The sequence below is a fragment of the Sphaerodactylus townsendi genome, linkage group LG04 (genome assembly GCF_021028975.2).
Source record: "Sphaerodactylus townsendi isolate TG3544 linkage group LG04, MPM_Stown_v2.3, whole genome shotgun sequence".
In the NCBI taxonomy this organism is placed as follows: domain Eukaryota; kingdom Metazoa; phylum Chordata; class Lepidosauria; order Squamata; family Sphaerodactylidae; genus Sphaerodactylus; species Sphaerodactylus townsendi.
Window position 1 is genome coordinate 145,931,836 of NC_059428.1, and position 137,227 is coordinate 146,069,062.

Sequence of the window (137,227 nt, forward strand, 5' to 3'; positions counted from 1 at the left end):
AAAGCGCTGATCGGGAAATGTTGGATTTCTGCGCAACCACTTTGGATTATTGTTTCCTGTCTGCAATGCAAATTTGAGCAGGTTAGCTGGAGTTGGCGAAGAAACATTCTCTCCTGATCTCTGCCCAGGCTGGCATCTTCAGAGGATCTGAATGCCAGCCACAGATGCAGAATGTTACAGAACACGCCATACAGCCTCGAAACCACACCAATATTCCAGCCGTGAAAGCCTTTGACAATACAAAATCTGGTTACTTCCAGTTTGGCCTACCTCACAGCGTTGTCATGAAAGCAAGCTAGAAGAAGGAACCTTACCCCTTACTGAGTGCCTTTTCAGCCCCCCGGGGTCCACACTGGGGACCCCCAGTTTAATATGCCACATTTAATCCTCTTACATTGTTTAGAGGACAGCTCCATTTCAAATTTGTACAATTCCTTGTCCTATTGCACTGCTTTTAGGATGTATTATTCTGGCGGCTGCACTGATTTCAATTACGTTGAGTCTCAATGAGACAGGCGAGCTAAAATAATAAAAAAGAATAAATTTTGCAAAATGCTTTCTGGATTTTCCAGCATGAACTTCAACAAAATTAGAACAGAACAAAGGGAGAAAAATACATATGTACTGTTTGAGCTTTGGTTTTTATTAATTCCCAGTCCCTGCCAACATATTACAGATACCGTGTTTCCCCGAATATAAGACAGTGTCTTATATTAATTTTTGCTCCCAAAGATGCGCTATGTCTTATTTTCAGGGGATGTCTTATTTTTCTGTGTTCTGTTCGTCGGGCATGCTTCCAAACAAAAACTTTGCTATGTCTTACTTTCGGGGGATGCCTTATATTTTACACTTCAGCAAAACCTCTACTATGTCTTATTTTTTGGGGATGTCTTATATTCGGGGAAACAGGGTAGCAGGGAGATAGTTGAATGTGATGTGAATTATTGCGCCCCAAATTCCCCATAACCTATTACAGATCTACTCTACCAGCCAAGTATTGTCTGTGTTCACTGTGATAGAACCTATCTTTTGGGCAAAACTAAAAGTCTAAATAAATACAGTTTTGTTTATGTCTTTAACAAGCCATTTTCCAAGAGAGGACCTTGAAGAACAGTTGGCTTGTATGGTGAATATTGAAATAAAGCATTCATTTGCCAATTAAAAATATGGATTGATGCAAATTTACATTAGAAATGCAGACACGTCTCAGTTATGCCTTGAACAGGGAGCAGGACGGGATTGCGTTGGAAATAACCAAGATTATTGGGAAATGTCTTTTGATTGGAATAAAACCGGACCTTTTTTTAAAACTATCTGAGCTATGAAACAAGTACAGACACCTCTTAAACATCAGAGAGCAAAAATATCAACTGTATCCTCATTGGGATCAATTAAAATTACCTGCGGACGAGAACACTGGAACGTCTCCGTTTGCCAGGAGACCAGTTGATCTGGGGGTAAGACTTTTTTAAAAAGTGTTTTAAGAGCATGGGGTTGTGTTTTAACAGCATACTGATATCAGTCAGAGAGACTGTGGCCCCTTCCACACATGCAGAATAATGCACTTTCAATCCACTTCCAATGCACTTTGCAGCTGGATTTGACTGTGCAGAATAGCAAAACCCACTTGCAAACGATTGTGAAAGTGGATCGAAAGTGCATTATTCTGCATGTAAGAACATAAGAACAAGCCAGCTGGATCAGACCAGAGTCCATCTAGTCCAGCTCTCTGCTACTCGCAGGGGCCCACCAGGTGCCATTGGGAGCTCACATGCAGGATGTGAAAGCAATGGCCTTCTGCGGCTCTTGCTCCCAAGCACCTGGACTGTTAAGGCATTTGCAATCTCAGATCAAAGAGGATCAAGATTGGTAGCCATAGATCGACTTCTCCTCCATAAATCTGTCCAAGCCCCTTTTAAAGCTATCCAGGTTAGTGGCCATCACCACCTCCTGTGGCAGCATATTCCAAACACCAATCACACGTTGCGTGAAGAAGTGTTTCCTTTTATTAGTCCTAATTCTCCCTGCCCCCAGCATTTTCAATGGATGCCCCCTGGTTCTGGTATTGTGAGAAAGAGAGAAAAATTTCTCTCTGTCAACATTTTCTACCCCATGCATAATTTTATAGACTTCAATCATATCCCCCCCTCAGACGTCTCCTCTCCAAACTAAAGAGTCCCAAACGCTGCAGCCTCTCCTCATAAGGAAGGTGCTCCAATCCGTCAATCATCCTCGTTGCCCTTCTCTGCACTTTTTCTATCTCTTCGATATCCTTTTTGAGATGTGGCGTGACCAGAAGCCTTGTATGCTCCAAGTCGCGGTCGCACCACTTGTTGGCTTTATATAAGGGGCATGACAATCCTTGCAGTTTTATTATCAACTCCTTTCCTAATTATTCCCAGCATAGAGTTTGCCTTTTTCACAGCTGCCATGCATTGAGTTGACATTCCCATGGAACTATCAACTAAGATGCCCAAATCCCTTTCCTGGTCTGTGACTGAGTACGCACCCCGACGACACCTGTAGCGATAATAATGTGTGAAGGTATGTGGAAGGCGATGTCCTGTCGCAGGGCCCCAGTCTGTAAAGGATGACGGAGCCCCATTTATGACCCAATTCAATTTTGGTCTTTACAAAAAAAAACCTAGCCTGTTCTTTACTGAATCTGCCTAGAAAAGGTTATATTTATTCTGGTGCCGTTGCCTTGACCGATTAAAATCTTATCAGCCTTCCAATAACACAGATACGATCTGGACCTGCTTGACGTTAATCTCTCTTCGACAAGCTTCCTATTTTGCAAGGCTCTGAGCTTCGTGCTCCGCCCTGGGGACCGATAACATTTTTAGTGGTGTGGCGTTCCAGTTGCTGCTGGCGGGCTTTCTGCTGATTTGTGCAACGCATTTTATTGATAGTTTGCAGCGTATTATTGAACAATCAGCCAGTCAATGCATCAAGCCGTCAACCGGTTAGTGATTGATGTTTCTTGCGAGTCCGAAGTAGCTGCTCACAAGGCTGGATTCTCTGTTCTGACCTTACCCCTTTTCAGGTTGACCCTCTGGTGTAGATAATTTGGCATGTCTTTGTACTGTGTTGGAGACCCAATGGTTAGAGCGTCAGGCTAGAATCTGGAAGACTCAGGGTCGAATCCTCGGCCCTACCCCAGAAGACCTTAAGCCGATCACGTCCTCTCCATCAGACTTACCTCACAGGGTTGATGTGAAGATAAAACTGAAGAGGGAAGAATGACGCAAACTGCTCAGAAAGTCACAGCAAGGAAGCTGTCTCCTGTTTCCTTTTTTGAGTTTCAGACATCTATTTATTATTATTATTATTATTATTGTTGTTGTTGTTGTTGTTGTTGTTGTTGTATGTATGTATGTATGTATGTATGTATGTATGTATGTATGTATGTATGTATGTATTTATTTATTTATTTATTTATTTATTTATTTATTTATTCAATTTGATAAACCGCCCTACCCCCGAAGGGCTCAGGGCGGTGTACAATAGCAAATGACAAGACAATAAAACAAATCGAATAGCCCCATTGATTAAAAGAAACAATACATAAAGAAGCCTTAAAACTATAGCAGCAGTAACCTCTCAAAAAGCGAATAATAATAATAAAAGGCAACAAACCCCAGTGGACACACCTGCGGAAGGGAGGGGTAGGCAGATAATGGTCAGAATTATATAGCCAGTCTTGGGGCAGCAAAAGAGGCGAGGCTCAGCTGACGCTAAAGCCGGTGGAACAACACAGTTTTGACTTATAACGCTTAGTAATATAAAAAGCGAATAATAATAAAGGCGTGGCATCAAACCCAGTGGACACACGCCTGGGAGGGCGAGCAGATGGTCAGAGTATATAATGAGTGCGCGGGGCAGCAAAGAGGGGCGAAGACTCAGCGGCCTTAAAGCCGGTGGAACAACCTGGCCGTTTTGCGAGGCCCTCGCGGGAGACCTCTCCAAAGGTCCCTCGGGAGGGCCCCCTAACTATGGGAGGAAGAGCGTTCCACCATCTAACTTGACGAAGAGCTCTGTAGAACTCAAAAGTTTGCACAGTACCATGTTTTACTGTGGCTGGATTTCATTTTACAAAGTCTTATGTAGATCTTGATACGGACCCTCCTTAACATCTATGACCTTCTCTAAATATCGGCAGGCCTTCTCAATTGTGTTTTTAATGCCTTTCCTCTGCTTAGAGAAAGATTTCAGCATTTACCCCTGATCTTGTCCTTTGAATTCAGGAGCAATTGAAAGGATGACTCACGTTTTATTGTATTTTATCAGGAGCTTAGAAGAGGTTTTGTTGTTCATCTTTGTGGACTAGAGTTTTGAGACATTTGGATGGAGGTTAATTTTTTACTTGCGGATAAGGATAATATTATTTCTTACCCAGCGGCTAAGTTTGGTTAAACAATCAGTGGGGTGCGGAAATCTCCGGTTGATGTAACTAAAGTGTGACCTTGTCGATTGCATATTGATTGCCTTTCAGTCTTGTCTTATAATCTGTTGTCCGAGTGACCATAAGTAAACAGAATATTGATATGGACTAACAGGGCTACCTCTGAGTTCTGTCTTCAGTTATGCACTTACTGACGTCTCATGAAGGCCGCGGGGCACAGAGTTGGGTAGCTGGGGATCACAACTTGGCAGCCCCCGGCAAATTGAGTTGCACGGGGGCCACGACAAGAGTTTAATTCTTCAGGTCGTGATGATGCTTGGCCACGTTTCTGGTTGTAGAAATTCCGAGTGGGGTGCAAAAGGAAACTGGAGGTGCTGAGTTTGGGATATTGCAGTTTAAATATTTTTTTACAGTCCAGTTGATAGGACATGTTACGGCAGGGGCCCCCAACCCCTGAACTGGGATATGGCTTTCCCTGAGGGTTAGGTCTCACAAACAGTAAATGAGTCGAAGAACCTGGAACCTACAACTTCAGATTGCAGGCGTGAGGTGGGCTGGGCTCCTAGTTTTTTCCCCAACGTCCAACTCCCCGCCTGCAGAAAACTAGCACCTCAGGGATAAGATGAGGCTAGAGAAATTATCTTTGGCAGGGAGTTTCCTACATGGAAGGGATTCTTGTGAATAAGGGAGATTCCAGCCAGGTCAGCCTCAGCCAGGTTTGAGAAAACACTCTGCCCATGTTCAGGGTTGCTTTCCTTCTTCAATGCCTTGCAGCACAATTAACAACCAGGACCTACTCTGAGTGGTGTATTATTTTATTTCATTTACCTCCTGCCTTCCTCACCAACAGGGATCCAAATCAGCTTCTCCTTCCCTTCGTTTTACTGTCACCACGGCCCTGTGAGGTAGGACTCAGAGCATCTGGCTGGTCCATGAGCACCCGATGATGAAGAAGAAGAGTTTGGATTTATATCCCCCCTTTCTCTCCTGCAGGAGACTCAAAGGGGCTGACAATCTCCTTGCCCTTTCCCCCCTCACAACAAACACCCTGTGAGGTAGGTGGGGCGGAGAGAGCTCCGAGAAGTTGTGACTAGCCCAAGGTCACCCAGCTGGCGTGTGTGGGTGTGTACAGGCTAATGTGAATTCCCCAGAGAAGCCTCCACAGCTCAGGCGGCAGAGCTGGGAATCAAACCCGGTTCCTCCAGATTAGATACACGAGCTCTTAACCTCCGACGCCACTGCTGCACCCTGTGCCCCCCAACTGGGGCGCACGGGGGGATGGGTGCCCTGTTGGGGGGCACAGGGTGCAGTGGGACACGGGAGGTGAAGGGGCTCAGTCCCACTCCTCTTGGTCTCTTGGACTGCGGTTTTCAATGAGGTTTTCAATGAGCTTGCACTGTCAAGTAGGGATTCAAACCCGAGACTCAGGGTAGCTGCTGTCTGTCTATTCAGTGTCAATAACCCTGCTCAGGATCCGGCTGCACTCTTCTGCGCTCAACCTGAGGCATGTTTACCAGGGAGTAAAGCCAGTGTGGTGAGCGGATGGGACTCTCTGACTCCAACCTGTGTCCCCTGTCAATTTCCGGTGTCAATTTCACAGGCAGGCTATGTTTCCTTGGAAGGAGCCCTGGGCTTGCTCCCCCGGAAAAAATAATAACAATATTTAAAAAAACTAACTGATCTGTTGATTTGCAAGAAATTTAGCCAGCCCCTTTGCCCCCCGAGGGCCACCCGCCCCCCAATTAAAATGTGCAATTGATAGCCATGAAAACCAAATAAGCATGCAAACAAAAAAGTGGGGTGGGGGGGAGGTTGAAAACAGCGGGGGAAAAAGTTGGGAAAAGTTGAAAAAAAGTTGGGGGGGGGAATTTAAAATGTTGGGGCGAAAGGAGGAGACGCATTAGGCGCTACTGCACCGGTCGCTCCGCAGTCCCTTGGGTGTCACCCTCCTCGTGCGCTCCGGAGTGACTCCCGGAGGCAAAACCGGAGTCAAATCGGTTCGGAGCAAGCTTCCCTTGGCCCGCCCCTGCGGTGGGGGGGGGGGGAGAAGGAGGAGGAGGCGGAGAAGGGAAAGGGAGAGCCTCTTCCCTCCTCTCACATGACTGCGAGCAAGAAGAGGCATGGACGGGGAGACACCCGCGGGCCCCCCCGGGGGCGCCACAGGTAACGGGGGCGCACGGGGGGTGGGGGGGTGCCCTGGTGGGGGGGGGCGCAGGGTGCAGTGGGACACGGGAGGCGAAGGGGCTCAGTCCCGCGCCTCTTGGTCCCCAGGAGGGAAGGCGATTCTCTTGGACTGCGGTTTTCAATGAGAACAGAGGCGATGCCAACCTCCAGGCGCGCCCTGGAGAGCTCCAGGTGAGCTCCAGGTGACAGAGGCCAGTTCCTCTATAGGGAAGGGATGCTTTGGAGGGAGGGCTGTGTGGCATTCGACCCCTCTCGGGTCTCCCACCCACCCTCCCCGGGCTCCAGCCGTCAATTTCCAGGAATTGACCGACCCAGAGTTGGCAACTGGGACTCAAATGCTAGGCTAGGTGTTTTTTCCCCCATTCAAAAGGAGAGGAGGGGGGGGGATCTTGCATACGAGTGACAGTTATGGCCACGAATAATATGTTTGCATGTGCGTATAACATTTTAAGCAGGGATCGGTCTGTTTTGGGTCAATATGAGTGGGAGATGATGATGATGATGATGATTGTAGATTTCACAGCTGCCAGATCTTTAGCTGGTTGTTGGCCTTTCATTACAACTCCAGCCTCTATTATTGTTGTTGTTGTTTGTTTGTTTGTTTGTTTGTTTGTTTGTTTGTTTAAAAGGGTTTCCAGAGCTGTTTTCAAGGCAGCTGGCAGAATGCAATAAAGGCATTGCTACAGTCCAAAACTATAAACAATGATGCAAAAAAGTGCAATAAAACCCGATACAGTACAACAAACTTGGCAACTTGTAGCACAAATGCAAAGGGAGGGGGGGGGAGGGAATCTTGCATTCCACATGTGTTACAGTTATAGCCAAGAATAATATTTTTGTACGTGTGTTTAAGTGGAGATCAGCACTCTTTTCGGTAAATACGTATGACACTTTTATTGTTGCTATTTATTAAGAGTATTTATACCCCACCTTTCTATAGCCACATTCAGGGCGGCTTCCAAAATACAATAAAGATATTATAATACAATAACAATACAAGCGATAACAATAACATTTCTATAGCCATCTTCCAGGCGGCTTCCAAAATACAATAAAATACCCTGTTTCCCTGAATATAAGACATCCCCGGAAAATAAGACGTAGTAGAGGTTTTGCTGAAGTGCGAAATATAAGGCATCCCCCAAAAGTAAGACGTAGCAAAGTTTTTGTTTGGAAGCATGCCCGACGAACAGAACACAGAAAAATAAGACATCCCCCTGAAAATAAGACATAGCGCATCTTTGGGAGCAAAAATTAATATAAGACACTGTCTTATATTCGGGGAAACACGGTACTACAATACAATAACAATAAAATTGATAACAGGAAAATTCAGTACAGTAAAAACGCACAATGCCGCCCCCCATAAAATACACCTATAACTCTAAACAGCTGCTTGTTAAAAGCTGTTGGAAATAAAAACAGACTTTGGTAGGAAGAGCATTCTAACGGTGTGCGCAGCCACTATTGTAATTATTATTATTTGAAATCACAGAGCCAAGCAATTTGGCCTCTTGTAATTGACAGGTGGAGATTTTATCAATATGTCGATGGTTCCAGCTATACCCAAAGATTTTTAGGGATGGTTCCCATTGTACCCATAATCACTGAAACCACAACTGCCGGTTTGAGCCATAATTTCTTGACGGGCATTCTCAGATTTTGGCATGTTGTGATCTTTCCCCGTTCTTTTTCTTCAACCCTGTTGTCAGCAGGCATTAGCACATCAATTATTCACATTTCCCCCCTTTCCAACCACTGTTATGTCTGGTTATTGTGAGCCAGCACCTTAGGTGACTGCATTTGGAAGTCCCCCAATATTCCAACCTGTGCATTTTCTCAACAAGTGCACGCCTACCATTTTCTTTTTCGCTTGGCAAATAGTAATGTTTTACAGATGCTCCAGTGAATCGTTTTAGCAACTGTGTTAGGATGTTGTTTGTGATCAGTTTGTGTGATCTTCTTGCACGAACTTCATATGTGATCCACTGTTGTTGCTATTATTAGTAGTAATAAAGATAATGATGGTGATGATATTATGGTGATGATGAAGAAAAAGAGGAGGAGGAGGAATAGAATAGAATAGAATACTTTATTTATGGTCAATGACCAAATATGGAGGAGGAGGAGTGGTGGTGTTTGGATTTATACTCCCACTACTCTCCTGTAAAGAAACTCAAAGGCCTCTTCCACACATGCAGAATAATACACTTTCAATCCACTTTCACAATTTTGCTATTCCGCACAGTAAATCCAGCTGCAAAGTGGATTGAAAGTGGGTTGAAAGTGCGTTATTCTGCATGTGCGGAAGGGCCCAAAAGGCTTGCAGATTCCTTTTTTACTTTCCTCTCCCCACAACTGACCCCTTGTGAAGTAGGTGGGGCTGAGAGAGTTCAGAGAGAACCGTGACCAGCCCAAGGTTACCCAGCAGGCTTCATATGTAGGAGCGGGGAAACAAATCTGATTTACCAGATATGAGTCCGCTGCTCATGCAAACGAGTTATCCAGCTTAGAGTCCACCAGCTCTCGACCACTATGCCACGATGCCACGTTGGCTCTCAAGCGTGTCTTCTTTTCAAAATGCAACCTGTCATGGTGGTAATCTGTTTTGAGCCGCAGTGAAAAAGGCCAACCATGCGTGGAAATCATCCTCTGTAAAAGATTGGCTTTGAAAAAGAATGCGAATGTTATTCTAGGATAAGGCTTCTTGGGATTTCTGAGAGGCTGCCAATGGATCTTCGCTTCACAGGCATTTCGTGTAGGTTTGCGGGGCATGTCGTGTGCCAGATATTGTGGATCGGAGCCCTCTTTTCCTAGAGTTGCCCCATTGTGTTTGTCCAGGAAAGTTGTTCCAGTTTTGAATGTGAAGGCCCATATTATTTGGGTGAGTCATCATCACGTGGTAGAGGTGTCAACCTCACTAGTCCTGGGGCAACAGAGGTCAATTTCCTCTGTAAAGTGATGCACATAGGGGCAAAAAATCCAAACTTCACATACACGCTACAGAGGTCAGTGCTATCAGTCACAGACCAGGAAAGGGATTCGGGCGTCTTAGTTGATAGTTCCATGGGAATGTCAACTCAATGCATGGCAGCTGTGAAAAAGGCAAACTCTATGCTGGGGATAATTAGGAAAGGAGTTGATAATAAAACTGCAAGGATTGTCATGCCCTTATATAAAGCAGTGGTGCGACCGCACTTGGAGTACTGTGTTCAGTTCTGGTTGCCACATCTCAAAAAGGATATTGAAGAGACAGAAGAAGTGCAGAGAAGGGCAACGAGGATGATTGAGGGACTGGAGCACCTTCCTTATGAGGAGGCGGCTGCAGGCGTTTGGGACTTATACTCTTTTAGTTTGGAGAGGAGACGTCTGAGGGAAGATATGATTGAAGTCTATAAAATTATGCATGGGGTAGAAAATGTTGACAGAGAGAAATGTTTCTCTCTTTCTCACAATACTAGAACCAGGGGGCATCCATTGAAAATGCTGGGGGGAAGAATTAGGACTAATAAAAGGAAACACTTCTTCCTAGCAACGTGTGATGGTTGGTTATTTTGGAATATGCTGCCACAGGAGGTGGTGATGGCCACTCACCTGGATAGCTTTAAAAGGGGCTTGGACAGATTTATGGAGGAGTCGATCTATGGCTGCCACTCTTGATCCTCTTTGATCTGAGATTGCAAATGCCTTAACAGACCAGGTGCTCAGGAGCAACAGCAGCCGCAGCAGCCGCAGAAGGCCATTGCTTTCACCTCCTGCCTGTGAGCTCCCAAAGGCACCTGGTGGGCCATTGCGAGTAGCAGAGAGCTGGTCTAGATGGACTCTGGTCTGATCCAGATGGCTTGTTCTTATGTTCTTATGTTCCTCTGGAGGAAGCCACAACTTTGGGGGGTGGCATCCTATTTCTTGAAATCCCCCCTCCCCAAACCCAGCCCTTCAAGGCTGCACCCCGAAGCTTTGGTTCTTTCCCATCCCACAGCTGGGGAACCCCAGCTGGGCATTCTACGATGCCGTTTTCGCCGTGGGGGAAACCAGCTCAGCACGTGTGAAATAAAATTGCTCAGGTGGGCATTTTTCAAACAAAGGTAATTCGGGTGTAATAAAAGGGAATGATTTAGACAGGGGCTTTTGGAAAGGGAAGGGAGCTGTAATGGACCATTTGTGGGTCGGCTTGCCAACTTCCAGAGGTTGGCTGGAGATCTGCTCAGATCGCAACTGACAAATGGTCACGTTGGAAGATAAAGTGTGTGACATTATGTTTCATTGAAATCCCTCTCCAATAATTGCCTTCCCCAGCCTCCATTCCCAAAATCTCTAGGTATTTCCCAACCCAGAACTGGAAACCTCATTCATGTGTATATATATCACTTTTTGCTGTATTGTTTTCTAATTCTAGTAATCCTCTCTCTTTTTGGCATTATTTAACATACGTTTTCCACTTTTTCTGTTGCTTTCTAACTTTGTTCCATGATTTGGGGACTCTTGGCAGGCAACAAGATCCTCTAAATAGTTACAGATTTACACTTGGAAGCATACAGAAGCAGCCCTATAAAATTGTCCTCATTGCAGTGATTCAATAATGTTTGAAAAAAGAGTATTTCCGATCTTGAAAAATCTATTCAGAAAATATTTGCGCCCTGCTGAGAATTTAAAACTCCAACATAGTCATTCTTTTTTAAATTTCTTCTGTAGCTTCTATAACTTGCACTTTTTATGCATCATGCAAATGAAACAACTTTGGATAACTCTTTATATCTCGCTTCTTGGGGTTGTTCGCAAATAATATCCTGGTCTTTGCTTAGGGTAGTCAATTTCTATTTCATTAGAGACTGAGGCCCCTTCCACACATGCAGAATAATGCACTTTCAATCCACTTTCAATGTACTTTGCAGCTGGATTTGACTGTGTGGAGTAGCAAAATCCACTCGCAATCAATTGTGATTAAAAGTGCATTATTCTGCATGTGCGGAAGGGGCCACAGTGAGGAAACACCTTCCCTTTATCCTGGGAAGTTGGTTATCCGGATATTGACGTGAACTGATTTTGACGTGTGTATCTAGTTTGTTTTTATGGTAGAGAGCATCCTGCTAAGTTCTCCCACCCTTGATCTATGCGGGAAAATTTGACGTTGACAGATGGATGCTGACTTTGGAATTCGGCTCTCTGCTGACGAGAATTGTTTGGAGGGTTATGAGAGAAATGCTTTTAAGCTTAACTTGGTGTGAAGATTTTCATTTTCATCGTGTCCAAGCGGAGCTGGCGACCCAAACGACGAGATGGTTTTGCGGCCTGTCTCGTGCCATGCAAGAAGAGTGAGGGAATTCCAGCTCCGGCTTTTTGGAAACTATTTCCCATGAATATGGGAGTCCTTATAATGAAATATTTGACTCTCGTCCCCACACTGCAGTCCTAAGCAGACTAGAAGTAGAGCACTAAACCCAAATGAAGATCTTTAAGCTTCATCAACCCCCCCCCCTAAACAAACAAGACGGATAGCCTCCCCATCCACACACTTTGTACTCTACCCCCAACCTTTACCCCTTGTCTTGAGAGCGAAACACGCTGATAAATCCCAGCATGTGTCTTTGCTCCAATGGCAAATCTTTAACTGCCTTAGATAGCATTTGCTGGGGGGCGGGGAGGAAAGACCCCATTGTAGCACTGGACTTTGCCTCCAGTCTAGTTTTCAAATATTTTTAAGGAGAGGAAGAAGCTTTAAGGAGAGGAGAAAGCTTCGCTCTTGCGTTGTCATTGGTCTGTCAGAGTGAGTATTGTCCGCCCAGACTGGCCGCCGCTCTACCTTTTCGTTGTCACAAGTGCTTCTGGGCACCTTTTCGTTGTCACAAGTCAGAAGTGCTTCTGGGCACGAGGGTTACCTGGCTCACTTTTTGTAAAACCACTTGGCAGGCATGTGGGAAAATATTGGTGGGCGCTGTGCTGTGTCGGGGACACCTGGTGCATTGGCGAGCATTTTTTTTAGATTCGGCCAATGGAGGTAGCTCTATGGCAGCTTTTAACATTTTCTGGTATTTATATTTATTTATTGGATAGCTCAGTGGGGTTTTAAGGGCATAATTTTTTAATTATATGTTGTATGGCCACCTCTCCCCATATTGCCCCGGTAGGACCCTCCGCTCCTCGGAGAAGGACCTACTCGTGATCCCTGGCCCAAAAATGATAAGGCTGGCCTCGACGAGGGGCAGGGCCTTTTCAGCCCTGGCCCCTACCTGGTGGAACAGGCTCCCTAGGGAAATCAGGGCCCTGCGGGACTTGCAGAGTTTCTGCAGGGCCTGCAAGATGGACCTGTTCCGCCAGGCGTTTGGCCAGCCTGGTTAAAAATACATCTACCGTGTCATCTGGCCTCCCGTGGGCACAAGGGGGGGGAGGGGGTAGCCAGACGCCATCCACATTTTTAATGGGTTCTATTTTTTATGCTTGGTGAGAACATTTCAGAAATTGCATGTTTTAATATACATTTGCGGCTGTTGTGAACCGCCCTGAGCCCTCAGGGAGAGGGCGGTATATAAAACTAATAAATAAATAAATAAATAAATAAATAAATAAATAAATAAATAAATAAATAAATAAATATAATGTTGTGGATTATTCTGCTTTCTGTTGCGGGTTGCTTGCTTGAAGGGCTGATGGCGTGACGTGGGTCATATTCAGGCGTTTTGGTTCCAGCGGTCAATGCGAGTCTGAAAAACCTAACATAGGAGAATTAACGACAGTGATGGCCATATTTTATGGTACATGCCGAGCTCTCTGATGCTTGGATATGTGGCGGCGCTCTTGGGCCAATAGAGATTGTTTCCACAGGGATTATCTTGGCTGCTAAGCACAGGACAGGCCTCCTTTTAATGAAATCATCAGTTATTTATAATCCTTTATTGCAGTTTTTATCGCCGGTGGCAGAAATTTATCCCGCTAATCTTCGTGGCAGTCTGGAATGCCACGAGACCCGAAGGGCAGAGGGGGATGTTTGTGTGGGGCCGCCTGTTGGATTTGTAGCCAGCCTGGGATTGCAACACGCTTCTCCCCAATAATTAATTCCACACGGCCTAGTTAAAAAAAAACAACTTTAGCTTGGTCACGCTACAAATTTGGAGCGGCCCAGATGTTTCTCATTGGGAGTTGTCTTTGAGCGCCTGCATGTGATTTTCCTGGCCAGCGGAGAAGGGACAGATGACATTTTGTTACTTGGAGAAGATGACATTTTGCTACTTGGAGAAGCCCTGTAGGAGTGTCCAGTGAATTCTAACCTTGTCGGCGTGGGTGAGAATTTCCTCAAATCTACTTCCGTGCTAGGAAGTCCTTGGCAAGCAGTTACACACACACAAACACACACTTATATATTAGGAAGAGGAAGGTTTTGCTTAAACTTCAGGGCTTTCCTCATGCTGTGAATTTTTGCGGGCACTTTGGAAAGGCAAGGAATGTGTCCTAGAAAGTGAACTTCTTGAGAATCTCTGCTTTGGTTTGAACAAGGAATTAAGCAGTTTTTAGTTGAAAAAGAAAAAGAGGAGGAGGAGGAGTTTGGGTTTATACCTCGCCTTTCTCCCCTGTGACTCAGGGCAGCTTATAAACTCCTTTCCTTTCCTCTCCCCACAACAGACACCTTGTGAGGCAGGTGGGGCTGAGAGAGTTCTGAGAGAACTGTGACCAGCCCAAAGTCACCCAGCAGGCTTTATGTGCAGGAGCAGATAAACAAATCACAGCCATAAATCAACATGTCCTCCCAGGCTGACTGTGAATCTACATGTTCTGGGATCTCCCAAGCGGGAATTTGTTTCCCAGGTGTGCGCCAACCCAACTTGGATCGAGACTGAAGCATATGAGAAGGGAAGTCTTCACCTCCCAAAAGGAAACAGTCTTGGGAATCTGGTGTGTGCCCACTTAGGAAAATGCCAGTGGAGCCATCAGTACCTTGATCAGGTGGAAGATGGCATGTAAATGTTTTAAATCAGTAGTTCCCAATGCTTTTTCATTCTTGTACCCCTTGGTAACCCATTTCCCTAAAATTGTACCCCCATAATAGCAAACCCATATGTAATTTTTTGTGTGTACCCCTGAACGCTCTGGCATGTTGGCATGTACCCCTGCGGGTACGCCTACCTCAGGTGTGGAACCCCTGTTTAAAATGAACAATAAATACATGCAGATTGGGAAGTATTTGTACTGTTTTGGTTGCTTCCTAGATGTCGGTTGCTTTAGGAAGCTTGATTTTTAAAAAAATAACAGCCTTATTTATTTGCAAGCTGCAGAGTTTGCTTCCGTGAGATCTCATTTAGTCTGCTGGTGGCATTTTTATCTGTAATTTCAGACTCTGTTTCTTTAGGATAAGACCGGGGAGGCGAAAGGAAACGTTGATGAATGGGCTTTTTCTACTATCGTATCTAGATTTCTGGCTCTGAAAGAAAAAGGAAACATCTGGTTGTGCTAATTAAAATCAGGGTCCCTTGTGTGGCTGAAGTTCGGGTCATCTCTTATCCGCGACCGCCGCCTGAGATAGCCGTATCGCCACTTCAGCGTTTCTTCTTGGAGGCTCTTCTACCTTATTTCTTGAGGAATGTTTCTCTCCTTTTCTCTTTGTTTCAGTAGCATTGGCTCAAAAGAGCTCTGACGCTGGAGTATATCCCATTTCTTTTGCAAGGCACCTCTCCACTCCTGTTTAGATCCCCTGCTGTTGCTGAGCACATGAGGGATATCTCAAAACAAACCAACAAACAGAATCCTGATGGACTCCAGATCTCTCCAGGGCAACTTTTGGTTGGCTGCAGTATCTCATACCAATGACTGCATTATCCACCCAAGTGTTTTTGGCTGATAATCTTGGGTGTGCCCTTTCCTGGTCTTGGGCAGAGTCACATGATAAATGTGTTGCTTAATTTTGCCTCCAAATCCTTGGCAGCGGGACTTGCCAGCAGAGTGGGCTGAAGTCCTTCCATTGCGCAACAGTCCATTGAAGCTGTCATATGAGATGCCGAGTGCGAAACGCCTGCTGGATCATGCCGATATAGTTTAGCCTCCTCGTTTCCTGCACCTGTCGATAGTACACCTCAAGAAAGGCCACGTCCCCCATTTTACTGTTTGCATCTGGCTTTCCGTGGTATGCAACCACCAAACATGGAGGTTTATTTAGCTTCAACTTTTTTGAGCTTGTGGGCACCTTTGGGATTCCACAACCGTGTGGTGGGTGCAGGTGCAAAATGGCGCCCGCAAAATGGCCACCGCCGAAAGCGTAACAAGCCACAAAATGGCTGTTGTCGGAAGCGTTACCGGGCACAAAATGGCTTCCACAGCTTGCCTTCAGTCACACAATGGAGATCCTTGTGCTGGGATGGCAACTGTTGCCGAAAATTCGGCACACCCAATCAAATCTCTAATGGCCCCTCCAAAGCCTGGTTGGACAAAAACCTCACCTGGCCCTACTCACTTTCTAAGACAGGTGTGAGTGGGCACTGTGCCACCCATGGGTACCACGTTGGAGACTGTGGTCTGCATTCATATATTGCTCTGTGGTGTGAGAGCTAGCATGGTGTAGCAGCCAGAATGTCGGACTAGGACAGTGGTGGCGAACCTTTGGCACTCCAGATGTTATGGACTACAATTCCCATCAGCCTCTGCCAGCATGGACAATTGGCCATGCTGGCAGGGGCTGATGGGAATTGTAGTCCATAACATCTGGAGTGCCAAAGGTTCGCCACCACGGGACTAGGATCTGAGATCTGGGTTTGAATCCCCATTCAACCATGGAAGTTTGTTGGGCGACCCTGGTCCAATCCCACACTCTCAGCCTAGTCCTACCTCGGAGGGTTGTTGTGAGGAAAAAAATGATGGAAGGAACGACAGTGTAAGTCACTTTGGGTTCCTATTTGGGAGGAAAAGGGAGCGGGAATGATAAAACCCCTCTTTAAAATACTTAGGCTATAACTGCATCTGGGGGCAGTGAATTCTTTTTGTGAATTATGCCCGTCTTGAATCTCTTACCTGACAAATTAATTGGTAGTTCCCGATTTCTAGTATATTGTTGGGAGTGAAGTGGGGGGGGGCAGTGCTAAAGAGGGCTGCTCTTATGCTTAGATTATGCTCAGCCGAAGCTGTTGTGATAAAATGCACAAGGGGAGAAGCAATTTTGGGTTACCATTGGGAAGAACAATGGGGAATAAATGAAGAAAATTAAATGTAAACAAACATTCATGAAATATTTTATGACAATACTCTTTTCAGTTCACAAATGTACCTCTGTTATTTTGGAAAACTGGGGCAAACCAACATTTGGTGGGGTGGGGGAATACTTTCCCCCGTTATTTTCTGCTCCTTCTGTCTCTTTTCTAAAATGGTCTGCACTGTCGGCTCAAGGAAACGGGTGGATTGATAGATTATTTCCCACGAACGGACTCCATGGGCCTTTCTTTTGCAGATAAGCAGGGGAGATTCAGTCGCTCACATTTTAATAACTCAGCATTTTGAAGTCTGCAGAAAGACACTTGGAAAAAATACACATTTTTAGGAAGGATCCGTCATCGACGGACATCCTGCTTGTCCTTTCTTGTAGGGCTGCCTGGTACACCAGGAAAAAAGGTATCGTGGCAGCAGACAGGATTTATGACTTCCTCCTCAGTTCTGCATCCAGATTTTCTTCCGCAAAACGAGATGTCAACGGGTCGTGCGTTGACCTCAGAAAAACCGAGCGTCGGGTTCTGAGCTAACATTTTGCAGAGCAGAAGAGGGAGAATTTTGCAGAGCGAGAATTTTTCGCCTTCCGTAACGGACAAGTTGCGTTCGGCCTGGCCTCTGAGCTAATTTCCTGCATTGGGACCGGTTCATTGAGTGCTCTTCAATGAATGGGTTTATTCTCGAAACCTTAAAAGTGGACGGGAAGCGTGAGAAATTGTAGGGTTGAATAAAACGAGGACTCGTGATTCAAAGGAAGGAACATCTTTTAGTGCCCTCCCTCCCACTTTTGGCTGCGTCCAGGCCTCAAAACACAAAACCTCTGTTTGTAATGGGAACGAGACGGCATGCTTGGAAAACTGGGTGCGTGGAGCAAGGCATGGAACCTGTGTTGAGCAGGAATGCTCTGTGACATTTGGGGTGTTTGATTTTGTTTTAACAAATGGCCTCCTATGAGTCACTCTTAAGATGCTCATTAATCAACATGTTGCAGAGCCCCGTTAGGACTTCATTACAAATGGCAATTTATCAAAGATTTCCTAATTTGCAGTATCGGTGCTGTGGGGGGAAGAGAAGGTCGGAACCGAAGGACCCAGTGCAGCTTGGTGGGTCCTTTGGCATCAGGTTCGAATCCACAATGTACCATGGCATTTCTGGAGGTCTGGTGGCACAGCTGATAGAGGGCAGGTTTTTAGACCACCATACTTGCTGACACTTGGAGACTGCAAAATTGAAAAAGGAACCCAATGCAGTTCAGAAAAACAGTACTTGACGTGTTGTAAATAATGCAAATCTCCAAAAGTCTGAACTGAACTGAAACCTTTAATGGCATTCAATCAGTGGTGGGATCCAAAAATTTTAGTAACAGGTTCCCATGGTGGTGGGATTCAAACAGTGGGCGTAAGCATGCGGAACATGGCCGGGGAGACGACGGCGAAGCGTGTGGCGGGCATTCTGGGGGCGGAGCATTAATAATTTCTCTGACTACTGGCAAAAAACTCTTACTGTAAAAAAAAAGTTCCTAATTTCCAGCTGGTACCTTTCTTGTCCATAATTTAAACTCATTATAGCAAGTCTACTGCCAACAGAAACAACTACTTCTCCTCTAATTGACTGCCTGTCAAATACTTAGTATTTTCAAATACTTAATTTTATTTCTAGAAATCAAAAGAACGTCGCACTTTCCTTCAACAAGGAACTTTTCTATATTTCTGAAACATGTTTTGAAAACAATGACGGGGAGGAGATATCCCGTTTTCTACAGCAGCTAACCGTACATGTCGGAAACAACAGGACTTTATGATACTTTGGATGAATGGAATTTCTAGGGAAAAGCAGACCCAACATAGTAACCCCACTACCGGCACACACCAATAATTAGTAACCCACTCTCGGGAACTGGTGAGAACCTGCTGGATCCCACCTCTGCATTCAATTGTAAACAGTGCGACGACTGGGCGGCCCAAACAAGAGCGGGCATTTAATAAACGATGCCGTAACTTACAACTCGCATTACTTGTTAGAACAGATTGGTGATTGCAGAACCCCTTTCCAGTTTGTGAGAAGAGACATGCCTAAATGAGGATTGTTGCTCTGATTTGGCCTGCACAGCCAGTCAGGTGAACTCGTCACTTCAAAATGAATAAAGCGCTGGGAAATCTGCAAATTCCGTGTCCCGTCTCTCCTGCTATGGTCTTCCCCTGTATGACATCTGGCATGGCATAGTGGTCAGAAAATCAGAGTGGGACCTGGTGGATCCAGATTTGAATCCCGACCCTGCTGTGGAAGCTTGCTGGGGGATCTTGGGCCAGTCACTTCTCTCAGTCTAGCCTACCTCACAGGGTGGTTGTGAAGATAAAATGGGAGGAAGAAGAACAGTTTGGGGTTCTTACCTTTCTCTCCTGTAAGGTCACTCGGGTGGCTTACAAGCTCCTTTCCCTTCCTCTCCCCACAACAGACACCTTGTGAGGCAGGTGGGGCTGAGAGAGTTCAGAGAGAACTGTGACTAGCCCAAGGTCACCCAGCAGGAATGTAGGAGTGCGGAAACACATCTGGTTCACCAGATAAGCCTCTGCCACTCAAGTAGAGTGGGGAGTCAAACCCAGTTCTCCAGATTAGAGTGCACCTGCTCTTAACCACTATACCACGCTGGCTCTTATAAATGGCCCATAAATGAAGTAAACAAAAGTATCTTGAGGTCTGGGATGGGCCAAAGTGGAAGAACAACTCTCTTTGGCGCCTGGCTGTACTAAATAACCTAGACTTCTTGTGTCGGGTTAATATATCCCCGTTTTACCTGCCCCACCCGCTTCTATCAAAGTTTCCCGAACAAACTGCCCTCTTTCGCCTTGACAGCTGGTGGAAATGTTGAGATCGCTCCTTCCTAGCTGAGACTTTTTAAAAATAACAGTTCTTTTCCTCCCCGGAGCTGGGAGGCAGACCCAGCAGCTGGGAGTCAGCCGTCCAGATTCTTGCGTTAGCAGAAAACGGGTCCAGCAGGAAATGCGGGCCTCTCGGCTTGGTTTGCAGAAATTCGGCTCCCAGCTTGGCTGTTCGCCTGAGCATGATTAAGGCTGGGCGCAAATTCGACAAGACGCTGCTTACTTCTTGGTAAGCACAGCTCCTTTGGGGAGTCGCTTCCCAGGTTAGGGGGGAAGCCCAAGAACAAACAGCAAGCGAGGGTGCCTTCCCGGTTTCCTCGGCCCCAAACTGGACAACTGAATTATTTAATTTCCTCCTCCTCCTCTTCTTCACTCTCTCCCAGATTTGGCGAAGCCTCCCCTAAGTGACGGAAGAGACTCGGAAGAGCCGCAGATGCAGACGCCCCAGGGAAACCCGTTGGTGGTCCCCCATACTCTGCCGGAGCTGCTGGGCAAAGACACGGTGCAGGTGGAGCTGATCCCAGAGAAAAAAGGCCTTTTCCTGAAACATGTCGAGTACGAAGTTTCGAGCAAGGTAAAAACCCGTCCAGGTGGCTTGCAGAAGGGCTGGGAACCATTTTCTCCATCGGTCAACTCATTCTGGGGGTCAGAAACTGTGACATCTGCTTGCCGGAGGCATATGCAGCTTCAGCACTGATATTTGGAGGTGGGGGAGATTTCTATTAAGGGGGGGGGTTTGTCTGGAAGGAGCCGGGCAGAGAACTCTGTCATGCCGCCCCTTGTGCAGTGGTGGGATCCAAACATTTTAGTAACAGGTTCCCATGGTGGTGGGATTCAAACTGTGGCGTAGCGCCAACGGGGCTGGGCAGGGCATGACGGGGGCGTGGCCGGGAATTCCGAGGGCGGGGCATTCCTGGGCGGGGCTGTGGCAAGGACGCAGCCGCTGTGCCGGTCCTTGGGGGGGAAACAAATGCACGCAGGCGCAGGCTGCCACGCACGCCGGTGCACCTCCTGCTAGACTGCTTCAAGTTCTGCGCGCTACTGCTGAGAGGAGGGGCGTAACTAAGGCAAAAATCACGGGGGCAAAATCACCCATTAGTAACCCCCTCTCGGCACACACAAATAATTAGTAACCTACTCTCGGGAAGCTGTGAGAACCTGCTGGATCCCACCTCTGCCCTTGTGTGTCATTTTGGAGTCATGATTTTGGTGCAGCAACACTTTTGCTGGGCTTGGGGTACCTTGCTAGGGGTGTGGATGAATACAGGACATCTGGAGACCGCTGCTGGGGGGGGGAGACAAAATTGAAAGCTTGCCTATTCTATTTGCTGCAACCCAATGGCCCATCTGTCAATGGGAAAGCAGTTTATTTGACTGTAATAAAAACCTCTGGAACATCCCTGATTTGGAAGCACATGCTTCTAAATTGCCTTGCTGTGGCTATCAGGAACCGATCTTTCCCCATCCATTTCTCCAGATATTTTCATGCATTTGCTTCTTTAATTTATTCCTTGAATTCATTTCTACCCACTGGTTTGTTGTGGTTTTATGGCCATATTGTATGGGATTTTATTATGGCTTTTCTTGTAACCCGCCCCGAGGCTGTGGTAAAAGGGAATAAATCTAAATAATAAATAAAATAAACCTGTTCTTTTTCAAAAGCAATTTTCTAAGCTGCTTTGATCCCCAACCGGGGAGAAAAATGGGAAATAAATAAACACAACCGTGCACGAGGTAATAGTAACTGTACTAACTGCCCCCAAAATATACCAAGAAAAAAATAGAATTTCCTTGACTCTGTGATTGTTATTCTGTAGTGATTTGTTTTGTTAGAACTCAGGACGGCAAACGGAATTATATTGTGTGTGACCAGCTAAATGGAACCTCCATGTTCAATAGCACTATGCCTTACTGGGCCAGTTTCTGGGGGGACGATGAGGGAAGAGAAGACTTCTCGCTTTCCCTCTTGCTTCGAGGCTTCTGCCAAGTTTGTGGCTGGTAGTTTTTGGAGGCAACTTGCTGGACCGGGCAGTGCTCCATTCCCGCAAGCTGATTGGCCGCCGCCCTGTCGAAATGCTGAGGCTCCTCCCTCTTTCTCCTCTGCAGCGTTTCAAGTGCTCGGTGTACCGACGATACAACGACTTTGTTGTCTTCCACGAGACGCTCCTTCAGAAGTTCCCGTACCGGATGGTCCCGGCTCTTCCGCCCAAAAGGATGCTGGGGGGTAAGTCGGTGGCCGCATGGCACGTTTTGCACTTGAGGAGGCAGCGGCAGAACATCTGCTTTGAATGCAGAAGGCCCCAGGTTTGAATCCGAGCATCTCCAGTTAAAGGGACCAGGCAGTAGGTGATGGGAAAGATCTTTGTCTGAGACTTGGAGAGCAGCTGCCAGTTTGAGTTAGCAATACTGGCCTTTGTCAACCAATAGCTTTACCATAAGGCAACGTTGTGTGTGTTTGTGTGAAGGTGTCAGACGTTGATAAACTGTAGAGGCCGGCCGGTGAGGGGGAAGCAATTCCTTGCTCAAACTAATCTTAACTTTCTTGGAAACCGCCCAAGGAGTTCTTGGCACTTTCCCGCTGACGTTAGGGCCGCTAGTTCTTTTAACTATCTTCTTCCCTTTTTTGAGCTCAAAAACAGCAATCAGATTAAAATACGCAACAATGACAGGGTGGGAATGAGAAACGTTGCTTGTTTTCCCAGTAGGATATTCGCTTTACACTAGGGAAGAATTCTCCCACTGAGTTATCTCCCTTTCTCACTTCAGCCCCTTCTGCACTTGCAGAATAATGCACATTCAATCCACGTTCACAATTGTTTGCAAGTGGATTTTGTTCTTCCGCACAGTCAAATCCAGCTGCAAAGTGCATTGAAAGTGGATTGAAAGTGCCTTATTCTGCATGTGCGGAGGGGGCCTGAGATTTGCTGGCCGATTATGCGCAAGGTGTTTGCGGCGTGGTGGGGGTGAATGTCCATCGCGGCAAGATTTCTAGTGTGGGCCTGTTTCCTGGAGCCCCGCTTTAACTTTCTGTTCTCTCCGCTGCAAGCGAGAACACTTCTATCACCATTTTAATTTTTGCTTTGCTGCCAGAATGGAGAGATTTGCCACGGAGCACAACTTAGCTCTGGACATCTTCCCTCAGCTCATCCCCCTCCTACTCCCTCCCAATACTGTGAACTTAGAGAAGCAGGAAGGAGCAGGAAAGAGCCAGCAGTATGAAGGGGGAAGCAACAGAGAGGGAACCAGTGTGGTGTCATGGTTAAGAGCACATGGATTCTAATCTGGAGAACCGGGTTTGATTCCCCATTCCTCCGCCTGTGTGGTGGAGGCTTATCTGGTGAACCAGATGTGTTTCCGCACTCCTGCTGAGTGACCTTGGGCTAGTCACAGTTCTTGGGAACTCTCTCAGCCCCACCTACCTCCCAAGGTGTCTGTTGTGGGGAGAGGAAGGGAAAGGAGTTTGTTAGCCACCTTGAGTCTCCTTGCAGGAGAGAAAGGTGGGGTGTAAATCCAAACTCCTCTTCTTCCTCCTCCTTCAAAAATGTGGATCCCAGGTTGTGGAGGGCTCTGAAAATCATAACCGTCCCGTCCAACTGAAGTCAGAAACAGACTGGCAGCCAGGGTTGATTTAATTGGGCAATCTGTCTTTCTTAGTGAGTTGTGTCGCTGGAATGCAGTTTAGGTGGAATGCACAATGCAATTTAAAAACGCTGAAGACAGCATAAAGAGACGTCTGTGCTCAGAGTCTGGATAGGGTAAAAGGGAGAGTTTGTCCTGTTTCTTCGTTTCTGTGGGTGCTGTTGGCATCCTGGGAAATTCTGCAGAAATTCCCGGTGTGCGCCAAGATGCCGAACAATCGGCAGGCAACTGACGTTGTTTTGCTTTTACGTGGGACCCGCGAATCCCCTTTTCTGCAGCGGAAAAGAAAACGAGGAAACGAAGCAAGGTTTATGTGGTAAGAGAAAAGGGAAGCGCTCAGGGGATTTTGTGCGTCTCTTCTATTAAGTGGAAGAGGGAAGCGAAAAGCCAAGATCGTTCTCCGGTCTCTATTGACACACTCCTCTGGAACATTTGTCCTGGAAACTGCTCCTGGTTCCATAAATCAGCCTTCTTAACCTCAAAACAGAAGCCCCTGAGAGCCTTTTCCCCTGAACCGGAAAGGTTTGAGAAGACATCTAGATGGCTGAATGGAAGCATGCTTAGCAGTGGCTAACCACGGGTCTCTCACTTCCTGTTCTGTGTCGGATGCTCAGACGGTTATGCTGGTGGAGTTTCTGTATGCCTTTGTTGAAGGGTTTCCAACATGGCGCCCACTTAAGCCCCTTTCCAGATGCTTACCAACTGTTCCTTCAGTGACTGGAGTCAGATCTTAATAGCAGCATGGTCCCTCAATCATATGGTTCAATGCAACAGGAAGTCCATCTGTGCTACTTGAGTTCACCTTCCTTTTTTGATACCTACTGAATGACTAAGAATCTTCTCCCATGTAAACTTCTCCCATCTACTCTGGTTATATTTGGGTGCCATGCTTTGGTTGCCCTCACCACCGGAAGATATGACAGTTGGCAACCATAAGAACATAAGAACAAGCCAGCTGGATCAGACCAGAGTCCATCTAGTCCAGCTCTCTGCTACTCGCAGTGGCCCACCAGGTGCCTTTGGGTGCTCACCTGCAGGATGTGAAAGCAATGGCCTTCTGCGGCTGTTGCTCCCGATCACCTGGTCTGTTAAGGCATTTGCAATCTCAGATCAAGGAGGATCAAGATTGGTTGCCATAGATCGACTTCTCCTCCATAAATCTGTCCAAGCCCTTTTTGAAGCTATCCAGGTTAGTGGCCATCACCACCTCCTGTGGCAGCATATTCCAAACACCAATCACATGTTGCGTGAAGAAGTGTTTCCTTTTATTAGTCCTAATTCTTCCCCCCAGCCTTTTCAACGAAGGCCCTCTGGTTCTAGTATTGTGAGAAAGAGAGAAAAATTTCTCTCTGTCCACATTTTCTACCCCATGCACAATTTTATAGACTTCAATCCTATCCCCCCTCAGTCGTCTCCTCTCCAAACTAAAGAGTCCCAAATGCTGCAGCCTCTCCTCATAGGGAAGGTGCTCCAGTCCCTCAATCATCCTTGTTGCCAAACCAAATTTGGCACTCTCTCCCTGGTGGCGGGGGGAGACTTCTGTCTCCCTCTGTCTTCGTCTTCCCCCATAGGGTGAAGACTTCTTTAGTTTTGACCCATGTTCCTTCCTTAACTCTTCATAGCTCTCCTTCCTGGTTGTGTGTTTCAATGTCTTTCTGTGTTTATGTGTGCCTGTTAAGTTTTAATAAGATGCTTTCCAAGGTCCAGAACATTTGGAAACATTTTAACGTTCGCCGCCTCGGGAACCTTGATCGGGGTGGGCCAGTAGACTGGGAAATATTTGAAGGGAATTGATAAATAAGAAAGAAATGGTGCAAATCTCATCCTGGCTGGTGGCAAATAGACATTTAGCAGTGAGGGAAGAGAGAGGGAAGAATATGAGAAGTCCAGCAAACAGCTGGCGATGCGGAAATAGGGTTTTGCACAACGCTGGCCAATAATGCGCAGGAAATTATTTTGGGATATTATTTTGGGATGCAAAGGCCTGAGAAATGCCGGGCCTTTCATCTCTCCGGTGAAGGAATTCCAGCGGTCTTCCTTCTTTCCAGCCCGAGTCTTTTTAACAATGCCCAGGGGCGGTTTGGCATGACATGTTTATGGAAGAAGGCATTCCCTCTACCCCGACTGGCCACATGCTGCAAGACACAAAGGAAATTCCATATTTGCATGCCAGAGTACAGACCTCTCAGGGGGAGGGGGGAGGGGGGGACCCCACTCAAGCAGCTGGATGAAAAAAAAATAAACTAATAAAAGCTGCGGTTTGAGGCTGTCGGGAAAGGCGGTTAGAAGGAGAAACCGTTTGCGTGGGTGGCCGGTTCGTGGCATTCTTCTGACCCCCCTGGGGAAATGCCACAAAGGGTCACTTGAAGCTGCCTTATAGAAGAAGAAGAAGAGTTTGGATTTCTATTCCCCCCTTTCTCTCCTGCGGGAGACTCAAAGGGGCTTACAATCTCCTTGCCCTTCCCCCCTCACAACAAACACCCTGTGAGGTAGGTGAGGCTGAGAGAGCTCCGAGAAGCTGTGACTAGCCCAAGGTCACCCAGCTGGCGTGTGAGGGAGTGCACAGGCTAATCTGAATCCCCCAGAGAAGCCTCCACAGCTCAGGCGGCAGAGCTGAGACTCAAACCCGGTTCCTCCAGATTAGATACACGAGCTCTTAACCTCCTACGCCACTGCTGCTCCTACGCCACTGCTCCTACACCACTGCTGCTCCTTATAATGAATTAGACCCTTAGTTTATTGAAATTGGCATTGCCTACTCTGACTGGCAGCCACTCTCCCGAGTCTCTGCCGGAGGTCCTTCATGTCTCCTGGTCCTTTTTAAACAGGGATGTTGGGGATTGAACCGGTGACTTTCCGGTTGAGCCCGTGAAGCTCCCTTCTGCTGAGCCAGACTACCGGCCCATCTATGTCTGTATTGCCTGCTCTGACTGGCAACCGCTCTCCACAGTCAAAGGCAGAGGTCTTTTACATCACCCAGTGCCTGGCCCTCTGGGGTACTAAAAGATCGGCTGCTCGGCCTTTAATGCCAAGTAGATCATGGGCAGGCTGCCTCCATCCTTGGCTCGGTTCCCTCTCTAATGCCGTTTCCGCACTGCCACGATCGGGGTGTGTGTCGGCATAAATGACACTGATGCACCCCCCAGGGACTGTTCCCACGAACAGTCCCGGTAGGGGCGGGGAAGACGGCGCAGCGCCTTCCCTTCCCTCTGACCTTCCGGCGCGTTGCCCAGGCCAGGGGACACGCTCCCCTGCCCTGCGCGACAGCTCTGGAGTCGCAGGGCAGGGGGGGCGTGTCCCCAGGCCTGGACAATGTGCCGGAAGGTCAGAGGGAAGGTAAGGCGTTCGGGAAAGGGGGGGATGGCGTCTTCCAGCTGCTTCCGTTCGAATGGCAGTGTTTGGAAGCCGCTGTTTCCGAAATACCTCGCCCAGGGAGTGAGGTTCGGAAATAGCGGCTTCACGCCGCTCAGGGGTTGCGAGGCTGCCACCGCCGCCGCCGCCGCCGCGCCGTGTGAACCCCTCTCCAGGTACGCTGTTTTTAGTGTCCCTGGGTCGCTGTATTCCACCCGTGCGGAAACAGCCTCCGTGTAGCTATAGCAGATACCCGCTTCAACGTTGTCGTGAGCCCTGTCGGCACCCTTTTTTCTCTCCCTCCCCCTCAGCCGACCGAGAGTTCATTGAAGCGAGGCGTCGAGCGTTGAAGCGTTTCATCAGCCTGGTGGCGAGGCACCCTCCGTTCTCAGAGGACGTCCTCCTCAAACTGTTCCTCTCCTTCAGTGGCTCTGTGAGTTCTATAAACTGCTGGGTTTGGGGTCCCCCCCCCAACCATATAGATAGGCTTCATGCCCCAGGGGGACACCAAGTGTGGTCCCTTCCCTAATTGTGACCGGCCTGATAAAAAAAGTTTTGGGGAACTCCAAAGCATGTCCATTTTTTTTTAAAAAAATGCTACATAGACAATGAGGTCTAACCAATGCAGAATAAAGAGGTACAATTACATCCCTCAATTTAGACTCCATACTCCTATTGATTCAGCCCAGAATCGCATTGGTTTTCTTGGGCGCCGCATCACACTGCTGGCTCATGTTCAGTTTGTGGTCTACTAAAACTCCCAGATCCCTTTCGCATGTCGTGTTGTCAAGCCAGGTGTCACCCATCCTATATCTGTGCGTTTCATTTTTTTTTTGCCTAAGTGGAGTATCTTACATTTGGCTTCTGTCTTTCTCGCTCGTTCCCTCTCCTGCGAGTCCCCATTTGTAAGATTAAAATCATTAAAATTGTCAGGAGAATTATCTGACTGGGTCTCCCTTCTTCCCTGCTTTAAGACCGATTTTTGTCTCTCTTGTTTTCCTAGGATGTTCAAAACAAACTGAAAGAGCTGGTCCAGGGCGTGGGGGACGAATTTATGATCTGCAAATTCGCCACCCAAGCCAAGGTATTACCTTCCTGCCCCTGGGATGCTTTTGACCTGCTTGGGGGTTTACCCGCGTGGGAAACCTTTGAGGGCTTTGCTTCCATCGCTAAGCAAACGCCGGCTGTTGTTTGGCTAGCGGTTCAGGCCAATTTCTGCTCAGCGCAAATAAAACATCGTGAGGGTGTTACCACTGAGAAGGCCCTGCCAGAGTCGCGCTTCCTCGGCCTTTAAACACCGTCGCCTCCCCCCTGGCTTTCTCCCTTTGCCACGTGTTGTTTGCACCTTTCAGACCGCTGTCCGAAGCCTTGCAGGATCGGTCAGCCCTACCCTCGCGCTCTCCCGTAGGATTTCCTGCCCGCCGACCTCCAGCTCCAGTTCGCAGCCAGCAGGGAGCTGATCCGAAACGTCTACAACAGCTTCTACAAGTTGCGGGACCGGACGGAGCGGATCGCCGCCCGAGCGGTCGACAACGCCGCCGACCTCCTTATATTCGGCAAGGAGCTGAGGTTAGGACAGGACGGGCAGTGGGCAAGTCTCTCTTGTGGCAGTCTTGCTTACGGGGAACCTTGGAAGAGTGGAGGGTTGTGAGTTCAGGTTCCTGTTTTTGGAACAGCCAAATTCCAAAACTGCATTTTCGTTGATTCTAAAGGCAACGAGGGACGGTGTTGTGTGTTTTTTGGGAACACAAAGTTCTTCCTAAGAATGAGAGAGAACCAGCGTGGTGTAATGGTTAAGAGCAGCGGCCGCTAATCTGGAGAACCAGGTTTGATTCCTCACTCCTCCACGTGAGCGACGGACTCTTATCTGGTGAACTGGATTTGTTTCCCCGCTCCTCCACATGAAGCCCGCTGGGGGACCTTGGGCTAGGCACAGTTCTCTGTGAACTCTCTCAGCCTCACCCACCTCACAAGGCGTCTGTGGTGGGGAGCGGTGGGAGGCGGTTGTAAGCTACTTTGAGAGTCTTTACAGGTAGAGAAAAGCCAAGTATAAAAACCAACTTATCTTCTTCTTGGTCCATTGTCACTTTGACAGCTGCAAATTTGGATTTATACTCTGCTTTTGTCAACCGTAAGGTAGCTTACAAACTCCTTTCCCTTCCTCTCCCTACAAGAGACACCTTGTGAGGCAGGTGGGGCTGAGAGAGTCCAGAGAGAACTGTGACTAGCCTAAGGTCACCCAGCAGGAATGTAGGAGCGGGGAAACACATCTGGTTCACCAGATAAGCCTCTACCACACATGTGGAGGAGTGGGGAATCAAACCTGGCTCTCCAGGGAGCAGCAGTGGCGTAGGAGGTTAAGAGATCATGTATCTAATCTGGAGGAACCGAGTTTGATTCCCAGCTCTGCCGCCTGAGCTGTGGAGGCTTATCTGGGGAATTCAGATTAGCCTGTACACTCCCACACACACCAGCTGGGTGATCTTGGGCTAGTCACAGCTTCTCGGAGCTCTCTCAGCCCCACCCACCTCACAGGGTGCTTGTTGTGAGGGGGGAAGGGCAAGGAGATTGTCAGCCCCTTTGAGTCTCCTGCAGGAGAGAAGGGGGGATATAAATCCAAACTCCTCCTCCTCTTCTTCTTCTTCTTCTTCTTCTTCTTCTTCTTCTTCTTCTTCTTCTTCCTCTCCTCCTCCTCCTCCTCCTCCTCCTCCTCCTCCTCCTCCTCCTCCTCCAGATCAGAGTCTGTCTGCTCTTAACCACCACACCACACTGGCTCTCTGTGTATTTATTTTGAATACCACTTCAACCATGGAAACTGCTGGGTGCAGTCCCATTCTTAATCTACCCCGCAGGGTTGTTGTTGTGAAAGCGAAACAGAGGACACAAGAATGGTGTATGTCTCTCAGATCCCCCCTGGGGAGAAAACCGAGGCGTAAACATCTAAATATCAATAAAACGAGAGGGTTTTGTGGAAATTCATTCCTGGATCCTAACCGAGGGGGCTTTTCTTCTTGCAGCGCGCTGGGGTCCGACACAACCCCTCTCCCTTCCTGGGCTGCTCTGAACAGTAGCGCTTGGGGCAACCTCAAGCAAGCGCTGAAGGGCCTTTCGGTGGAGTTTGCGCTGCTGGCGGACAAAGCGGTGCAGCAGGTGAGCCTCCCGCGGCACCTCGTGTCTCCTTGTAGGAGCAAGGTAACGATCCCAGTGACGGCAAGGCTCGGAATGGCGTCTCCCCAGCCTGGTTTGCGCCAAGTGGCCAAACTTTGAGAGGCCGAACCCCGAAACACCGAGAGGCCGAACGGGGGCTGAGCCACGTTCAGGAACTGTCCTCCTCGTTCCCCGCCACCTGGCTTCCAGCTTGTCTTTTCATTCACCCTCTTGCTTCCTAGGGTAAACAAGAAGAGAACGATGTGGTCGAAAAGCTCAACCTTTTCCTGGACTTGCTCCAATCCTATAAAGTGAGTTCCCCCATCTTTATTTATTTATTTAATTTAGACCAGGGGTCCCCAAACTTTTTAAACCGGGGGCCGGTTCACTGTCCCTCAGACTGTTGGAGGGCCGGACTAAAAAAAAAGCTATGAACAAATTCCTACGCACAAATGATTGTGAAATGTTTGATTTCACCTTTCAGCCTTTCTGTCATGGTCTATTTTTAGAACAGTGGCCAAAGTATGTCAAGTACAGGGTGGGCTCCAAATATTGTTGGGGAGGCTGTGGAATACCTTCCCCCGTAAAAAAAAAAAAAGCAGAACTTTCCCAATGAAGCATTCCATCTAACCCAGGATCAGGTATCTTCCTGGGTTCTTTCCTCCCTAGCAGCCAGCGAGCGGATTCGCCAGCCTGGCTGATGCCAATGGGAGTGAGGCGGAACAGAAAGCCTGAGAGCAACACATGGAGTAGCCGAGAGGGAAGGGCGGAGCCGGCGTTGCCACATGTAAGGTTTCCAACTCTGGGTCAGAAAATGCTTGGAGATTTGGGGATTGCCATCATGTAGCAACTGCAATCCCAACAGCCCCGTTGGGGCGGGTTCCTCCTCTCCCTGTAACTACTGCACATAAGATGGAGCCATTGCCGCCATGCCTGGTGGGCCGGATACATGCCTTCAGAGGAATTTTGTGGCTGGCCCCGAAAAGACGTTGGGGACCCCTGATTTAGACTTTAGACTTTAGACTTTTATAACGCCCTAACCCCGAAGGGCTCCGGGCGGTGCACAACATATAATAAAATACAGTCATAAAACCATCATAATTTAATTAAAATCTTTAAAAGCAGCGAAAGACTAACTGTAATACTGATAATTATAGGTGTAAGTGGCGCCCAGCTACCTATTATTAAATCCTTTCCCAAAGGGAGGATTGGTGAGTCCCCTCAGATAGTATCAGGCCCAGATGTAAGAGGGGGGGGAGGGGGGCACCATCAGCAGCCGGTCCCTCCAAAGGCCCGGCGGAACAGCTCCGTCTTTCAGGCCCTGCCAAGTGAATTCCAATTCTCCGAGATCCATGTGAGGGAGCCTCGGACAGCTGGTGGGAGAGCGTTCCACCAGGCCGGGGCCAGAGCCATGAAGGCCCTGGCCCGTGTGGAGGCCAGCCGGCATCTTCCGGATGGCGCGTGAGCAAACTGCTGAGAAAGAACTTTTGGAAGGATCCGCACTGGGCAAAACAGGCCAGCGACTCTGTTTAGATCCTGAGGCCCCTTCCGCACATGCAGAATAAGGCACTCTCAATCCACTTTCACAATTGTTTTGCTCTTCTGCACAGTAAGATCCAGCTGCAAAATGCACTGAAAGTGGATTGAAAGCGCATTATTCTGCATGTGCGGAAGGGACTAAAAGGAGTGGATAATTTGCACCTTTCTCAGGCTGCAGGGGTGGGGTCTCAAGGTGGTCCAAAATTCCGCCGACAGACCCAGAATTCAATCCCTTGACACAAATGTCCATATATTTGGAGAACAGTTCAAGTGGCGGACTAGGAGGCCAGGTGCGAATCCCTGCTCTGCCATAGGGGCAATCTTGGGGCCAGCCACACACACTATTACTCAAACCTACTTTGCAGGGTTGTTGTGAGGATGAAACAGCGGAGGGTGATGTAAGCCATCTTGGGTCCTCAAGGAAACAAACAAATATTTGCTTCCTTTTCTCGCTGCCACTACTCTCGGCTCGTTGCTGAGTTTTCACTAGGCAGAGCTCACAAATGTTCGAGTTTATCTCAACGGTCTTAAGGATCAGAGTCTGTAAAGATAAAACTAAAATGCCTAAATGTCATTTGCCGTGCTTGTTTCCTCTTTTTCCTTCCACCTCCGTGTGAGGGAGACTCGGGCGAGGGCGGGGAAAAGGATGACCTGGTTTTTCTCCTTTGCCCTGCCAGGACTTGTGCGAGAGGCACGAGAAGGGCGTCTTGCACAAGCATCAGCGGGCGTTGCACAAGTACAGCCTGATGAGGCGACAGATGATGAGCGCCACGGCTCAGAACAAGGAGCCGGAGACGGTGGAACAGCTGGAGTCTCGAATAGTGGAGGTACGATCGGGTGTGTTTGTGCAGGCCGGCCGGGGATGCCCTAGAGCAGCGGTTCTCAACCTGTGGGTCGCGACCCCTTTGGGGGTCGAACGACCCTTTCACAGGGGTCGCCTAAGACCGTTGGAAAACACATATTTCCGATGGTCTTAGGAACTGAGACACAAATAATGTCATGGTTGGGGGTCACCACAACATGAGGAACTGTATCAAAGGGTTGCGGCATTAGGAAGGTTGAGAACCACGGTCCTAGAGGGGCTATTCCCCTATTTGGGACCCGAAGAGTCCAAAAGTCATCAAAATTCCAGACTTTTCTTTATCTGGGTTTTTAAAAATGAAATAACGTTTATTTCGCTAACAACATTCACAGAGAAGGAGGATTAAAAGAATTTTAAAAAAGAGTCAACATAGACAGACATCCCAATTAAAAAAAAAAACCAATTGTAATCATATCTGAATTAAGTAGGAAGTGGATCTGTGTTTCTAATCTTGTAAGCTTCTTAATCGCATTAATAAACATGAACTAACGGTAACTTGTATCCTGAAAAGGGACAACCTTTCGTCATTCATCAGTTGAACAATCTAATTAATTTTCCCTGCGTTCTCATTGATTGCATTTAAAAAGGAAATGAATGAGCAAATTAATATAATTTTGTGTACACAGAAAAAAATATTGCAACATTTCAAAAAGTCTTTGCTCTAATCAGGTTATTTAAATGGTATTTATACTTCACTTGAAATTATCTGTCTCTTATCTGTCTATCTGTCTACCTACTTACCTACCTACCTACCTACCTACTTATCTACCTGATGAATAACCATGATTCTACTGTCTGAATTGGTAGCTAATTTTTTATTAGAAGTTTTACAGAAACAATAGTTGTTTTGTCCCTGTCTCTTCATTTTGTATCTTCAAAATATATGTATGCATGTATATATATATTTGTGTGTGTTTGTGTGTGTGTGTGTGTGTGTGTGTATATATATATGTTTGTATGTGTGTATATATATGTATATATGTGTGTGTATGTATGTATGTGTGTATGTGTGTATGTGTATGTGAATGTGTATGTGTATATGTGTGTATATATATATGTGTGTGTGTATATATATATATAAATTTTGTTATAACTTTTATATATTACGATTACAGTTATTCTTATTTAATCTAGTGCCAATAAAGGCTAATATATATATAAAAATAACCATGTGTATGCCTAAGTAGATGCTTCTATTACATAATACTTAAAATCCAGCTCCTTTTATCTGGGTTTTTAAAAAGTAATTTAAAACAATAATTTAACAAGGTGCTTTCATTCTTTATGTCCCAGAAATGACGTTTATGTCCCAGAAATGTAGCTGTGGCACAGGTTGGCATATGACAGAACTCTTTTGCCATCTAAGCCCCTTCCGCACATGGAGAATTAATGCGCTTTTAATCCACTTCCAATGCACTTTGCAGCTGGATTTTACTGTGCGGAATAGCAAAACCCACTTGCAAACAATTGCAAAAGTGGATTGAAAGCGCATTATTTTGCATGTGAGGAAGGCACCCTACATTCCGTCTCATCCTCTTCCTCCTCTACAGCAAGAGAATGCCATACTGACAATGGAGCTGCGGAATTATTTCTCCCTGTATTGCCTGCATCAAGAAACCCAACTGATCCATATTTACCTGCCGGTCACTTCTCACATCCTGGGGGCCTTCGTCAACTCTCAGATCCAAGGCCACAAAGAGGTGAGCGCGACCCCCACACGGTCCCTCGTCTCGCGAAGTGACGGATGTATGGTTTATCGTTCAGGTTTCCAGGCCGGGGGGGGGGGGGTGAACGTTTCCCGGATTCACAGCTGATTCCAGACAACAGTTGTCCTGGAAAAACATGATAGCTGTGTGGAATAGACTGTATGGTATTGCACTCCACTGAGATAAATGCTACCTTCCCAGTTTCTAACCCCCAAATGTCCAGGAGGTTCGCAAACTGGGGGCCCTTCCGCACATGCAGAATAATGCACTTTCAATCCACTTTCAATGCACTTTGCAGCTGTGCAGAATAGCCAAATCCACTTGCAAACACTTGTGAAAGTGGATTCCCTTTTGGCCTCCAGTAGAGATGGCTCCCCTCTCGATGTAGGCTTATTTAAACGAAGAAGAGTTGGGTTTTTATACCCCGCTTTTCTTTAGCTTGAAGGAGTCTCAAAACAGCTTACAACTGCCTTCCCTTCTCTTCCCCACAATAGAAACCTTTCGATGTCAGTGAGGCTGAGAGGGTTCTGGGAGAACAGTGACTTGTCTGAGGTCACCCAGCAGGCTTCATGTGGAGGAGTGGGGAATTGAACCCAGTTCTCCAGATTAGTGGCTGCTACTCATGTCAAGGGGAATAAAACCCGGTTCTGCAGATTAGGGTCCGTGGTTCATGTGGAGGAGTGGGGAATTGAACCCGCTTCTCCAGAGTCTGCTGTTCTTAACACTGCCCTGTGCTACCTCTCATCATTAATGCGTTTCCAATGTGGGGCCTGCTTCTCGGAGCTCTCTCAGCCCCACCTACCTCACAGGGTATTTGTTGTGAGGGGGGAAGGGCAAGGAGATTGTAAGCCCCTTTGAGTCTCCTGCACGAGAGAAAGGGGGGATATAAATCCAAACTCTTCTTCTTGTTCTTGTTCTTGTTCTTCTTGTTCTTGTTCTTCTTGTTCTTGTTCTTGTTCTTCTTGTTCTTGTTCTTCTTCTACTACTATGGGTCTATTGTTTGTACCGGCTAAGCCAAAAGGTCAGAATTACCCTCTGGCCATTGACCGGTTTTGTCCTTTCCAAGTAGAGTTTTCTCAAAAACCAAATTTAGTTCGGGTGTTTTTCTGTGGATGTATTTTTCCCCTCTCGGCCAGAGCTTCGGGCTAAAGGCTCGTAAGAAAAAGAAGCAATTGCCAGGCACACACACAAAAAATTACTTTCAGGTTGGAAAAAAACAATTCGGGATCTTCTGCGCACCGAGCCGCTCTCTCCGAAATCAAGCCAAACATTTCAGGACTTCCCCTATTAGCGACTGTTTTGATTTTGACCCCCCTGGTGCACTTTTCCACCTTGACCAAGCAATCGATGCTCTTTTCTGCCTTCTAGATGAGCAAAGTCTGGAATGAACTGAAGCCCAAACTGAACTGCCTCTTCGTTGGATCCGGCAACACGCCAACTTTGGCACCCCAAGAGAGCACCTTCTTTTCTAGTTAATTCCTTAGGATGCCGGGGCGGGGCAGTCAGGAAGGGGAGCAAGCCATATGGGATTGGAACATACCGCTGCTCGAAGGAATCGCCTCGTTGGCTAGCCTCGTATTTTACTATTAATATATTTTTGCTGCTTTGAACTGCTCTGTGATTGATGGGCTGGCTGGAAATGTGAGCGTGCAAATAGAGAGATTTTTTCTCTCTCTCTCCTCTTTATTGTTTTTGGGACTGCACTTTTCCCCTTGAGTTTTCTGTCACTAATATCCTTAGTCCCGTTGTTTGAACAGACTCGTCAGCTTGGCGTCTTCTGAAGTGCCCAATCAGGAACGAGGAAAGGAGCGAACCACCAAAGGGCCAAATTTGTACCTGAGCCTCGCGTGCTTTGCCAGCTCTCAAACGAAAATGTGGGCAGATACGAGATGTTAAAGGCTGTTTGAAACATGCCCCATTTAGTGTTAGGAGGCAAGATTAGGAGGAAACCTTACACCCCTGTTCCCTGTTTTGACCCCCCCCCCCAGATTTAGCTGCTGTGTGAAACAGGATGCCGTACTAGATGGACCACCAGTCTGATTCAGCAGGGCTCTTCTGATGTTCTTATGAAGGCCTCAGTCTGTATGCCCTTTTGTTGAACCTCCAGAGGAACTGGTTGGCCAGTGTGTGAGACAGGATGCTGGACTAGGTGGATCTCTGGTCTGATCCAGCAGGGCTCTTCTGAGGTTCCTATCAAGGAAAGACCTTGGCCTCCATGCCCTGTTGGTGGACCTCCAGAGGAACTGGTTGACCACTGTGTGAGACAGGATGCTGGACTAGGTGGACCTTCACTGGTCTGATCCACTAGGGCTCTTCTGAGATTCCTATCAAGGAAAGATCTTGGCCTCCATGCCCTGTTGGTGGCCCTCCAGAGGAACTGGTTGGCCACTGTGTGAGGCAGGATGCTGGACTAGGTGGACCTCTGGTCTGATCCAGCAGGGCTCTTCTGAGGTCCCTATCAAGGAAAGACCTTGGCCTCCATGCCCTGTTGGTGGACCTCCAGAGGAACTGGTTGGCCACTGTGTGAAACAGGATGCTGGACTAGGTGGACCTTCACTGGTCTGATCCACTAGGGCTCTTCTGAGGTTCCTATCAAGGAAAGATCTTGGCCTCCATGCCCTTTTGTTGGACCTCCAGAGGAACTGGTTGGCCACTGTGTGAGACAGGATGCTGGACTAGGTGGACCTCCACTAGTCTGATCCAGCAGGATTCTGATGTTTTTGTGAAGGCCTTGGCCTCTCTGCTCTGTTTGTTGACCACTGTGTGGGACAGGATCCTGGAACAGACAAGACCGATGATCTGATTGGGGGGAGGGGTTCTCTTTTTTTCATATTCTTACGTTCCTCTGTGTAGGAACATACCAGGTGCTTCTATTTCCCCTACTGGGGTCCATAAGCTATAACACACCAGCAAAAGCAATCATACTCCAACCTGTTAAGTGGGCCCACATACTGGAAAAAAATTACACTTCTGTTTGTCTCTGCAGGAAGACCAAATCTGCCTTTTCTTTTCTATGTTAACACAGCATATATTTTTTGGAAATGTTTATAATGGAGAGCCTGAAAGTGTCAACGTTGTTCTTTGGCCAGAGCAGGGCTCCCCAAAGTGAGAAGGAGAGTGTGGATTTATACCCCACCTTTCTCCCCTGTAAGGAGACTCAAGGTGGCCTACAAGCTTTTAAGGAACTTTTAAGGAACTGAGACTTTTAAGGAAACAACAACTGAATGGAAAACTCCTGGTGTCCTTTTACCGCTGTGCTATAGAGAGTGTCTTAACCGACTGCATCTGTGTATGGTTCTCCAGTTGCACAGTGGCAGATAGAAAGGCGCTCCAAAGGGTGATCACTACTGCACAGAGGATTATCGGCTGCCCTCTCCCCTCCTTGGAAGAACTCTATAATTCCCGAAGCCTAAAGAAAGCCCAAAATATTCTGAGAGACCCGTCTCATCCAGCACACTCTCTTTTTGAACTGTTACCATCCGGCAGACGATAGCAGGTCTTACTGCAAAGAAACTAGGACAAAGAGGCTTAGAGACAGCTTCTACTCTAGAGCTGTGGCTATGCTAAACTCTGCGGCTTCGTGTTGATGTGTTTGGGGCTGTGTAGGGATGGGTGGAGGAAGGGGAAAGTGAGGATGGGGTATGAGTCTGAAATTGTGTGCATCGAGGAATGCTGCTGTAAATTTCGTTGTGCGTGCACAATGACAATAAAATGCTTATGCTTCCTCTCCCCACAACAGACACCTGGTGAGGCAGGTGGGGACTGAGAGAGTTTGGAGACAACTAGCCCAAGGTCCCCCAGTAGGCTTCATGTGTGGGTGTGGGGAATCAAACCGGGTTCTCTAGACTCTGAACCACTATGCCAAACTGGCAACCAGGATTTGTGTGTGTGTTTTAAGGAACCCCCCTTGCAACTATTCAGATAAATTCTATCAAGCCTAGAAGTAGCAATGCCTGTCCGTGTTTAACGCCAGCATGATGTAGTGGTTAAGAGCAGGTGTAATCTGGAGAACCGGGTTTGATTCCACCTGAGCGGCAGACTCTTATCTGGTGAACTGGATTTGTTTCCCCACTCCTACATTCCTACTGGGTGACCTTGCACCAGGCACAGTCTTCTCCGAACTCTTTCAGTCCCACCTGCCTCACAAGGTGTCCTCACAAGGGAGCAGCAGTGGCGTGGGAGGTTAAGAGCTCGTGTATCTAATCTGGAGGAACCGGGTTTGATTCCCAGCTCTGCCGCCTGAGCTGTGGAGGCTTATCTGGGGAATTCAGATTAGCCTGTGCACTCCCACACACGCCAGCTGGGTGACCTTGGGCTAGTCACAGTTCTTCTCAGCCCCACCTACCTCACAGGGTATTTGTTGTGAGGGGGGAAGGGCAAGGAGATTGTTAGCCCCTTTGAGTCTCCTGTAGGAGAGAAGGGGGGGATATAAATCCAAACTCTTCTTCTTCTTCTTGTGGGAAGAGGAAGGGAAAGGAGCTTGTAAGCAGCCTTGAGTCGCGTCCCAGGAGAGAAAGGTGGCGTACAAATCCAAATTATTATTCTTCTCTTCTTCTTTTGCATGCTTTCGTTGGTGGGGTCCCATCCAAGTCCAGACTCTGTTATGAGGTCTGATGAAATAGGGCTATACCATATACCTTCCCTCCTCATGCAGTTGTTCTTATGATGGACCAATCTATATAGCTTTTGGAGGGGGAATATTTATCTACCCTAGTTTGGAGGAAACCAGATCTAGAGAGGGTCTGGTAATCTCATAGTTGTCCACTGCCTGAAGGGGGGTAGGTGGGGAGGGAATAGACCTCAAAAAAGAACTTTCTGTGGGCAGATTCTCAAATGCTGGACTTCTAGCGTTTGCTTCTCAGACAAAGCCTTTGCTGAACAAAAAGGAGACAAGAGGTTTCTTTATTTTTTGCCCCGATCTCTTTGGATTTTTGCAAATTTTAAAGTAGCCAAGATACTTGGGCCCCTTCCGCACACGCAGAATAACGCACTTTCAATCCACTTTCAATGCACTTTGCAGCTGGATTTACTGTGCAGAATAGCAAAATCTACTTGCAAACAATTGTGAAAGTGGATTGAATGTGCATTCTTCTGCGTGTGCGGAAGCGGCCGTGGTGTTTTCTTCCCTCAGTGCTTTGCACAAACAGGAACATGGTTTTTTTTTGGGTTTTTTGTTTTTAATTTTGACAAAGCACTTTATCAAGCTGCAGGAATCAGAGAGCACAATGCTACAGCTGGTAGATGACAAAATGTTTACAGACTATTGACATTCCCATCCCCCCCCCCCCAAATTCTATCAACAAATGTTACAAAGATCTGTATTTGTAAAAGATGCATAAAACTTGTATTAAAGATTATTTCAGTTATAGACGGCTCCGTTATCTTGAAACCAGTGTTAGTAAAGGCGGGTTGGTGAATGTGAGCAGACTTCTGGTATATGTTTTAAATATTTCTTGTACGCTTTTCCCCTGAAGACTCTCCAAATGACAAAATGAAATCCCATGTACCAAGAAGTTTCCCATACACTTTTTTCCATTCCATTCTTTTAAGAATTTACACCAGAAGTGAACAAGAAGCTTCCCAAATAAGATGTAAACCAGACCTGGGCATTATACGGCCCATGAATACATCCTGCCTCGGGCCGGATGACTTGACTGGCCCCCCCAAGCCATGCCGGGGATGAAGGCGTCTTTGAAAACCCCGCAGAAGCCGGTTGCCTTGGCTGCCGGCTTCTGCGGGGCGTTCAAAAGCGCCTCGCCCCCCTGCCTTTTGGCCCGGCCCTCCACAATATTTTCTGTTTCTTATGTGGCCCCATGGAAAAAATAATTGCCCACCCCTGATGTAAACGGTAGCCAGGAAAACTTGGGAAGACAGACCCCTTTCAACAACACGATTCAGAAAAAAACCCCACTAAATAAGGAAATTCCCAGGGACAGCAAAGAGCTCATGATGCTTGGGGGATGTACAAATGTAGACATTGGGAGGAAGGCCCTGAAAGGGGGCTATACCCAGTAACACTGTCAAGAGGGAATCCAGGAACCACACAAAGATGGCAACTGACTATACAAAAGAAGTCTGTGGTTCTCTCCCAAACAGGAATGATTTTATTTTTGTCTGCCTGCAATCCACCCGGGACACAATTAAGTCCACTTTGAGCTGGAGATAAAGACTTTTGAGTGGCTACAATGGCTTGCCCCTTGGCCCTGTTGCAGAAGGGTGTGCCGGCTTGGAGGGACTGCAGAGTTCTTCCCTGCCTCTTTCCAGGTGTATCTCCTCCACCTCGTCCAGGGTGTAGTCGACGATCCTGTCGTGCCCCTCAAACTTAAAATATCCGACAAACGGCTTATTTTGGAGGAGCAAAGGAAACCAGTAAGTGTCATCTGGCCACATTTCCTTGAAAGGCACCCGGTCCAGTTCAAACCACTGTGGACGCATTTCTGCAAAGGGGGAAAATAATATAATAGATAAGCAAAATCAGGGTTCCCTCAAGCTCAGGGAGGCTGGGGAGAAAAGCAAGATACAAATAAAGAGAATAGAAGAAGAGTTTGGATTTATATCTCCCCTTTCTCTCCTGTAAGAAGACTCAAAGGGGCTTACAATCTCCTTGCCCTCCCCCCCAAAAACAAACACCCTGTGAGGTAGGTGGGGCTGAGAGAGCTCCGAAGAACTGTGACTAGCCCAAGGTCACCCAGCTGGCATGTGTTGGAGTGCACAAGCTAATCTGGTTTCCCAGATAAGCCTCCACAGCTCAAGTGGCACAGCAGGGAATCAAACCCAATTCTCCAGATTAGAGTGCACCTACTCTTAACCACTACACCATGCAGATGCGTAAATGCAGACGTGCAACCAGGAGGGACGGGCCAAACGATTTGGCTCAACCCGGGCCGTGAGCAAAGACTGTTTTAATTGGTCGCTGTTTCTCAACCACGTTCTTACCATCGCTTTCCGTGGGCTCTCCTTGGACACTGTCAGCTCGGAAGATGTGGACTTCCATCAGCTCGGTGTCGCCCGTGAATTCAAAAGTGATCCGGCCCGCCTTTTGCAAGACGTCCACCGTCAGCCCGCTCTCTTCCTGAAGCTCCCTAAGTGACGGGAACGAGCGACATTAACACAGAACTAAGGAACGAGTCAGTGGATGAGTGAAGCTGCTGTCCGAGCCAGACCCTTGTCCCATGAATATCAGTATTGCCTGCTCAGTTTGGCAGCTGCTATTGGGACTTGAGGGGTGTGTGTGTGTTTCACCTGACCGAGGGAGATGGAAACAGCAAAAGCACCCCGTAATTCTTCCCCGTAAAACAGCTAACACTTTTGACAGGCGGTTGCAGAGTTTAGCTGATCTTGTTAATTAGACCTGTCTACGGCATGAATAATGCGGTTAACCGAAGTATCCAGCAGTTCCTCCCATTAAGGATAATAGGGACTCTGGGCAGGACTCCCGACCTCTCCTGGCCGCGTCTCTGACGGGCTCCATTTTTCAAATTAGATTTAACGTTTCAATTAATTACAGACAACCGCCCTGGAACGTGCACCGCTAGCAGCAACGGGCCGGCCAGACCGCTGCACAAGCCACTAGAAGAAGAAGAAGAAGGAGTTTGGATTTATACCCCCCTTTCTCTCCTGCAGGAGACTCAAAGGGGCTGACAATCTCCTTGCCCTTCCCCCCTCACAACAAACACCCTGTGAGGTAGGTGGGGCTGAGAGAGCTCCGAGAAGCTGTGACTAGCCCAAGGTCACCCAGATAAGCCTCCACAGCTCAGGTGGAAGAGTGGGGAATCAAACCCGGTTCCTCCAGATTAGATACACGAGCTCTTAACCTCCTACGCCACTGCTGCTCCCTTAGGTTGGCTTGATCGGGATATCTGGAAATGCCTTTGCATGGATCGCAACTGGTGGCAGGAAAAGAAAGCCTGAATAAAGAAGGGCGCAGACGGATGACCTCAAAGAACCTTTGCTGAATTCATGCGCCGCGGGGCACAGGGGGTCAGCCTGCAATATTGAAGCCAGACAAATTGTCTCGCGTCAAAGCTTTGAGACCAGAAGTTTTTCAGGGTTTGAGCTTTTGAGAGTCAAAGCTCCGTTTGCCAATTATGAGGAAGAATGCGAGCCTCCATATACAGAGGCAGAATACCTTTGAGTTCCAGGGCTGGGAGGCAACATCAGGGGAAGGACTTGGCTTCTATGCACAGTCTGGCCCTCCAGGGCAATCAGTTTGCCACTGAGAGAAACAGTGTGCTGGCCCATGGATAGGGTTGCCAATTCTGGGCTAGGAAATTTTTGTAGATTTTAGGGGATGGAGTCTTGAGAAGGAGGAGGACGAGAAGGAGTTTGGATTTATACCCCATTTTTATCTCCTAGAAGGGTCAGAGAATCATAGACCGCAAGGGCCATCAAGTCCAACCCCCTGCCATGCAGGAACACACAATCAAAGCTCTCCCGACATATGTCCATCTAGCCTCTCTTTAAAAACCTCCAAAGAAGGAGACTCCACCACACTCCAAGATAGTGCATTCCACTGTCGACAGCCCTGACTGTCAGCAAGTTCTTCCTAATGTTTAGGTGGGATCTCTTTTCCTTCACCTTGAACCCATGACTCCTGATACTTGTCTCTGGAGCAGCAGAAAACAAGTTTGTTCCCTCTTTGACGTGGCATCCCTTCCGATATTTAAGCATAGCTATCACATCCATCCTCAACCTTCGCTTCTCCAGACTAAACATTCCCAGCTCCCTGAGCCTCTCTTCGTAGGGCATGGACTCCAGACCTTTTATTATTTTGGTTGCCCTCCTGTGGACATGTTCCAGCTTGTCAAATATCTTTCTTAGATTACCCCAATGTCAGTCCGCAGTCACCCCCTTGAACCAATTAATGGCTGCCATGAAAATGCCAAACTTTTGGTGGATTTATTTGTTGAATTGATGCTTCAGTGCTTGTTGCGATTCTCTATAGATTGTATAATGGATGCTTTGAAAATTTCACCCCCCAAAATAAACACACATTACACAGAATTTATGAAAATAAACTGGGAGGGGGAACAGAGTGAGCTCAGCGAGCCAATCAAATGGAACTGAGGAAGAAGTTTGGGGATGGCACAGAAGGAGATGAGGTGGATTTATGTCCCCCCTTTTTTTCCTGTAAGGAGACTCAAAGGGACTTACAATCTCTTTTCCCTTCCCCCCCCAACAAATATGCTGTGAGGTGGGTGGGGCTGAGAGAGCTCCAAAGAACTGTGACTCGCCCCAGGTCACCCAGCTAGCATGTGTTGCACAGGCTAATCTAGTTCCCCAGATAAGCCTCCACAGCTCAAGTGGCAGAGTGGGGAACCAAACCCAGTTCTCCAGATTAGAGTGCACCTGCTTTTAACCACTACGCCACTGTGCTCCCAGAGATGCAGAAAAGATAGTAAACTGATCACAAGTGAAAACGCTTTGAAACCATTTCAGACTACAGAATCATTTGAAAAGGGTATTCATTTAAAACGTTTGGAGACTGGAAATAAAATATTTTGGGAATGTGGGGGACGGGGGGACGGGACGACAATGCAGAACTCCCTGAAGGAAATGTTTTATTTCCTGCCTCCAAACGTTTTCAAAGGTTTGTGTGGAAAGAGCCTTTAGTTATTTGACGAAGGAAGCATTGACTTTTGAAAGCTTATACCCAGAAAATCTTATTGGTCTCTAAGGAGCTACTGGATTCAAATTAAGCTGCTGCCCTTTGAAATCAAAGGACTATGGACTTCCGTTGGTCTGAGGTCGCAGGAAGTGATCTGAGTTTACCTTCTGGCTGCTTGTTCAATGGTTTCTCCAGGCTGCAACTTCCCTCCAAAGCCGTTCCACCGCCCGGCCCCGAAGCCGCGCTTCTTCATGCCCAGCAGGATTCGATGGGGCTGTACCACCATCACTAGTGTGAAGAGCTTTCTTGTCAACATGCCCGGCTCTCTCTGCAACCAGAAGGCTGTTGATGGTCAGGTGTGGCTGGTGATAAAAGGCAGATCTGCAGACCACGGTAATTGGCTTAGCCGGAGACTCAGGGGACAGCTACGGTTCTACGGTTTTTCTCTCCTGTAAGGATCATAGAATCATAGAGTTGGAAGAGACCTAAGGGCCAATTCCAACCTCCTGCAATGCAAGAATATACAATCAAAGCACTCCTGACAGATGGCTACCGAGCCTCTCCTTGAAAACCTCCAAAGAAGGAGACTCCACCACACTCCAAGGCAGTGAATTCCACTGTCGAACAGCCCTGACTGTCAGGGTCCACAGGGTTTTGCTCCCAATAAAATCCCATCCCTATGCGCAGATCTCATTCCAGCTTAGTGAAGCCAATATTTTGCAAAGGCAATGCAATCCAGGCATTTCCCAACCCAGAGTTTACAGTGTACCCTGGAAAAAACGTAATTGAACATTTATTAGTAAGTTGCACTGTACTCTAGTTTACCTCTTTGGGGGAAACTGACATAGATTGTCGTATTTCACTTTATAGTCTTTTTGTAACATGTTGTTATAGCTAACAGCCAATAGATTGAGTAGGTTGTCCTTTTTGTTTTAAGGAAGGTTTGCACTAATCCTGTGCTTTGTTATGATTTTTTTTTTTTACAGGTCTGAAGTCTGAAAAAGATCTCTGAAGTACCTACCCAATGTGGAAGCAGTATTGCTTTTGATGCACGTCAAAAATGGGCACATTTGAATTATTATCCTTTCTGTTGCACATTTTTGCCCAGATTTATGCAGAGGCGATTTGGGAATGATTCTTGTTTTGATCCAATATCTTGTATCAACTAATGGTCTTGAGACTGTTTCTAAGTTGACTCTCAATTGTTTAGTGTGTGCATTTACTGCAGAGGGGTATGAATTTGGTGCATGCATTTGGTGTAGAGGTGTTCCAGACGCCCCTTCCACAAATGCAGAATAATGCACTTTCAATCCACTTTGCCAGCAGATGAGTTTTAATAGTGGAGAGATCTCCAGGCAACCCACTGGTCTGTTTCTGCAGCCTCTCTTTGGCCCCTTCCACATGTGCAGAATAATGCACTTTAAAGTTGTGCAGAATAGCAAGATCCACTTGCAAACAATTGTGAAAGTAGACTGAAAGTGCATTATTCTGCATGTGCGGAAGGAAGGGGCCAGAACCTCCAGGTAGGATGTGGAGATCCCTTGGAATTACAGCTCCAGATTATAGGGATTAGTTCCCCAGGAAAAAATGGATGCTGTGGAGGCTGGGCTCTATCCACAATCTAGCAGAAAATTAAGTTATAAAGGAACGTCTAATTCCTCCTGGACTTCATCTGCTCCCCAAATTCCCAGCTCCACGCTGCAAACCTCCAGGAATTCCCTATCCCAGAGTTGGCAACCCTAGAGCAGGTCGACTCTGCAGGCAGGATGGCACTGCCCAGAACTGCTGGACATAATCTGCTCCCCAAATTCCAAGCTCCACTCTGCAAAGCTCCAGGAATGTCCTATCCCAAAGTTGGCAACCCTAGAGCAGGTCGACTCTGCAGGCAGGATGGCACTGCCCAGAACTGCTGGTCCTACCTCTTAAGGGTGGCGCTCCAAAGCCCGGCCGCGATCCTCCCTTGCAGGCAGGTCCTCCAGCAAGGCGGGAAACCTGCTCGCGAGGCGGAGCTTAGCCAAGAATCGGGGCGGGAGCAGCCCGGGAAGTGGAGCCGGGGGCCTCATTGGGCGGCGGAAGTAAACAAGCGGAGCTGAGTTTCCGGTCGGGGCACTTTGAGAAACGGACCAAATTGGTCCGGTTGCTATAACTGTCCCCGGCTTTTGTTTCCGGAAGTGGTGGAAAATCGTGGGGCGATGAGCCGGTGAGACTCCCTTTCTTCCTTGATAGAGGAGAGTGGCAGCGTGGGGTAGCGGTTGGAGCGCCAAATCACGGCGGAGGGGCGGATTTAGGACTAGGCTCAATTTGCTGCTTCAGCTCATTAGCTTGGTTGGCCCATATGGAGGTGCCAACCTCCCGGCGGGGGATTTCCCTGGCGTTATAAGTCACCTCCCGACTACAGAGATCAGCTCCCCTAGAGAAAATGGGGTGCTTTGGAGAGTGGGCTGATTGGCATTGTGCCCTGCTGAAGGAGGGATGCCAGCCTCCAGGTGGCACCTGGACACCTACCATTTCCATGCATTTCCAACCAAGCAAGAGCAGTTCTGTTGGGCATATGGCTGCTTTGGAGTGGACTGTGTGATACTGTATCCCATTGACTTCCTCCTTCCTATTGATGCCATCCTCCAGGGGGAACCTGGTCATTCCCTGGAATGCCAGCCCTCTCTGCAGATCAGTTTCCCTAAAGAAAATTGATGCGTTGCAGGGTGGGCTCTGTGGCATTATCATAACCCACGGAGGTTTATATACCTACTGTTATTGGCATTCTTTGCATTTACCTTTCCTGTCGCCTGGGTATAGCAGTTGGGGTTTTGTCCCTTAGAAGAAGCAGAGTTTGGATTTCTACCCCACCTTTCTTTCCTGTAAGGAGACCAATGGGCTTGCAAATACTTTCCCCTTCTTCTCCCCACAACAGACACCTTACAGACTCTGTGGAACTGTAATCCTACCGGGCCCTGGTTTCACTAAACAGAGTGTTCCACCACATGAGGGCCAAAAATGCCCTAGCCCTGGTTGAGGCTAGACGAATCTCTCTTGGATCAGGGATCACCAGCAGATTTTCATTCGCTGATCACAGCGATCCTAAATTCGTTGCCTTTTCTTTCTTAGGTATCGGAGGTTACCAAGCCTTTGGCTCCAGTCCTTACAAATCCATACAGCGTCACGATGTCTGAAAAGCAGAACAGGGGCAGAACACCGTTGGCTGGAGCGGCATTTCAAGGACCCGTTTGTCAAGGAAGCCAAGCAGTTGAACTATCGTTGCCGGAGCGCCTTCAAGCTTCTGGAAATGGATGACAAACACAACATCCTTCGCCCGGGGCTTTGTGTGTTAGACTGTGGCACAGCTCCCGGTGCTTGGGCACAGGTTGCAGTCCAAAGGGTCAATGCTGCTGGCTCGGGTGAGTGCTGTTCAACAGGGAAAGCCAGTTCAGAGGACCCCTTTGCTAGCGTTTAAAACCTGTAGCTTCTGAATTATTAGTTGATGTGAGCGGCAGATGATTAACAGTGACTCTGATCAGTGGAGCCAAACAGTGACAGTCAGAATTTTGACTGCTTCCCCCATTTCAACAGCCATGTCGTACTGCAAATGCTTAAGACAGTATGTGTTTCTCCTCCATTTATAAAGTGTTTTATTGTTCTTAAGTGCATATTTTGGAAATATGGGATTTGGACCTATGACTGTCTCCTCCTTAGACTTCCTTTGAAGGAGAATAGCTAGATTCAACTCCAGGGAGCCAAACTTCCCTGTGCAGGCTCTTAAGAGCTTATACCCCCCCAAAAATCTTGTTGGCATCAAAGGCACTCGCAGATTCAAATCTAGCTCCTCTACTGCCGACCAACATGGCTACTTTCTTGCAAATATCTTCTTTGAAGGAGAATGACTTCCTCTGGTGGAGAAATGTGTTTGTTGCAGGAGGCTGGGTGGAAAATGGGTGGAAGGATCTAACCCTTGGAACCCAACTGAGATGGTACCATCTTTGGTCTGTCGACAGTGTAATAGACCATGTCAACTTCGCAGGTCTATTGGATCAGTACAAAAACAGCAGCAACAACAACAAACTGGCCCGAAGAATGTGGGCGGGGAAGGATGGGGAGGAGCTGAAAAACCCTAAGGAAGTGAAATGCATCCTAATTCCCTTCCCTGCAAAGGGAAGGAAAAGTCACACTTTGCGTGGTTTCGGAAACCACAGAGCTTCTTTGATCTGACAGCACGGTGACTTCGAGAGGCCAAAATGAGTGTATCACCGAAAATCCAACCCGAATGGAATGTGCACTTAATGTGGGTGAAAAACCACAAATGCGTGTTCTTTGACTCTCTGGGCCTTTCCTGGCTCTTGTATCAGAGAGCTTTTCTTGAAACAGAGATGCCAGAAATCAAACCTGGGACCTGATATGTAGAATATTTGCTTATCATTATCCCTGTCATAGTTCTTCCTGCCTGTTTTCTATTTCCCACCTTTCTATTTGTATAAATCATTCTTTGCTTACATTTCTCCACGACTCCTCTAGCTGAAACCCGTATCTTCATTTGCTAGTTGTTTTCTCCTTTATCATTCCCTGTTGTCCCTGTGTATTTTGTCTTGTGTAAGATCCTTGAAAGACTCTAAGCTGCAACGTTAGGGCTTAGGGGATCTCCTAGAATTACAACTAATTTCCAAGTATTGGAGATCAGCTTACCTGGGGTAAACGGCTGCTTTGGAGGGGGGAATTTGTGTACTGAACCCTGTTCAAGTCCCGCCCCTTCCCAAATTCTTCTCTTCCCCAAATCTTCTTGAATTTCCCAACCTGGAGCTGGCTACCGTATGCGATGATAGAGGACATCAGCTATCAACCGCTGTTCGGCCCTATCCAAATGCCGGAGCATTTTTGTCGGGAAGAGGAGTGGCCGAGGAGCTCTCTTTTCTTCCTTGCTGGGGACTTTATTTAACCACTTGGATTTTCATCTCCGGCAAGAGACGGCGAACGCCATCTCTCAGGGACTAGCTCCTAATTCATTAATGTCAGCGAAAATGCTCTGACAGCAGAAAATGTTATTGGCTGATTTTGGAGCCGTGTGCCTGGCCTACTGGAGAGTGTGATAGATGAAGACGATTTCTGAAGTATTGATTGTTACAGAAAGGCCTGCGTTTAAAACAGCTTGTTACAAGGGTGTGTATGGAGGGGGGGAGAGAGTAATGGCTAAAAATAACCTTTATATGATGGGCCTGGACGGATTTATACTCAAGGCATGTGCATCTTTGTGGCCGGAGTGTGCCAGCATGCAGATGGATGGGGAGGGAGGCATGCATAACATTCCTGAAGCACAACCTCAAGACAGAATTCAGAGTTTCTCAGCAAAGCCATGCCCGGATCGTAGCCGTCCACAACGGCTGTTCCGCTGAGGTGGAAGGTGATGGCTGGTATCATCTCTACCAAGCAATGGTAGTCGGTTTGAGGTTTATTATTTATTGGAAATATTTTTGGATTATTTCATCTTTATTAATGTGCCATTAAAAAACAACAACGCAGAGTCAAACTTGAAGAAGAGAAGAAGAGTTTTGGATTCATATCCCCCCTTTATGTCTTGCAGGAGACTCAAAGGGGCTTACAATCTCCTTGCCCTTCCCCCCTCACAACAAACACCCTGTGAGGTAGGTGGGGCTGAGAGAGCTCCAAGAAGCTGTGACTAGCCCAAGGTCACCCAGCTGGCGTGTGTGGGAGTGCACAGGCTAATCTGAATTCCCCAGATAAGCCTCCACAGCTCAGGTGGCAGAGCTGGGAATCAAACCCGGTTCCTCCAGATTAGATACACGAGCTCTTAACCTCCTACGCCACTGCTTTAAGCTTTCACTCTAACTCAAATTCTGCCTTAAATTCAAATAAAGACTTCCCATAGAGGTGGATCTACTTTGGGGTCAGGAAGAAATTTTCTTCTAGGCCAGATAGGCTCTGGGGTTTTTTAACCCTCTTATGGGCATAGAGCAGGGGTCACTAGAGAAATGTGGAAGATGTAGTTGTGAATTTTCTGTGCTTTGCCAGAAGTTTGAGTAGATTACCCTTTAGGTACCTTCCAGCTCTATGTTTCTGCAAATCTTTGATTTTCAAATATGCTTCTCACACTGCCCCTGTTGCGGGAGGAGTATTATTATTTATGAAGATTGTTTGCTTCATTTATACCCAACTTTCCTTCCCAGTGGCAGCGTAGAGCATTCTCCTTGCCCCCGTTTTATCCTCACAACAGCCCTCAGAGGTAGGTTAGGCTGAGAGTGTGCGACTGGCCCCAAGCTTCCACAGTAGAGTAGAAGGTCCCTATTGGCGTAACCTACCTCACAGGGTTGTTGTGAGGATGAAATGGAGGCAGCGAGGAGACTGTAAACAACTTTGTTTTTTTTATTATTTTATTATTTCAACCATATAAAACAATATTACACAATACAAAACTAGTTTACAATAAAACTTCACATAACACATCCATATAACACATATATCTTTTCTTCTTAATTCTTTAACTGGGTGGGAAAAAAAATTCCTTTCTCCACAAATTCGTATCCTATTCCCAAAAATAATATACTTCGTATTTACTACTCCCTAGCAACCTTAATTATATGTCTCTAGTTAGAAAAAAAATATCCATAATATAAGCAAATGTTTTTGTATATATATTCAAATTCATATCCCTTCATATATACTCAAACGTAAATCTATAATCAAATACAAATATATCTATCTTATATCTTATACACTTGCTTTTTTAAAAAAAATTACTATTATATGTATCCAACTAATCTGTTTCTACAGTAGATATTTTTATATTATTATTAATTCACAATTCTTATATTCTCATTAACTATCCTTATGACTTATCCTTTTTACATATTACAGTACTTTACAATGTCTTTACATTCCTTCCTCGTATCCATGAGACTGTAAACAACTTTGAGTCCCCACTGTAAGAAAAGGCGGGGTGTAAATGCAGTAAATAAAGTAGCGTCCTGAATTTTTAGGAAACAGTGGAATGTATGTTGAAATGACTCGCCCCGCTCATGTTTTCGACACTGCTTGTTCCCTAGAGCAAGATGTCCCCACTGGCTTTGTTCTTGGGGTCGACCTTCTTCACATTTTCCCTCTGGAAGGAGCCGTCTTTCTGCCCCATTCTGACGTCACCGACCCAAGCACCCAAAAGAAGATCCAGGAAGCCCTTCCCAAAGGCAAGGCAGATGTTATCCTGAGCGACATGGCGCCCAACGCATCTGGGATCCGAGACATCGACCACCAACACATGATCGCCTTGTGCTTGTCCCTGGTGGATCTGGCCCGGTGTGTTTTGGTGCCCGGCGGGACCCTGCTTTGTAAGCTGTGGGACGGTTTGGAAAGCCGCCGCCTTCAGAAGAGATTGACGCAAGACTTTACGGAAGTGAGAACCTTAAAGCCACAAGCTAGCAGGAAGGAATCGTCTGAGATGTATTACCTGGCGAAATCGTACCGGCCTCAGTGTTTTAAAAATGACGCAGCCAGTGCTTAGCATGGTCTCTTAGTCAAAGTTTCAGTGATTCGATTGCCGGGGCCTGTGTGTGCCTCCTTCTATCAGCTGGCAATGTTGTGGAAACTGAAAGCAATGTGGAAGTGGCGAAATTTACAAATTATGTTAGTCCGGATGCCGTCCAAAGGGTAACTTTATGAACTGTAGAAGGGGTGTAGAGATTATCACAATAGATCCACCAATCTGTTTGTACCTGTTGTTACCAGATATTGCTTGCTCAAAGTACCTCTGGTCTAAACACAAAAGACAATGGAGTGCAATTAAGTAACTTGGTATTTTAGCAATAATTGTTTTTAAAAAACCCCGCTCATATTGATTGTAAAGCTGTTAGGAACAGGGAATAGTTTTGTGAATAATAAACAAGTTCAGCCTTGATGTTTGTTTTTGTTCATGGGGGAGTATTCTGGGAAAAGACAAGAGAGCATGTCAAATATATAAGATCAACGCTTAGATTTCGATCGCGTTTCCAGCAAGAGGTGGGTAGGGTCAAGTGGGCTTTGGAAGGGATCATGGCCATGCTGGAGAGAGCAAAAAAGGAAAATGTGCATGAAGAACACATCTTTTCCTGGTTATCCCATGAAAATTGTAGAATCGTAGAGTTGGAAGAGACCAGAAGGGCCATCCAGTCCAACCCCCTGCCATGCAGTAAGACACAATCAAAGCACCTTTGACAGATGGCCATCCAGCCCCTGCTTAAAAACCTCCAAAAAAGGAGACTCCACCGCCCTCCAAGGCAGCGAATTCCCCTGTTGAACAGCCCTGACTGTCTGGAAGTTCTTCCTAATGTTTAGGTGGAATCTAACCTAATTTCTGGAACCCCAGAAAACAAGCTTGCTCTCTCTTCCATGTGAGACTCCTCCCGATATTTAAAAATAAAATAAATTTATTTACTTGAAGTCCTTCTGAGCCTGCTTGGTAGGGAGAGCAGATTGTAAATCTAATAATCACACACACACACGCATATATACATATATAAATGCATAAATGAAGAAGAAGAAGAGTTTGGATTTATATCCCCCCTTTCTCTCCTGCAGGAGACTCAGAGGGGCTGACAATCTCCTTGCCCTTCCCCCCTCACAACAAACACCCTGTGAGGTGGGTGGGGCTGAGAGAGCTCCGAGAAGCTGTGACTAGCCCAAGGTCACCCAGCTGGCGTGCGTGGGAGTGCACAGGCTAATCTGAATTCCCCAGAGAAGCCTCCACAGCTCAGGCGGCAGAGCTGGGAATCAAACCCGGTTCCTCCAGATTAGATACACGAGCTCTTAAATAAAGCAGTTCATTTTCAATCCAGTGCATTTCTTTTTATCGATGCCAAAAACAAAAAACCCTCTTCCGATTTGTTTCGTTTTTTTGCAAGGACAGATCAGTATTGTCTGAATTCAGTTGCGTTTCTGTTATGGACGTCACGGTACGGTGTGGGGGGGGGGGGAAGCAAGTGCGAGGCTCCTCGGAGCATTACGGTAAAGGAGAGGCGGAAGGGAGACTATCTCGCGGGAGCCGGGCGGGGAACTCTCGCGAGACTTGACAGCTGCGGCCAAGGAGGGAGATCCAAGCGAGGGAGAGCGATATGGAGCGGAGAAGCGGCGCGGAGGGATGGGGCGGGTGAGTGCCTCTGAGCATGTCTAGAGTGCCCTCTGCGGGGGATCCCGCTCGGAGCGGAGCAGCCGTTGCGCTCCCCTTTTATTTCTTCCCCCCAGGGAAGCCAGCAGGGCTCTGCCCCGTGCAGCATTTGATGGACAGGTGTCACTCATCCCCAGCCATTCCCCGCCTGCTGCAAACCGCGCAGAGCTGCCTGGCCTTGGGATGACTTCTTTTTTTAAAAAAAAAATGTAATCAAATCTTATTTTTAATTTTTAATTTCAACTCTAGTTCAACTCTAATTGGCCTTGCAAGCTGGACCTTGCTGTTTGCATCCGGGGTGGGACTCTCTTTGCAAAATCTGGGCATGCCTGCTGGGCCAGGTTTTCCCTGCTGAAACTGACACCCATGTTGGAGCCTTAGAACATAAGAACATAAGAACAAGCCAGCTGGATCAGACCAGAGTCCATCTAGTCCAGCGCTCTGCTCCTCGCAGTGGCCCACCAGGTGCCTTGGGGAGCTCACAGGCAGGAGGTGAAAGCAAGGGCCTGCTGCTGCTGCTGAGCACCTGGTCTGTTAAGGCATTTGCAATCTCAGATCAAAGAAGATCAAGATTGGTAGCCATAAATCGACTTCTCCTCCATAAATCTGTCCAAGCCCTTTTTAAAGCTATCCAGGTTAGTGGCCATCACCACCTCCTGTGGCAGCAGATTCCAAACACCAATCACACGTTGTGTGAAGAAGTGTTTCCTTTTATTAGTCCTAATTCTTCCCCCCAGCCTTTTCAATGAATGCCCCCTGGTTCTAGTATTGTGAGAAAGAGAAAAATTTCTCTCTGTCCACATTTTCCACCCCATGCATAATTTTATAGACGTCAATCATAGCCACCCTCAGACGTCTCCTCTTCAAACTAAAGAGTCCCAAACGCTGCAGCCTCTCCTCATAAGGAAGGTGCTCTTGCTTTTAGTTTTTGTCCACTTCCCCCGCCGGGGCAGATTCCTGCAGAGAAAACAACAATTTGCCAAATAAGTTTAGAAGCCAGTGTGTGGTGCGACTCGTGCAGAACTGACATTTGCATTAAGTTGCTAATTTTTAAATTAATTTTTGCATTGCAGGCTGGCAGTTGTTTGGAGCTGTCTCTTTCCGAGGTCGGCTCGTTTCTGCTGGGTTGAGGTTTTCATGCTGAAACGTACAGCCTTGCATGATTCTTGTTTTTAATATTGTCAATTGCCTAGAGCAGGTTTTGTCAATCGCAAGCAACATAGCAGTTTGCCAAACAATGCAAACGCACACGCACATATTAACACACCAAAAGAGACAGAGATTGCTGTCAAGTCTTTCTCCTTACTGTGCATTTCCATTTTATTTGTTTATTCAATTTCTACCCAACCTTTCTGTCCACTGGGAGCTGAAAGGGGCTTGTACTGTTCTCCACTCCTCCATTTTTGCCTTCAAAGCAATCCTGAGAGGTAGGTTAGGTTGCGAGAATAAGATTGGCCCAAGGTCATCCAGCTGGCTTCCATGGCTCAAGTAGGGAATTGAACATGGGCCTTCCAGATATACCACACCACTCAAATACCCATCCAGATCAGAAAAGTAAACAACAGTTAGGAAGTTAGGAGCAGGTGGACTCTAATTGGGAGAAGTGGGTTTGATTCCCCACTCCTCCACAGGAGTGGCAGACTCTTATTTGGTGCACCAGACTTGTTTTCCCCTTCCTACATTCCTGCTGTTTTCCCCTTCCTACATTCACAGTTCTCCCAGAACTCTCTCAGCCCCATCTGCCTCACTTTAAGGTGTCCGTTGTGGGGAGAGGAGGGGAAAGGGGTTTGTAAGCTGCCTTGAGCCTCCTTATAGGAGGGAATAATGGGGTATAAATCCAAACTCCTCCTCCTCCACCTCCTCCTCCTCCTCCTTCTTGTTCTTGTTCTTGTTCTTCTTGTTGTTTTTCTTCTTCTCCTGTCCCAGTGTGCCCCAAGCCTATGACCTGTGATGCTTGAAAACTTATACTCTGAAATTCTTGTCCCTCTCTAGAGTACTACTAAAGTCAAATCTAGCTCCTTAATTGTGTTAATATTAAAATTTTATTTATAAATATTTTAATTTTTATTAATAATAAAATTTTTATTAATATTAAATAATACAATTTAATAAAAAGAAAGGAGTTAACAACCTGTAAAAAACCCCGCCCCCCAACTTATGTTGTCTATCTATTTGCAAACCTTGGCAGGTTTTAATCTCCAGGGATCCCGTCTCGCGTCCGAGCGACAACTTCTAGTTTCCGCAGATATGCTTCCAGTTTGGGAAGGCTGCTTTAAGTATAACTGGCCAGGCGTGTAAACCTTTTCTCCGTGAAAAAAATTAACTATCCTTTTTGTTTTGTTTTTGTTTTGCAGAACCATGGAAGAGGCGGCGGATAACACATTGGTCTTATCTGTCATTAAGCATTTGGATAATTTCTTGGCTCCGTCCACTGGCGCGAGACAGAGCTCTTTGAATGCGCAATATCAGCAGATGATGGAGGTAAAGGGCGTGGGGTCTCATAACAGTTCTACGTGGTGGTGATTCTGAGCAGGGCAAACAACTTTGCCCATTGTGTCAAGTGGGGGTCCCCAATATTATGCTCGTGGGACCCTTGACACGCACTGACACCGTTCCGGATGCTCGCCGACTGTTTTTAAAATGTGCGAAGGCCCGGCGGGTGGCTGATTGGCTGTGCAGATTTTTTAAAACGTCGCTTTGGCAGCCGTTGCCTTTTCAACGCCAGGATCTTCGCTTTAACAATATAAGAAAGAGCCTGCTGGATCAGACCAGAGTCCATCTAGTCCAGCGCTCTGCTACTCGCAGTGGCCCACCAGGTGCTTTTGAAAGCTCACAGGCAGGATGTGAAAGCAATGGCCTTCTGCTGCTGCTGCTCCCGATCACCTGGTCTGCTGAGGCATTTGCTATCTGAGATCCAGGAGGATCAAGATTGGTAGCCATAGATCGACTTCTCCTCCATCAATCTGTCCAAGCCCCTTTTAAAGCTATCCAGGTGAGTGGCCATCACCACCTCCTGTGGCAGCATATTCCAAACACCTTTTATTAGTCCTAATTCTTCCCCCCAGCATTTTCAGTGTAGGCCCCCTGGTTCTAGTATTGTGAGAAAGAGAGGAAAACATTCTCTCTGTCAACATTTTCTACCCCGTGCATAATTTTTGTGACTGAAAGGAAGCTGTGGCTACCACCTTGTGATTGCTCCACCTCGTGGGGGTCGTTTTGCGACTGTGCCCGCCCTGCTGGGTCAGAATTCCAGAGGATCTCAAAAAGACTAGGATGCCTGGTGTAAAGAGGGGGTATAAAGGAGCAATAATCAAAATTTCCCTCCACTTTCCACCAATTCGTGACAGACTATTTGATGCTTTGCCTCCACTTCAGGGGCCTAAATAAGAAATTTATGTTGTGCTCTTTTGGATGGGGAACTCACAGTAATTTCTGTGCCTGCGGTTGACTGTTTCCACATCATTTGCTGAGCCTCAAATCCAAATATGTTTTATTGGCATTATAAAAAGAAGAAGAAGAGTTTGGCTTTATATCCCCTGTCCGGGCTCGGCCGCAGCTCCCGGACTTGCCCCACTGAGTCCCTCACCAGCTGGCACTGCGAGAGATGAAAAGAAGAAGAGAAGAAGAAGAGTTTGGCTTTATATCCCCCCTTTCTCTCCTGCAGGAGACTCAAAGGGGCTGACAATCTCCTTGCCCTTCCCCCCTCACAACAAACACCCTGTGAGGTGGGTGGGGCTGAGAGAGCTCCGAGAATCTGTGACTAGCCCAAGGTCACCCAGCTGGCGTGTGTGGGAGTGCACAGGCTAATCTGAATTCCCCAGATAAGCCTCCACAGCTCAGGCGGCAGAGCTGGGAATTTAACCGGGTTCCTCCAGATTAGATACATGACCTCTTAACCTCCTACGCCACTGCTGCTCACTTGCAGGGAGGGTGAAGGCCTGGTTCAAAGAGGAAGGCAGGGAAGAGAGGAGGCTGAGGCCCAGCAAGCCCACAGCTGAGGCAGCTGGAGAAGATGGGCTGGAGAAGCAGCTGGGACGAGGGAGAGGAACCCCCCTTTCTCTCCTGCAGGAGACTGAAAGGGGTTTACAATCTCCTTTCCCTCCCCCCCTCCACAACAAACACCCTATGAGGTGGGTGGGGCTGAGAGAGCTCCGAAGAACTGTGAGGTCACCCAGCTGGCATGTGTTGATAAGATAAGATAAACTTTAATGTCACTGTGCACGCACAATGAAAATACAAACATCCCCCGATGCACATTTCTGCAATCCTCACACCCCATCTCCCACAGTCCCTCTTCCAACCACGCACAAGCTGATCTGATTCCCCAGATCACAGCTCAAGTGGCAGAGCGGGGAATCAAACATAAGAACATAATAACAAGCCAGCTGGATCAGACCAGAGTCCATCTAGTCCAGCTCTCTGCTCCTCGCAGTGGCCCACCAGATGCCTTTGGGAGCTCACATGCAGGATGTGAAAGCAATGGCCTTCTGCGGCTGTTGCTCCCGAGCACCTGGACTGTTAAGGCATTTGCAATCTCAGATCAAAGAGGATCAAGATTGGTAGCCATAGATAGACTTCTCCTCCATCAATCTGTCCAAGCCCCTTTGAAAGCTATCCAGGTGAGTGGCCTTCACCACCTCCTGTGGCAGCAGATTCCAAACACCAATCACACGTTGCGCGAAGAAGTGTTTCCTTTTATTAGTCCTAATTCTCCCCCCCCAGCATTTTCAATGGATGCCCCCTGGTTCTAGTATTGTGAGAAAGAGAGAAAAATTTCCCTCTGTCAACATTTTCTACCCCATGCATAATTTTATAGACTTCAATCATATCCCCCCTCAGACGTCTCCTCTCCAAACTAAAGAGTCCCAAACGCTGCAGCCTCTCATAGGGAAGGTGCTCCAGTCCCTCAATCCTCCTCGTTGCCCTTCTCTGCACCAGGTTCCCCAGATTAGGGTGCGTCTGTTATAAACCACTATACCATGCTGGCTCATTATACAGAACAATAAATAATATAGAAACGAAACTATGAAAACCATGGCATCTTAAATACAATATTGTCTCAGTGTGGTTTGAACTAAGAATTGGTTGTTTGGTGAGTAGATGCATAAGGCTCTTGTATTTAATTGTGAATGTTGTTTCATAGCAAAACACAAGAACCAGGCAACCTTTTCAGTTACAACACAAGACTCTTTATTTAGTAACAAGCAGATTTTTTGTTGTTCCGTGAATCCTTCTTTGTTGATGGAAAGAGGGGTCAACAAGGAATGCCTGGTTGTGTTATAAAAAGGACAACATGAAAATATGTGCCCAACAGTTTTTACTTGGTTTGCTTGCCAAGCACATGTTATTTCCTCATAGGGCAGTGGTGGTGAACCTATGGCATGGGTGCCAGAGGTGGCACTCAGAGCCCTTTCTGAGGGCACGCACAAACAGAGTGCCCCTCACACACATCTAGGCTGGCCTGGGCTGCTGGGCTCGATTATTAGCATTAAACCTAAGACCTAGTTTTGGGGAAGCAGTGTAGGTAACCCTGTCAAGCACTGTTAAACCCCACTGATTTTCATGCAATGAACTAAAGTGCGATCCTTTACCTGGGAGTAAGCTCGGTTGCTGGCAATGGGGCTTGCTTCTGAGCAAACCCTCCTAGGGTCGTGATTCACCCGTTGGAAGAGTTGCACGGTTGCTTCAAAGCAAGGCCACCGACTATCACCAAGCTTACTCCCGAGTAACGCACGCCTCGGAGCCAACCTTTTTTCTAAACTAAAACCTCAGTATTCAGGTTAAATTGCCGTGTTGGCACTTTGCGATATATAAGTGGGTTTTGGGTTGCAATTTGGGCACTCGGTCTCGAAAAGGTTCGCCACCACTATCATAGGGAATTTTTGAACATCTCCCTAGCATAACTGCTGATGGTAAAACATTGCATCTTACAAGTGAGTTGCTGATCCTCGCTGGTTCACAGGATTATATTTTGTCTCATCAAAAGATGTTAGTAGATTGTATATTTCTTTGCCACAGAATTCAACATGCCGGACTTTCTTTGTTGTAGAATGCCCGGGTATTTTCCTACTCCATCTGTTTGAAAGTTTGATGATAGTCATTCAATGAAGCAGAAATGCTCCTGTATCAAAGTGCTATGTCCAAGGATGCACAAAATAATGGTTTTGACAAAGGCATGAATGATATTTCTCATTCGGGGCTATAAATTAATGTGGAAACGTACAATTTCCTCCACCGCTGCACCTCAACCGACCATACTAACATCTTTATCTGAGATGGAGTGTAGAACTCCTGAAAATAATCCCCAAGTCATCTTTGGATTGCTTGGCAGGCACAACGTGTGCTGTCAGTGTGCTGTTTGTGATAACGCCTCCCTTTCTTTTGTGCCTTCACACCGACGGATCAGGCCGAAGAGAAGGCTGAGCAAATCCATTCCGGGACGCAGCTCTTGCAAGCAGAAAGGGAGAAAATGCAGATGGAGCTAAGTCACAAGAAGGCCCGGATCGAGCTGGAGAAACAGGCGAACTTGCACGCGAGGAATTATGAGGTGGGTCTGGTAGCAGAACGTGGCTGGAAGCGCAAGCAATTCTGCTTCCCCTTTGAAGAAGAAGAAGAGTTTGAATTTATATCCCCCCTTTCTCTCCTGCAGGAGACTTAAAGGGGCTTACAATCTCCTTGCCCTTCCCCCCTCACAAAAAACACCCTGTGAGGTAGGTGGGGCTGAGAGAGCTCCGAGAAGCTGTGACTAGCCCAAGGTCACCCAGCTGGCGTGTGTGGGAGTGTACAGGCTAATCTGAATTCCCCAGAGAAGCCTCCATAGCTCAGGCGGCAGAGCTGGGAATCAAACCCGGTTCCTCCAGATTAGATACACGAGCTCTTAACCTCCTACACCACTGCTGCATAGGAGAAGAAAGGAGAAGGAGAAGAGTTTAGATTTATACTCTGCCTTTCTGTCCTGCAAGAAGACTCGAGGCAGCTTGCAAGCTCCTTTCCCTTCCTAACCCCACAACATTCACCCTGTGAAGTAGTTGGGGCTCGGAGAATTCTGAGAGAACTGTGACTACACCAGGTGGCCTGTATGGTATTACACCCTGCTGAGGTCCCTCTCTTCCTGAAACCTAGCCCTCCCCAGGCTTCGCCCCTGCAAATCTTCAGGAATTCCCTAACTGGCACCTCTAACTGTGAATTAGCTGCACCTGAAACAACAGAGCGTCTTGTGACACCTTCAAGACGAAGAACTGTCATATGTGAATACAATAAGAAATTGAGCAGGAAGAGCTACGAGAGAGCCAGCGTGGTGTAGTGATTAAGAGCAGGTGCACTCTAATCTGGAGAACCGGGTTTGAATCCCCGCTCTGCCACTTGAGCTGTGGAGGCTTATCTGGTGAAACAGATTAGCTTGTGCGCTCCAGTACACGCCAGCTGGGTGACCTTGGGCTAGTCACAGTTCTTTGGAGCTCTCTCAGCCCCACCCACTTCACAGGGTGTTTGTTGTGGGGGGCGGGGGAGGGAAAGGAGTTTGTAAGCCCCTTTGAGACTCCTCACAGAAGAGAAAGGGGGGATATAAATCCAAACTCTTCTTCTATATAATATCATCTATATACATATGTTAGAAGAAGAAGAAGAGTTTGGATTTATACCCCCCCTTTCTCTCCTGCAGGAGACTCAAAGGGGCTTACAATTTCCTTGCCCTTCCCCCTTCACAACAAACACCCTGCGAGGTAGGTGGGGCTGAGAGAGCTCCGAGAAGCTGTGACTAGCCCAAGGTCACCCAGCTGGCGTGTGTGGGAGTGCACAGGCTAATCTGAATTCCCCAGATAAGCCTCCACAGCTCAGGCGGCAGAGCTGGGAATCAAACCCGGTTCCTCCAGTTTAGATACACGAGCTCTTAACCTCCCACGCCACTGCTGCTCCTCTTTTGTTAGCTCTCTAGTATTCAGTATTGTAGGTTGAAAAACATACTTTAAAAAAACCTGATCTACTTGACTGTTTTATTTTCTTATTCCTTTTATCTTATCGTCTCATGTTTCTTTTTAGTATTCCGTTATTCTTGAAGAAAAATAATATGAAAAAATCCCCAAGATTACCTGAATGTGTGGGTTAGTGGGGTGTTTTCAGCTTCTGAAAGGCTCTAAAAACAGTTCTCGCCCTGAAGTGGAAGGCAGGTCTTTTTTTGCGGCTGAGGAAATTGAGTGCCAGAGGTTCGGCCCTGCGCTTTGAATAAAACGATTTTGGGGGATTACGGCTCTTCTCAGCCGAGCCCCAAATTTAGCTGAGTCAGTCACAGAAACGCTTCAAACCCCGATACGAGAAAGGGAGCCGTGCTAAGCTCACAGTGTAGTAATTACCCGGCTCGGATTCTGCCTTTCGGGAAGTCATGTGGATAAAGTTGTTTTTTTTAAAGGCATCTTTTGCCATTTTTGCATAATCCTTGCTTAGTATGTAAATCCGTAGCTTGTCTTGCTTTGATTAGCCGAGCAATTTGCCGCACCGTTTCCAATAAAACGCTAATCGATTCGGGTCGGGAGGAAACGAAAGCCGCGGTGAAAATGGGCTTTTGGAGTTCCACAAGGAGGGGGAAATGGGTTTCAGCTGTAGAGGCGACCGTGATTCGGTTGCCCAGTTTACTGGTGAAAAGTCGTAGATATGGCAAGATGTAACTGTCCTTCTGCCGGAAATCTTGCGATCGCCGATAAAGAGACTTTCGAAGTTTAATTTTTATTTTGTATATTATACAGCATCGACTAGGTTATTTTGCCTCACTTGTTATAACCTGCCTCTAGTCCCAGCGTGAAAGGCAGATGATAAGTAACATACTGTACAGTAAAACTTTATTGTGAAGCCATAGAGCATTACAATATCAAAACATATAAATCAGTATAAAATACAATAGATGTTTTCCCAACTTGAAATAAAATATATAGATCCTTAGACCCTCAATTCACCCTTCCAATGTATCTGAACTAAAATTGGACATATCTTATTCAAAATTTGATCATGGTGTTTCCTTCCATATAGTCTTAGATCAAATCTTTGAGGCTGCCAATGCAAAAAGATCAACCCTATAGGACAGTGGTGGCGAACCTTTGGTACTCCAGATGTTATGGACTACAATTCCCATCAGCCCCTGTCAGCATGGCCAATTGGCCATGCTGGCAGGGGCTGATGGGAATTGTAGTCCATAACATCTGGAGTGCCAAAGGTTCGCCACCACTGTCCTATAGGATATGGAAGGACCTGAGTCTGAAATATTTTATCGGCATCAGAACACATCTGGGGCATAGGTAGAAAGCTAAGAAGGAACATAAATATGCATTGCAATATTTCAATTTGTAAAACATTGGCCCTTTCCCATGCAAACCTTTTAAAACGTTTTGAGGCAGGGAATAAAACGTTTCCTCCGTGGAATTCTGCATTCTTCCCCCCCATGTTTTATTTCCAGCCTCAAGACATTTTCAGGGAATCCCCTTTGAAAATGATTCTTTAGGCTTGAAATGTTTTCAAAACGGCTTCGTTGCTGTGCGATCACTTTAAGAGGTTTCCCATGCCTCTCTCCTTTTTTCTGAACTTTCTCTTTGATTCCATTTTCTGAGCTAATTCTGTGTTCCCCTTGCCTGTTTTTTGAGCATTTCTTTGAGTTTTTTAAAAAAAATTTTTGGGTGGGGAGCGGTAGTTTTTGGGAGATCGTTTATACAACGTTTGGAGAATCACAGCATGAAGCTGTGGAGCCCAGAAAGATTGACTCATCAACTAACTTTTAAAAAAGGGAAAAACATGTAATGTTAGCTATGAATTTTTCAAGTCATGTTTTTCAAATGTTTTAGGAAATTTGTGTGGACAGGACCTCATAGAATCATAGAGTTGGAACAGACTCCAAAGGGACCCATCAAGTCCAACCCTGCAAATGCAGAGACACACAATCAAAAGCACTTCCTGGGACAGATGGCCATCCAGCCTCTCTTTCAAAAAAACCTCCAAAGAAGGAGACTCCCACCTCACGCTCAAAAGGTAAGCAGATTCCACTGTCGAACAGCCCTGACTGTCAGGGATGTTTTTCCTGATGTTTTAGAGTGGAATCTGCCCTTCACCCCAGCACCTTGAACTCATGACTTCTGGTCTCTGGAGCAGCAGAAAACAAACTTGCTCCCTCACCAACAAGACATCCCATCCAATATCTAAGCATGGCCTATCATTGTCACCTCTTAACCTTCTTTTCACCAGAAACATCCCCAGCTCCCTAAGTCTCTCCTCCTGCGTAGAGGCGTGTGGATTCCAGACCTTTTACCATTGTGGTTGCCCTCTTCTGGACCTGTTCCAGCTTGTCAATGTTCTTCTTGTCAATATCCTTCTTCCATACGCGTGTGATTGGTGTTTTGGAATATGCTTGCCACAGGAGGTGGGTGGTGATGGCCACTAATCTGGATAGCTTTAAAAAGAGGGCCCAGACAGATTTTATGGAGGGAGAAGTCGATTTATGGCTACCTTCAATCTTGATCCTCTTTGATCTGAGAGATTGCCAAATGCCTTAACAGATCCAGGAATTAACAAGGAGCAACAGCCTGTAAGAGCCATTGCGTTCACATCCTACATGTATGAGCTCCTAAAAAAGGCACCTGAAATTGGGCCACTCTTGAGGTAGCAGAGAGCTGGACTAGATGGACTCTGGTCTGATCCAGCTGGCTTGTTCTTATGTTCTTATGTTCTTATGTTCTTGAATTGCGGTGTCCAGAACTGTACACAGTATTCAAGGCGAAGTCTAACCAATGCAGAATAGAAAGGTCCAATGACATCCCTCGATCTTGACCCTATACTCCAATTGATACAACTCAAAATCTCATAGGCTCGGTTGGTTTTGTTTTCAGTCCTTTGGTAGGTGCCGAGAGTCCTCATTCATTGAAGACTGATCTTCCTTTTTTCATGAGGATGGGAGAACTGTACTTCTCGGTAATTCAGGTCTGTTTGGTTCCTATTTTCTGATCATTGGGCTAACAAATGCCCTAATGGGCAGAAGGAAAGAAATCAAAGCACTGCAGAAGAAATAGTGCAAACTGCATCTGGTTTATACCTGTGACTACAAATAGCCTGGATATTGTATTGTTTTGTCGAAGGCTTTCACGGCCGGAATCACTGGGGTGCTGTGTGGTTTCCAGGCTGTATGGACGTGTTCTAGCATTCGTTTTGCCTGCATCTGTGGCTGGCATCTTCAGAGCATCTGATATTAGGAAAGCAAGTGGAGTAAATATACCTGTTGGAGTGTTCAGGGTGGGGGAAAGAACCACTGTCTGTTAACAAGTAAAGGGTGCAATTTTTTAAAAGGATTTTTATTGATATTTTGGATTGATATGTTTACATGTATTTTACAACCTTTTATTACATCTGTAATATCATTTTACCCCCTTTTTTCCCTCCCTCCCTCCCCCTCCCTCCCTCCATATTTTTCTTCTCTTCTTCAAATGTGCAGCAGCAGGTTCATTCTTTCAACTCTTCTTTTCCATCTATCTTCTGTAATTCCAACTTCAATCAACCAGTCTGTGAATTCCGTCCAAATCATCATCATGTCCATTTGTTTTTCTTGCCATATCTGGTTTCTTGACATTCCAAATATTTCTAATTGTACTTGTTCCCATACATATTCCAGCCATTTCTGTGTTGTCCATATTTTCTTATCTTTCCATCCCAACGCTATTACAGCATGAACTGCTCTTATCATTATTTAAACAATGACCTCAGTCTTTGTTCTATTTATTATCAGTTATTCCTAGAAGTAATACGTCTACATTTATCCTTAATCATACTTTTACATAGCTTTCTATATACGGCAAGACATGTTTCTTTCTTTTTTTTTGAGTTTCATAAATGTTTATTAAAGTTTACAACATTACAAAAAAACATACAGTATATATCAGTTAAAACTTTTTACACGAAATTGACTTAAAAAAGGAGAGAAAAAAATTTCTTTTCAGTATGTAGACCCCTATTGGGGATTGTCATATCCATAATGTACAGCTTATTCAACTAAACTTAGGCAAGACATGTTTCCACATTTGTTTAACCTCTTCACATTCCGTCCACATATGAAGATATATAGCATTTTTATCCCCACAATGCCAGCACTTTGGACTGAGCCCTTTTATCGTATATGCCAATTGTTAGTAAAGGGTGCAATTAGCAAGCTAGATTTACATGTGTTGAGTGAGATCCACCCATTAGCATGTGAGTAACAATGAAGATCGCAAGGTCAATAGGTGAGGGCATCTGAATAGAAGCAGCCTGGCCTTTGTTCCCTTCGATTGTTTATTGTCTATAGTCATCCTGTGTTTGTATGGAGCTGATTAGTCACTGTCTTAACAGTGTTGTATGGTTGTCAGGGTTTTTAAAAATTTCTCCCCTTTTTCTAGCGGGAGGTGGACCGTAACCAAGACCTCCTGAAGCAAATCAAGCAGTATCAGGAAAAGGAGACAGAGATGGAGAATAAGCTTAAAGAACAAATCAACGTCAATAAGGCCTGCCAAAAGGGTGTGGAGGCTCTGAACAAAAAACTCCAAGAGAAGGAAAACCAGCTCACGGAAGCGGATGAGGTGAGCATAACCTCCTGAAGCAGACTTTAGGGCCAATAGCTGTCTGTGGTCTATTTTTCTTAGATTTTAATTTGTTGCTTCATTTATGCCCTGGCCTTTCTTCCTAGTGGCTTACCTCTCCTCTCCTCCATTTTATCCTCCCCCCCACCCAAAAGTTTGAATTTACATCCCCCTCCCCTTTCTCTCCTGTAAGGAGACTCAAAGGGGCTTGCAATCTCCTTTCCCTTCCCCCCCCACCACAAACACTCTTTGAGGTGGGTGGAACTGGGAGAGCCCAGAAGAACCGTGACAAGCCCAAGGTCACCCAGCTGGCGTGTGTTGGAGTGCACAAGCTAATCTGGTTCCCCAGATAAGCCTCCACAGTTCATGGTAGAGTGGGGAATCGAACCTGGTTCTCCAGATTAGAGTGCACCTGCTCTTAACCACTACACCACCCTGTGAGGTTGATTAGGGTCACAGAGTGTGACTAGCCCGAGGTCACCCAGCGAGTGTTCATGACAGAACGTGGATTTGAATTGGGGTCTCCAAGATCCTACTCTGATAGTCGAATGGGGTTTGGGTGGGGAGGCAGACGAGAGTGGTTAGGCTGACGGGAAAGGAAGCTGGAACCCAAGTTGTGACTGGAGACCATCGGGACAGTTGAGGTAACGTAGAATTTAATACTGTGGGAAAAGCCGTATGAGTCGGTGGATGTTTTCATCGGCAACATCCACGTACATGGATCAGCAGTGGCGTAGGAGGTTAAGAGCTTGTGTATCTAATCTGGAGGAACCGGGTTTGATTCCCAGCTCTGCCGCCCTGAGCTGTGGAAGGCTTATCTGGGGGGGAATTCAGATTAGCCTGTGCACTCCCACACGCCAGCTGGGTGACCTTGGAGGCTGAAGTCACCAGCTTCTAGGAGCTTCCTCTCAGCCCTGTTCTACATCATCACAGGAATTGTTTGTTGTGAGGGGAAGAGGCAAAGGAGATTATCCAGCCCCGTGAGTCTCCTACAGGAGAGAAAGGGGGGATATAAATCCAAACTCTTCTTCTTCTTCTTCTACATCCAGTAATATTTAATGTTTCAGAACTCGTGAGACATTTCAGGAGGGCTTGGAATATTGATATGGTTGGAATATGGAACTGTAGCCAAACAACCGTTGTAGCTATGAAAATTGCCGTATTCCTTTTTTTCATGTTTTGACATGGTCGGATCAGATTGATATAAAAAGTAAAGGCCCCATTTCTCATTGAATTCTATTCAGCCTCAGTTTCCATTGCTGGAGAAAATATTCATGATCCGTCGTTGGATCCATTTGTGCCCTCCCGACAGGCGCTTTGTTTCCATCTTTGAAAGCCGCCGTTTGCTTTCGCCCGCTTGAAGTTCCTCACTCAACGGGTGGCGACAGATAAGAAAGGGCGGTTTTTAACCTTTGTTTCAAAGTACATTTTTTAATGGGCCTGATTTACGTATGAGTCGTTTCCTTGCTCTTGACCGCAGCAGCTCGTCGGTTTCAATGTTCAGCCCGGAAGACTATCCTTCCTTCTTTCTCTTTTTCAGAAATCTACGGCCTTGAAAGCTAAGGTGTCCGAATTGCAGTGGGGCTTAATTAACAAGGACATGCAGATCAGCAGCCAGGAGTTGGAGAAGAAAGAGATGTCAGAACAGCTGGAGGCGCAACGCAAGTGAGTCGAGGATTATCAACTGCCGGGAAATCAAGGCCTCAGCAGCTAGTCCCGCTCAGCAAAACTTTCCAACAGCTTTTCGGGGTTTTTTTCCTCCCCTTGTTCAAAGGGTTGCTGTGATCTGGATGTGCAGTGTTGAAAATTTGATAAAACCAAGAAAAGAAAACTGCCCTCAAAATGAATGATAATTAGAGCCTCCCCCTTTCCTTCTAGATGCAAAATTCACCTCAGGAGCAGCAGTGGCGTAGTGGTTAAGAGCAGGTGCACTCTAATCTCACTCTAATCTGGAGAACCGGGTTTGATTCCACGCTCTGCCGCTTGAGCTGTGGAGGCTTATCTGGGGAACTAGATTAGCCTGTGCACTCCAGCACATGCCAGCTGGGTGACCTTGGGCTAGTAGAGATAGAGGCTCTTGTGAAAGAAAGTCACCTTTGGCCAGGACAACCCCAGCATTAATTCAACCAATTCCCGCCGAATCCAACGCACTAAATATTCAGATGGTCACGTGCCATCTACTAATTCCTAAATGCTCCTGAGAAAGGTGCCTTTCCTTGTGCCTTTTCAGCATTGTTCATTTCACTAAGTGGGTATTTTATGTCTTTGTGACACAGGCAGTGGAAAGAGGCCTGCCAGCAAATCCAGGCCCTGCAAGCCAAGCTAAACCAGATGGCTGGCAAGGAGCAGAGGATTCAGGTGAGATTTCAAGCTGCACTCCTCTTATTGGTTGCTAGACAGCACGAGGTCCGTGAATTTTTGAGCTTGTGGGACCCTTTGGAATTTCAGCCCAGGGTGGTCAGTATAATCAAACGAATAAGAAGCTAGGAAGAGTGTGAATATTAGAGGGCACCAAGAATGTGTTCACACTCTATTAAACTGAGTGGCAATATCAAAATGTATAGGCATCTAGCCAAATAGTAAATAGTAAATAGGCATCTAGCCAAATAGTAAATAGTAAAATAGTAAAGCAACAAAACTGTATTCCATAAACAGAACCTATATATAGGTTACTACACTGTAATATATAGGTAGTGGGATCCAAAAATTTTAGTAACAGGTTCCCATGATGGTGGGATTCAAACTGTGGCGTGCCAGCCAGTGGAGCTAAAGCGGGTGATGGGGACTGACGGCAGTGGCGGCGGGCATTCGAGGGGTGGGAGAGGGCATTCCGGGGGGGGGGCTGTGGCAAGGACACAGCCGCTGTGCGCCCGATCCGGGTGAAGCGTGAGGATAATGAATGCCGCGGAAGCAGGCTGCCATGCCGCTGAACCTCCTGTTAGGAGCTGCTTCAAGTTCTGCTGCGCTACTGCTGGAGAGAGGCGTAACTAAAGGCAAAAATCGCGTGGCAAAATCTGCAATTAGTGGCAACCCCTCTGCGGCACACACAGAATGAGTTGAAAGTAACCTACTCTCGGGAACCTATGAGAACCTGCTGGATCCCACCTCTGGTTACTACGCTGTATACCCACACTGGTCGGTAAAATCACCAAATAGCTGCTGCAGGAGGCAGGGCTGAGATTTAACAGACCCTGGACTAGTCACAGTTCTTCAAAACTCTCTCAGATCCACCTGCCTCACAAGGTGTCTGTTGTGGGGAGTGGAAGGGAAAGGAGCTTGTAAGCCACCTTGAGTCTCCTTACAGGAGAGAAACATTTTGAGGCAGGGAATAAAACGTTTCCTCCGTGGAATTCTGCATTCTTTCCCCCCCACATTTTATTTCCAGCCTCAAGACATTTTCAGGGAATCCCCTTTGAAAATGAATCTTTAGGCTTGAAATGTTTTCAAAACGGCTTCGTTGCTGTGCGATCACTTTAAGAGGCTTCCCACACCTCTCTCCTTTTTCTGAACTTTCTCTTTGATTCCATTTTCTGAGCTAATTCTCTGTTCCCCTTGCCTATTTTTTGAGCATTTCTTTTGAGTTTTTTTATTTTTGGGGGGTGGGGGGCGGTAGTCTTTGGGAGATCGTTTATACAAGGTTTGGAGAATCACAGCATGAAGCTGTGAAGCCCAGAAAGATTGACTCATCAACTAACTTCTAAAAAGGGAAAGACATGTAATGTTGGCCGTGAATTTTTCAAGTCATGTTTTTCAAATGTTTTAGGAGATTTGTGTGGACAGGACCTCCTAGAATCATAGAGTTGGAACAGACCCCAAGGGCCATCCAGTCCAACCACCTGCACCAATGCAGAAACACACAATCAAAGCACTCCTGACAGATGGGCCATCCAGCCTCTCTTTAAAAAACCTCCAAAGAAGGAGAGTCCACCACACTCTGAGGTAGTTCATTCCACTGTCGAACAGCCCTGACTGTCAGGATGTTTTTCCTGATGTTTAGGTGGAATCTCTTTTCCTTCACCTTGAATTCATGACTTCTGGTCTCTGGAGCAGCAGAAAACAAGCTTGCTCCCTCACCAACAAGACATCCCATCCAATAGCTAAGCATGGCTATCATGTCAATTCTTAACCTTCCCTTCACACCAAACTAAACTTCCCCAGCTCCCTAAGTCTCTCCTCGTAGGGCATGGATTCCAGACCTTTGACCAGTGTGGTTGCCCTCTTCTGGACCTGTTCCAGCTTGTCAATATCCTTCTTCACGCAACATATGATTGGTGTTTGGAATATGCTGCCACAGGAGGTGGTGATGGCCACTAATCTGGAAAGCTTTAAAAAGGGCTTGGACAGATTGATGGTGGAGAAGTCGATCTCTGGCTACCAATCTTGATCTGAGATTGCAAATGCCTTAACAGTGGGGTATAAATCCAAACTCTTCTTCTTCTTAAGTTTGCAAGACCAGAGCAGGGCTATTAATGATAGGACATTTTGGATTATATGGAGTCGCCATGAATTGGGAGTGACGTGCCAGCCCTTCACACACACACACCAGGGCATGAGACCAAAAGGAAATCGCAACAAGAAGCAAATTTGAGGATAACGCCCCCCCCCCAAGCCACTTTTATTTCTGTCTCAAGTTTTCAACTTTGTGTAGAAATGAGAACAATTGTGAATCGGATGTAGAGTCATAGAGCTGGAAGGGTTCATTAAGTCCAACCTTGCAGGAATACATGATCAGTGTAGTGTAGTGTAGTGTGATATGGAACTACTCAAGTTAACTCAAGTAACCTTTAATGGCATATCAGAAGAAGGAGAGTTTGGGTTTATACCCCACATTTCTCTCCTTTAAGAAGACTCAAGGTGGCCTTGCGAGGTAGGTGGGGCTGAGAGAGTTCTGAGAGAACTGTGAGTAGCCCAAGGTCACCCAGCAGAAATGTAGGAGTGCGGAAACACATCTGGTTCACCGGATAATCCTCCGCTACTCAGATGGAGGAGTGGGGAATCAAACCCAGTTCTCCAGATTTGAATCCACCTACTCTACACCACTACACCACGCTGGCTCTCAATTTTTTTTTAATTAACATACCAAAAAACCTCAAGATAAAACACAGCTACGCCCAATTATAAATTAAGAATTAAAGAGGGACATTTCAAAAGTTCACTCCGAACAAGAAGGGTTAACAGAAGTTTGAGCAATTTCTTCATATTTGAGAACAATTTGTTCCATGACTTCAGCGAAGACGTTTGCTGTTATTTCGACTGTTCTGTGATATTTGTCGCTCAGCAAGTGTTTGACCAACTTGATACCTTTTAAGCGGACAGAATTTATTTTAACAAGATGATGTTTAGCCGGAATACATTGGAGGTGAAATTGGTTACAATCTGTAAATAAATGGGTAAGTGTGTCCGGCACATTGCATCCATGGAATCATAGAATCATAAGGCAAGGACTAAATATGTAAAGGTTATTTATTTTTATTTCTTTTTTTTATACAAATACATGTAAGAACATAAATGTAAATTTAAATTTGTGTTGGATTATGTACAGAAATATGACTAAGTTAGGAAAGAAGAAGACTTAAGTAAAGTATAAATCTTATATTTTAGGAATGAAGTTATTAGGAAGTTAGAATAAGATACTGCTTAAATAATATAAAACAGAGGATGTAAAAAGAAATTTAGCAGAATAGTAAGGAAGATATGTTATAAAAGTTCTATAAGATGATGTTGTAATGTTAGTTGATGCAAAAGGAACCAGGATTAAGACGACGAAGTAGATATGATTTAATTGAAAGGCATTTGTAATATTTTAAAAGTATTTAAATAATGTATGTATGATTTATGTTGAATTGTCAATAAAATTATTTAAAAAAATAGAATCATAGAGTTGGAAGAGACCCCAAGGGCCATCAAGTCCAACCCCCTCCAATGCAGGAACATTTTGGAGACCAAGTCTTTCCTGTTGTAGTGCTTTCTTCTATCTGCCGTATGTTGATTTGATGAAAAAATATTTAAGCAACCCAACGTAAAAGCTCGTCAGGTAGAAAAAAAGCGTACCAGGTGGTGAAACATGACGTTTAAAATGTTATAAGAAGAGGATATCTCAGATATTTGCGGTGAGCAAGTCCTGGGAGCAACAGACCCCAAAGTACGGCAATGTCTCTCATGAGATATGCTCTGGTTTAATATATTATTGGTATTGCAAATTTTGTTTGTAGACTAATTCAGAACGAAAATTCAACCTAGATCAGGGGTAGGGAACCTGCGGCTCGAGAGCCGCATGCAGCTCTTCTGCTCTTGCACTGTGGCTCCATGAGCCGAGCCGCTGGCCCCATCCTTGCCCGCCCTGCAGGCAGCAGGGCGGACGCATCCATGCGCTTCTCAGAATGAGCGGAGTAAAAGGTAAAAAAAACCCCAATCTATACAGTGTTATCTTTATTTTAAATGTCAAAAATTATTTGCGGCTCCAAGTGTTTTCTTTTCCCATGGAAAACGGGTCCAAATGGCTCTTTGAGTGTTAAAGGTTCCCTACCCCTGACCTAGATAAACCCAGGAACCACAAAACTATTTTGGCGTGCGCTTGTAAAGGTCAGCTTTGCCGGATTTATCTGCCCGCTCTCTTTTCCTTTCGACAGGACTTGGAGCTCAAGTTGTCTCTGCAGGAGCAAGATGCGGTCGTCGTCCGGAACATGAAGGCCGATTTGGCCCGGTTCCCCAAAATGGAACGGGAGCTACAGCAGCTCAGGGAGGAGAACACATATCTCAGGTTCGAAGTCGATCATTGTGGTTTGCATGCGTGCACGTTTGTTTTAGTCTCTTCTGTTGTCTTTCACATTGATGCCACAAAGTTCTGTGCCCTGGGGACTGGTAGTTTACCCTCTTTTTCGGCCGGGCCGCTGCCTGCGTGCATCTTGTAGAAGCCTCCGTGGCTACATGTGGAAGTGGGGCACTGCTTTGAGATCGGGGTGGCGGAGAATGTGGCCGGTGGGCTGCCTTTAATGTAGGATGCTGTTGCTCTTCCATTCTCAGGGAAATGAAAGAAAACAACGGGCTGCTCAAAGAGGAAGTGGGCTGGCTCCAGTGGAAACTGGAGCGCTACGAGAAAGTCCAAGCCGATCTAGTGGCGTTGGAATTAGCGAATGAGGTGAGAGTTTGCGTGAGGGGGTTTATTCTCCTTCCCCGATTTGTGGTATTTTCCCCCCTCTTAATGTGCATAATGATACGGCTGGCCTCCACCCAGGCCAGAGCCTTTACAGCTCTGGCCCCGGCCTGGTGGAACGCTCTCCCACCAGCTGTCCGGGCCCTGCGGGATCTTAATGAGTTCCGCAGGGCCTGCAAGACTGAGCTGTTCCGCTGGGCCTTTGGGGAGGCTAGCCGCTGATGGGCCCCCTCTCCTCTCGCTTAATAACATCAGGTGGATCCTACCGCCCCTCCCTTTTGGGTTTTTGAGAGAATTGATAGTAGGTGCCATCTTTTGTGTTGATTTTAATGCTGCATTTTAATGGGGTAGGGTTTATATTTATTAGAGCCTGTATTAACTGATATTTAACGGATTTTAATCTGATATATGTGCTCTATTTTATATGTTGTTCACCGCCCTGAGCCCTCCAGGGGAGGGCGGTATATAAACCTAATAATAATAATAATAATAATAATAATAATAATAATAATAATAATAATAATAATAATAATAATAATAATATTGTGATAAAACCTGCCAGGGCCCCAAAACAAGGACCAGGCTACTGTCAAGAATTTCATATCGAGTTCATGATGTATCGCTTAACAGCAGGGTCTCCAACCTTTCTGAGCCTGTATGAGCCAAGAAGGGGTGGTGAATGCCACTCCAAAATGGCCACCGCAAGAGGCGGAGCCAAACCTCAAATGACTGTTGTGGGAGCCGAGCAGTGGTGGGATTCAAAAATTTTAGTAACAGGTTCCGATGGTAGTGGGATTCAAACAGTGGCGTAGCGCCAATGGAGCTGGGCAGGGCATGACGGGGGCGTGGCCAGGCATTCCGGGGTGGGGCATTCCTGGGCGGGGCTGTGGGAAGGATGCAGGGCGCGCGCGCCCCAGGTACAGTTCCCCTTCGCCCCGCCTCTAGATTCAAATAATGACTGTTTAAAGTATTAAAAAAGCAATATAACGAAAGGTAGTATATTATTTCTTCTTTATATAATTATATTGATTGATTTTAAATAATAACATAAGTAAAGAGAGAAACCAAAAACTGTTTACAATTGTTAACATATTACAAACATATCTAATTGTCTATCTCTCTCAATCCCCCCAACTAAAACATCCTATATTGCCTCCCTCCTTCCCATATTTCTCTCCCTCCCTACTGTCTGCTTCCCCTTCAGATTCCTATAACTACTTTATCTATTCCACTTGAAAGAAAGCTAACAGAGGGAGAGATCCAAAATCCTTAATCTAAAAGAGTAGTTTAAACTCCTCTCTTTCCAATATAAATTTCAAGGGGAAAAAAAGGAAATGAAAAATCTTTACCTATAATACTTTCCCAACCTTTATACCAATGAACAAAAAAATTAGAATTACTATATATTGTATTATTTCGTACAGTTCATACACACGTGGGGGGTGCCATGGGGGGCTGGGGGGCCCCAGGGGCCCCGGGGGGGGGGCGATTTTGCATCCCCCAATTGACAAGATTTGTTGTACCCAGGGACAGAGATTACCTCCTTGTCCCTAGTGGAGTTAATCATTAGTAACCGGTTCTCCGAACTGAGAAAATTTCAGTAACCGATTCTACCGAATAGGTGCGAACAGGCTGCATCCCACCTCTGGAGCTGAGCCACATGGAACAATTGCCTCACACTATCTGCGAACACAGGGGGAATATCCTAATTCTTCAGCTACTATCTGTTCTTGCAGTTGTGGAATTCCCTTTGATTTGAATGAGGGGAGCCGGTAATAAGAATGATGAGGACTCGTGTACTAGATATCAATAAAAAAATGTGGAAAACACCGTCAGTCCCGTTGCTACTACAATTGATACCCGTATATCAATACCTGTGTCAAACAAACCATTTACTTAGTGAGGTGAAAAAGTGATGAGTCGGTGTGCGTTTTGGTATAAATCAACCAAATGAATGGTTAAATGAGGGGAGGTCAGAGTCTCTAATTTTATCTTTATCGTGTAGAATTGTGGAATCATAGAATTGGAAGAGACCCCAAGGGACATCAAGTCCAACCCCCTGCTAAGCAGGAACACGTAATCAAAGCACTCCTGACAGATGGCCATCCAGTCTCTGTTTAAAAACATCCTAAGAAGGAGACTCCACCACCCTCCGAGGCAGTGCATTCCACTGTCGAACGGCCCTTAATATCAAAAAGTTTTTCCTGATGTTTAGGTGGAATCTCTTTTCCTTCACCTTGAACCCATGACTCCTGGTCCTAGTCTCTGGAGCAGCAGAAGACAAGCTTGCTCCCTCACCAACATGACATCCCTTCCAATATCTAAACATGGCTATCATGTCACCTCTTGACCTTCTCTTCACCAAACTGAACATATCCAGCTCCCTAACTGCCAATAACGGCATCTGGGATGCCGAAATCACCTAGAGGTAGATTGTGTATGGTGAATGCTTGGGGAAACGCCTGGAATTTTACACTCTGACCGTTACTGTTGTCCATGGCTCTTAATACAGCGTGCGATCAATAGAATTGATCGCTGTGTCTTGGCACGGACGCAGTTGTTAGGACGCAGGGCTGCTGTTGAGAGTGTTAATGGACGCAGTCCAGTCTACTTGACGGCATAGACTGGAAGGACATAAAACATGAAAGTTTGTCAGGGGAAGCGTAGCCGATTCGGGATTCTCGGATTGCAGGCGACTCGGTTAAACCATGATTTATGGGCAGATTTTGTGGTGGGCCGACAGGAGAGAAGATTAAAAAACAGATAGCAATTATCCTTTGTCCCTCCGATAAAGATATTTTGGCTTCCGTTCTAGAGTAAGCGTGGAGCAGCAGTGGCGTAGGAGGTTAAAAGCTCGTGTATCTAATCTGGAGGAACCGGGTTTGATTCCCAGCTCTGCCGTCTGAGCTGTGGAGGCTTATCTGGGGAATTCAGATTAGCCTGTACACTCCCACACACACCAGCTGGGTGACTTTGGGCTAGTCACAGTTCTTCGGAGCTCTCTCAGCCCCACCTACCTCACAGGGTGTTTGTTGTGAGGGGGGAAGGGCAAGGAGATTGTCAGCCCCTTTGAGTCTCCTACAGGAGAGAAAGGGGGGATATAAATCCAAACTCCTCCTCTTCCTCCTCCTCCTCCTCCTCCTCCTCCTCTTCTTCTTCTTCTTCTTCTTCTTCATTCCTTGTTTCTCTCCATGCGTAGTATCATCTGGCAAACGCCGCTTGGGCACAGGTGACGTAAACATTTGGCAGATCCATGTGAGCTCAACGGCTGTCTGCACAAAATGGACTCTTGGCCAACTCACGCAGGATAACAGACATTGCGAGTGTGATTGAATACCTTTGGGATATGTCTCAGTGACTTAAGTTGGATTGACTGAATGGACGACGTTAACCCTGCCTTGTTTCTTTTTTCAGAAACTTCAGGGAAAGTTGGACGCATGGGAGAAGCTCGGGGAGAGCTCCGGGTTAAGTATCAAGTAAGCATTTAAAATTCTGAGATCTGGTTTTTATTATACTATCATCAAGGGGAACACTTTATTTCCCTTCCTCCTCCATATGAAGGGTCTTCCTTCTGTTTTCGTAGACCAGCAACCCAACATAGTGCGTGCTGACACATTTCCTCATATCCTCTGAGTGTGGGTGGACATGGGTGGGGCTTTCGCCCAACAAGGCTTCTTATTGGCTGCAGAGATCTGATTGGCCTGGCCTATCCTGTTAAGCAAAGCTTCTGCCCGAAATGTGGAAAAGAAAGAGTCAGCGTGGTTGAGAGTGGTGGACTCTAATCTGGAGAACCAGGTTGGATTCCTCCGCTTCTTCACATAAGTTGATTTTGTTTCCCTGCTCCTACACATGCTAGCCTCCCTTGCTCCTACACATGAAGCCTGCTGGGTGACCTTAGGCTGGTCACAGTTCTCTTAGAACTCTTTCAGCCCCACCTATTTCACAAGGTGCCCACTGTGGGGAGTGGAGTTTGAGACTCCTTGGGGTTGAGAAAAGCGGGGTATAAATCCACACACTTCCTTCTTTTTCTCTCTTACTATCAAAGTTATACCTAATCTCACACCTGGGTGTTCTGCGGCCAGCTTAGCTGCACATGGCAACCAATTTGTGCTTGTCTACCTCGCTGAGACAGCTGTTTTGCAGTTCTGCCCGCCCCCTGGGTCAGAACTCTTAAGATGATTGCAAAGCCGCCAAGGTTGGAGTCCCTTATCTTGGGCAATATGTGTATATCTGAGAGTTTTGTGTATTTGAGAACTTGCAAGGAGAGGCATTGGTGATTTTCCAGTCTCTGTCAGATCCAACAGGGCATTACTTCAGATGGTATTTTTCGATCTTGCCCGAATGTTCGGTGCCTTTTCCTCTCACTCTAAACCATGTTACTGTTTAGAACTTGACTACCGTCCAGTCCTAAAATGTGTCGCATTTGGAAACATCGAGCTGCAAGGGATCTCAAGGGGTCGTCTAGTCCACCCGCTGCACAGCTCAGGGAATTCACAACTGCCTTCCCATTCACTCCTCCAGTGACCCCTGCTCTATGTTCAGAGGAAGGAGAAAAATAAGAACATAAGAACAAGCCAGCTGGATCAGACCAGAGTCCATCTAGTCCAGCTCTCTGCTACTCGCAGTGGCCCACCAGGTGCCTTTGGGAGCTCATGTGCAGGAGGTGAAAGCAAGGGCCTTCTGCTGCTGCTGCTCCCGAGCACCTGGTCTGTTAAGGCATTTGCAATCTCAGATCAAAGAGGATCAAGATTGGTAGCCATAGATCGACTTCTCTTCCATAAATCTGTCCAAGCCCTTTTTAAAGCTATCCAGGTGAGTGGCCATCACCACCTCCTGTGGCAGCAGATTCGAAACACCAATCACACGTTGCGTGAAGAAGTGTTTCCTTTTATTAGTCCTAATTCTTCCCCCCAGCATTTTCAATGGATGCCCCCTGGTTCTAGTATTGTGAGAAAGAGAGAAAAATTTCTCTCTGTCAACATTTTCTACCCCATGCATAATTTTATAGACTTCAATCATATCCCCACTCAGACGTCTTCTCTCCAAACTAAAGAGCCCCAAATGCTGCAGCCTCTCCTCATAAGGAAGGTGCTCCAGTCCCTCAATCCTCCTCGTTGCCCTTCTCTGCACTTTTTCTATCTCTTCGATATCCTTTTTGAAATGTGGCGACCAGAACTGAACACAGTACTCTAAGTGTGGTCGCACCACGGCTTTATGTAAGGGCATAACAATCCTTGCAGTTTTATTCTCAATTCCTTTCCTAAAAATCCTCCAGAGTTTCTGGTCAGTTTAGCCTGGAAGAGAATTCCTTCCTGATCCCAAGCAGTGATCGATCAGCATTTCCCTGGGTTTTAAGAAAGGGTCACGGGAGGCGAGTGCAGATTTGGCCCTTCCTGCCCTCACTCTCGTGATACGCTTCTCCTGATCTGGTTTGCAGGACTGCTGTGCTAAAGTCAGAGTTCTGTTGAGGTGTGTGAGCAAAGATTTCCAAGCAACAGGAGCGAATGCTCCGGGGGTTTCCTGTTAAGATCTATTGCCTCATTATATCCGGCCTTTTCTCCAGCACTTGAAGACTAAACTTTCTGACAAATTGCTCGCAGTGGCGTGCTTGTTCTGTTGATACGACTTCCTTCTGCTTCTAAAAGCCATTGTGGCCGTGACGCTCTTTCACTGAAAATGGTGTTCTGTCTTGGGAGCCCCGCACGTCGGGCTCCTGGGATCCCTCCCCTCTCCAACTTGCCTTCCAACAGGCGAAAGCGACGAAATATACAAGCTTTTATCCAGTTTGGGCTGTTTAATGTTTAATTAGGTAATTTCTCCGCGGGAGAAAAATGGAACCAAGAGAGACATTTTTTTCCTACGTAGGCAAATAATCACTTCGTTTAAAATTGGAATTATCGGTACCGACTGAAGTCGGCCCGCGAGGGTCGCAAGGAAGAGGCGAGACGCAGCGATATCATCCGGTGGAGAGAAGCCAGTGGCAGGAAGCGTGATCCGTGGATCTGGCAACTCTGCCGTAGTCTGGTCCCTGGCACCTTTTATTAGGGTTTGCCAAGAGGCGGGTCGGGAGGCGGGAGAGCGGGAGAATATTGTACAGTACATGACTCATGGGGCTGCGTACGTGAGAGAGGAAACGTTCCTGTCCAGGCCTAATCCATACCTGGGGGTATGCACCCCTTTGTCCCTTTGTCCGGGACATCTTGTGACAGTGAGTCAGGCATCTCATGACCTGTGACTCATGGAGGGGTCTTGTGACAGGTGAGCGTGTGCGCCCAGAAGGGCACAGATGGCACGGGCATTCCCGCGCTCTCTCTGAGGCTCTGCTGGGTTCGCGGGGCTCACCCCTACAACCGGCGTCCGTTGTTTTCGCACTGCTGCGGATATTGCTTCACTCCCAGGAAGGGAAAAACGGAACGGCTGTCCAGAAAAAAACGGCTGTCCAGTGGTGCCGGATAGGAAGAATTGTTGAGCTTTTCAGCCTGTTGGCATAAGTTGCATGTATAGTTTTGAGGCAGGAATACAGCTACTCTGGTTAAAATAGTTTCAAGTTTTGCACTGCAGAAATGGAGCAAGATTTGTGGCCGGTGTCACCTCAGAGGCCAACTCAGTTTCCAGGAAGATAATTTCAGTGGCTAGCCTGCACTAAGAAAGCTAAATTCTAGTCTAGTGGCACTTTAGAAATTAACAAAAGGTCGAACAGTCTTGTAGCTCTGTAGCCGAAAACTCTTCTCAGATTTAATTCACAAACAAAAAATCTACAGAAAGAGAAAAGAAATACAGCTACCCATATCTATATACAGTGGAACCTCGGTTTTCGTTGGTAATCCGTCCGAAAAGAATCGATGAAAACGGAAACCGATGAAAACCGAGGCAAACTTTTCCATAGGAATCAATGTAAATCCAATTAATCTGTTCTAGGCACCCCAAAAAACATACCAAAACCACATTTTTTGATGACTAAACATAGTGTTTAATGCTGAAAACAGTCACAAACAATAACACTAGGACCAGCTTCAGAGCCAGTGGATCAATGTCATACCAGAAAGCTGTCCAAAGAGGTATGTTTCTGACGCCTCTTTAAGATTTGTCTGAAATGGGGCAAGACATTGTCATTGAACGAGTTGCAGACCACGACTATATAACAACTTTGTCAGTTGATTTTTCTCCACAAACCCCTGCACCTTACTGCAAATCAATGAAAACCGAGACAAATTTTTCAATTTTTCAATTTTTCTATTTTTGAAAAAATAGATGAAAACCGAAACTGATGAAAACCGAAGGCAATGAAAACCGAGGTTCCACTGTATATTCAAACACATTGGATCTTAAAATTATAACACTACTATCGTTTTGAGAGAACATTGTATGGTTTTAAAATCCATTCTCTTCCCACCTTTGGTTCCAAAACAGCAATAAGCATCTAATAATCAGGTACTTATGTCTTAATCATAAATCATCTAACTGTTATTCTTCTTCTTATGTAATCGATTCAGCCTCAAAGAAAAAACACGGTTCCCATTTTTCAAACTCTTCTTTTGACCGTCTTGTTGACATAATTTGTTAATTTGGCCATTTGTAGGTGAAAAATCTTGTGGAACTTTCAGGGTCTCCTGGGCTGGAATCTTTGGATTTCCACGTTATAAGTTTTCGAGAGTCAAACCTCCCTTCACCAGGTACAAAAGTGAAGAATTGGCAATGGTTGCTTACGCCCCTGAAATCTAATTGGTCTTTAAGGCCCCTTCCGCGCGTGCAGAATAATGAAGAAGAAGAGTTTGGATTCATATCCCCCCTTTCTCTCCTGCAGGAGACTCAAAGGGGCTTACAATCTCCTTGCCCTTCCCCCCTCACAACAAACACCCTGTGAGGTAGGTGGGGCTGAGAGAGCTCCGAAGAACTGTGACTAGCCCAAGGTCACCCAGCTGGCGTGTGTGGGAGTGCACAGGCTAACCTGAATTCCCCAGATAAGCCTCCACAGCTCAGGCAGCAGAGCTGGGAATCAAACCCGGTTCCTCCAGATTAGATACACGAGCTCTTAACCTCCTATGCCACTTTCAATCCACTTTCAATCCACTTTCACAGTTGTTTGCAAGTGGATGTTGCTATTCCGCACAGTAAAATCTAGCTGCAAAGTGTGTTGAAAGTGGATTGGAAGTGAATTATTTTGCATGTGTGGAAGGGGCCTAAAGGGTCTATTTGCAGTCTTGGGTTTTTCAAGTTGATAACCACCAGATGGCACAGTTCCTCTGGCTGGTTTGAGAAGCCGATTTGCTTTCAGTCTGTCAGGCCGCTTGGCGGTAGATTACATTTCTTTCAAGCCCGGGAGGATTATAAACATGTGGGGGGCAGGTGAGAGATTGTAACCTGCCCTTCTGATAAACAGCCAAGAGGCAAGGCAGCTATCTACAGGTACCTGGCAGGAAAATGGTTGTTCCCTTTTTGAGTGGGCTTTGGCCAGTGACGAGCGCACTAGCTTTAAAAAGAAAAAAGGCTCTCTAGATGCCCTTGTGATGTTTATATCTGTAGTTGCTAGCTCTTGCCTAGTAAACCTGCTTTCCACAGAAGAAAAGATTATTCGGCGTGCCAAGGCTGCGGCCTGCCAGGCGGAAGACTCCCACTTAGCTACGTGAGACTCTGTCCCCTTCCGCACATGCAGAATAATGTGCTTTCAATCCACTTCCAATGCACTTTGCAGCTGGATTTTACTGTGCTCAATAGCAAAATCCACTTGCAAACGATGGATTGAAAGTGCATTATTCTGCATGTGCGGAAGGCAGAGGTGTAGCTACTAGAGGGCTGGGGAGTGCGCGTTGCACCGGGCGCATTGCTGCCTGAGGGGCAGCAAAAATTTCAGGGTTTTTTGTATTTTTTATTGTTTTCCAGTTTTTGGCCTGCAGGGGGTGCAGTTTTTAGGCTAGCATCACCAACATTTCAGGGAATTTTCAGGGGGCTCTCCTGATGGTACCACCCAAGTTAGGTGAGGCTTGGTTCAAGGGGGCCAAAGTTATGGACTCCCAAAGGGGGTACCCCATCCCCCATTGTTTCTAATGGGAACTAATAGGAGATGGAGGCTACGCCTTTGAGAGCCCGTAACTTTGGACCCCCTGAACCAAACGTCACCAAACCTGGCTGGTATCATCAGGATAGTCTCATACAGATATCCTGAAAGTTTGGTGCTGCTAGCCTAAAAACTGCGCCCCTTGCAGGCTTAAAACTGAAAAAACACTAAAAATACAAAAAACACAAACCAACATGGGGCAGCAAAACTCAGATTTTGCACCAGGCTCCATTTTCCCTAGCTACGCCTCTGGTGGAAGGGGCCTGTGTCCTTTCTTAGCACAGCCTGCTGGCCATTGGGGCAGAATCCTGACCCTCTCACCTGTTGCCTGGAGCTAAACATGGTTTCTTAGAGCCCGTGTGGTGTAGTGCTTTGAAGAAGAAAAAGAGTTTAATGTATACTCGTTCTTTCTCTTCCATAAGGAGACTCAAGGTGGCTTACAAAGTCCTTTCCCTTCCTCTCCCCACAATGGACCCCTTGTGAGGTAGGTGGGGCTGAGAAAGCATTGAACGAACTGTGACTAGCCTAGGGTCACCCAGCAAGAATGTAGGAGCAGGAAAACAAATCCGGTTCACCAGATAAGAGTCTGCCACTCCTGCGGAGGAGTGGGTAATCGAACCCGGTTCTCCAGATTTCGAGTCCACTCTCGCTGAGTTGGGTACCTTATCTACAAAGGAGTTCATCGCATCCTTTTCTTGTACTAAGGTGGTTATCTTTTTTTGTGAGTTGGAAGTCTGATGCCAGGGGGAGGGGTCATCTATTCTGTGACTCACTCGGATAAGAATCTCTTTTCTCTCAAGGGTGGCTGCGGAAGAAGAAAAGCCGAAGTGACATAGTTATTTTTGTGTGCCTGTTTTTACGAATGGCCGTTTTTATAAAGCAAAGTTGCTGCCGATACAACGGCACGCGTTCTCCGGTATCGTTATGGTCCCCTTTTACGATCTTGGAAGATAAATATCTCAGCCGCTGGTGCTGGAATTACAGCCCCGTTTCCATTTGCGTTTGTTCAGCTTGAGAATAAGAAGCGGAGCCGGGGGCTCCCTCGCCCTCAGCTTAGCCCGCCCGTGGTTTCGATGCGGTTGGCAGCCGCTCGGAGAGTGGAGAAGAGTGGAACCCATGGGTGTTCTCGTGGGGTGAACACATTTCGGAACTGTGTCTGATGACATTTTTGCATTGCAGCCTAGACGCCCCTGGATACGCTGCCCCCTCCAGATACGTCTGGTTGCATCTTGGCCCCAATCCAAAAACGACCAAGGTTCCATTTTGTTTTGCAGGCGGAAAAAAGCTGCTTAGCAAACTAGCATGCTTAGTGGTTCGGTGGAAAAAGGGGCGCTGTGAAAATGGTTTTATGTTATCACTAATGTTATTATGTGTCTTCCTGCATTGCAGGGGGTTGGACTTGATGGCCCTTGGGGTCTCTTCCAACTCTATGATTGGGGTGGGGGGGGGGGGGGGTGGGGGGGGGGGGGGGTGGGGGGGGGGGGGGGTGGGGGGGGGGGGGGGTGGGGGGGGGGGGGGGTGGGGGGGGGGGGGGGTGGGGGGGGGGGGGGGTGGGGGGGGGGGGGGGTGGGGGGGGGGGGGGGTGGGGGGGGGGGGGGGTGGGGGGGGGGGGGGGTGGGGGGGGGGGGGGGTGGGGGGGGGGGGGGGTGGGGGGGGGGGGGGGTGGGGGGGGGGGGGGGTGGGGGGGGGGGGGGGTGGGGGGGGGGGGGGGTGGGGGGGGGGGGGGGTGGGGGGGGGGGGGGGTGGGGGGGGGGGGGGGTGGGGGGGGGGGGGGGTGGGGGGGGGGGGGGGTGGGGGGGGGGGGGGGTGGGGGGGGGGGGGGGTGGGGGGGGGGGGGGGTGGGGGGGGGGGGGGGTGGGGGGGGGGGGGGGTGGGGGGGGGGGGGGGTGGGGGGGGGGGGGGGTGGGGGGGGGGGGGGGTGGGGGGGGGGGGGGGTGGGGGGGGGGGGGGGTGGGGGGGGGGGGGGGTGGGGGGGGGGGGGGGTGGGGGGGGGGGGGGGTGGGGGGGGGGGGGGGTGGGGGGGGGGGGGGGTGGGGGGGGGGGGGGGTGGGGGGGGGGGGGGGTGGGGGGGGGGGGGGGTGGGGGGGGGGGGGGGTGGGGGGGGGGGGGGGTGGGGGGGGGGGGGGGTGGGGGGGGGGGGGGGTGGGGGGGGGGGGGGGTGGGGGGGGGGGGGGGTGGGGGGGGGGGGGGGTGGGGGGGGGGGGGGGTGGGGGGGGGGGGGGGTGGGGGGGGGGGGGGGTGGGGGGGGGGGGGGGTGGGGGGGGGGGGGGGTGGGGGGGGGGGGGGGTGGGGGGGGGGGGGGGTGGGGGGGGGGGGGGGTGGGGGGGGGGGGGGGTGGGGGGGGGGGGGGGTGGGGGGGGGGGGGGGTGGGGGGGGGGGGGGGTGGGGGGGGGGGGGGGTGGGGGGGGGGGGGGGTGGGGGGGGGGGGGGGTGGGGGGGGGGGGGGGTGGGGGGGGGGGGGGGTGGGGGGGGGGGGGGGTGGGGGGGGGGGGGGGTGGGGGGGGGGGGGGGTGGGGGGGGGGGGGGGTGGGGGGGGGGGGGGGTGGGGGGGGGGGGGGGTGGGGGGGGGGGGGGGTGGGGGGGGGGGGGGGTGGGGGGGGGGGGGGGTGGGGGGGGGGGGGGGTGGGGGGGGGGGGGGGTGGGGGGGGGGGGGGGTGGGGGGGGGGGGGGGTGGGGGGGGGGGGGGGTGGGGGGGGGGGGGGGTGGGGGGGGGGGGGGGTGGGGGGGGGGGGGGGTGGGGGGGGGGGGGGGTGGGGGGGGGGGGGGGTGGGGGGGGGGGGGGGTGGGGGGGGGGGGGGGTGGGGGGGGGGGGGGGTGGGGGGGGGGGGGGGTGGGGGGGGGGGGGGGTGGGGGGGGGGGGGGGTGGGGGGGGGGGGGGGTGGGGGGGGGGGGGGGTGGGGGGGGGGGGGGGTGGGGGGGGGGGGGGGTGGGGGGGGGGGGGGGTGGGGGGGGGGGGGGGTGGGGGGGGGGGGGGGTGGGGGGGGGGGGGGGTGGGGGGGGGGGGGGGTGGGGGGGGGGGGGGGTGGGGGGGGGGGGGGGTGGGGGGGGGGGGGGGTGGGGGGGGGGGGGGGTGGGGGGGGGGGGGGGTGGGGGGGGGGGGGGGTGGGGGGGGGGGGGGGTGGGGGGGGGGGGGGGTGGGGGGGGGGGGGGGTGGGGGGGGGGGGGGGTGGGGGGGGGGGGGGGTGGGGGGGGGGGGGGGTGGGGGGGGGGGGGGGTGGGGGGGGGGGGGGGTGGGGGGGGGGGGGGGTGGGGGGGGGGGGGGGTGGGGGGGGGGGGGGGTGGGGGGGGGGGGGGGTGGGGGGGGGGGGGGGTGGGGGGGGGGGGGGGTGGGGGGGGGGGGGGGTGGGGGGGGGGGGGGGTGGGGGGGGGGGGGGGTGGGGGGGGGGGGGGGTGGGGGGGGGGGGGGGTGGGGGGGGGGGGGGGTGGGGGGGGGGGGGGGTGGGGGGGGGGGGGGGTGGGGGGGGGGGGGGGTGGGGGGGGGGGGGGGTGGGGGGGGGGGGGGGTGGGGGGGGGGGGGGGTGGGGGGGGGGGGGGGTGGGGGGGGGGGGGGGTGGGGGGGGGGGGGGGTGGGGGGGGGGGGGGGTGGGGGGGGGGGGGGGTGGGGGGGGGGGGGGGTGGGGGGGGGGGGGGGTGGGGGGGGGGGGGGGTGGGGGGGGGGGGGGGTGGGGGGGGGGGGGGGTGGGGGGGGGGGGGGGTGGGGGGGGGGGGGGGTGGGGGGGGGGGGGGGTGGGGGGGGGGGGGGGTGGGGGGGGGGGGGGGTGGGGGGGGGGGGGGGTGGGGGGGGGGGGGGGTGGGGGGGGGGGGGGGTGGGGGGGGGGGGGGGTGGGGGGGGGGGGGGGTGGGGGGGGGGGGGGGTGGGGGGGGGGGGGGGTGGGGGGGGGGGGGGGTGGGGGGGGGGGGGGGTGGGGGGGGGGGGGGGTGGGGGGGGGGGGGGGTGGGGGGGGGGGGGGGTGGGGGGGGGGGGGGGTGGGGGGGGGGGGGGGTGGGGGGGGGGGGGGGTGGGGGGGGGGGGGGGTGGGGGGGGGGGGGGGTGGGGGGGGGGGGGGGTGGGGGGGGGGGGGGGTGGGGGGGGGGGGGGGTGGGGGGGGGGGGGGGTGGGGGGGGGGGGGGGTGGGGGGGGGGGGGGGTGGGGGGGGGGGGGGGTGGGGGGGGGGGGGGGTGGGGGGGGGGGGGGGTGGGGGGGGGGGGGGGTGGGGGGGGGGGGGGGTGGGGGGGGGGGGGGGTGGGGGGGGGGGGGGGTGGGGGGGGGGGGGGGTGGGGGGGGGGGGGGGTGGGGGGGGGGGGGGGTGGGGGGGGGGGGGGGTGGGGGGGGGGGGGGGTGGGGGGGGGGGGGGGTGGGGGGGGGGGGGGGTGGGGGGGGGGGGGGGTGGGGGGGGGGGGGGGTGGGGGGGGGGGGGGGTGGGGGGGGGGGGGGGTGGGGGGGGGGGGGGGTGGGGGGGGGGGGGGGTGGGGGGGGGGGGGGGTGGGGGGGGGGGGGGGTGGGGGGGGGGGGGGGTGGGGGGGGGGGGGGGTGGGGGGGGGGGGGGGTGGGGGGGGGGGGGGGTGGGGGGGGGGGGGGGTGGGGGGGGGGGGGGGTGGGGGGGGGGGGGGGTGGGGGGGGGGGGGGGTGGGGGGGGGGGGGGGTGGGGGGGGGGGGGGGTGGGGGGGGGGGGGGGTGGGGGGGGGGGGGGGTGGGGGGGGGGGGGGGTGGGGGGGGGGGGGGGTGGGGGGGGGGGGGGGTGGGGGGGGGGGGGGGTGGGGGGGGGGGGGGGTGGGGGGGGGGGGGGGTGGGGGGGGGGGGGGGTGGGGGGGGGGGGGGGTGGGGGGGGGGGGGGGTGGGGGGGGGGGGGGGTGGGGGGGGGGGGGGGTGGGGGGGGGGGGGGGTGGGGGGGGGGGGGGGTGGGGGGGGGGGGGGGTGGGGGGGGGGGGGGGTGGGGGGGGGGGGGGGTGGGGGGGGGGGGGGGTGGGGGGGGGGGGGGGTGGGGGGGGGGGGGGGTGGGGGGGGGGGGGGGTGGGGGGGGGGGGGGGTGGGGGGGGGGGGGGGTGGGGGGGGGGGGGGGTGGGGGGGGGGGGGGGTGGGGGGGGGGGGGGGTGGGGGGGGGGGGGGGTGGGGGGGGGGGGGGGTGGGGGGGGGGGGGGGTGGGGGGGGGGGGGGGTGGGGGGGGGGGGGGGTGGGGGGGGGGGGGGGTGGGGGGGGGGGGGGGTGGGGGGGGGGGGGGGTGGGGGGGGGGGGGGGTGGGGGGGGGGGGGGGTGGGGGGGGGGGGGGGTGGGGGGGGGGGGGGGTGGGGGGGGGGGGGGGTGGGGGGGGGGGGGGGTGGGGGGGGGGGGGGGTGGGGGGGGGGGGGGGTGGGGGGGGGGGGGGGTGGGGGGGGGGGGGGGTGGGGGGGGGGGGGGGTGGGGGGGGGGGGGGGTGGGGGGGGGGGGGGGTGGGGGGGGGGGGGGGTGGGGGGGGGGGGGGGTGGGGGGGGGGGGGGGTGGGGGGGGGGGGGGGTGGGGGGGGGGGGGGGTGGGGGGGGGGGGGGGTGGGGGGGGGGGGGGGTGGGGGGGGGGGGGGGTGGGGGGGGGGGGGGGTGGGGGGGGGGGGGGGTGGGGGGGGGGGGGGGTGGGGGGGGGGGGGGGTGGGGGGGGGGGGGGGTGGGGGGGGGGGGGGGTGGGGGGGGGGGGGGGTGGGGGGGGGGGGGGGTGGGGGGGGGGGGGGGTGGGGGGGGGGGGGGGTGGGGGGGGGGGGGGGTGGGGGGGGGGGGGGGTGGGGGGGGGGGGGGGTGGGGGGGGGGGGGGGTGGGGGGGGGGGGGGGTGGGGGGGGGGGGGGGTGGGGGGGGGGGGGGGTGGGGGGGGGGGGGGGTGGGGGGGGGGGGGGGTGGGGGGGGGGGGGGGTGGGGGGGGGGGGGGGTGGGGGGGGGGGGGGGTGGGGGGGGGGGGGGGTGGGGGGGGGGGGGGGTGGGGGGGGGGGGGGGTGGGGGGGGGGGGGGGTGGGGGGGGGGGGGGGTGGGGGGGGGGGGGGGTGGGGGGGGGGGGGGGTGGGGGGGGGGGGGGGTGGGGGGGGGGGGGGGTGGGGGGGGGGGGGGGTGGGGGGGGGGGGGGGTGGGGGGGGGGGGGGGTGGGGGGGGGGGGGGGTGGGGGGGGGGGGGGGTGGGGGGGGGGGGGGGTGGGGGGGGGGGGGGGTGGGGGGGGGGGGGGGTGGGGGGGGGGGGGGGTGGGGGGGGGGGGGGGTGGGGGGGGGGGGGGGTGGGGGGGGGGGGGGGTGGGGGGGGGGGGGGGTGGGGGGGGGGGGGGGTGGGGGGGGGGGGGGGTGGGGGGGGGGGGGGGTGGGGGGGGGGGGGGGTGGGGGGGGGGGGGGGTGGGGGGGGGGGGGGGTGGGGGGGGGGGGGGGTGGGGGGGGGGGGGGGTGGGGGGGGGGGGGGGTGGGGGGGGGGGGGGGTGGGGGGGGGGGGGGGTGGGGGGGGGGGGGGGTGGGGGGGGGGGGGGGTGGGGGGGGGGGGGGGTGGGGGGGGGGGGGGGTGGGGGGGGGGGGGGGTGGGGGGGGGGGGGGGTGGGGGGGGGGGGGGGTGGGGGGGGGGGGGGGTGGGGGGGGGGGGGGGTGGGGGGGGGGGGGGGTGGGGGGGGGGGGGGGTGGGGGGGGGGGGGGGTGGGGGGGGGGGGGGGTGGGGGGGGGGGGGGGTGGGGGGGGGGGGGGGTGGGGGGGGGGGGGGGTGGGGGGGGGGGGGGGTGGGGGGGGGGGGGGGTGGGGGGGGGGGGGGGTGGGGGGGGGGGGGGGTGGGGGGGGGGGGGGGTGGGGGGGGGGGGGGGTGGGGGGGGGGGGGGGTGGGGGGGGGGGGGGGTGGGGGGGGGGGGGGGTGGGGGGGGGGGGGGGTGGGGGGGGGGGGGGGTGGGGGGGGGGGGGGGTGGGGGGGGGGGGGGGTGGGGGGGGGGGGGGGTGGGGGGGGGGGGGGGTGGGGGGGGGGGGGGGTGGGGGGGGGGGGGGGTGGGGGGGGGGGGGGGTGGGGGGGGGGGGGGGTGGGGGGGGGGGGGGGTGGGGGGGGGGGGGGGTGGGGGGGGGGGGGGGTGGGGGGGGGGGGGGGTGGGGGGGGGGGGGGGTGGGGGGGGGGGGGGGTGGGGGGGGGGGGGGGTGGGGGGGGGGGGGGGTGGGGGGGGGGGGGGGTGGGGGGGGGGGGGGGTGGGGGGGGGGGGGGGTGGGGGGGGGGGGGGGTGGGGGGGGGGGGGGGTGGGGGGGGGGGGGGGTGGGGGGGGGGGGGGGTGGGGGGGGGGGGGGGTGGGGGGGGGGGGGGGTGGGGGGGGGGGGGGGTGGGGGGGGGGGGGGGTGGGGGGGGGGGGGGGTGGGGGGGGGGGGGGGTGGGGGGGGGGGGGGGTGGGGGGGGGGGGGGGTGGGGGGGGGGGGGGGTGGGGGGGGGGGGGGGTGGGGGGGGGGGGGGGTGGGGGGGGGGGGGGGTGGGGGGGGGGGGGGGTGGGGGGGGGGGGGGGTGGGGGGGGGGGGGGGTGGGGGGGGGGGGGGGTGGGGGGGGGGGGGGGTGGGGGGGGGGGGGGGTGGGGGGGGGGGGGGGTGGGGGGGGGGGGGGGTGGGGGGGGGGGGGGGTGGGGGGGGGGGGGGGTGGGGGGGGGGGGGGGTGGGGGGGGGGGGGGGTGGGGGGGGGGGGGGGTGGGGGGGGGGGGGGGTGGGGGGGGGGGGGGGTGGGGGGGGGGGGGGGTGGGGGGGGGGGGGGGTGGGGGGGGGGGGGGGTGGGGGGGGGGGGGGGTGGGGGGGGGGGGGGGTGGGGGGGGGGGGGGGTGGGGGGGGGGGGGGGTGGGGGGGGGGGGGGGTGGGGGGGGGGGGGGGTGGGGGGGGGGGGGGGTGGGGGGGGGGGGGGGTGGGGGGGGGGGGGGGTGGGGGGGGGGGGGGGTGGGGGGGGGGGGGGGTGGGGGGGGGGGGGGGTGGGGGGGGGGGGGGGTGGGGGGGGGGGGGGGTGGGGGGGGGGGGGGGTGGGGGGGGGGGGGGGTGGGGGGGGGGGGGGGTGGGGGGGGGGGGGGGTGGGGGGGGGGGGGGGTGGGGGGGGGGGGGGGTGGGGGGGGGGGGGGGTGGGGGGGGGGGGGGGTGGGGGGGGGGGGGGGTGGGGGGGGGGGGGGGTGGGGGGGGGGGGGGGTGGGGGGGGGGGGGGGTGGGGGGGGGGGGGGGTGGGGGGGGGGGGGGGTGGGGGGGGGGGGGGGTGGGGGGGGGGGGGGGTGGGGGGGGGGGGGGGTGGGGGGGGGGGGGGGTGGGGGGGGGGGGGGGTGGGGGGGGGGGGGGGTGGGGGGGGGGGGGGGTGGGGGGGGGGGGGGGTGGGGGGGGGGGGGGGTGGGGGGGGGGGGGGGTGGGGGGGGGGGGGGGTGGGGGGGGGGGGGGGTGGGGGGGGGGGGGGGTGGGGGGGGGGGGGGGTGGGGGGGGGGGGGGGTGGGGGGGGGGGGGGGTGGGGGGGGGGGGGGGTGGGGGGGGGGGGGGGTGGGGGGGGGGGGGGGTGGGGGGGGGGGGGGGTGGGGGGGGGGGGGGGTGGGGGGGGGGGGGGGTGGGGGGGGGGGGGGGTGGGGGGGGGGGGGGGTGGGGGGGGGGGGGGGTGGGGGGGGGGGGGGGTGGGGGGGGGGGGGGGTGGGGGGGGGGGGGGGTGGGGGGGGGGGGGGGTGGGGGGGGGGGGGGGTGGGGGGGGGGGGGGGTGGGGGGGGGGGGGGGTGGGGGGGGGGGGGGGTGGGGGGGGGGGGGGGTGGGGGGGGGGGGGGGTGGGGGGGGGGGGGGGTGGGGGGGGGGGGGGGTGGGGGGGGGGGGGGGTGGGGGGGGGGGGGGGTGGGGGGGGGGGGGGGTGGGGGGGGGGGGGGGTGGGGGGGGGGGGGGGTGGGGGGGGGGGGGGGTGGGGGGGGGGGGGGGTGGGGGGGGGGGGGGGTGGGGGGGGGGGGGGGTGGGGGGGGGGGGGGGTGGGGGGGGGGGGGGGTGGGGGGGGGGGGGGGTGGGGGGGGGGGGGGGTGGGGGGGGGGGGGGGTGGGGGGGGGGGGGGGTGGGGGGGGGGGGGGGTGGGGGGGGGGGGGGGTGGGGGGGGGGGGGGGTGGGGGGGGGGGGGGGTGGGGGGGGGGGGGGGTGGGGGGGGGGGGGGGTGGGGGGGGGGGGGGGTGGGGGGGGGGGGGGGTGGGGGGGGGGGGGGGTGGGGGGGGGGGGGGGTGGGGGGGGGGGGGGGTGGGGGGGGGGGGGGGTGGGGGGGGGGGGGGGTGGGGGGGGGGGGGGGTGGGGGGGGGGGGGGGTGGGGGGGGGGGGGGGTGGGGGGGGGGGGGGGTGGGGGGGGGGGGGGGTGGGGGGGGGGGGGGGTGGGGGGGGGGGGGGGTGGGGGGGGGGGGGGGTGGGGGGGGGGGGGGGTGGGGGGGGGGGGGGGTGGGGGGGGGGGGGGGTGGGGGGGGGGGGGGGTGGGGGGGGGGGGGGGTGGGGGGGGGGGGGGGTGGGGGGGGGGGGGGGTGGGGGGGGGGGGGGGTGGGGGGGGGGGGGGGTGGGGGGGGGGGGGGGTGGGGGGGGGGGGGGGTGGGGGGGGGGGGGGGTGGGGGGGGGGGGGGGTGGGGGGGGGGGGGGGTGGGGGGGGGGGGGGGTGGGGGGGGGGGGGGGTGGGGGGGGGGGGGGGTGGGGGGGGGGGGGGGTGGGGGGGGGGGGGGGTGGGGGGGGGGGGGGGTGGGGGGGGGGGGGGGTGGGGGGGGGGGGGGGTGGGGGGGGGGGGGGGTGGGGGGGGGGGGGGGTGGGGGGGGGGGGGGGTGGGGGGGGGGGGGGGTGGGGGGGGGGGGGGGTGGGGGGGGGGGGGGGTGGGGGGGGGGGGGGGTGGGGGGGGGGGGGGGTGGGGGGGGGGGGGGGTGGGGGGGGGGGGGGGTGGGGGGGGGGGGGGGTGGGGGGGGGGGGGGGTGGGGGGGGGGGGGGGTGGGGGGGGGGGGGGGTGGGGGGGGGGGGGGGTGGGGGGGGGGGGGGGTGGGGGGGGGGGGGGGTGGGGGGGGGGGGGGGTGGGGGGGGGGGGGGGTGGGGGGGGGGGGGGGTGGGGGGGGGGGGGGGTGGGGGGGGGGGGGGGTGGGGGGGGGGGGGGGTGGGGGGGGGGGGGGGTGGGGGGGGGGGGGGGTGGGGGGGGGGGGGGGTGGGGGGGGGGGGGGGTGGGGGGGGGGGGGGGTGGGGGGGGGGGGGGGTGGGGGGGGGGGGGGGTGGGGGGGGGGGGGGGTGGGGGGGGGGGGGGGTGGGGGGGGGGGGGGGTGGGGGGGGGGGGGGGTGGGGGGGGGGGGGGGTGGGGGGGGGGGGGGGTGGGGGGGGGGGGGGGTGGGGGGGGGGGGGGGTGGGGGGGGGGGGGGGTGGGGGGGGGGGGGGGTGGGGGGGGGGGGGGGTGGGGGGGGGGGGGGGTGGGGGGGGGGGGGGGTGGGGGGGGGGGGGGGTGGGGGGGGGGGGGGGTGGGGGGGGGGGGGGGTGGGGGGGGGGGGGGGTGGGGGGGGGGGGGGGTGGGGGGGGGGGGGGGTGGGGGGGGGGGGGGGTGGGGGGGGGGGGGGGTGGGGGGGGGGGGGGGTGGGGGGGGGGGGGGGTGGGGGGGGGGGGGGGTGGGGGGGGGGGGGGGTGGGGGGGGGGGGGGGTGGGGGGGGGGGGGGGTGGGGGGGGGGGGGGGTGGGGGGGGGGGGGGGTGGGGGGGGGGGGGGGTGGGGGGGGGGGGGGGTGGGGGGGGGGGGGGGTGGGGGGGGGGGGGGGTGGGGGGGGGGGGGGGTGGGGGGGGGGGGGGGTGGGGGGGGGGGGGGGTGGGGGGGGGGGGGGGTGGGGGGGGGGGGGGGTGGGGGGGGGGGGGGGTGGGGGGGGGGGGGGGTGGGGGGGGGGGGGGGTGGGGGGGGGGGGGGGTGGGGGGGGGGGGGGGTGGGGGGGGGGGGGGGTGGGGGGGGGGGGGGGTGGGGGGGGGGGGGGGTGGGGGGGGGGGGGGGTGGGGGGGGGGGGGGGTGGGGGGGGGGGGGGGTGGGGGGGGGGGGGGGTGGGGGGGGGGGGGGGTGGGGGGGGGGGGGGGTGGGGGGGGGGGGGGGTGGGGGGGGGGGGGGGTGGGGGGGGGGGGGGGTGGGGGGGGGGGGGGGTGGGGGGGGGGGGGGGTGGGGGGGGGGGGGGGTGGGGGGGGGGGGGGGTGGGGGGGGGGGGGGGTGGGGGGGGGGGGGGGTGGGGGGGGGGGGGGGTGGGGGGGGGGGGGGGTGGGGGGGGGGGGGGGTGGGGGGGGGGGGGGGTGGGGGGGGGGGGGGGTGGGGGGGGGGGGGGGTGGGGGGGGGGGGGGGTGGGGGGGGGGGGGGGTGGGGGGGGGGGGGGGTGGGGGGGGGGGGGGGTGGGGGGGGGGGGGGGTGGGGGGGGGGGGGGGTGGGGGGGGGGGGGGGTGGGGGGGGGGGGGGGTGGGGGGGGGGGGGGGTGGGGGGGGGGGGGGGTGGGGGGGGGGGGGGGTGGGGGGGGGGGGGGGTGGGGGGGGGGGGGGGTGGGGGGGGGGGGGGGTGGGGGGGGGGGGGGGTGGGGGGGGGGGGGGGTGGGGGGGGGGGGGGGTGGGGGGGGGGGGGGGTGGGGGGGGGGGGGGGTGGGGGGGGGGGGGGGTGGGGGGGGGGGGGGGTGGGGGGGGGGGGGGGTGGGGGGGGGGGGGGGTGGGGGGGGGGGGGGGTGGGGGGGGGGGGGGGTGGGGGGGGGGGGGGGTGGGGGGGGGGGGGGGTGGGGGGGGGGGGGGGTGGGGGGGGGGGGGGGTGGGGGGGGGGGGGGGTGGGGGGGGGGGGGGGTGGGGGGGGGGGGGGGTGGGGGGGGGGGGGGGTGGGGGGGGGGGGGGGTGGGGGGGGGGGGGGGTGGGGGGGGGGGGGGGTGGGGGGGGGGGGGGGTGGGGGGGGGGGGGGGTGGGGGGGGGGGGGGGTGGGGGGGGGGGGGGGTGGGGGGGGGGGGGGGTGGGGGGGGGGGGGGGTGGGGGGGGGGGGGGGTGGGGGGGGGGGGGGGTGGGGGGGGGGGGGGGTGGGGGGGGGGGGGGGTGGGGGGGGGGGGGGGTGGGGGGGGGGGGGGGTGGGGGGGGGGGGGGGTGGGGGGGGGGGGGGGTGGGGGGGGGGGGGGGTGGGGGGGGGGGGGGGTGGGGGGGGGGGGGGGTGGGGGGGGGGGGGGGTGGGGGGGGGGGGGGGTGGGGGGGGGGGGGGGTGGGGGGGGGGGGGGGTGGGGGGGGGGGGGGGTGGGGGGGGGGGGGGGTGGGGGGGGGGGGGGGTGGGGGGGGGGGGGGGTGGGGGGGGGGGGGGGTGGGGGGGGGGGGGGGTGGGGGGGGGGGGGGGTGGGGGGGGGGGGGGGTGGGGGGGGGGGGGGGTGGGGGGGGGGGGGGGTGGGGGGGGGGGGGGGTGGGGGGGGGGGGGGGTGGGGGGGGGGGGGGGTGGGGGGGGGGGGGGGTGGGGGGGGGGGGGGGTGGGGGGGGGGGGGGGTGGGGGGGGGGGGGGGTGGGGGGGGGGGGGGGTGGGGGGGGGGGGGGGTGGGGGGGGGGGGGGGTGGGGGGGGGGGGGGGTGGGGGGGGGGGGGGGTGGGGGGGGGGGGGGGTGGGGGGGGGGGGGGGTGGGGGGGGGGGGGGGTGGGGGGGGGGGGGGGTGGGGGGGGGGGGGGGTGGGGGGGGGGGGGGGTGGGGGGGGGGGGGGGTGGGGGGGGGGGGGGGTGGGGGGGGGGGGGGGTGGGGGGGGGGGGGGGTGGGGGGGGGGGGGGGTGGGGGGGGGGGGGGGTGGGGGGGGGGGGGGGTGGGGGGGGGGGGGGGTGGGGGGGGGGGGGGGTGGGGGGGGGGGGGGGTGGGGGGGGGGGGGGGTGGGGGGGGGGGGGGGTGGGGGGGGGGGGGGGTGGGGGGGGGGGGGGGTGGGGGGGGGGGGGGGTGGGGGGGGGGGGGGGTGGGGGGGGGGGGGGGTGGGGGGGGGGGGGGGTGGGGGGGGGGGGGGGTGGGGGGGGGGGGGGGTGGGGGGGGGGGGGGGTGGGGGGGGGGGGGGGTGGGGGGGGGGGGGGGTGGGGGGGGGGGGGGGTGGGGGGGGGGGGGGGTGGGGGGGGGGGGGGGTGGGGGGGGGGGGGGGTGGGGGGGGGGGGGGGTGGGGGGGGGGGGGGGTGGGGGGGGGGGGGGGTGGGGGGGGGGGGGGGTGGGGGGGGGGGGGGGTGGGGGGGGGGGGGGGTGGGGGGGGGGGGGGGTGGGGGGGGGGGGGGGTGGGGGGGGGGGGGGGTGGGGGGGGGGGGGGGTGGGGGGGGGGGGGGGTGGGGGGGGGGGGGGGTGGGGGGGGGGGGGGGTGGGGGGGGGGGGGGGTGGGGGGGGGGGGGGGTGGGGGGGGGGGGGGGTGGGGGGGGGGGGGGGTGGGGGGGGGGGGGGGTGGGGGGGGGGGGGGGTGGGGGGGGGGGGGGGTGGGGGGGGGGGGGGGTGGGGGGGGGGGGGGGTGGGGGGGGGGGGGGGTGGGGGGGGGGGGGGGTGGGGGGGGGGGGGGGTGGGGGGGGGGGGGGGTGGGGGGGGGGGGGGGTGGGGGGGGGGGGGGGTGGGGGGGGGGGGGGGTGGGGGGGGGGGGGGGTGGGGGGGGGGGGGGGTGGGGGGGGGGGGGGGTGGGGGGGGGGGGGGGTGGGGGGGGGGGGGGGTGGGGGGGGGGGGGGGTGGGGGGGGGGGGGGGTGGGGGGGGGGGGGGGTGGGGGGGGGGGGGGGTGGGGGGGGGGGGGGGTGGGGGGGGGGGGGGGTGGGGGGGGGGGGGGGTGGGGGGGGGGGGGGGTGGGGGGGGGGGGGGGTGGGGGGGGGGGGGGGTGGGGGGGGGGGGGGGTGGGGGGGGGGGGGGGTGGGGGGGGGGGGGGGTGGGGGGGGGGGGGGGTGGGGGGGGGGGGGGGTGGGGGGGGGGGGGGGTGGGGGGGGGGGGGGGTGGGGGGGGGGGGGGGTGGGGGGGGGGGGGGGTGGGGGGGGGGGGGGGTGGGGGGGGGGGGGGGTGGGGGGGGGGGGGGGTGGGGGGGGGGGGGGGTGGGGGGGGGGGGGGGTGGGGGGGGGGGGGGGTGGGGGGGGGGGGGGGTGGGGGGGGGGGGGGGTGGGGGGGGGGGGGGGTGGGGGGGGGGGGGGGTGGGGGGGGGGGGGGGTGGGGGGGGGGGGGGGTGGGGGGGGGGGGGGGTGGGGGGGGGGGGGGGTGGGGGGGGGGGGGGGTGGGGGGGGGGGGGGGTGGGGGGGGGGGGGGGTGGGGGGGGGGGGGGGTGGGGGGGGGGGGGGGTGGGGGGGGGGGGGGGTGGGGGGGGGGGGGGGTGGGGGGGGGGGGGGGTGGGGGGGGGGGGGGGTGGGGGGGGGGGGGGGTGGGGGGGGGGGGGGGTGGGGGGGGGGGGGGGTGGGGGGGGGGGGGGGTGGGGGGGGGGGGGGGTGGGGGGGGGGGGGGGTGGGGGGGGGGGGGGGTGGGGGGGGGGGGGGGTGGGGGGGGGGGGGGGTGGGGGGGGGGGGGGGTGGGGGGGGGGGGGGGTGGGGGGGGGGGGGGGTGGGGGGGGGGGGGGGTGGGGGGGGGGGGGGGTGGGGGGGGGGGGGGGTGGGGGGGGGGGGGGGTGGGGGGGGGGGGGGGTGGGGGGGGGGGGGGGTGGGGGGGGGGGGGGGTGGGGGGGGGGGGGGGTGGGGGGGGGGGGGGGTGGGGGGGGGGGGGGGTGGGGGGGGGGGGGGGTGGGGGGGGGGGGGGGTGGGGGGGGGGGGGGGTGGGGGGGGGGGGGGGTGGGGGGGGGGGGGGGTGGGGGGGGGGGGGGGTGGGGGGGGGGGGGGGTGGGGGGGGGGGGGGGTGGGGGGGGGGGGGGGTGGGGGGGGGGGGGGGTGGGGGGGGGGGGGGGTGGGGGGGGGGGGGGGTGGGGGGGGGGGGGGGTGGGGGGGGGGGGGGGTGGGGGGGGGGGGGGGTGGGGGGGGGGGGGGGTGGGGGGGGGGGGGGGTGGGGGGGGGGGGGGGTGGGGGGGGGGGGGGGTGGGGGGGGGGGGGGGTGGGGGGGGGGGGGGGTGGGGGGGGGGGGGGGTGGGGGGGGGGGGGGGTGGGGGGGGGGGGGGGTGGGGGGGGGGGGGGGTGGGGGGGGGGGGGGGTGGGGGGGGGGGGGGGTGGGGGGGGGGGGGGGTGGGGGGGGGGGGGGGTGGGGGGGGGGGGGGGTGGGGGGGGGGGGGGGTGGGGGGGGGGGGGGGTGGGGGGGGGGGGGGGTGGGGGGGGGGGGGGGTGGGGGGGGGGGGGGGTGGGGGGGGGGGGGGGTGGGGGGGGGGGGGGGTGGGGGGGGGGGGGGGTGGGGGGGGGGGGGGGTGGGGGGGGGGGGGGGTGGGGGGGGGGGGGGGTGGGGGGGGGGGGGGGTGGGGGGGGGGGGGGGTGGGGGGGGGGGGGGGTGGGGGGGGGGGGGGGTGGGGGGGGGGGGGGGTGGGGGGGGGGGGGGGTGGGGGGGGGGGGGGGTGGGGGGGGGGGGGGGTGGGGGGGGGGGGGGGTGGGGGGGGGGGGGGGTGGGGGGGGGGGGGGGTGGGGGGGGGGGGGGGTGGGGGGGGGGGGGGGTGGGGGGGGGGGGGGGTGGGGGGGGGGGGGGGTGGGGGGGGGGGGGGGTGGGGGGGGGGGGGGGTGGGGGGGGGGGGGGGTGGGGGGGGGGGGGGGTGGGGGGGGGGGGGGGTGGGGGGGGGGGGGGGTGGGGGGGGGGGGGGGTGGGGGGGGGGGGGGGTGGGGGGGGGGGGGGGTGGGGGGGGGGGGGGGTGGGGGGGGGGGGGGGTGGGGGGGGGGGGGGGTGGGGGGGGGGGGGGGTGGGGGGGGGGGGGGGTGGGGGGGGGGGGGGGTGGGGGGGGGGGGGGGTGGGGGGGGGGGGGGGTGGGGGGGGGGGGGGGTGGGGGGGGGGGGGGGTGGGGGGGGGGGGGGGTGGGGGGGGGGGGGGGTGGGGGGGGGGGGGGGTGGGGGGGGGGGGGGGTGGGGGGGGGGGGGGGTGGGGGGGGGGGGGGGTGGGGGGGGGGGGGGGTGGGGGGGGGGGGGGGTGGGGGGGGGGGGGGGTGGGGGGGGGGGGGGGTGGGGGGGGGGGGGGGTGGGGGGGGGGGGGGGTGGGGGGGGGGGGGGGTGGGGGGGGGGGGGGGTGGGGGGGGGGGGGGGTGGGGGGGGGGGGGGGTGGGGGGGGGGGGGGGTGGGGGGGGGGGGGGGTGGGGGGGGGGGGGGGTGGGGGGGGGGGGGGGTGGGGGGGGGGGGGGGTGGGGGGGGGGGGGGGTGGGGGGGGGGGGGGGTGGGGGGGGGGGGGGGTGGGGGGGGGGGGGGGTGGGGGGGGGGGGGGGTGGGGGGGGGGGGGGGTGGGGGGGGGGGGGGGTGGGGGGGGGGGGGGGTGGGGGGGGGGGGGGGTGGGGGGGGGGGGGGGTGGGGGGGGGGGGGGGTGGGGGGGGGGGGGGGTGGGGGGGGGGGGGGGTGGGGGGGGGGGGGGGTGGGGGGGGGGGGGGGTGGGGGGGGGGGGGGGTGGGGGGGGGGGGGGGTGGGGGGGGGGGGGGGTGGGGGGGGGGGGGGGTGGGGGGGGGGGGGGGTGGGGGGGGGGGGGGGTGGGGGGGGGGGGGGGTGGGGGGGGGGGGGGGTGGGGGGGGGGGGGGGTGGGGGGGGGGGGGGGTGGGGGGGGGGGGGGGTGGGGGGGGGGGGGGGTGGGGGGGGGGGGGGGTGGGGGGGGGGGGGGGTGGGGGGGGGGGGGGGTGGGGGGGGGGGGGGGTGGGGGGGGGGGGGGGTGGGGGGGGGGGGGGGTGGGGGGGGGGGGGGGTGGGGGGGGGGGGGGGTGGGGGGGGGGGGGGGTGGGGGGGGGGGGGGGTGGGGGGGGGGGGGGGTGGGGGGGGGGGGGGGTGGGGGGGGGGGGGGGTGGGGGGGGGGGGGGGTGGGGGGGGGGGGGGGTGGGGGGGGGGGGGGGTGGGGGGGGGGGGGGGTGGGGGGGGGGGGGGGTGGGGGGGGGGGGGGGTGGGGGGGGGGGGGGGTGGGGGGGGGGGGGGGTGGGGGGGGGGGGGGGTGGGGGGGGGGGGGGGTGGGGGGGGGGGGGGGTGGGGGGGGGGGGGGGTGGGGGGGGGGGGGGGTGGGGGGGGGGGGGGGTGGGGGGGGGGGGGGGTGGGGGGGGGGGGGGGTGGGGGGGGGGGGGGGTGGGGGGGGGGGGGGGTGGGGGGGGGGGGGGGTGGGGGGGGGGGGGGGTGGGGGGGGGGGGGGGTGGGGGGGGGGGGGGGTGGGGGGGGGGGGGGGTGGGGGGGGGGGGGGGTGGGGGGGGGGGGGGGTGGGGGGGGGGGGGGGTGGGGGGGGGGGGGGGTGGGGGGGGGGGGGGGTGGGGGGGGGGGGGGGTGGGGGGGGGGGGGGGTGGGGGGGGGGGGGGGTGGGGGGGGGGGGGGGTGGGGGGGGGGGGGGGTGGGGGGGGGGGGGGGTGGGGGGGGGGGGGGGTGGGGGGGGGGGGGGGTGGGGGGGGGGGGGGGTGGGGGGGGGGGGGGGTGGGGGGGGGGGGGGGTGGGGGGGGGGGGGGGTGGGGGGGGGGGGGGGTGGGGGGGGGGGGGGGTGGGGGGGGGGGGGGGTGGGGGGGGGGGGGGGTGGGGGGGGGGGGGGGTGGGGGGGGGGGGGGGTGGGGGGGGGGGGGGGTGGGGGGGGGGGGGGGTGGGGGGGGGGGGGGGTGGGGGGGGGGGGGGGTGGGGGGGGGGGGGGGTGGGGGGGGGGGGGGGTGGGGGGGGGGGGGGGTGGGGGGGGGGGGGGGTGGGGGGGGGGGGGGGTGGGGGGGGGGGGGGGTGGGGGGGGGGGGGGGTGGGGGGGGGGGGGGGTGGGGGGGGGGGGGGGTGGGGGGGGGGGGGGGTGGGGGGGGGGGGGGGTGGGGGGGGGGGGGGGTGGGGGGGGGGGGGGGTGGGGGGGGGGGGGGGTGGGGGGGGGGGGGGGTGGGGGGGGGGGGGGGTGGGGGGGGGGGGGGGTGGGGGGGGGGGGGGGTGGGGGGGGGGGGGGGTGGGGGGGGGGGGGGGTGGGGGGGGGGGGGGGTGGGGGGGGGGGGGGGTGGGGGGGGGGGGGGGTGGGGGGGGGGGGGGGTGGGGGGGGGGGGGGGTGGGGGGGGGGGGGGGTGGGGGGGGGGGGGGGTGGGGGGGGGGGGGGGTGGGGGGGGGGGGGGGTGGGGGGGGGGGGGGGTGGGGGGGGGGGGGGGTGGGGGGGGGGGGGGGTGGGGGGGGGGGGGGGTGGGGGGGGGGGGGGGTGGGGGGGGGGGGGGGTGGGGGGGGGGGGGGGTGGGGGGGGGGGGGGGTGGGGGGGGGGGGGGGTGGGGGGGGGGGGGGGTGGGGGGGGGGGGGGGTGGGGGGGGGGGGGGGTGGGGGGGGGGGGGGGTGGGGGGGGGGGGGGGTGGGGGGGGGGGGGGGTGGGGGGGGGGGGGGGTGGGGGGGGGGGGGGGTGGGGGGGGGGGGGGGTGGGGGGGGGGGGGGGTGGGGGGGGGGGGGGGTGGGGGGGGGGGGGGGTGGGGGGGGGGGGGGGTGGGGGGGGGGGGGGGTGGGGGGGGGGGGGGGTGGGGGGGGGGGGGGGTGGGGGGGGGGGGGGGTGGGGGGGGGGGGGGGTGGGGGGGGGGGGGGGTGGGGGGGGGGGGGGGTGGGGGGGGGGGGGGGTGGGGGGGGGGGGGGGTGGGGGGGGGGGGGGGTGGGGGGGGGGGGGGGTGGGGGGGGGGGGGGGTGGGGGGGGGGGGGGGTGGGGGGGGGGGGGGGTGGGGGGGGGGGGGGGTGGGGGGGGGGGGGGGTGGGGGGGGGGGGGGGTGGGGGGGGGGGGGGGTGGGGGGGGGGGGGGGTGGGGGGGGGGGGGGGTGGGGGGGGGGGGGGGTGGGGGGGGGGGGGGGTGGGGGGGGGGGGGGGTGGGGGGGGGGGGGGGTGGGGGGGGGGGGGGGTGGGGGGGGGGGGGGGTGGGGGGGGGGGGGGGTGGGGGGGGGGGGGGGTGGGGGGGGGGGGGGGTGGGGGGGGGGGGGGGTGGGGGGGGGGGGGGGTGGGGGGGGGGGGGGGTGGGGGGGGGGGGGGGTGGGGGGGGGGGGGGGTGGGGGGGGGGGGGGGTGGGGGGGGGGGGGGGTGGGGGGGGGGGGGGGTGGGGGGGGGGGGGGGTGGGGGGGGGGGGGGGTGGGGGGGGGGGGGGGTGGGGGGGGGGGGGGGTGGGGGGGGGGGGGGGTGGGGGGGGGGGGGGGTGGGGGGGGGGGGGGGTGGGGGGGGGGGGGGGTGGGGGGGGGGGGGGGTGGGGGGGGGGGGGGGTGGGGGGGGGGGGGGGTGGGGGGGGGGGGGGGTGGGGGGGGGGGGGGGTGGGGGGGGGGGGGGGTGGGGGGGGGGGGGGGTGGGGGGGGGGGGGGGTGGGGGGGGGGGGGGGTGGGGGGGGGGGGGGGTGGGGGGGGGGGGGGGTGGGGGGGGGGGGGGGTGGGGGGGGGGGGGGGTGGGGGGGGGGGGGGGTGGGGGGGGGGGGGGGTGGGGGGGGGGGGGGGTGGGGGGGGGGGGGGGTGGGGGGGGGGGGGGGTGGGGGGGGGGGGGGGTGGGGGGGGGGGGGGGTGGGGGGGGGGGGGGGTGGGGGGGGGGGGGGGTGGGGGGGGGGGGGGGTGGGGGGGGGGGGGGGTGGGGGGGGGGGGGGGTGGGGGGGGGGGGGGGTGGGGGGGGGGGGGGGTGGGGGGGGGGGGGGGTGGGGGGGGGGGGGGGTGGGGGGGGGGGGGGGTGGGGGGGGGGGGGGGTGGGGGGGGGGGGGGGTGGGGGGGGGGGGGGGTGGGGGGGGGGGGGGGTGGGGGGGGGGGGGGGTGGGGGGGGGGGGGGGTGGGGGGGGGGGGGGGTGGGGGGGGGGGGGGGTGGGGGGGGGGGGGGGTGGGGGGGGGGGGGGGTGGGGGGGGGGGGGGGTGGGGGGGGGGGGGGGTGGGGGGGGGGGGGGGTGGGGGGGGGGGGGGGTGGGGGGGGGGGGGGGTGGGGGGGGGGGGGGGTGGGGGGGGGGGGGGGTGGGGGGGGGGGGGGGTGGGGGGGGGGGGGGGTGGGGGGGGGGGGGGGTGGGGGGGGGGGGGGGTGGGGGGGGGGGGGGGTGGGGGGGGGGGGGGGTGGGGGGGGGGGGGGGTGGGGGGGGGGGGGGGTGGGGGGGGGGGGGGGTGGGGGGGGGGGGGGGTGGGGGGGGGGGGGGGTGGGGGGGGGGGGGGGTGGGGGGGGGGGGGGGTGGGGGGGGGGGGGGGTGGGGGGGGGGGGGGGTGGGGGGGGGGGGGGGTGGGGGGGGGGGGGGGTGGGGGGGGGGGGGGGTGGGGGGGGGGGGGGGTGGGGGGGGGGGGGGGTGGGGGGGGGGGGGGGTGGGGGGGGGGGGGGGTGGGGGGGGGGGGGGGTGGGGGGGGGGGGGGGTGGGGGGGGGGGGGGGTGGGGGGGGGGGGGGGTGGGGGGGGGGGGGGGTGGGGGGGGGGGGGGGTGGGGGGGGGGGGGGGTGGGGGGGGGGGGGGGTGGGGGGGGGGGGGGGTGGGGGGGGGGGGGGGTGGGGGGGGGGGGGGGTGGGGGGGGGGGGGGGTGGGGGGGGGGGGGGGTGGGGGGGGGGGGGGGTGGGGGGGGGGGGGGGTGGGGGGGGGGGGGGGTGGGGGGGGGGGGGGGTGGGGGGGGGGGGGGGTGGGGGGGGGGGGGGGTGGGGGGGGGGGGGGGTGGGGGGGGGGGGGGGTGGGGGGGGGGGGGGGTGGGGGGGGGGGGGGGTGGGGGGGGGGGGGGGTGGGGGGGGGGGGGGGTGGGGGGGGGGGGGGGTGGGGGGGGGGGGGGGTGGGGGGGGGGGGGGGTGGGGGGGGGGGGGGGTGGGGGGGGGGGGGGGTGGGGGGGGGGGGGGGTGGGGGGGGGGGGGGGTGGGGGGGGGGGGGGGTGGGGGGGGGGGGGGGTGGGGGGGGGGGGGGGTGGGGGGGGGGGGGGGTGGGGGGGGGGGGGGGTGGGGGGGGGGGGGGGTGGGGGGGGGGGGGGGTGGGGGGGGGGGGGGGTGGGGGGGGGGGGGGGTGGGGGGGGGGGGGGGTGGGGGGGGGGGGGGGTGGGGGGGGGGGGGGGTGGGGGGGGGGGGGGGTGGGGGGGGGGGGGGGTGGGGGGGGGGGGGGGTGGGGGGGGGGGGGGGTGGGGGGGGGGGGGGGTGGGGGGGGGGGGGGGTGGGGGGGGGGGGGGGTGGGGGGGGGGGGGGGTGGGGGGGGGGGGGGGTGGGGGGGGGGGGGGGTGGGGGGGGGGGGGGGTGGGGGGGGGGGGGGGTGGGGGGGGGGGGGGGTGGGGGGGGGGGGGGGTGGGGGGGGGGGGGGGTGGGGGGGGGGGGGGGTGGGGGGGGGGGGGGGTGGGGGGGGGGGGGGGTGGGGGGGGGGGGGGGTGGGGGGGGGGGGGGGTGGGGGGGGGGGGGGGTGGGGGGGGGGGGGGGTGGGGGGGGGGGGGGGTGGGGGGGGGGGGGGGTGGGGGGGGGGGGGGGTGGGGGGGGGGGGGGGTGGGGGGGGGGGGGGGTGGGGGGGGGGGGGGGTGGGGGGGGGGGGGGGTGGGGGGGGGGGGGGGTGGGGGGGGGGGGGGGTGGGGGGGGGGGGGGGTGGGGGGGGGGGGGGGTGGGGGGGGGGGGGGGTGGGGGGGGGGGGGGGTGGGGGGGGGGGGGGGTGGGGGGGGGGGGGGGTGGGGGGGGGGGGGGGTGGGGGGGGGGGGGGGTGGGGGGGGGGGGGGGTGGGGGGGGGGGGGGGTGGGGGGGGGGGGGGGTGGGGGGGGGGGGGGGTGGGGGGGGGGGGGGGTGGGGGGGGGGGGGGGTGGGGGGGGGGGGGGGTGGGGGGGGGGGGGGGTGGGGGGGGGGGGGGGTGGGGGGGGGGGGGGGTGGGGGGGGGGGGGGGTGGGGGGGGGGGGGGGTGGGGGGGGGGGGGGGTGGGGGGGGGGGGGGGTGGGGGGGGGGGGGGGTGGGGGGGGGGGGGGGTGGGGGGGGGGGGGGGTGGGGGGGGGGGGGGGTGGGGGGGGGGGGGGGTGGGGGGGGGGGGGGGTGGGGGGGGGGGGGGGTGGGGGGGGGGGGGGGTGGGGGGGGGGGGGGGTGGGGGGGGGGGGGGGTGGGGGGGGGGGGGGGTGGGGGGGGGGGGGGGTGGGGGGGGGGGGGGGTGGGGGGGGGGGGGGGTGGGGGGGGGGGGGGGTGGGGGGGGGGGGGGGTGGGGGGGGGGGGGGGTGGGGGGGGGGGGGGGTGGGGGGGGGGGGGGGTGGGGGGGGGGGGGGGTGGGGGGGGGGGGGGGTGGGGGGGGGGGGGGGTGGGGGGGGGGGGGGGTGGGGGGGGGGGGGGGTGGGGGGGGGGGGGGGTGGGGGGGGGGGGGGGTGGGGGGGGGGGGGGGTGGGGGGGGGGGGGGGTGGGGGGGGGGGGGGGTGGGGGGGGGGGGGGGTGGGGGGGGGGGGGGGTGGGGGGGGGGGGGGGTGGGGGGGGGGGGGGGTGGGGGGGGGGGGGGGTGGGGGGGGGGGGGGGTGGGGGGGGGGGGGGGTGGGGGGGGGGGGGGGTGGGGGGGGGGGGGGGTGGGGGGGGGGGGGGGTGGGGGGGGGGGGGGGTGGGGGGGGGGGGGGGTGGGGGGGGGGGGGGGTGGGGGGGGGGGGGGGTGGGGGGGGGGGGGGGTGGGGGGGGGGGGGGGTGGGGGGGGGGGGGGGTGGGGGGGGGGGGGGGTGGGGGGGGGGGGGGGTGGGGGGGGGGGGGGGTGGGGGGGGGGGGGGGTGGGGGGGGGGGGGGGTGGGGGGGGGGGGGGGTGGGGGGGGGGGGGGGTGGGGGGGGGGGGGGGTGGGGGGGGGGGGGGGTGGGGGGGGGGGGGGGTGGGGGGGGGGGGGGGTGGGGGGGGGGGGGGGTGGGGGGGGGGGGGGGTGGGGGGGGGGGGGGGTGGGGGGGGGGGGGGGTGGGGGGGGGGGGGGGTGGGGGGGGGGGGGGGTGGGGGGGGGGGGGGGTGGGGGGGGGGGGGGGTGGGGGGGGGGGGGGGTGGGGGGGGGGGGGGGTGGGGGGGGGGGGGGGTGGGGGGGGGGGGGGGTGGGGGGGGGGGGGGGTGGGGGGGGGGGGGGGTGGGGGGGGGGGGGGGTGGGGGGGGGGGGGGGTGGGGGGGGGGGGGGGTGGGGGGGGGGGGGGGTGGGGGGGGGGGGGGGTGGGGGGGGGGGGGGGTGGGGGGGGGGGGGGGTGGGGGGGGGGGGGGGTGGGGGGGGGGGGGGGTGGGGGGGGGGGGGGGTGGGGGGGGGGGGGGGTGGGGGGGGGGGGGGGTGGGGGGGGGGGGGGGTGGGGGGGGGGGGGGGTGGGGGGGGGGGGGGGTGGGGGGGGGGGGGGGTGGGGGGGGGGGGGGGTGGGGGGGGGGGGGGGTGGGGGGGGGGGGGGGTGGGGGGGGGGGGGGGTGGGGGGGGGGGGGGGTGGGGGGGGGGGGGGGTGGGGGGGGGGGGGGGTGGGGGGGGGGGGGGGTGGGGGGGGGGGGGGGTGGGGGGGGGGGGGGGTGGGGGGGGGGGGGGGTGGGGGGGGGGGGGGGTGGGGGGGGGGGGGGGTGGGGGGGGGGGGGGGTGGGGGGGGGGGGGGGTGGGGGGGGGGGGGGGTGGGGGGGGGGGGGGGTGGGGGGGGGGGGGGGTGGGGGGGGGGGGGGGTGGGGGGGGGGGGGGGTGGGGGGGGGGGGGGGTGGGGGGGGGGGGGGGTGGGGGGGGGGGGGGGTGGGGGGGGGGGGGGGTGGGGGGGGGGGGGGGTGGGGGGGGGGGGGGGTGGGGGGGGGGGGGGGTGGGGGGGGGGGGGGGTGGGGGGGGGGGGGGGTGGGGGGGGGGGGGGGTGGGGGGGGGGGGGGGTGGGGGGGGGGGGGGGTGGGGGGGGGGGGGGGTGGGGGGGGGGGGGGGTGGGGGGGGGGGGGGGTGGGGGGGGGGGGGGGTGGGGGGGGGGGGGGGTGGGGGGGGGGGGGGGTGGGGGGGGGGGGGGGTGGGGGGGGGGGGGGGTGGGGGGGGGGGGGGGTGGGGGGGGGGGGGGGTGGGGGGGGGGGGGGGTGGGGGGGGGGGGGGGTGGGGGGGGGGGGGGGTGGGGGGGGGGGGGGGTGGGGGGGGGGGGGGGTGGGGGGGGGGGGGGGTGGGGGGGGGGGGGGGTGGGGGGGGGGGGGGGTGGGGGGGGGGGGGGGTGGGGGGGGGGGGGGGTGGGGGGGGGGGGGGGTGGGGGGGGGGGGGGGTGGGGGGGGGGGGGGGTGGGGGGGGGGGGGGGTGGGGGGGGGGGGGGGTGGGGGGGGGGGGGGGTGGGGGGGGGGGGGGGTGGGGGGGGGGGGGGGTGGGGGGGGGGGGGGGTGGGGGGGGGGGGGGGTGGGGGGGGGGGGGGGTGGGGGGGGGGGGGGGTGGGGGGGGGGGGGGGTGGGGGGGGGGGGGGGTGGGGGGGGGGGGGGGTGGGGGGGGGGGGGGGTGGGGGGGGGGGGGGGTGGGGGGGGGGGGGGGTGGGGGGGGGGGGGGGTGGGGGGGGGGGGGGGTGGGGGGGGGGGGGGGTGGGGGGGGGGGGGGGTGGGGGGGGGGGGGGGTGGGGGGGGGGGGGGGTGGGGGGGGGGGGGGGTGGGGGGGGGGGGGGGTGGGGGGGGGGGGGGGTGGGGGGGGGGGGGGGTGGGGGGGGGGGGGGGTGGGGGGGGGGGGGGGTGGGGGGGGGGGGGGGTGGGGGGGGGGGGGGGTGGGGGGGGGGGGGGGTGGGGGGGGGGGGGGGTGGGGGGGGGGGGGGGTGGGGGGGGGGGGGGGTGGGGGGGGGGGGGGGTGGGGGGGGGGGGGGGTGGGGGGGGGGGGGGGTGGGGGGGGGGGGGGGTGGGGGGGGGGGGGGGTGGGGGGGGGGGGGGGTGGGGGGGGGGGGGGGTGGGGGGGGGGGGGGGTGGGGGGGGGGGGGGGTGGGGGGGGGGGGGGGTGGGGGGGGGGGGGGGTGGGGGGGGGGGGGGGTGGGGGGGGGGGGGGGTGGGGGGGGGGGGGGGTGGGGGGGGGGGGGGGTGGGGGGGGGGGGGGGTGGGGGGGGGGGGGGGTGGGGGGGGGGGGGGGTGGGGGGGGGGGGGGGTGGGGGGGGGGGGGGGTGGGGGGGGGGGGGGGTGGGGGGGGGGGGGGGTGGGGGGGGGGGGGGGTGGGGGGGGGGGGGGGTGGGGGGGGGGGGGGGTGGGGGGGGGGGGGGGTGGGGGGGGGGGGGGGTGGGGGGGGGGGGGGGTGGGGGGGGGGGGGGGTGGGGGGGGGGGGGGGTGGGGGGGGGGGGGGGTGGGGGGGGGGGGGGGTGGGGGGGGGGGGGGGTGGGGGGGGGGGGGGGTGGGGGGGGGGGGGGGTGGGGGGGGGGGGGGGTGGGGGGGGGGGGGGGTGGGGGGGGGGGGGGGTGGGGGGGGGGGGGGGTGGGGGGGGGGGGGGGTGGGGGGGGGGGGGGGTGGGGGGGGGGGGGGGTGGGGGGGGGGGGGGGTGGGGGGGGGGGGGGGTGGGGGGGGGGGGGGGTGGGGGGGGGGGGGGGTGGGGGGGGGGGGGGGTGGGGGGGGGGGGGGGTGGGGGGGGGGGGGGGTGGGGGGGGGGGGGGGTGGGGGGGGGGGGGGGTGGGGGGGGGGGGGGGTGGGGGGGGGGGGGGGTGGGGGGGGGGGGGGGTGGGGGGGGGGGGGGGTGGGGGGGGGGGGGGGTGGGGGGGGGGGGGGGTGGGGGGGGGGGGGGGTGGGGGGGGGGGGGGGTGGGGGGGGGGGGGGGTGGGGGGGGGGGGGGGTGGGGGGGGGGGGGGGTGGGGGGGGGGGGGGGTGGGGGGGGGGGGGGGTGGGGGGGGGGGGGGGTGGGGGGGGGGGGGGGTGGGGGGGGGGGGGGGTGGGGGGGGGGGGGGGTGGGGGGGGGGGGGGGTGGGGGGGGGGGGGGGTGGGGGGGGGGGGGGGTGGGGGGGGGGGGGGGTGGGGGGGGGGGGGGGTGGGGGGGGGGGGGGGTGGGGGGGGGGGGGGGTGGGGGGGGGGGGGGGTGGGGGGGGGGGGGGGTGGGGGGGGGGGGGGGTGGGGGGGGGGGGGGGTGGGGGGGGGGGGGGGTGGGGGGGGGGGGGGGTGGGGGGGGGGGGGGGTGGGGGGGGGGGGGGGTGGGGGGGGGGGGGGGTGGGGGGGGGGGGGGGTGGGGGGGGGGGGGGGTGGGGGGGGGGGGGGGTGGGGGGGGGGGGGGGTGGGGGGGGGGGGGGGTGGGGGGGGGGGGGGGTGGGGGGGGGGGGGGGTGGGGGGGGGGGGGGGTGGGGGGGGGGGGGGGTGGGGGGGGGGGGGGGTGGGGGGGGGGGGGGGTGGGGGGGGGGGGGGGTGGGGGGGGGGGGGGGTGGGGGGGGGGGGGGGTGGGGGGGGGGGGGGGTGGGGGGGGGGGGGGGTGGGGGGGGGGGGGGGTGGGGGGGGGGGGGGGTGGGGGGGGGGGGGGGTGGGGGGGGGGGGGGGTGGGGGGGGGGGGGGGTGGGGGGGGGGGGGGGTGGGGGGGGGGGGGGGTGGGGGGGGGGGGGGGTGGGGGGGGGGGGGGGTGGGGGGGGGGGGGGGTGGGGGGGGGGGGGGGTGGGGGGGGGGGGGGGTGGGGGGGGGGGGGGGTGGGGGGGGGGGGGGGTGGGGGGGGGGGGGGGTGGGGGGGGGGGGGGGTGGGGGGGGGGGGGGGTGGGGGGGGGGGGGGGTGGGGGGGGGGGGGGGTGGGGGGGGGGGGGGGTGGGGGGGGGGGGGGGTGGGGGGGGGGGGGGGTGGGGGGGGGGGGGGGTGGGGGGGGGGGGGGGTGGGGGGGGGGGGGGGTGGGGGGGGGGGGGGGTGGGGGGGGGGGGGGGTGGGGGGGGGGGGGGGTGGGGGGGGGGGGGGGTGGGGGGGGGGGGGGGTGGGGGGGGGGGGGGGTGGGGGGGGGGGGGGGTGGGGGGGGGGGGGGGTGGGGGGGGGGGGGGGTGGGGGGGGGGGGGGGTGGGGGGGGGGGGGGGTGGGGGGGGGGGGGGGTGGGGGGGGGGGGGGGTGGGGGGGGGGGGGGGTGGGGGGGGGGGGGGGTGGGGGGGGGGGGGGGTGGGGGGGGGGGGGGGTGGGGGGGGGGGGGGGTGGGGGGGGGGGGGGGTGGGGGGGGGGGGGGGTGGGGGGGGGGGGGGGTGGGGGGGGGGGGGGGTGGGGGGGGGGGGGGGTGGGGGGGGGGGGGGGTGGGGGGGGGGGGGGGTGGGGGGGGGGGGGGGTGGGGGGGGGGGGGGGTGGGGGGGGGGGGGGGTGGGGGGGGGGGGGGGTGGGGGGGGGGGGGGGTGGGGGGGGGGGGGGGTGGGGGGGGGGGGGGGTGGGGGGGGGGGGGGGTGGGGGGGGGGGGGGGTGGGGGGGGGGGGGGGTGGGGGGGGGGGGGGGTGGGGGGGGGGGGGGGTGGGGGGGGGGGGGGGTGGGGGGGGGGGGGGGTGGGGGGGGGGGGGGGTGGGGGGGGGGGGGGGTGGGGGGGGGGGGGGGTGGGGGGGGGGGGGGGTGGGGGGGGGGGGGGGTGGGGGGGGGGGGGGGTGGGGGGGGGGGGGGGTGGGGGGGGGGGGGGGTGGGGGGGGGGGGGGGTGGGGGGGGGGGGGGGTGGGGGGGGGGGGGGGTGGGGGGGGGGGGGGGTGGGGGGGGGGGGGGGTGGGGGGGGGGGGGGGTGGGGGGGGGGGGGGGTGGGGGGGGGGGGGGGTGGGGGGGGGGGGGGGTGGGGGGGGGGGGGGGTGGGGGGGGGGGGGGGTGGGGGGGGGGGGGGGTGGGGGGGGGGGGGGGTGGGGGGGGGGGGGGGTGGGGGGGGGGGGGGGTGGGGGGGGGGGGGGGTGGGGGGGGGGGGGGGTGGGGGGGGGGGGGGGTGGGGGGGGGGGGGGGTGGGGGGGGGGGGGGGTGGGGGGGGGGGGGGGTGGGGGGGGGGGGGGGTGGGGGGGGGGGGGGGTGGGGGGGGGGGGGGGTGGGGGGGGGGGGGGGTGGGGGGGGGGGGGGGTGGGGGGGGGGGGGGGTGGGGGGGGGGGGGGGTGGGGGGGGGGGGGGGTGGGGGGGGGGGGGGGTGGGGGGGGGGGGGGGTGGGGGGGGGGGGGGGTGGGGGGGGGGGGGGGTGGGGGGGGGGGGGGGTGGGGGGGGGGGGGGGTGGGGGGGGGGGGGGGTGGGGGGGGGGGGGGGTGGGGGGGGGGGGGGGTGGGGGGGGGGGGGGGTGGGGGGGGGGGGGGGTGGGGGGGGGGGGGGGTGGGGGGGGGGGGGGGTGGGGGGGGGGGGGGGTGGGGGGGGGGGGGGGTGGGGGGGGGGGGGGGTGGGGGGGGGGGGGGGTGGGGGGGGGGGGGGGTGGGGGGGGGGGGGGGTGGGGGGGGGGGGGGGTGGGGGGGGGGGGGGGTGGGGGGGGGGGGGGGTGGGGGGGGGGGGGGGTGGGGGGGGGGGGGGGTGGGGGGGGGGGGGGGTGGGGGGGGGGGGGGGTGGGGGGGGGGGGGGGTGGGGGGGGGGGGGGGTGGGGGGGGGGGGGGGTGGGGGGGGGGGGGGGTGGGGGGGGGGGGGGGTGGGGGGGGGGGGGGGTGGGGGGGGGGGGGGGTGGGGGGGGGGGGGGGTGGGGGGGGGGGGGGGTGGGGGGGGGGGGGGGTGGGGGGGGGGGGGGGTGGGGGGGGGGGGGGGTGGGGGGGGGGGGGGGTGGGGGGGGGGGGGGGTGGGGGGGGGGGGGGGTGGGGGGGGGGGGGGGTGGGGGGGGGGGGGGGTGGGGGGGGGGGGGGGTGGGGGGGGGGGGGGGTGGGGGGGGGGGGGGGTGGGGGGGGGGGGGGGTGGGGGGGGGGGGGGGTGGGGGGGGGGGGGGGTGGGGGGGGGGGGGGGTGGGGGGGGGGGGGGGTGGGGGGGGGGGGGGGTGGGGGGGGGGGGGGGTGGGGGGGGGGGGGGGTGGGGGGGGGGGGGGGTGGGGGGGGGGGGGGGTGGGGGGGGGGGGGGGTGGGGGGGGGGGGGGGTGGGGGGGGGGGGGGGTGGGGGGGGGGGGGGGTGGGGGGGGGGGGGGGTGGGGGGGGGGGGGGGTGGGGGGGGGGGGGGGTGGGGGGGGGGGGGGGTGGGGGGGGGGGGGGGTGGGGGGGGGGGGGGGTGGGGGGGGGGGGGGGTGGGGGGGGGGGGGGGTGGGGGGGGGGGGGGGTGGGGGGGGGGGGGGGTGGGGGGGGGGGGGGGTGGGGGGGGGGGGGGGTGGGGGGGGGGGGGGGTGGGGGGGGGGGGGGGTGGGGGGGGGGGGGGGTGGGGGGGGGGGGGGGTGGGGGGGGGGGGGGGTGGGGGGGGGGGGGGGTGGGGGGGGGGGGGGGTGGGGGGGGGGGGGGGTGGGGGGGGGGGGGGGTGGGGGGGGGGGGGGGTGGGGGGGGGGGGGGGTGGGGGGGGGGGGGGGTGGGGGGGGGGGGGGGTGGGGGGGGGGGGGGGTGGGGGGGGGGGGGGGTGGGGGGGGGGGGGGGTGGGGGGGGGGGGGGGTGGGGGGGGGGGGGGGTGGGGGGGGGGGGGGGTGGGGGGGGGGGGGGGTGGGGGGGGGGGGGGGTGGGGGGGGGGGGGGGTGGGGGGGGGGGGGGGTGGGGGGGGGGGGGGGTGGGGGGGGGGGGGGGTGGGGGGGGGGGGGGGTGGGGGGGGGGGGGGGTGGGGGGGGGGGGGGGTGGGGGGGGGGGGGGGTGGGGGGGGGGGGGGGTGGGGGGGGGGGGGGGTGGGGGGGGGGGGGGGTGGGGGGGGGGGGGGGTGGGGGGGGGGGGGGGTGGGGGGGGGGGGGGGTGGGGGGGGGGGGGGGTGGGGGGGGGGGGGGGTGGGGGGGGGGGGGGGTGGGGGGGGGGGGGGGTGGGGGGGGGGGGGGGTGGGGGGGGGGGGGGGTGGGGGGGGGGGGGGGTGGGGGGGGGGGGGGGTGGGGGGGGGGGGGGGTGGGGGGGGGGGGGGGTGGGGGGGGGGGGGGGTGGGGGGGGGGGGGGGTGGGGGGGGGGGGGGGTGGGGGGGGGGGGGGGTGGGGGGGGGGGGGGGTGGGGGGGGGGGGGGGTGGGGGGGGGGGGGGGTGGGGGGGGGGGGGGGTGGGGGGGGGGGGGGGTGGGGGGGGGGGGGGGTGGGGGGGGGGGGGGGTGGGGGGGGGGGGGGGTGGGGGGGGGGGGGGGTGGGGGGGGGGGGGGGTGGGGGGGGGGGGGGGTGGGGGGGGGGGGGGGTGGGGGGGGGGGGGGGTGGGGGGGGGGGGGGGTGGGGGGGGGGGGGGGTGGGGGGGGGGGGGGGTGGGGGGGGGGGGGGGTGGGGGGGGGGGGGGGTGGGGGGGGGGGGGGGTGGGGGGGGGGGGGGGTGGGGGGGGGGGGGGGTGGGGGGGGGGGGGGGTGGGGGGGGGGGGGGGTGGGGGGGGGGGGGGGTGGGGGGGGGGGGGGGTGGGGGGGGGGGGGGGTGGGGGGGGGGGGGGGTGGGGGGGGGGGGGGGTGGGGGGGGGGGGGGGTGGGGGGGGGGGGGGGTGGGGGGGGGGGGGGGTGGGGGGGGGGGGGGGTGGGGGGGGGGGGGGGTGGGGGGGGGGGGGGGTGGGGGGGGGGGGGGGTGGGGGGGGGGGGGGGTGGGGGGGGGGGGGGGTGGGGGGGGGGGGGGGTGGGGGGGGGGGGGGGTGGGGGGGGGGGGGGGTGGGGGGGGGGGGGGGTGGGGGGGGGGGGGGGTGGGGGGGGGGGGGGGTGGGGGGGGGGGGGGGTGGGGGGGGGGGGGGGTGGGGGGGGGGGGGGGTGGGGGGGGGGGGGGGTGGGGGGGGGGGGGGGTGGGGGGGGGGGGGGGTGGGGGGGGGGGGGGGTGGGGGGGGGGGGGGGTGGGGGGGGGGGGGGGTGGGGGGGGGGGGGGGTGGGGGGGGGGGGGGGTGGGGGGGGGGGGGGGTGGGGGGGGGGGGGGGTGGGGGGGGGGGGGGGTGGGGGGGGGGGGGGGTGGGGGGGGGGGGGGGTGGGGGGGGGGGGGGGTGGGGGGGGGGGGGGGTGGGGGGGGGGGGGGGTGGGGGGGGGGGGGGGTGGGGGGGGGGGGGGGTGGGGGGGGGGGGGGGTGGGGGGGGGGGGGGGTGGGGGGGGGGGGGGGTGGGGGGGGGGGGGGGTGGGGGGGGGGGGGGGTGGGGGGGGGGGGGGGTGGGGGGGGGGGGGGGTGGGGGGGGGGGGGGGTGGGGGGGGGGGGGGGTGGGGGGGGGGGGGGGTGGGGGGGGGGGGGGGTGGGGGGGGGGGGGGGTGGGGGGGGGGGGGGGTGGGGGGGGGGGGGGGTGGGGGGGGGGGGGGGTGGGGGGGGGGGGGGGTGGGGGGGGGGGGGGGTGGGGGGGGGGGGGGGTGGGGGGGGGGGGGGGTGGGGGGGGGGGGGGGTGGGGGGGGGGGGGGGTGGGGGGGGGGGGGGGTGGGGGGGGGGGGGGGTGGGGGGGGGGGGGGGTGGGGGGGGGGGGGGGTGGGGGGGGGGGGGGGTGGGGGGGGGGGGGGGTGGGGGGGGGGGGGGGTGGGGGGGGGGGGGGGTGGGGGGGGGGGGGGGTGGGGGGGGGGGGGGGTGGGGGGGGGGGGGGGTGGGGGGGGGGGGGGGTGGGGGGGGGGGGGGGTGGGGGGGGGGGGGGGTGGGGGGGGGGGGGGGTGGGGGGGGGGGGGGGTGGGGGGGGGGGGGGGTGGGGGGGGGGGGGGGTGGGGGGGGGGGGGGGTGGGGGGGGGGGGGGGTGGGGGGGGGGGGGGGTGGGGGGGGGGGGGGGTGGGGGGGGGGGGGGGTGGGGGGGGGGGGGGGTGGGGGGGGGGGGGGGTGGGGGGGGGGGGGGGTGGGGGGGGGGGGGGGTGGGGGGGGGGGGGGGTGGGGGGGGGGGGGGGTGGGGGGGGGGGGGGGTGGGGGGGGGGGGGGGTGGGGGGGGGGGGGGGTGGGGGGGGGGGGGGGTGGGGGGGGGGGGGGGTGGGGGGGGGGGGGGGTGGGGGGGGGGGGGGGTGGGGGGGGGGGGGGGTGGGGGGGGGGGGGGGTGGGGGGGGGGGGGGGTGGGGGGGGGGGGGGGTGGGGGGGGGGGGGGGTGGGGGGGGGGGGGGGTGGGGGGGGGGGGGGGTGGGGGGGGGGGGGGGTGGGGGGGGGGGGGGGTGGGGGGGGGGGGGGGTGGGGGGGGGGGGGGGTGGGGGGGGGGGGGGGTGGGGGGGGGGGGGGGTGGGGGGGGGGGGGGGTGGGGGGGGGGGGGGGTGGGGGGGGGGGGGGGTGGGGGGGGGGGGGGGTGGGGGGGGGGGGGGGTGGGGGGGGGGGGGGGTGGGGGGGGGGGGGGGTGGGGGGGGGGGGGGGTGGGGGGGGGGGGGGGTGGGGGGGGGGGGGGGTGGGGGGGGGGGGGGGTGGGGGGGGGGGGGGGTGGGGGGGGGGGGGGGTGGGGGGGGGGGGGGGTGGGGGGGGGGGGGGGTGGGGGGGGGGGGGGGTGGGGGGGGGGGGGGGTGGGGGGGGGGGGGGGTGGGGGGGGGGGGGGGTGGGGGGGGGGGGGGGTGGGGGGGGGGGGGGGTGGGGGGGGGGGGGGGTGGGGGGGGGGGGGGGTGGGGGGGGGGGGGGGTGGGGGGGGGGGGGGGTGGGGGGGGGGGGGGGTGGGGGGGGGGGGGGGTGGGGGGGGGGGGGGGTGGGGGGGGGGGGGGGTGGGGGGGGGGGGGGGTGGGGGGGGGGGGGGGTGGGGGGGGGGGGGGGTGGGGGGGGGGGGGGGTGGGGGGGGGGGGGGGTGGGGGGGGGGGGGGGTGGGGGGGGGGGGGGGTGGGGGGGGGGGGGGGTGGGGGGGGGGGGGGGTGGGGGGGGGGGGGGGTGGGGGGGGGGGGGGGTGGGGGGGGGGGGGGGTGGGGGGGGGGGGGGGTGGGGGGGGGGGGGGGTGGGGGGGGGGGGGGGTGGGGGGGGGGGGGGGTGGGGGGGGGGGGGGGTGGGGGGGGGGGGGGGTGGGGGGGGGGGGGGGTGGGGGGGGGGGGGGGTGGGGGGGGGGGGGGGTGGGGGGGGGGGGGGGTGGGGGGGGGGGGGGGTGGGGGGGGGGGGGGGTGGGGGGGGGGGGGGGTGGGGGGGGGGGGGGGTGGGGGGGGGGGGGGGTGGGGGGGGGGGGGGGTGGGGGGGGGGGGGGGTGGGGGGGGGGGGGGGTGGGGGGGGGGGGGGGTGGGGGGGGGGGGGGGTGGGGGGGGGGGGGGGTGGGGGGGGGGGGGGGTGGGGGGGGGGGGGGGTGGGGGGGGGGGGGGGTGGGGGGGGGGGGGGGTGGGGGGGGGGGGGGGTGGGGGGGGGGGGGGGTGGGGGGGGGGGGGGGTGGGGGGGGGGGGGGGTGGGGGGGGGGGGGGGTGGGGGGGGGGGGGGGTGGGGGGGGGGGGGGGTGGGGGGGGGGGGGGGTGGGGGGGGGGGGGGGTGGGGGGGGGGGGGGGTGGGGGGGGGGGGGGGTGGGGGGGGGGGGGGGTGGGGGGGGGGGGGGGTGGGGGGGGGGGGGGGTGGGGGGGGGGGGGGGTGGGGGGGGGGGGGGGTGGGGGGGGGGGGGGGTGGGGGGGGGGGGGGGTGGGGGGGGGGGGGGGTGGGGGGGGGGGGGGGTGGGGGGGGGGGGGGGTGGGGGGGGGGGGGGGTGGGGGGGGGGGGGGGTGGGGGGGGGGGGGGGTGGGGGGGGGGGGGGGTGGGGGGGGGGGGGGGTGGGGGGGGGGGGGGGTGGGGGGGGGGGGGGGTGGGGGGGGGGGGGGGTGGGGGGGGGGGGGGGTGGGGGGGGGGGGGGGTGGGGGGGGGGGGGGGTGGGGGGGGGGGGGGGTGGGGGGGGGGGGGGGTGGGGGGGGGGGGGGGTGGGGGGGGGGGGGGGTGGGGGGGGGGGGGGGTGGGGGGGGGGGGGGGTGGGGGGGGGGGGGGGTGGGGGGGGGGGGGGGTGGGGGGGGGGGGGGGTGGGGGGGGGGGGGGGTGGGGGGGGGGGGGGGTGGGGGGGGGGGGGGGTGGGGGGGGGGGGGGGTGGGGGGGGGGGGGGGTGGGGGGGGGGGGGGGTGGGGGGGGGGGGGGGTGGGGGGGGGGGGGGGTGGGGGGGGGGGGGGGTGGGGGGGGGGGGGGGTGGGGGGGGGGGGGGGTGGGGGGGGGGGGGGGTGGGGGGGGGGGGGGGTGGGGGGGGGGGGGGGTGGGGGGGGGGGGGGGTGGGGGGGGGGGGGGGTGGGGGGGGGGGGGGGTGGGGGGGGGGGGGGGTGGGGGGGGGGGGGGGTGGGGGGGGGGGGGGGTGGGGGGGGGGGGGGGTGGGGGGGGGGGGGGGTGGGGGGGGGGGGGGGTGGGGGGGGGGGGGGGTGGGGGGGGGGGGGGGTGGGGGGGGGGGGGGGTGGGGGGGGGGGGGGGTGGGGGGGGGGGGGGGTGGGGGGGGGGGGGGGTGGGGGGGGGGGGGGGTGGGGGGGGGGGGGGGTGGGGGGGGGGGGGGGTGGGGGGGGGGGGGGGTGGGGGGGGGGGGGGGTGGGGGGGGGGGGGGGTGGGGGGGGGGGGGGGTGGGGGGGGGGGGGGGTGGGGGGGGGGGGGGGTGGGGGGGGGGGGGGGTGGGGGGGGGGGGGGGTGGGGGGGGGGGGGGGTGGGGGGGGGGGGGGGTGGGGGGGGGGGGGGGTGGGGGGGGGGGGGGGTGGGGGGGGGGGGGGGTGGGGGGGGGGGGGGGTGGGGGGGGGGGGGGGTGGGGGGGGGGGGGGGTGGGGGGGGGGGGGGGTGGGGGGGGGGGGGGGTGGGGGGGGGGGGGGGTGGGGGGGGGGGGGGGTGGGGGGGGGGGGGGGTGGGGGGGGGGGGGGGTGGGGGGGGGGGGGGGTGGGGGGGGGGGGGGGTGGGGGGGGGGGGGGGTGGGGGGGGGGGGGGGTGGGGGGGGGGGGGGGTGGGGGGGGGGGGGGGTGGGGGGGGGGGGGGGTGGGGGGGGGGGGGGGTGGGGGGGGGGGGGGGTGGGGGGGGGGGGGGGTGGGGGGGGGGGGGGGTGGGGGGGGGGGGGGGTGGGGGGGGGGGGGGGTGGGGGGGGGGGGGGGTGGGGGGGGGGGGGGGTGGGGGGGGGGGGGGGTGGGGGGGGGGGGGGGTGGGGGGGGGGGGGGGTGGGGGGGGGGGGGGGTGGGGGGGGGGGGGGGTGGGGGGGGGGGGGGGTGGGGGGGGGGGGGGGTGGGGGGGGGGGGGGGTGGGGGGGGGGGGGGGTGGGGGGGGGGGGGGGTGGGGGGGGGGGGGGGTGGGGGGGGGGGGGGGTGGGGGGGGGGGGGGGTGGGGGGGGGGGGGGGTGGGGGGGGGGGGGGGTGGGGGGGGGGGGGGGTGGGGGGGGGGGGGGGTGGGGGGGGGGGGGGGTGGGGGGGGGGGGGGGTGGGGGGGGGGGGGGGTGGGGGGGGGGGGGGGTGGGGGGGGGGGGGGGTGGGGGGGGGGGGGGGTGGGGGGGGGGGGGGGTGGGGGGGGGGGGGGGTGGGGGGGGGGGGGGGTGGGGGGGGGGGGGGGTGGGGGGGGGGGGGGGTGGGGGGGGGGGGGGGTGGGGGGGGGGGGGGGTGGGGGGGGGGGGGGGTGGGGGGGGGGGGGGGTGGGGGGGGGGGGGGGTGGGGGGGGGGGGGGGTGGGGGGGGGGGGGGGTGGGGGGGGGGGGGGGTGGGGGGGGGGGGGGGTGGGGGGGGGGGGGGGTGGGGGGGGGGGGGGGTGGGGGGGGGGGGGGGTGGGGGGGGGGGGGGGTGGGGGGGGGGGGGGGTGGGGGGGGGGGGGGGTGGGGGGGGGGGGGGGTGGGGGGGGGGGGGGGTGGGGGGGGGGGGGGGTGGGGGGGGGGGGGGGTGGGGGGGGGGGGGGGTGGGGGGGGGGGGGGGTGGGGGGGGGGGGGGGTGGGGGGGGGGGGGGGTGGGGGGGGGGGGGGGTGGGGGGGGGGGGGGGTGGGGGGGGGGGGGGGTGGGGGGGGGGGGGGGTGGGGGGGGGGGGGGGTGGGGGGGGGGGGGGGTGGGGGGGGGGGGGGGTGGGGGGGGGGGGGGGTGGGGGGGGGGGGGGGTGGGGGGGGGGGGGGGTGGGGGGGGGGGGGGGTGGGGGGGGGGGGGGGTGGGGGGGGGGGGGGGTGGGGGGGGGGGGGGGTGGGGGGGGGGGGGGGTGGGGGGGGGGGGGGGTGGGGGGGGGGGGGGGTGGGGGGGGGGGGGGGTGGGGGGGGGGGGGGGTGGGGGGGGGGGGGGGTGGGGGGGGGGGGGGGTGGGGGGGGGGGGGGGTGGGGGGGGGGGGGGGTGGGGGGGGGGGGGGGTGGGGGGGGGGGGGGGTGGGGGGGGGGGGGGGTGGGGGGGGGGGGGGGTGGGGGGGGGGGGGGGTGGGGGGGGGGGGGGGTGGGGGGGGGGGGGGGTGGGGGGGGGGGGGGGTGGGGGGGGGGGGGGGTGGGGGGGGGGGGGGGTGGGGGGGGGGGGGGGTGGGGGGGGGGGGGGGTGGGGGGGGGGGGGGGTGGGGGGGGGGGGGGGTGGGGGGGGGGGGGGGTGGGGGGGGGGGGGGGTGGGGGGGGGGGGGGGTGGGGGGGGGGGGGGGTGGGGGGGGGGGGGGGTGGGGGGGGGGGGGGGTGGGGGGGGGGGGGGGTGGGGGGGGGGGGGGGTGGGGGGGGGGGGGGGTGGGGGGGGGGGGGGGTGGGGGGGGGGGGGGGTGGGGGGGGGGGGGGGTGGGGGGGGGGGGGGGTGGGGGGGGGGGGGGGTGGGGGGGGGGGGGGGTGGGGGGGGGGGGGGGTGGGGGGGGGGGGGGGTGGGGGGGGGGGGGGGTGGGGGGGGGGGGGGGTGGGGGGGGGGGGGGGTGGGGGGGGGGGGGGGTGGGGGGGGGGGGGGGTGGGGGGGGGGGGGGGTGGGGGGGGGGGGGGGTGGGGGGGGGGGGGGGTGGGGGGGGGGGGGGGTGGGGGGGGGGGGGGGTGGGGGGGGGGGGGGGTGGGGGGGGGGGGGGGTGGGGGGGGGGGGGGGTGGGGGGGGGGGGGGGTGGGGGGGGGGGGGGGTGGGGGGGGGGGGGGGTGGGGGGGGGGGGGGGTGGGGGGGGGGGGGGGTGGGGGGGGGGGGGGGTGGGGGGGGGGGGGGGTGGGGGGGGGGGGGGGTGGGGGGGGGGGGGGGTGGGGGGGGGGGGGGGTGGGGGGGGGGGGGGGTGGGGGGGGGGGGGGGTGGGGGGGGGGGGGGGTGGGGGGGGGGGGGGGTGGGGGGGGGGGGGGGTGGGGGGGGGGGGGGGTGGGGGGGGGGGGGGGTGGGGGGGGGGGGGGGTGGGGGGGGGGGGGGGTGGGGGGGGGGGGGGGTGGGGGGGGGGGGGGGTGGGGGGGGGGGGGGGTGGGGGGGGGGGGGGGTGGGGGGGGGGGGGGGTGGGGGGGGGGGGGGGTGGGGGGGGGGGGGGGTGGGGGGGGGGGGGGGTGGGGGGGGGGGGGGGTGGGGGGGGGGGGGGGTGGGGGGGGGGGGGGGTGGGGGGGGGGGGGGGTGGGGGGGGGGGGGGGTGGGGGGGGGGGGGGGTGGGGGGGGGGGGGGGTGGGGGGGGGGGGGGGTGGGGGGGGGGGGGGGTGGGGGGGGGGGGGGGTGGGGGGGGGGGGGGGTGGGGGGGGGGGGGGGTGGGGGGGGGGGGGGGTGGGGGGGGGGGGGGGTGGGGGGGGGGGGGGGTGGGGGGGGGGGGGGGTGGGGGGGGGGGGGGGTGGGGGGGGGGGGGGGTGGGGGGGGGGGGGGGTGGGGGGGGGGGGGGGTGGGGGGGGGGGGGGGTGGGGGGGGGGGGGGGTGGGGGGGGGGGGGGGTGGGGGGGGGGGGGGGTGGGGGGGGGGGGGGGTGGGGGGGGGGGGGGGTGGGGGGGGGGGGGGGTGGGGGGGGGGGGGGGTGGGGGGGGGGGGGGGTGGGGGGGGGGGGGGGTGGGGGGGGGGGGGGGTGGGGGGGGGGGGGGGTGGGGGGGGGGGGGGGTGGGGGGGGGGGGGGGTGGGGGGGGGGGGGGGTGGGGGGGGGGGGGGGTGGGGGGGGGGGGGGGTGGGGGGGGGGGGGGGTGGGGGGGGGGGGGGGTGGGGGGGGGGGGGGGTGGGGGGGGGGGGGGGTGGGGGGGGGGGGGGGTGGGGGGGGGGGGGGGTGGGGGGGGGGGGGGGTGGGGGGGGGGGGGGGTGGGGGGGGGGGGGGGTGGGGGGGGGGGGGGGTGGGGGGGGGGGGGGGTGGGGGGGGGGGGGGGTGGGGGGGGGGGGGGGTGGGGGGGGGGGGGGGTGGGGGGGGGGGGGGGTGGGGGGGGGGGGGGGTGGGGGGGGGGGGGGGTGGGGGGGGGGGGGGGTGGGGGGGGGGGGGGGTGGGGGGGGGGGGGGGTGGGGGGGGGGGGGGGTGGGGGGGGGGGGGGGTGGGGGGGGGGGGGGGTGGGGGGGGGGGGGGGTGGGGGGGGGGGGGGGTGGGGGGGGGGGGGGGTGGGGGGGGGGGGGGGTGGGGGGGGGGGGGGGTGGGGGGGGGGGGGGGTGGGGGGGGGGGGGGGTGGGGGGGGGGGGGGGTGGGGGGGGGGGGGGGTGGGGGGGGGGGGGGGTGGGGGGGGGGGGGGGTGGGGGGGGGGGGGGGTGGGGGGGGGGGGGGGTGGGGGGGGGGGGGGGTGGGGGGGGGGGGGGGTGGGGGGGGGGGGGGGTGGGGGGGGGGGGGGGTGGGGGGGGGGGGGGGTGGGGGGGGGGGGGGGTGGGGGGGGGGGGGGGTGGGGGGGGGGGGGGGTGGGGGGGGGGGGGGGTGGGGGGGGGGGGGGGTGGGGGGGGGGGGGGGTGGGGGGGGGGGGGGGTGGGGGGGGGGGGGGGTGGGGGGGGGGGGGGGTGGGGGGGGGGGGGGGTGGGGGGGGGGGGGGGTGGGGGGGGGGGGGGGTGGGGGGGGGGGGGGGTGGGGGGGGGGGGGGGTGGGGGGGGGGGGGGGTGGGGGGGGGGGGGGGTGGGGGGGGGGGGGGGTGGGGGGGGGGGGGGGTGGGGGGGGGGGGGGGTGGGGGGGGGGGGGGGTGGGGGGGGGGGGGGGTGGGGGGGGGGGGGGGTGGGGGGGGGGGGGGGTGGGGGGGGGGGGGGGTGGGGGGGGGGGGGGGTGGGGGGGGGGGGGGGTGGGGGGGGGGGGGGGTGGGGGGGGGGGGGGGTGGGGGGGGGGGGGGGTGGGGGGGGGGGGGGGTGGGGGGGGGGGGGGGTGGGGGGGGGGGGGGGTGGGGGGGGGGGGGGGTGGGGGGGGGGGGGGGTGGGGGGGGGGGGGGGTGGGGGGGGGGGGGGGTGGGGGGGGGGGGGGGTGGGGGGGGGGGGGGGTGGGGGGGGGGGGGGGTGGGGGGGGGGGGGGGTGGGGGGGGGGGGGGGTGGGGGGGGGGGGGGGTGGGGGGGGGGGGGGGTGGGGGGGGGGGGGGGTGGGGGGGGGGGGGGGTGGGGGGGGGGGGGGGTGGGGGGGGGGGGGGGTGGGGGGGGGGGGGGGTGGGGGGGGGGGGGGGTGGGGGGGGGGGGGGGTGGGGGGGGGGGGGGGTGGGGGGGGGGGGGGGTGGGGGGGGGGGGGGGTGGGGGGGGGGGGGGGTGGGGGGGGGGGGGGGTGGGGGGGGGGGGGGGTGGGGGGGGGGGGGGGTGGGGGGGGGGGGGGGTGGGGGGGGGGGGGGGTGGGGGGGGGGGGGGGTGGGGGGGGGGGGGGGTGGGGGGGGGGGGGGGTGGGGGGGGGGGGGGGTGGGGGGGGGGGGGGGTGGGGGGGGGGGGGGGTGGGGGGGGGGGGGGGTGGGGGGGGGGGGGGGTGGGGGGGGGGGGGGGTGGGGGGGGGGGGGGGTGGGGGGGGGGGGGGGTGGGGGGGGGGGGGGGTGGGGGGGGGGGGGGGTGGGGGGGGGGGGGGGTGGGGGGGGGGGGGGGTGGGGGGGGGGGGGGGTGGGGGGGGGGGGGGGTGGGGGGGGGGGGGGGTGGGGGGGGGGGGGGGTGGGGGGGGGGGGGGGTGGGGGGGGGGGGGGGTGGGGGGGGGGGGGGGTGGGGGGGGGGGGGGGTGGGGGGGGGGGGGGGTGGGGGGGGGGGGGGGTGGGGGGGGGGGGGGGTGGGGGGGGGGGGGGGTGGGGGGGGGGGGGGGTGGGGGGGGGGGGGGGTGGGGGGGGGGGGGGGTGGGGGGGGGGGGGGGTGGGGGGGGGGGGGGGTGGGGGGGGGGGGGGGTGGGGGGGGGGGGGGGTGGGGGGGGGGGGGGGTGGGGGGGGGGGGGGGTGGGGGGGGGGGGGGGTGGGGGGGGGGGGGGGTGGGGGGGGGGGGGGGTGGGGGGGGGGGGGGGTGGGGGGGGGGGGGGGTGGGGGGGGGGGGGGGTGGGGGGGGGGGGGGGTGGGGGGGGGGGGGGGTGGGGGGGGGGGGGGGTGGGGGGGGGGGGGGGTGGGGGGGGGGGGGGGTGGGGGGGGGGGGGGGTGGGGGGGGGGGGGGGTGGGGGGGGGGGGGGGTGGGGGGGGGGGGGGGTGGGGGGGGGGGGGGGTGGGGGGGGGGGGGGGTGGGGGGGGGGGGGGGTGGGGGGGGGGGGGGGTGGGGGGGGGGGGGGGTGGGGGGGGGGGGGGGTGGGGGGGGGGGGGGGTGGGGGGGGGGGGGGGTGGGGGGGGGGGGGGGTGGGGGGGGGGGGGGGTGGGGGGGGGGGGGGGTGGGGGGGGGGGGGGGTGGGGGGGGGGGGGGGTGGGGGGGGGGGGGGGTGGGGGGGGGGGGGGGTGGGGGGGGGGGGGGGTGGGGGGGGGGGGGGGTGGGGGGGGGGGGGGGTGGGGGGGGGGGGGGGTGGGGGGGGGGGGGGGTGGGGGGGGGGGGGGGTGGGGGGGGGGGGGGGTGGGGGGGGGGGGGGGTGGGGGGGGGGGGGGGTGGGGGGGGGGGGGGGTGGGGGGGGGGGGGGGTGGGGGGGGGGGGGGGTGGGGGGGGGGGGGGGTGGGGGGGGGGGGGGGTGGGGGGGGGGGGGGGTGGGGGGGGGGGGGGGTGGGGGGGGGGGGGGGTGGGGGGGGGGGGGGGTGGGGGGGGGGGGGGGTGGGGGGGGGGGGGGGTGGGGGGGGGGGGGGGTGGGGGGGGGGGGGGGTGGGGGGGGGGGGGGGTGGGGGGGGGGGGGGGTGGGGGGGGGGGGGGGTGGGGGGGGGGGGGGGTGGGGGGGGGGGGGGGTGGGGGGGGGGGGGGGTGGGGGGGGGGGGGGGTGGGGGGGGGGGGGGGTGGGGGGGGGGGGGGGTGGGGGGGGGGGGGGGTGGGGGGGGGGGGGGGTGGGGGGGGGGGGGGGTGGGGGGGGGGGGGGGTGGGGGGGGGGGGGGGTGGGGGGGGGGGGGGGTGGGGGGGGGGGGGGGTGGGGGGGGGGGGGGGTGGGGGGGGGGGGGGGTGGGGGGGGGGGGGGGTGGGGGGGGGGGGGGGTGGGGGGGGGGGGGGGTGGGGGGGGGGGGGGGTGGGGGGGGGGGGGGGTGGGGGGGGGGGGGGGTGGGGGGGGGGGGGGGTGGGGGGGGGGGGGGGTGGGGGGGGGGGGGGGTGGGGGGGGGGGGGGGTGGGGGGGGGGGGGGGTGGGGGGGGGGGGGGGTGGGGGGGGGGGGGGGTGGGGGGGGGGGGGGGTGGGGGGGGGGGGGGGTGGGGGGGGGGGGGGGTGGGGGGGGGGGGGGGTGGGGGGGGGGGGGGGTGGGGGGGGGGGGGGGTGGGGGGGGGGGGGGGTGGGGGGGGGGGGGGGGGGGGGGGGGGGGGGGTGGGGGGGGGGGGGGGTGGGGGGGGGGGGGGGTGGGAAAGGGGGGGGGAGGTGGGGGGGGGGGGGGGTGGGGGGGGGGAGGGGGGGGGGGGGGGGGGGGGGGGGGGGGTGGGCGGGGGGGGGGGGGTGGTGGGGAGGGGGGGGGGGGGGGGGGGGGGGGGAGGGGGGGGGGGGGGGGGGGGGGGGGGGGGGGGGGGGGGGGGGGGGGGGAGGGGAGGAGGAGAAGAAGAAGAAGGAGGAGGAGGAGAAGGAGGAGAAGGAGAAGGAGGAGAAGGAGAAGAAGGAGAAGGAAAAGAAGGAGGAGGAGGAGGAGGAGGAGGAGGAGGCCATTGCTTTCCCATCCTGCAAGTGAGCTCCCAAAGGCACCTGGTGGGCCACTGCGAGTAGCAGAGTGCTGGACTAGATGGACTCTGGTCTGATCCAGCAGGGCTCTTTCTTACGTTCTTAATGGCAAAACACTTCCGGACATCTTCTACTCTGAAAAGACTATAGGGTCACCACGAGTCAGCTGTGACTTCGTGGAAAACACCCCCCTCCCGCCCCTGGCAAGTTAACTTTGACTTATTAGTCATACTATTGGATCCAGACTAAATTGGCCATTTCTGTTGATTCCCTATTCCCACCACAGTAATGTATATATTTTTTGGCAATCGGTGAGAAAGAGAAGGCAGGAAATTTCCATCCAGCCCTTGGAAAATGCTGCCCGGAGTTTTGTTTCTTACTCCGAACAATCAATCTTCTTTGGTTTCGTGCGTAATGTATGGCTTCTGTTTTCAGCTTTCATTTTTTTTGCTGTTTCTCAACTGGCAAAAAGCTAAATCCTAGGGAAACTGCAGTTTTTCACTCTCTCCAACGCTTACTTGCTGCTTTTCTCTGGACAAAACTTGTGGGTTTATATTTCCTCAGTATGCTAAATAGCACCACTTTGTACCTTAACTGAGTTAGGGACTGTGCTTTTGAAGCGCTTCCAGGAATAAAATCGCGGCTTTGCAAGCGAGTGAGTGTTGCATATATTTTATTTGGCGCCAAATTTTCTTTTCTTTTTTCACTCAGGGAACTCGCCCGACTTCCCGTTTCAATACTGTACTGGTGAATTTTCCTCTGAGACCTCTCAAATTAAGAACATAAGAACATAAGAACATAAGAACAAGCCAGCTGGATCAGACCAGAGTCCATCTAGTCCAGCTCTCTGCTACTCGCAGTGGCCTACCAGGTGCCTTTGGGAGCTCACAGGCAGGAGGTGAAAGCAATGGCCTTAAGAACATAAGAACATAAGAAAGAGCCTGCTGGATCAGACCAGAGTCCATCTAGTCCAGCTCTTTGCTACTCGCAGTGGCCCACCAGGTGCCTTTGGGAGCTCACATGCAGGATGTGAAAGCAATGGTCTGCTGCTGCTCCCACTGCTCCCGAGCACCTGGTCTGCTAAGGCATTTGCAATCTCAGATCAAGGAGGATCAAGATTGGTAGCCATAGATCGACTTCTCCTCCATAAATCTGTCCAAGCCCCTTTTAAAGCTATCCAGGTTAGTGGCCATCACCACCTCCTGTGGCAGCCTATTCCAAACACCAATCACACGTTGCGTGAAGAAGTGTTTCCTTTTATTAGTCCTAATTCTTCCCCCCAGCATTTTCAATGAATGCCCTCTGGTTCTACAACAAAATTACTTTGTTGTGTTTAAAAAAAAATTATTGTCCTGATAAAATTGATTATCTAAATTATTATTTATTATAAAATGTTATTTATTATGTAGTAAATCCAAAGAACAGCAAAAAAACCCCCTTTGCACGGCTTTGGGCTAACACCTCTTTGCTAACAGAAACAGCGGCTGGGGATTTGAACACCCCGTCAAGATCTGCGCTCGAGATGACATCCTAACAAGGTTCACAGAGATTTGATTCACCGGCGTCGTGCACGCTTAGATAACCGAGTCCCTGTGCGGCTTTACGGGAAGCTTATTGGTCAAAATGAAGTTTAAAAATGTCACCTCAAACTTTATCATCGAGAGTAGAGGAGTCAGGAATGCTGCCTGTTTCAAACAGGATGTACCTCAGCCACTGGAAATCATCTACTTCAGGGGTGGGCAATTATTTTTTCCATGGGGCCACATAAGAAACAGAAAATATTGTGGAGGGCCGGCCCAAAAGGCAGGGGGGCGAGGCACTTTTGAAAGCCCCGCAGAAGCCGGCAGCCAAGGCAACCGGCTTCTGCGGGGCTTTCAAAGACGCCTCGCTCTCCAGCAAGGCAGGGGGGCCAGTCAGGGTCATCCGGCGGGCCGGATGTGGCCCGCGGGCCGTATAATGCCCAGGTCTGATCTACTGGAAAGATTTTTACCCCACCCTCCAACAGGAAAAGAAAGTTTATGAATAAAGTAACCCCACAAACTAATGCAAACAAATAGATTACGCTGCCCCACGGGAAGTTAGCTAGTAGAGAGAGAATCTGTATCTATGATAGGTATAGGTAGAAGAGGCTTTGCCTTTCTTGAGCACATTCCTGGCGAAAACAGTTGTCCTTCTGGGCACTTGCAGGCGGTCTACGCAGGCTCATAGAGTTGGAAGAGACCCCCAAGGGCCATCAAGTCCAACCCCCTGCAATGCAGGAACACACAATCAAAGCACTCCTGACAGACGGCCACCCAGCCTCTCCTTAAAAACCTCTAAAGAAGGAGACTCTACAACTCTCCAAGGTAGTGCATTCCACGAAGATGACATCCTGTCAAATATCTAAACAGGGCTATCATGTCACCTCTTAACCTTCTCTTCTCCAGAGTAAACATCCCCAGCTCCCTAAGTCTCTCCTTGTAGGACATGGATTCCAGACCTTTGACCATTTTGGTTGCCCTCCTCTGGACCTGATCCAGCTTGCCAATATCCTTCTTGAATTACGCTACCCAGAACTGTACACAATATTCCAGGTGAGGTCTAACCAATGCAGAATCGAGAGGTACAATTACATCCCTTGATCTAGAACAAGAAGAAGAGAAGAAGAGTTTGGATTTATATCCCCCCTTTCTCTCCTGCAGGAGACTCAAAGGGGCTGACAATCTCCTTGCCCTTCCCCCCTCACAATAAACACCCTGTGAGGTAGGTGGGGCTGAGAGAGCTCCGAGAAGCTGTGACTAGCTCAAGGTCACCCAGCTGGCGTGTGTGGGAGTGTACAGGCTAATCTGAATTCCCCAGAGAAGCCTCCACAGCTCAGGCGGCAGAGCGGGGAATCAAACCCGGTTCCTCCAGATTAGATACACGAGTTCTTAACCTCCTATGCCACTGCTGCTCCTAAACACTACTATTGATACAGCCCAGAATTGCATTGGCATTCTTGGCCGCCGTACTACATGAGAGAAAGATGGGAGAAAATTATCTCCCCCCCCCCCCCTAAAGCCGAAAGGGTGCCATTTGCCGCTTCTCTGGTTTAAAACCAGAGCATTTCACAGGGAAAAAGCAGAAGGAAGTCACGCAATTGAGTGGCTCTGGGGTACGTCAGTTTGCTTTCCAGACCTTTTTCGGTTTTACATTTGCCTTTGTAAAAAAAGAGTGTTTGCGGGGAGACCGAAAGGCTGAGAAGAAAGTGCATTATCTGAAGGAAAGGAAGAAGGAATGAATAAAGAAACGGGGTGGCAAGCAAGGAAGGAGACGGATTTGGGCTGCGTGCCCACAGAGGAAACATTGTCCCAGAAAACGGGCTTACGTTGAGCGGAGGCCCACGGGAGGACGAATCGTGAATATTTCAGATCTCTGTTTTTATAAACAAATTTCGGAAAGCAAGCTCGGATAGCGACGGAAACAACGGAATCTGTGTGTGTTTACTGTCCCCTGAGATTGCGTTAGACAGGCAGCGCCGAAATTGTTCTTCGACTTTTAAATTACCCCAAATTTCCTTTTATTTTTTCCATCCGCCCGGCTCTTTGTGAAAATGGCGACGGGAAAGAAGCAGAGGGAACGTCTGAGACTTGTTCATTTCTGTGCTTGGCTGAGTTTATTACTCTCTGGTATTTTCTTCCCGTAAAAGTTACAAACTTTATTACGCTGAAGCCCGTTCTAATATAGCGGATTGTTAAAAAAAAAAAGAAGCTCGGGGACAGAAGGAAACGTCCGTCAGAGGGGTATATGCTCAGAGCTATCAGTCACTGAAAGCGGCTGTCTTTTATATCCAAGTTGTGGATCAGTCAGGTAGAAGAAGAAGAAGAAGAAGAAGAAGAAGAAGAGTTTGGATTTATATCCCCCCTTTCTCTCCTGCAGGAGACTCAAAGGGGCTGACAATCTCCTTGCCCTGTGAGGTGGGTGGGGCTGAGAGAGCTCCAAGAAGCTGTGACTAGCCCAAGGTCACCCAGCTGGTGTGTGTGGGAGTGCCCAGGCTAATCTGAATTCCCCAGATAAGCCTCCACAGCTCAGGCGGCAGAGCTGGGAATCAAACCGGGTTCCTCCAGATTAGATACACGAGCTCTTAACCTCCTACGCCACTGCATAGTGGCTTCTATGCCACTGCATAGTAGTAGAAGGAGAAGAAGAAGGAGAAGGAGAAGGAGAAGGAGAAGGAGAAGAAGAAGAAGAAGAGGAGGAGGAGGAGGAGGAGGAGGAGGAGGAGGAGTTTGGATTTATATCCCCCCTTTCTCTCCTGTAGGAGACTCAAAGGGGCTGACAATCTCCTTGCCCTTCCCCCCTCACAACAAACACCCTGTGAGGTGGGTGGGGCTGAGAGAGCTCCAAGAAGCTGTGACTAGCCCAAGGTCACCCAGCTGGCGTGTGTGGGAGTGCACAGGCTAACCTGAATTCCCCAGAGAAGCCTCCACAGCTCAGGCGGCAGAGAGGGGAATCAAACCCGGTTCCTCCAGATTAGATACACGAGCTCTTAACCTCCTACGCCACTGCTGCTCCTGGAAACCAGATTGTTTCCAGGTACCTGGAAAAGACAGCAAAACGTCTAGAAAACAGATCTTCCAAGGAAATACAAAGGCAACAAAAAACGGCCAGTCTACAAAATAAAAGATATTGACACAGAAATGTTGGCGTCTTTGAAATATTGGAGGAATCTCAGAAACAGTTTGATAAATTGGCTGTTGTGGATTTCCCAGGTTGTGTTGCTGTGGTCTGGTGGTTTGTCACTCACCCACACCCACAACTGGCATTTTCAGAGGCACGTTGCAGCAAGACGTCTTCCTCTCCACCACATGTTCCGCAGGGTAGCGACATCAGTCTGAAGTAGAAGAGCAAGATCATTTTTAGGAATGATGACTCTAGAACAGGGTTTACCTGTAGAAGTGATGTTGTGTTATTCCAAGGAGCAGCAGTAGCGTAGGAGGTTAAGAGCTCATGTATCTAATCTGGAGGAACCGGGTTTGATTCACCGCTCTGCCGCCTGAGCTGTGGAGGCTTCTCTGGGGAATTCAGATTAGCCTTTACACTCCCACACACGCCAGCTGGGTGACCTTGGGCTAGTCATAGCTTCTCGGAGCTCTCTCAGCCCCACCCACCTCACAGGGTGTTTGTTGTGAGGGGGGAAGGGCAAGGAGATTGTAAGCCCCTTTGAGTCTCCTGCAGGAGAGAAAGGGGGGGATATAAATAAAAAACACTCTCAGTTATTACTAATTCCATGCTAAGACTGTCGTACTGTCGAGAAGAAAGTATTTGCTAGGCCAAGACAGCCCCCAGGCCCCTTCCGCACATGCAGAATAATGCACATTCAACCCACTTTCACAATTGTTTGCAAGTGGATTTTGCTATTCTGCCCAGTAGTAGTAGTAGTAGTAGTAGTAGTAGTAGTAGTAGTAGTAGTAGTAGTAGAAGTAGTAGTAGAAGAAGAAGAAGAAGAAGAAGAAGAAGAAGAAGAAGAAGAAGAAGAAGAAGAAGAAGAAGAAGAAGAAGAAGAAGAGAGGAGAAGTAATAGTAGGAGGAGGAGTAGTTTGGTTTTATATCCACCCTTTCTCTAAAGAGACTCAAAGAGGCTGACAATCTCCTTTCCCTTCCCCCCTCACAACAAACACCCTGTGAAGTGGGTGGGACTGAGAGAGCTCTGAAGAACTGTGACTAGCTCAACGACACCCAGCTGGCATGCGTTGGAGGGCACAAGCTAATCTAGTTCACCAGATAAGCCTCCACAGCTCAAGCGGCAGAGCGGGGAATCAAACCCAGTTCTCCAGATTAGAGTGTACCTGCTCTTAAACACTACACCAGTAAAATCCAGCTTCAAAGTGCATTGAAAGTGGATTGAAAGTGCAATATTCTGTATGTGCGGAAGAGAAGAGCTATATACTTTGTTCCACAGAAAGATGATAGTGAGGTTATATATTCCTCTGCCACAGAACAAAGAGTGCCAGATGCAGAATGATCCACCTGGGCCCTAGTGCCTACCTAGCCCTTCCCCCCCCATCTGTTCAATGAACTATAAATACTCTTGTATTGAAGCACCATGTTCAATAATGCACAAAAGAACGGTTTTGACAAAGGCAGTCCGTAAAAACGAACGATAATTCTCATATGCATTCAGAACTGTATTCTAATGGGGAAGCATGCAATTTTCTCCACCACTGAGCCTCAATTGACAGGACTATCATCTTTCTGTGGAACAGAGTATAACACCGACTGAACGCCGGCCACTTTGTGAAAACCCCTGTTCCGTTGGAATCCGTAATTGAGATTTGTTTCTGACGCGATGCAAAGAGCAGAGGAGGATGAATTGACTTAGAAAAATTGCTCTTGTAAGACTAGGAAATGCATAAGTATTTCGGGCCCAGGAGCGCATGAATGGCTGGCCTGAACCGGGAGGAGTAGAAATGCGCCGTTTATGAAAGACAATGCCAATCTCCCGAATTGGAAGGCGCCCTGCTTTTCAAGGCGCATTTGACTCGGAGCACAAAGGGGGAGCCAAGCAATAACCGAGCCAATTCACACAGCACGGAGCGGCTCTTGAGCGAAGAAAGCCCAAAGACGGAAACATTCGCAACACAAAGGAACGAAAATGACAGTACATTAAACTTAAAAGGTCGAAATTGCCTTGCGTGGTTGAAATCTTTTAAGGGGCGTCCCACGCAACTCTCAAACGCCATCCAAGGAATAGTCTCATATGGCCTCTTTGCGCCCCTTTTGTTCTGCTGGGCAGCCGGAGGCCATGATCCGCGTGGTGTCGTGATTACGAGCAGGGGGACTCTAATCTGGAGAACCGGGTTTGATTCCCCACTCCTCCACATGAACAGCGTACTCTTTATCTGGTGAACTGGATTTGTTTCCCCGCTCCTACACATGAAGCCTGCTGGGTGGCCTTGGGTCTCTTTGGCCTCTCTCAGCCCCACCTACCTCGCAAGGTGTCTGTTTTGGGGAGGAGAAGAGAAATGGAGTTTGTAGGCCCCCTTGAAAAGTGGGGTCTAAATCCAAACTCTTCTTCTTCTTCAAAGCAGAACAAATTGGATGGGAAAGAGGACCTCCTCGTTTTCCTCTTTGCTGCTCAATAGCTTGCTGAGAGCTAGCAAGGGAAAGTTTTATTTTTTTAAAAAGAAACCTTGTCAATACCTGGAAGTGAGGCTAAATGGATGACGGCTCTGGGCTGAGGAGTACCTGAAGATTTTGGGGGTGGGGGTCTGGCAAAGGTCTGTACTTCAGGTGCCTTTTTCTCCAGGTGAACTGATTTCTCTCACCTGGAGGTTAGTTGCAATAGCCGGAAATCACAAATACAAATACAATACCTTTAATGGCATATAAAAAGTGGTAAAATGCAAATTATGTTAAAACCAATTGACTAAAATTTACACAAAGGTTTCACCCTTGATCCAAGTGCCTTTGTTAAAAACCTGGCAACTGATTCAGTAGTGTGGGGATGATGGTCACTAAGCAAGTATGAAACTATTTCCTTGTCTGATCTCACTGAAAATTTCTTCAAGATGGCCTCGAGAAAAAGCAACCGATAGACTGCCAAATCTTTACAATGAAGGAGCACGTGTTCAGTTGTTTCGGGTAGGCCCGCTGCGCAGGAACAAGTCCTGTTCTCCTGTGGGATAATAGCCGGAAATCTCCAGCCGCCCCCCTGGATATTGGTACCTCTATTTGGATCATGCAGGATGTGGAATACTATAGTATAGCCAGATCTTGTCAGATCCTGGAAACTAGAGCCAGTGTGGTGTGGTGGGTTAAGAGCAGGTGCACTCTGATCTGGAGGAACCGGGTTTGATTCCCCGCTCTGCCGCTTGAGCTGTGGAGGCTTATCTGGTGAACCAGATTAGCTTGTTCACTCTGACACATGCTAGCTGGGTGACCTTGGGCTAGTCACAGTTCTTTGGAGCTCTCTCAGCCTCTCCCATCTCAGCTCTCTCAGCCTCTCTTCTTCCTCTTCCTCTTCTTCTTCCTCTTCCTCTTCTTCCTCTTCTTCTCTTCCTCTTCTTCTCCTCTTCCTCCTCCTCTCCCATTGAATCTTTGCCAAGACTTGCCCTGCTTAGCTTCGAGACCTGCTGATAAGGAGGTTTATTTAGAAAAGGAGGTGTTGGACAGCCATGTCCTTAATTATTATTATTACCTGTCAGAGGCAGTTGTGAAGACAGCAGGCATGTGGAAAGGCACCCTCTGAGCATTAAGGTGGCAGCAGGGTTAGATACGCGCTCCTGTTTCTGCTTGGTGCTGATTTCTTACAGTCGCAGAAAGATGTTGTAAACTCACCTTTTAATGGAATGTGACCGGTCCTCCGGCTCCTTCTGCCCTCTGTTAATTGCGCCAACAACGGAAACAAAGATGCTCTCTGTTTCGGACATTTCCCCCCCGCTTTTTGTTTTGCTTATAGGATTTTTGCTTGCTCCTGGATTGCAAACAAATTTGCTTCCTCCAAGGGAGCCAAGGGAAGGGCTCGATTGATCTGTTAGTTTTCAGGACAGGAGACCAAGGGAATCTATCGACCCGTTGCACAGCCAGGCGAACGCATTCTGCAAATGCACTTAATTACCCGGTATCAGACTACACATTACTTTTCCCGGGTCGTGTTTTGATGTGGGAATTTGCAGAATATCTGCTGTGTTAAACACTTCCTCATCTGGGAGACGCCTCCCTCTTTTTAGCCCAGGAAATAAAGCGCGTCTTTCATTCTCTGGGAAGCGATTTTCAATTTTTTGCTTTTGTGGGGGATATTGGTGTTTTGTGTGCTATCATTTTTCTTTGGTTTGTGCTTTTGGGAGAGTAGAATGTTTGAGGCACTTCAGTGTGGCGTGGTGGTTAAGAGCAGGTGCACTCTAATCTGGAGAACCGGGTTTGATTCCCCGCTCTTCCGTTGGTGCGTGGATTGAACAAGCGATGGAGTTTAGAAGCTCATTTCATGATGGCTAATAAAAGTCTGATCAAGAAAACTTGGGAATACTTATTCCATCCAAATTAATCCCATCAGTATGAGGTTTGGCATAAAAATACCACCTCTACCCCGTACCCGACAAAGACTGTCCAGTAATGGATTGTCGATAGCTTTCATGGCCAGAATCAACTGGGTGTTGTGATTTCTCCAGGCTGTGTGGCCATATTTTGGTAGTTTTTTAATCTTACTGCTTTACCCACAACTATGACTGGCATCTTTAGAGATGTGTTTCTGTCCACGGCACAGTCTCTGAAGATGCCACGCCGCAGAAAGATGCCAGCCGTAGAAGCAGACAAAATGTTAGGAGCAGAAACCACCAGACCACAGCCACGCAGTCCGGAAAACCCACAACAGCCAACTATCCAGTAGCTACACAATTAGGCATATACCCTAAAAACTCTAGTACAGATCTAGAGCTTTACTGTACTCAAATCAGACTGTTTTACTGCAGGCAAACACGAAAAAAAATTGATTTTGAATACTTGGACGCAAGCCATTCCTTGGTTAATTAAGAACTCCGTAAATGAACGGAGTTGGCCCCACCGAGAAAGATAGAAGTAAAAATATTGTACATACAGTCCACCCAGCAAGAGGGAAAGTTTTCCTTTTGCCCCCGAGGAAAATTGGTGGTTTGGCAACAGGGAGAAAAATTGTCAAGAATAAATTAAATACTGCTTGAGCGAAAATCTGTCTGCTCAGCATGAGGTAGAATTCCTTTGCGAAAATGTCACTTAGGGACCAGAAACATAAGATTCCTGTGTTTTAAGGCTCTGGAAACGCGTGGCTTTACTTGTCAACCGCTTGACGATCTGCGGAGATGGACGCGAAACCGCACATTAGTTTTATTATGATTATTATGTCAGCCTGTTAGGTAGGTTGGTAGTGACTAAAACTGGGGAAGGGGGATTCCTCCAACAAAAAACAATCTTCATTTTCAACGCAAAGGATGTTTCTATCTAGGAGCAGCAGTGGCGTAGTGGTTAAGAGCAGGTGCATTCGAATCTGGAAGAACCGGGTTTGATTCCCTGCTCTGCCGCCTGAGATGTGGAGGCTTATCTGGGGAATTCAGATTAGCCTGTGCACCCTCACACACTCCTGCTGGGTGACCTTGGGCTAGTCACAGCTTTTCGGAGCTCTCTCAGCCCCAACTACCTCACAGGGTGTTTGTTGTGAGGGGGGAAGGGCAAGGAGATTGTAAGCCCCTTTGAGTCTCCTACATGAGAGAAAGGGGGGTATAAATCCAAACTCTTCTTCTTCTTCTGAGTCGCTCTGTGGGGTTGGGTAGAAAATAAGGGACAGCACAGCTGCCTCAAAGACATTCTTTTTTGAAACATAATTTTAATTAGGGTGTTGTGGGTTTTCCGGGTTGTATGGCCGTGTTCCAGTAGCATTTTCTCCTGACATTTCGCCTGCATCTGTTATTCACCAAATAAGCCTCCACAGCTCAAGTGGGAGAGCGGGGAATCAAACCTGGTTCTCCAGATTAGAGTGCACCTGCTCTTAACCACTACACCCCGTTGGCTCTCAAGTAGTGTTTGAGTTTGTATTGTCGAAGGCTTTCACGGCCGGAATCACTGGGGTGCTGTGTGGTTTCCGGGCTGTATGGCCGTGTTCTGGCAGCATTCTGACGTTTCGCCTGCATCTGTGGCTGGCATCTTCAGAGGACTTGGAACAATTTCTCCCCGTAGAGATGTTCAATGTATTGTCGAAGGCTTTCACGGGTGGAATCACTGGGGTGCTGTGTGGTTTCCGGGCTGTACGGCCGTGTTCTGGCAGCATTCTCTCCTGACGTTTCGCCTGCATCTGTGGCTGGCATCTTCAGAGGTATATCCCAGAGAAAAGTCTCTTCAGATCCTCTGAAGATGCCAGCCACAGATGCAGGTGAAACGTCAGGAGAGAATGCTGCCAGAATACGGCCATACAGCCCGGAAACCACACAGCACCCCAGTGTTTGAGTTGCTTCTGGATGCCTGGGAGCATGACATCCCCTCTCCTAGGGGTACTTGGTTTTGCCTGGCCGGCGTGTCCCCACAGGTGGGATCTGACCCACCTGAGACGGCACCACTAGACCGAAGGGGAGGAACCGACTTTTCCATGCAAGTCTTGCTTTTCTCCTCTTAGTGTGAGAGCAACCCTGCGGGCTGGGAATGAAGGTCAATCTATTCTGCATCCATTTCTCACCAGTGTGCGGGCATCTCTTGGAAACACCGAGCGGGACACAAGAAAAACGTCCTTGAGAAATACTATTTTTCTGCCCACCCTTTTCTGCTTTGCTGCCATCGATAGACTCTCAAGCGGCATTTTAACACCACTGTTTAGAAATTACGCAGATAATCATGCCAGAAGTTTGTCATTTTCCAGTTGACTTGCAGCCGGCCCTTGACCCTATATACATTTCCCCCCTATATTCTTGCTTGCTGTTGCTTTCCTATTTAGCCTGCATTGATTTCTGCTGCCCTTTCAGCAGCTTCGATTTCGCTCGGTGGAAGCTTGATTTGTAGCCGCAACAGTTCTTTAAATACTGTTAACCTTCTCACTGTTGATTTCTTATGCATATTATGATTGGACTTCGGACGCTCCCCTTTAGGGTCGGGAAGACAGACCTCCTGTTTTTCTTGCCTCGGTTGGGTGCCTGACCTTTTCGCGCCGGGAAGGGTTTCGCGCTGCAGGCCATGTTCGTCTTGCGCGTCTTGTGTTTCTCAGCCTTCGGGGTTGTTGCTCTGTGAAAGCCGTTCACCATCTACTGATGATTTTAATAAGGTATCTGTAGTTAGTTGCGGACCTGGCCTGGGAGGTCCAGACTAGCTTGACCTTGTCAGGTCTTGAGGTCTAAGCAGGATTGGCTTCAGTTAGCACTTGTATCGGAGACCACCGAGGAAGTCCACGGGCACAAAAGTTTACGCTAGACTCCTGTTTCATTGTGCTGCAGTAGTAGTAGTAGTAGTAGTAGTAGTAGTAGTGGTTTGGATTTATACCCCACTTTTCTCTCCTGTAAAGAGACTCAAGGTGGCTGACAAGCTCCTTTCCCTTCCTCTCCCCATAACAGACACCTTGTGAGGTAGGCGGGGCTGAGAGAGTTCTGAGAGAACTGTGATGGGCCCAAGGTAACCCAGCAGGAATGTAGGAGTGCAGGAACACATCCAGTTCACCAGGTAAGCCTCTGCCACTCAGGTGGAGGTGTGGGGAATCAAACCCGGTTCTCCAGTTTGGAATCCTATGGCTGCCCCTTCTGGAAACTTCCGCCACTGATAACTCAGCTAACATTTTTGCTCAGGTTGAAATAATTCATCTTGAGTTACAGCATCTGGAGCTGAGCAGTCTGGACTAAATTGCCTTTTGAAAACCAATCCGAAATGTCCTGACCTAACTAGTTGACAGCTCGGAACCAAAAACACTTTGTACGATAGTTAGTTGAGGATGCGATGGAGACAACAGGTTTTTTTTTGTTAAAAAAGGATCAATGATAGTCAGGTATCCTGTTAATTTATTTCCTTATTTCTTGAAACTTTTGTTAATGTCGTCGAATCATATGGTGTTTAAGCTGAGTTTGTACCAGGAGATCTTTAAGTCAATATTATTTGCTATGAGTAAATAGCTGACATGGGCGGACGCTTCATCGATCTTCAGGCAATGTGGTTTTTAGTCACTCAGTGATTGTTCCTTCGATCATTATTCTTCCTCATCAAATGATTTATTTATTTATTTATTTATTTTTTTCGATTTATTATACCGCCCCATCCCCATAGGGCTCTGTGGAAAATCTTAATTAAATGCTTTTGGATCACCCTATCCTATGTTATTGCTATTCTGAACGCTCCGCCGTGCCTTTCCGAACGTGTTAAGAGACATGGGAAAACACCGAAGGAAACCCGAATCTGGAAAATAGGCTCATCGGAAGGTTCTCTTTTCGATTTGCAAAGGTAGATGTGCAGAAATGTGTTATTGGTTTGTGCGGTTCTTGCTGAATGAGGCCGTGCAAATACATAAATGGTCTTTTCTGTGCACTTGAAGGTAGGTTTGGCAATGGCGAAGGAACGTCCTTTACCAAAGATGACACCAAATTAGGAGGGGTAGATAATACCCCAGAGGGCAGAGTCAGAATTCAAAATGACCTGGACAGATTAGGGAGCTGGGCCAAAACAAAATGGATTTCAACAGAGATAAATGTAAAATACTACACTTAGGCAGCAAAAATGAAATGCACAGATATAGGATGGGTGACACCTGGCTTGACAACACTACATGTGAAAGTGATCTGGCAGTCTTAGTAAACCACAAACTGTACATGTCAGCAGTGTGATGCGGCAGCCAAGAAAGCCAATGCGATTCTGGGCTGTATCAATAGGAGTATAGTGTCCGGATGGAGGGATGAAACGAAGAGAGGGCCCAAAATTTTTACATGGATTTCCATCTCGCGGGGGACGCCACACCCCAAATTCTTGCAACGGGGAAGGGATAACTGTACTGATTTTCGTTTACCTTGAATGCGTTCAGTTAGCAGAATGTTTGTTGCTTTTGTTGCGAGGCGACTGAAAGAAGACGGAACGAAAATCCTCCCGCGTTACGGAAAACACACAACCAGATTACTTTGAAAACTGCCTTCCCTGGTAATCAAGTGTTTACAGAGAGACGGTTTGTCGGACAGTTTTTCCTGTGCCTATGTATGCTTAAACAAAGAGCTTTAGACTTCAACACAGCTGTTCGTTTGAAAAAGGAAAAAAAATCAAATTAAATGGAACCGGCTCTTTGAAAGCAAACGCCGTGCAGCGAGCGAGACAAAGGAAGAAAAATACAGTGTTGTGTGTTTTTGCTTAAATAATTTTTTTTTCAAAAAAAATATGTATAAAAAGTTTTTTTTCGGCTAAGAAAAAGTATGGTTTCAAAGATGCTCGTCGCTCACTCGCTTCCCGCAATGGAACATCTGCTATCATTCTGGGGCGGATGAATGCCATGAATTAAACCCGAACTGTCGAAATGCTCTTTTTAACATAATTACACCTTGTTCGTTTGGGGGGGACACACAATGTGGGGATGAAATGCCAATTAGGACCGGCATGCTAATGGGGTTGAGATTAGCACGGCCGCGGATACAACTGGAAGCGTTTTGGTGTATCCCTCGAAGTTGGTTCTGTTTTGATAGAAAACCTTATCACGTGGTTGGACCTCTTCAAAGATAGTTTTGTTTTCCTTTTTTTAAAAAAAGTACAGACTCGGTTTTTGGCGTGGCCTTTGTCATCTGTCCGTAACGCGGTCTCAATTCTGCTGTAAATCATG

General features: G+C 60.3%; 4 protein-coding genes across 5 annotated transcripts; 3 read left to right on the forward strand and 1 right to left on the reverse strand.

Moving 5' to 3' along the window:
- Positions 1-6,459: 6,459 nt before the first annotated feature.
- SNX8 (sorting nexin 8) lies at positions 6,460-35,501 on the forward strand. Of its 2 annotated transcripts, none has more exons than XM_048492481.1 (11): positions 6,460-6,568; positions 20,031-20,221; positions 21,754-21,871; positions 26,949-27,070; positions 27,641-27,721; positions 28,046-28,206; positions 29,655-29,787; positions 30,027-30,095; positions 32,001-32,150; positions 33,736-33,885; positions 35,260-35,501. In XM_048492481.1, exons 1-11 carry the CDS (start codon positions 6,526-6,528, stop codon positions 35,365-35,367), a joined length of 1,326 nt encoding a protein of 441 aa, XP_048348438.1. In that variant the 5' UTR covers positions 6,460-6,525; the 3' UTR covers positions 35,368-35,501. The 2 variants fall into 2 exon arrangements, with proteins under 2 accessions (XP_048348438.1, XP_048348439.1); XM_048492482.1 differs by lacking the exon at positions 6,460-6,568 and adding an exon at positions 19,748-19,876.
- A 4,466-nt stretch (positions 35,502-39,967) lies between these two features.
- NUDT1 (nudix hydrolase 1) lies at positions 39,968-45,553 on the reverse strand. The gene is made up of 4 exons (XM_048492544.1): positions 45,418-45,553; positions 43,663-43,947; positions 40,828-40,973; positions 39,968-40,328 (listed from the first exon to the last, which is right to left on the reverse strand). Exons 2-4 carry the CDS (start codon positions 43,812-43,814, stop codon positions 40,072-40,074), a joined length of 555 nt encoding a protein of 184 aa, XP_048348501.1. The 5' UTR covers positions 43,815-43,947; positions 45,418-45,553; the 3' UTR covers positions 39,968-40,071.
- On the forward strand, positions 45,529-51,389 carry MRM2 (mitochondrial rRNA methyltransferase 2). Its single transcript, XM_048492543.1, has 3 exons — positions 45,529-45,698; positions 46,604-46,893; positions 50,545-51,389. The coding sequence occupies exons 1-3, from the start codon at positions 45,691-45,693 to the stop codon at positions 50,994-50,996; spliced, it is 750 nt and encodes a 249-aa protein (XP_048348500.1). The 5' UTR covers positions 45,529-45,690; the 3' UTR covers positions 50,997-51,389.
- Positions 51,390-52,516: 1,127 nt separating this feature from the next.
- LOC125431387 (mitotic spindle assembly checkpoint protein MAD1-like) lies at positions 52,517-82,557 on the forward strand. The gene is made up of 10 exons (XM_048494149.1): positions 52,517-52,616; positions 54,989-55,115; positions 59,041-59,181; positions 65,033-65,212; positions 66,753-66,877; positions 67,489-67,570; positions 71,842-71,972; positions 72,236-72,350; positions 75,780-75,841; positions 82,431-82,557. Exons 1-10 carry the CDS (start codon positions 52,582-52,584, stop codon positions 82,555-82,557), a joined length of 1,125 nt encoding a protein of 374 aa, XP_048350106.1. The 5' UTR covers positions 52,517-52,581.
- Positions 82,558-137,227: the final 54,670 nt, after the last annotated feature.

What these genes read in the sequence shown, in the direction of transcription:
- SNX8 (XM_048492481.1), top strand. Translation starts at nt 6,526, where the DNA reads ATGGACGGGGAGACACCCGCGGGCCCCCCCGGGGGCGCCACAG. An exon ending in ACTTGCTCCAATCCTATAAA is followed by an intron (nt 30,096 to 32,000) that starts GTGAGTTCCCCC and finishes TTGCCCTGCCAG; the next exon opens with GACTTGTGCGAGAGGCACGA. An exon ending in AGATCCAAGGCCACAAAGAG is followed by an intron (nt 33,886 to 35,259) that starts GTGAGCGCGACC and finishes TCTGCCTTCTAG; the next exon opens with ATGAGCAAAGTCTGGAATGA.
- NUDT1 (XM_048492544.1), bottom strand. Translation starts at nt 43,814, where the DNA reads ATGTTGACAAGAAAGCTCTTCACACTAGTGATGGTGGTACAGCCCCAT. An exon ending in ATTGAACAAGCAGCCAGAAG is followed by an intron (nt 40,974 to 43,662) that starts GTAAACTCAGAT and finishes CCCGTCACTTAG; the next exon opens with GGAGCTTCAGGAAGAGAGCG. An exon ending in AGAGCCCACGGAAAGCGATG is followed by an intron (nt 40,329 to 40,827) that starts GTAAGAACGTGG and finishes CCCCCTTTGCAG; the next exon opens with AAATGCGTCCACAGTGGTTT.
- MRM2 (XM_048492543.1), top strand. An exon ending in GGTCAATGCTGCTGGCTCGG is followed by an intron (nt 46,894 to 50,544) that starts GTGAGTGCTGTT and finishes CTTGTTCCCTAG; the next exon opens with AGCAAGATGTCCCCACTGGC.
- LOC125431387 (XM_048494149.1), top strand. Translation starts at nt 52,582, where the DNA reads ATGGAGCGGAGAAGCGGCGCGGAGGGATGGGGCGG. An exon ending in AGCTCACGGAAGCGGATGAG is followed by an intron (nt 65,213 to 66,752) that starts GTGAGCATAACC and finishes TCTCTTTTTCAG; the next exon opens with AAATCTACGGCCTTGAAAGC. An exon ending in CGTTGGAATTAGCGAATGAG is followed by an intron (nt 72,351 to 75,779) that starts GTGAGAGTTTGC and finishes TTCTTTTTTCAG; the next exon opens with AAACTTCAGGGAAAGTTGGA.